The sequence below is a fragment of the Diceros bicornis genome, chromosome 15, assembly GCF_020826845.1.
Source record: "Diceros bicornis minor isolate mBicDic1 chromosome 15, mDicBic1.mat.cur, whole genome shotgun sequence".
Classification (NCBI taxonomy): domain Eukaryota; kingdom Metazoa; phylum Chordata; class Mammalia; order Perissodactyla; family Rhinocerotidae; genus Diceros; species Diceros bicornis.
The window spans coordinates 27431156-27569436 of NC_080754.1; the positions used below are offsets into that span (position 1 = coordinate 27431156).

The following is a 138281-nucleotide window of genomic DNA, read 5'->3' on the forward strand; positions in this document are numbered from 1 at the left end:
GTGATATGTGGTGGTAACCACATGAAGCTGTTCAGAGCCCAGGCAGAGCTGGTTGCTGTAGCAGTGGCTGGAATAAGAGGCAAGTAAAGCCAAGGGAATTCAAAGGGGTGATGAGGTGTCCCTATGATTCTCTCTCCTCAAATCTTGTACAGCCACCCTCCCCACTCACTCTTAACTGTGAATGGGAAAACTGGAACCATCAGGCAAGATCTCCACTGACCTGTAGCCACTAAATCCACAAATCTACACACAACTCCACTCATCCTGTTCCCTCTTTCCGTCTCACGACAGAGGAGCCATCTCTCCGCCTATGCAAGACCTAGCCCTTCTTTTGCCTGGGCATGTATATGAAAACATTCCTTCTCCACTCGACCCTCTCTACTGACACTGAAATATGCCCAGGTGTTCTCCCCTTCCAGTGATAGGTACACTCTAATCTCTCCCCACCTCCTTTCAAAACCAAACTTTTCTACATTGTTGTCTATACAACCACCTCCTTTTCTTCCCTCCCACTCACTCCAGAAGCCACACTAATTCTGCTCACACTGAACCCATCTACTTTTACTGGCGTCACCTAAGACCTCAAAGTTGCTAATTCCTATAGATGTGTATCAGTCTTTATCTAACTGACTTTTCAATAGAATTAGCATGTGCTCACTCCCTCTTTCTTAGAACAGTCTCACTCTTGGCTTCCATGGTACCATACCTGCTGATTTTCCTCCTATCTCTCTGGCCCTTCCTTCCCTCCTCTGCAGCATATTCTTCTCTACTAACCATTTTCTGTGTCCTCAGGCTTGCTCAGACCCATCTCTCTTTTCCTTTATAGGACAGGAAATCTTACCATACCCTCAGCTTTAATCACCAGAAGTAAACATGATTTACAAATTTCAGGTGTTATATAAGTATATTTAATCCTTATATTTATTTTATATAATTTATATTTAATAAGGCAGCACGTTTTGCTTGAAAGAACATGGGCCTTAGACTCCAATCTGGATCCAAATCCTGGCCTTTTCCACTTATTGTCAGAATCCCCTTGGGAAATGTCAACTGCGCTGGTCTCCTCAGGTTCTTCCTCTACAAAATGGTGTCTTATTGGGTGTCTAGAACTGCACATAATCCTTTCCTTTTTTCTTTGTAAATTGGATCCTAGCCTATTTCCTTTCTGAACAGAATAGAGTAGTGAGTCTGAGTTCAGTCTCTAGAGTCAAATAGTCTTGTGCTCAAATCCTGACTCTGCCTCATTCTTCTGACCTTGGGAAAATTACTTAATCTCTTTGAGTTTCAGTTTCCTTCATCTGTAAAATAGGCACAATAATAGTGTCTACCTCACAGAATCGTTGAAAGGATTAAAGGAGACATTAAGCACATAGTACAGTGCCTAGCCCATAGTTAGTTTTCAATAAATGTTAACTCTTGGAAATATTATCATCTCCTACCTTTAGGCAGTCATATTTCAGTTTTGATTAGTTAGAACTCTATAGTTGTCCCCAACCAAGACATAATTTAGAGGTGATGATGAAATTGAATAGCTTGGGGCTCTTGAAACACATTTTACCAAGGTTAATATCAGAATAAGTTAGAATCCTGAGTGTGATTCAGAACAGTATCTTAATCCAAAACCCAGACATTTGATGCTTGTAATTGGGACATTTTTTTACATATAATAAGTTATATGCATAAGATTATTTTTTTAGAGTGAGGGTGGAGGAATTTAATAGCTTCTGAATTTAACATCCTTACATTTATACCAAAAAGTATATGATTTTTTTTTTTTTTTTTTTTTAGAAACTGTTTATTTTCCATCAACCTTATTTCCATTTTAAGTGTTTGTGGAAGAACAGCTTAAGGCCACTCAGTGGTTGTTCCTACCCATTCAGTAGCCTGAGCAGTGGGAGCTGCAAACCTGTCTTCAGTGGCAGGCTGAGCGCTCCATTCTTCAGAAGGGAACTGCTGAACAGGCCCAGAGGGCACCTGCACGCCTTCACACCAGTCTGCTACCTCGGGTTGAGTAGCAGTGAACTCAGGAGAGGAGCAGTCCATTCACCCTGAAATTCCTCCTTGGTCACAGCCTTTTCAGCAGCAGCCTGCTCTTCCTTTTCAATCTCTTCAGGATCTCTGTGGAAGTAGAGATCAGGCATGACCTCCCATGGGTGTTCACGGGAGGTGGTATCCCACATGTGCAGAACTTCCTGGGCAAGTATCCACCACCTCAGACCCACGGAATGAGCTCCCTTGTTTTTGCATGGAATGGCAATGTCCACATAGCACAGAGGAGAGTCTGTGTTACATAGAGCAATGGTAGGCAGGTTAACATAAGATGCCACTGGGAGAGGCTGGTGGTCAGCCCCGGAATCAGTAACCTCCAGAAGTCTCAGCTCCTGGAAGGCTGTCTGGATCTGGTTAGTGAAGGTTCCGGGAGTGAAGCAGCCAACAATAGGAGTGGCTCCAGTGGCAGCAGCAAACTTCAGCACAGCTCGCTGGCCAGTATTCCTGGAGGATATGACACTAACATCAGCCAGGTTTTCAATGGCAACAATAGCACGAGCTGCCAGCAGAAGCTTCTCCCAGGTTCTCTTCAGATTTATGATGTAGATACCATCACTTTTCCTTTTGTAGATGTACTGTTCCATTTGGAAGTTAAGGTTGGTGCCATCTAAGTGGGTTCCTGCTGCAAGGAATTTGAGGACATCCTCCTCCTTCATTTGCACCTCATCGAGGGCTCTGGACATTGTGAAAGTTTCCCTTTTAAGATACACTGAGAACCCAGAACAATGCCGTATGGGTCCCTCTCTGATTAGCGTGGAAAGAAAAAAAGCATGTGATATTAATAGTGCAGTCTTTGACTAATGTCCAAGTGATAAAAGACTAATACATACATGCAAAAATCACAGTGTCTTTCTTCCTTGATACTGCTCCTGCATCCCTCCTCACCTAGAGCCCCATTACCACAGCAAGCCCATCTAGACATTTATGAGAACCTAGGGATGTGCAGTCGGGAGAGATGTATTGAAAAGCAGAGACAATTCTGGAGAAAGTGACTTGAGAGAGAGAGTGGATGCTAGGATTATCCTAGGCTAGGTAATTTTTCAGCAGCATTTCCAGAAATATTCTGAATTTTAACTTTTCTTCAAATGCTTGAAAATCTGTCATTGAAATTAATAAAAAAATTTTTTTGGACACAATAGGTAGTCACACAATAGTACATGTGAATAGATGTCCTTTCCTCCTAACTACTGGTTGAAAATCGCTAAAATGAGGGATGGGAGAGAGAGAATGGAAGAAATAGACAACAGTCTCCAAATTTAAAGCAAGACTGTCATTTACTAAGATCTGCAGACAGGAAGAAGACATAGAGAAGCAAACATACAGCTGAGGTTCAACTCTCTTAGTACCTTAAGATTATAAACTTTTAAAAATATACCTTTATTCAGAACATATATGTGGAACTAGCATAATAACTTCAGCAAGCCATGAAGGTATTTTTTTTCCTCCATTAACTACTTTTCTCTGTGGTTCAGGGACAGGAGAGCATGTAGGCAGGGGGCTCTTGTGACATGGGAACTATGCAAAGGATCATTGAGTGACCCATGGGCATCAATGCCACAGGTCACAGATTTCATGGACTGATTTTTAAAAAATCAATTTTATTGAGGTATAATTTACGTAAAATAAAAATATATCCACTTTAAGTGTACTGTTGAATGAGTTTTCAAAATATGGAACATTTCCATAGTTTTTAATATCTGGTATGCTTCCTGGTCTAGCTAACAGTGCCAGGCAGGGGCCTGGCAAGAAATAGATGGCCCAGTTAAACTGGATAACTTGAGAAGAAGGACTGTTTGCAAAGGCGTGAGCATGGTGTAGGGGAAGCACAAGATGGTCCCTTGTAGCAATGCCAGAGAGCTGTTACCACTGCCGGATCAAAGGAGTGGAGAGGAGGAAGCTGTTACCAGAACCTGGGAAGAGAGGCTGTGAGGCGAGAGAGACTGTGTGGAGAGCACTACCTCACAGGAGCTATGGCTTTCAGTTGAGGGGCACAACCTGCCTGCCAGACTGGGGTGATCCTGCTGGGGAGTCAGGGAGATAAATACTCCAGTCATACTCTCCTCTCTCTCTGATTTCCTGCTAGGGCTCCCCTGGGTATAATTCAACTAGAAGTCAGAAGGTAAGAGAGCCCCCTTTGTTAGTTTTTACAGGTTATCCTCTTGGGGCATTCCTAGGACAAGGGTGAAAATGAGGGGCAGTCAGAAGACATGTGTTATACTGATTAGTGAGTTTAAGGAAAAAGTAGCACTATCTCTTGTGAGAAGGTTGTGAGCGAAGAGGAAAGGCCATTTCAAGCTTAGCAGTTTCTCAGCCCATGCCATATGACCTATATTAGCTAACTGTTGATGTATAACAGTATAACCAGAGTATCTTGAAACAACACACCTATATTATCTCACAGTCAGGAGTCTGGGTACTGCTTAGCTACATTTTCTGCTAGGGTCTCACAAGGCTGCAACCAAGATGTTGGCCAGGGCTGAGTTCTCATTTGGAGACTCCACTGCGGGAAGGATCCACTTCCCTGCTTACGTCGTTGTTGGCAGCATTCAGTTCCTTGCAGCTGTGGTACAGAGAACTTTAGGTTTTTGCTGGCTGTTAGTTGGAGGCCGCCCTCTGCTCCTGGAGCCCACTCACAGTTCCTTGCCATGTGAGGTTCCCCATCATGGCTTCAAACACTTTTTACCAGAACTACCAACCTGGGAAGCCAAAAAGGTACAGTGGGGAAGAATGTGAAGTACCAAGGGGTTCTAGAAGTAGCAGATCTCAGGAAAACATCAGCAAAGTTTCATCTTCAGAAGGTGAGGACCCCATTGTGAGTGGAACTCCTGTGAGCAAATCTGAGAACAAATAAGGCCAGGCATAAACGCTGGAGGGGGATGGAAGGGGGAGGTAGAGAAGAAAGGTGAGAAAATTACATAGGCCCAGTGGTGGCAGATTTAAGAGAGGAAACTCCTTTAGAAAGCAGAGGGAGTATCCCTTGGTAGCAGCCACTGGTGATGAAGAGAAGGAAGAGGCTGGAGGTAAGAGACTGCCAGAAACAGAGTGAGATTCTAGGGTTTATATGGAAAAATAATAAGAATAGCTGGAATATTGTGAGAAAAAAAGAGCAATGAGAGATGACTTGCTGTATCATAAAACTTCAATAATTAAAACAATATGTTATCAATGGATGAATGGATAACATGCCAATGGAACAGAATAGGAAATCTAGATAGAGACCGTAACATGTATGGGAAAACTGCCGATCTCATATAGGGAAGTGTGATGGTATTGGTTGTGCTGGAAATGGGTTTACTGGAAGTGAGACCACCTATAATTAGCTGACTTTCAAAGCATGAGGCTGTCACTGATTGGTTGGTTTTTCAGAGGTGTGTTCAATGAACCAAGTTGTCATTGATTGATTGGACAGGTTTATAACCTGTTCTGGTGGTTTACATGTTACCATGACTATAGAACAATCAGTCTTTTCCTCAGAGTCTGGGAACTTATTCCCAAGGGGAAATTTTTGTAATTAATTATAAAGAAATGGTCAATTTTTCTAATACATAAAGAGCCCCTAGAAATCAAGAAGAAAGTCCAACAACCCAATAGAAAAATAAGCAAAGAATGCAAACAGAAAAATAAATACCTATGATCCTAGAACATTGATTAAAAAAACAACTTCAACCTCATTCAAAATAAATGTTTTCTATAGTAACTACTCTCAAGACTCTGGAGGAAAACAAACCACATTCCATAAAATTACAGTAAAATGTCAAAATAACTTTTTGGCATTTAAAGATAACAAGGCAAAAGTCACCTAATTTAGAGTAAATGTTTCAGAAAAATACATGATACATAAATGTTTTTTAAGCCAAAGAAAGAAGACGTGGTTGGCTCAGCTCTCATCTTTTCAGTTGCTTTTGCTGTTATGCAACATTAAAACTGCCGCTTCTCCCTCCATTAAAAACCTAAGTCTTCGTTTTAATTAGGCCTCATCTATTTTTCAGTTTGTGACCTGTTTTCATCAGTGCCAAAGGAAATTTTTTCTTCTAAAAATAAACCAGTCAAATTCATGTAATTTTCAGCTTGATACAAATAAAAGCTTTAAATATAAGTTTTCTAAGCATTTGCCAATAGAAGGAATCAAGTAAATCTTTTTTGGTTTACAAAGTGCTTTTCCAAACAACCATTCTTCAGATCCTGAGATTTTTGAACACTGTTTTCAATTCAATAAACTTAGAATACAGTTGTAGAAATTACAGCACCTCAAGCTCTTTGGGAGTGGAAAGATTCTCACACGTTAAAACCACAGTGATTTAGTATCATCTCAGTGCCTCTTGCTAGAATTATTACACAATTCCTCTGTTATCTGACTTTTTGCAACCTAGGTTTATCTGGAGAGTTACTTCATTATGATCTATTTCAATTACTCAAACGCCCTCCTTTAAATCTTGTGTTCTAACTCTTATTTCTAGCATGTATCCCCTTATGAGCTCTGGGGATTCAGTGATGGGGTCTGAGGCCTTAATTTTAGATGGAATATCAGACGGATTCTTGGCATCCCTGTAGGTGAGGAACTGGAAAGCTTGGGACTCGGGACAATGGTGGCTTTAGGTGAGTCTGTGTATGGGGTGGCACACACAAACCTTACTCTGCTGTATCATCAGTTCTGGTCTAGGTGGGGACACTCGGGTATAATCAGGGCAATGGAAAGTGAGTGAGTGGGAGGGCTTCCTATAGGTACTTGGTAAGGTTCTCCAGTTTTCTTCCATAGCCCCTTAATGAGGTTTTACCTCTCCTGGGCATTTGTTTAAGCATCATTTTCCCACACATATTACTCCATCTTGTCAAGATAGAAGCTTTCCGTGTTTTTGCTTTAGAAATTTCAAGACATCTTTGTTCCAGCATCCATTAAAGGAAAACATCTCTGGTGTGCTTTTTTCCCCTCGTCTCTCCACTCTTGCCTGTCTTCTCAAGCCTGCCATTCTAAACTCTGTTGTGACATAAAACTCCCACTAAGTTCTATTAATAAGAGGTACTAGGATGGAAGGGAAAAAGGGACTTGTTTTTTTGCTGTTCCTGTCAGTGTTGCCCCAGCAGTGGCAGTTGACTCCAGCTTCCAAATTCCTTCAACTCTTCTAGAACTAGTCTCACCGGGCCCTTTCAGAGTACCAGCAGCAGCTGGGAGGCGTTTCTTTCTCAAAGGTCTGAACATCAAGTGTGCAGGGTCTGCTCTCCCCCACATCCTGAGCTCCTACACTGCAGCAACCAAAACCCTTCCCTTTTGTTTCCCAGCTTGGAGGGTAATAGCCATTTCCTGAAGTTATCGTCTTTGGGTTATGTCAGTGTTCCCTTTTGCTCCAACACCTGTCTAAACAATTCGCTATACTGCATACCCTCTGTTGAAATACCTACTGTGCTTTTTGTTTTCTTACCTGGACACCGATCAATACACCCAGTATAATCTGCATTTCTCTGATATAAACTGAGCAGGAAGTGGGGTTCTCATACTGATCCTGGGACTCAGGAAAGCCTATGGTCAGTTAGTCTAACTTGTAGTAAAAAACAGACACTCAAAATTTTATGGATTTTTTTTTTTTTTTTTTTTTTGCTGAGGAAGATTCATCCTGAGCTAACATCTGCTGCCAATCTTTTTTTTTGGTGAGGAAGATTGGCCCTGAGCTAACATCCATGCCAATCTTCCTCTATTTTGTATGTGGGATGCCTCCACAGCACAGCTTGATGAGTGGTGTGTAGGTGCACACCCAGGATCCAAACCTGTGACCCCATGGAAGCAGAGCACATGAACTTTACCACTATGCCACCGGGTGACCCCCAATCTTCCTCTTCTTATATGTGAGCCGCCACCACAGCATGGCCACTGACAGACGAGGGGTGTAGGTCCACACCCTGGAAGCGATCCCGGGCCGCTGAAGCAGAGCATGCCAAACTTAACAATTAGGCCATGGGGGCTGGCTCTTGATGGGTCTTAAGAGATGGAACGATACAAAAGATGGACAGTTTCAGTTTATGATCCCCAAGTGAGAGAAAGCCTTCTGAATTGAACTAGTTTCAGGGATAGAGTCTAATTGGGACAGCGTGAGACCACAAAAGCCAAGTTGGAAAGAAATGTAAGTAAAATGTAAAGTAAGAGAAGGGTCCACTCAGTTGAACTCAGGGTCCATATTGCACCAAGGCCTGCCAAAACAAGGCAAAATAATCTGGAAAAAAAAAAATCAGACTTGAAATTTATAGTGCTTTTTTATTAAAAAATTACACAGGAATAAGAAATGTGTAAACATATAGTAGTGGTTCAACTCCCAGTCTTTTTAATATTTAAAAGCTTTTAGTGTTTTCCACACCTTTATGCACACCAAATGTGTAGAACTGGTATAGGAATTTGAGGAAGCCATGAAACATTTCTGAGAACTGGTTTCCTCTAAGGCCAAGGACTTTTGTGACACAGGGGAACTTAAGGGCCAGGGTTTCTTGTGACACAGGGAGCTGTGGCTACATCTGGCAGGGGAGAGGTGAGTGGAATCTTCACTGGTAGACAGAAGATAACTGCAATTTATCGAATGCCTCATGTGGGGACTTATGGGAGCACGAAGTCACTGGATGAAGTGAGACTTCCAGAAGTGGGACCAGTGGAGTAGTGGGGGTGAATAGCCATGGGAAGGAACTGTCACCTATTAAGGTTCTTTTTTGAGTCAGGGCCTGTGCCAGGTGCTCTCTATATATTACTGACCTTTAACTCTTGGTAGCAGCTGTTGGTTACACTACGATGCCCATTTACAAACTAAGAAAGTGACGCAATGAAAGTTAAGTAGCTCACCTAACGTCATACAGGTAGAGACCAAGTTAAGAAGGGGATTCTTTTCTTTCTTCTCTCCTGCAGTACATGGCCTTGTTTTGATGGTCCAAAACTCATGCACAAATTACCAGTCCCATAGTTCAATTTCTCATGGATTAAATATGTGTGAACTAAAGAATCTTAACAGCCATTTAAAACCATTCTTAGCTCACAGGCCCTACAAAAACAGGCGGCATGCAGATTTGGCCTCTGGGATGTAGTCTGCAGACCCCTTGCTAGGGCTTTCAGTAGAGGCTCTGGTGTTTCCAACAGGCTTCCTTTTCCTGGTAGATCTTGAACTCTCTTCTTGTGTCTCATCAGCAGTGTGAGCCTGATGGCAACTCCTCTGCTTTTCAGGTTTTCAGCCTTATAGTCTCTGCTGTGAGCAGTTTCAAAACTGCAATTATCTCGATGGGAAAACCAGCCTTGTGTTTGATGACCCTCAAGCCTCCAATATTGCCACTCCAGTTTCATGAGAGGGCCAAGAGGCTACCAGTTTCTCTGTCCACCAGCAGCAGCCCTGATTCTCGTCCTGCATTCAAAATAGGCACCTGCTACCAGCGAAAGGTGCCTGCAAACATCAGCTCACCTCTTACATCTTCTCTCTAGAATCTTAGCCCCTAATTTTGTCCTCATTGTTTCAGTAGCTTTCGGATGTTCTGAAGTAGACAATTTTACCTTTTTATCTGGCTTTTCTCATTGTTCTCAGCAGGATTGTAGGTCTACTGCAACGCTACCTGAAAAGTCTTAAGGTTTTTTTTTTTTCAAATAATACAAAAATAATACATTAAAGGTAAATAAATTCATATTCATTCACAATGCTATTTCTAAAAAGTAACAATTCTGTTTTTTTCCCACACTGCAAAAAACCTTCCTGAATCTTGACTCTTAAAATTTAAAGGCAAAAAGGGACCATCTAGAGTTGTGCAGGCTGAGATGCATAAGCTTCATCTTGCAATATTTTAAGAATACTTAAATTTTGACTAGATATGTTCAATATGATTGAAAATTGAAGAAGTACAAAAGAACATTTAGTGAAAAATCATTCTTCCACTCCTATCTCCCAGCCACCCAGCTTCTCTTCCCGCTGGCAATATTTATCACATCTCCTTCAAGATATTTTATGCAAATACACACATGTATTTCTCTTTTTTGGACAAATAGTTGCACACTATATCTGCCATCCTACATTCTGTATTTCTTTTTAATTTTTTATTTATTGCAGTAACATTGGTTTATAACATGGTATAAATTTCAGGTGTACATCATTATACTTCTGTTTCTGCATAGATTACATCATGTTCACCACCAAAATACTAATTACAACCCATCACCACACACATGTACCGAATTATCCCTTTCACCCTCCTCCCTCCCCCCTTCCCCTCTGGTAACCACCAATCCAATCTCTGTCCCTATGTGTTTGTTTATTGTTGTTATTATCTACTACTTAATGAAGGAAATCATACGGTATTTGACCTTCTCCCTCTGACTTATTTCACTTTGCATTATACCCTCAATGTCCATCCATGTTGTCACAAATGGCTGGATTTCGTCGTTTCTTATGGCTGAGTAGTATTCCATTGTGTATATATACCACATCTTCTTTATCCATTCGTCCCTTGATGGGCACTTAGGTTGCTTCCAAGTCTTGGCTATTGTGAATAACACTGCAATGAACACAGGGGTGCACGTACTTTTACAAATTGGCGTTTTCCAGTTCTTTGGGTAAATACCCAACAGTGGAATAGCTGGATCATATGGTAGTTCTATCCTTGCTTTTTGAGGAATCTCCATACTGTTTTCCATAGTGGCTGCACCAGTTTGCACTCCCACCAGCAGTGTATGAGAGTTCCCTTCTCTCCACATCCTCTCCAACACATGTTGTTTCCTGTCTTGTTAATTATAGCCATTCTGACGGGCGTGAGGTGATATCTCATTGTAGTTTTGATTTGCATTTCCCTGATAGTTAGTGATTTTGAACATCTTTTCATGTGTCTGTTGGCCATCTGTATATCTTCTTTGGAGAAATGTCTGTTCAGGTCTTTTGCCCATTTTTTAATTGGGTTGGTAGTTTTTTTGTTGTTGAGATGCATGAGTTCTTTATATATTTTGGAGATTAAGCCCTTATCAGATATATGGTTTGCAAATATCTTCTCCCAATTGTTAGGTTGTCTTTTCGTTTTGTTGATGGTTTCCTTTGCTGTGCAGAAGCTTTTTAGTTTGATGTAGTCCCATTTGTTTATTTTTTCTATTGTTTCTCTTGCCCAGTCAGACACGGTGTTTGAAAAGATGTTGCTAAGACTGATGTTGAAGAGCGTACTGCCTTTGTTTTCTTCTAGAAGTTTCACAGTTTCAGGTCTTACATTCAAGTCTTTAATCCATTTGGAGTTAATTTTTGTGTATGGTGTAAGGTAAGGGTCTACTTTCATTTTTTTGCACGTGGCTATCCAGTTTTCCCAACACCATTTGTTGAAGAGACTTTCTTTTCCCCATTGTATGTTCTTGGCTCCTTTGTCAAAGATTAGCTGTCCATAAATGTGTGGGTTTATTTCTGGGCTTTCGATTCTATTCCATTGATCTGTGTGTCTCTTTTTGTGCCAGTACCATGCTGTTTTGGTTACTATAGCTTTGTAGTATATTTTGAAATCAGGGAGTGTGATACCTCCAGCTTTGTTCTTTTTTCTCAGGATTCCTTTAGCTATTTGGGGTCTTTTGTTGTTCCATATAAATTTTAGGATTCTTTGTTCTATTTCTGTGAAAAATGTTGTTGGAACTTTGATAGGGATTGCATTGAATCTATAGATGGCTTTAGGAAGTACGGACGTCTTAACTATGTTAATTCTTCCAATCCAAGAGCACGATATATCTTTCCATTTCTTTGTGTCTTCTTCAATTTCTTTCAGAAATGTTTTATAGTTTTCGGTGTACAGATCTTTCACCTCTTTGGTTAAGTTTATTCCTAGATATTTTATTCTTTTTGTTGCAATTGTAAATGGGATGGTATTCTTAATTTCTCTTTCTGCTACTTCGTTGTTAGTGTACAGAAATGCAACTGATTTTTGTATGTTGATTTTGTATCCTGCAACTTTACCATATTCGTTTATTACTTCTAAAAGTTTTCTGGTGGATTCTTTAGGGTTTTCTATATATAAAATCATGTCATCTGCAAATAGTGACAGTTTCACTTCTTCCTTTCCAATTTGGATCCCTTTTATTTCTTTCTCTTGCCTGATTGCTCTGGCTAGGACTTCCAGTACTATGTTAAATAGGAGTGGTGACAGTGGGCATCCTTGTCTGGTTTCTGTTTAGAGGGATAGCTTTCAGTTTTTCACCATTGAGGATGATATTAGCTGTGGGTTTCTCATATATGGTCTTTATTATGTTGAGGTACTTTCCTTCTATACCCATTTTATTCAGAGTTTTTATCATAAATGGATGCTGTATCTTGTCAAATGCTTTCTCTGCATCTATTGAGAGGATCATGTGATTTTTATTCATTTTATTAATGTGGTGTATCATGTTGATTGATTTGCGAATGTTAAACCATCCCTGCATACCTGGAATAAATCCCACTTGATCATGGTGTATAATCTTTTTAACGTATCGTTGTATGCGATTTGCTAGTATTCTGTTGAGGATTTTTGCATCAATGTTCATCAGTGATATTGGCCTGTAATTTTCTTTTTTTGTGTTGTCCTTGTCTGGTTTTGGTATCAGGGTAATGTCAGCTTCGTAGAATGAGTTAGGGAGCTTCCCCCCCTCCTCAGTTTTTTGGAAGAGTTTGAGAAGGACAGGTATTAAGTCGACTTTTCTTTGAATGTTTGGTAGAATTCACCAGGGAAGCCGCCTGGTCCTGGACTTTTATTTTTTGGGAGGTTTGTGATTACTGTTTCGATCTCCTTACTGGTGGTCTATTCAAATTCTCTACTTCTTCTTGATCCAGTTTTGGAAGGTTGTATGATTCTAAGAATTTATCCATTTCTTCCAGATTGTCAAATTGGTTGGCATATAGCTTTTCATAGTATTCTCTTATAATCTTGTATTTCTGAGGTAATTTCTCCTCTTTCATTTCTGATTTTACTTGTGCCTTCTCTCTTTTTTTCTTGGTGAGTCTAGCTAAAGGTTTGTCAATTCTGTCAACCTTTTCAAAGAACCAGCTCTTGTTTTTATTAATTTTTTCTATTATTTTTTTGGTCTCTATTTCATTTATTTCTGCTCTGATTTTTATTATTTCCCTTCTTCTACTGATTTTGGGCTTTGTTTGTTCATCTTTTACCAGTTCCTTTAGGTTCACTGTTAGATTGTTTATTTGAGATTTTTCTTGTTTGTTGAGATAGGCCTGTATCGCTATAAACTTCCCTCTTAGAACCGCTTTTGCTGTATCCCATAAATTCTGGCATGTCGTATTTTCATTTTTCTCCAGGTATTTTTTGATTTCATCGTTAACCCAGTTGTTGTTCAGTAGCCTTTGTTTAATCTCCACGTATTTGTGGCTTTTCTGACTTTCTTCCTATAGTTGATTTCTAGTTTCATACCGTTGTGGTCAGAAAAGATGCTTGGTATTATTTCAATCTTCTTAAATTTATGGAGACTTGTTTTGTGGCCTAATATGTGATTAATCCTGGAGAATGTTCCATGTGCATTTGAAAAAACGTGTATTCTTCGGTTTTTGGATGGAATACTCTGTATATATCTACTAGGTCCATCTGTTCTAGTGTGTTGTTTAAGGCCAATGTTTCCTTATTGATCTTCTGTTTGGATGATCTATCCGTTGGTGTAAGTGGCGTGTTCAAGTCCCCTACTATTATTGTGTTACTGTCTATTTCTGTTTTTATGTCTGTTAATAATTGCTTTATATATTTAGGCGCACCTACATTGGGTGCGTAGATATTTACAAGTGTTATATCCTCTTGTTGGATTGTTCCCTTGATCGTTGTGTAATGCCCTTGTCTCTTTTTAGTTTTTATTTTAAAGTCTATTTTGTCTGATATGCATACTGCTACCCCAGCTTTCTTTTCATTGCCATTTGCGTGGAGTATCTTTTTCCATCCCTTCACTTTCAGTTTGTGAGTGTCTTTAGGTCTGAAGTGTGTCTCTTGTATGCAGCATATATATGGGTCTTGTTTTTTCATCCAGTCAGCCACCCTATGCCTTTTAATTGGAGCATTTAGTCCATTGACTTTTAAAGTAGCTATTGATAAGTACATACTTACTGCCATTTTTTAACTTTTTATTTTTTTTCTGTGTTTTAGTGGTCCTTCTCTGTTCCTTTCTTCTATACAGAATTGATGGTCACTTTAGTTTGACCTCTGTCTGAAAGCTGTACTCTTTAACTCCCCTCCTCCCTCCTTTTGTTTTTGATACCGTATCTAACCTCTTTTTTGTGCATTTGTATCCATTACGTTCTTATCATGGAAATAGATAATTTTTCCTATTTGTGGTCTTCTCTTTTCCCCTTAAATCAGTCCCTTTAACATTTCTTGTAGCACTGGTTTCTTGGTGACAAACTCCTTTAATTTTTTCTTGTCTGGGAAATTTTTGATCTCTCCTTCCATTTTGAATGATAACCTTGCTGGGTAGAGTATTCTTGGCTGTAAGTTTTTTCCTTTTAGCACTTTAATATATCGTGCCATTCTCTTCTAGCCTGTAAGGTTTCTGCTGAGAAGTCAGCTGATAGCCTTATGGGGTTTCCTTTGTATGTAACTTGACAGTCTCTTGCGGCTTTTAGGATTCTCTCTTTAATTCTGGACATTTTGATTATGATGTGTCTTGGTGTGGGCCTCTTTGGGTTTCTCTTGTTTGGGGCTCTCTGTGATTCCTGTGCCTGGATGTCTGTTTCCTTCCTTAGGTTAGGGAAGTTTTCATCTATTATTTCTTGAAATAGATTCTCTGCCCCCTTGTCTCACTCTACTCCTTCCAGGACACCTATAACATGGATGTTAGTGTGCTTGATGTTGTTCCAGAGGTCCCTTAGACTGTCCTCACTCTTTTTAATTCTTTTCTCTTTTATCTGTTCACCTTGGGTAATTTCTTCTAGTCTTTCGTCCAGCTCACAGATCCGTTCTTCTGTATCCTCTACTCTGCTTTTGAGTCCCTCTAATGAATTTTTCATTTCCAGTATTGTATTCTTCATTTCTGATTGGTTCTTTTTTTATATCTTCCATTTCTTTGTTGACATTCTCACTCAGTTCATCTATTCTTCTCCCCAGATCAGTGAGCATCCTTAACACTCTCAGTTTGAAGTCTCTGTCGGGTAGGTTGCTCATTTCTGTTTCACTTAGTTCCTTTTCTGGGGTTTTGACAAGCTGGCGGCTTGTGAAGGCCGCATTTTTCCTCTCCAGAAGAGAGTTTCTGCCTCTTCCACCTCAGTTAGGATTGTCCGTTGTTGCAGGAGTTCCTCTTATCCAGTTTTCAGTTCTGTCTCAGGGGTAATTTTTCCACGAGTAGTTGTAAATTGGCTGTGTCCACGGGAGGAGGTGAGTTCCGAGTCTGCTTACGCCGCCATCTTGACTTCCCCCCCTGTATTTTTTTTATTTAACTCTATATCTTATAGTTCTTTTCATATCAGTAAAGTCGGTTTTTTTTAACTACTGTATAGTATTCCATTGGACCATCATTTATTGTCTATTGATGTGACATTAAGGTTGTTTCTAAGCCTATTACAAACAATGCCATACAAAAATGTTTTGTACATGTCATTCTACATACATTGAAGACAGCTTTCAGAAATTCATAGAAGTAGAATTGCCAAGTTTACCTCCATCGGGATTTTCCATTTTCTATTCATAGTAAGCAACATATCAGACTGTCTATAGCCCCACATTCTTGCCAAGATGAAAAATAACACTCATACATACACACAAAAAATCACCTGTCTTTACTAATCTGAAAAGTGGAAAAATGTCTGAGCACTAGTATAAGTGTTATTATGCATCTTTTCACATATTTAAGAGCCATTTATATTTCCTTTCCTGGGAACTATGTTTCTTGGGAACACTTTTCTAATTTTCCTTTTGGGTTGTTAGTCTTTCTCTTAGTTGGCAGATACTTTATATAAAGGAAATTAGCTCCTTGTGATGAACTGCATCTATTTCTTTCCCAGTTTGCCACGTCTCCCAATTTTCCTTTATGGTAGTTTTTATTATGCAGAACTTTTTATTTTTATGTATTTTTTAACTGTGGTAAAATATACATAATAGTCTATTTTTAATGAGTATTTTAATTTTCAGATTCTCAACCTGTGCAGGTTTAGTACTCCCTGAGAAATTAAACACTCTCATATCCCTTCCACAAAAATGAAAGGAAAAAGTAGCAATACATTCTAATTACTGACATAAAACATTTAATAGTTTCTAACAAAAAGGGATACATGGTAGGACTATCAGACAGACTAATAGAGAAATTAAAATTTATCTTGAAGCCAACTTTAGTCAGGAAGATTTCTTCACAGACAAATAAGTGGTTAAATATATAAATCCTAAATGCATCACACTCCCCACCCCCTTTTTGGTCATGAACTATTCCAGAAAGATTTCACTGCATAACTTTTATTTTATTTTTGGGGGTAAAATTGTAATTTTTTTAATTGGGAAACAAATATACAACTTGGAATGGATTTGAGGAAAATTGTGCCATGAGCAGATTTTCTTTAAGTGGCTAAACAAAGTTTAAAAAGCAAGTAACAGTAAAAGAAAATGTTTCTGGTATAGGACCACCAGTACAAAAAAGTAGTGTACGAGTACCTAATAATACACCTGTTTAGCAATACTGCAACTTTTAAGTACATACTGTTGACTGTCCACGGTCCACACAGAGTTACAACTCCACACTTCAACAACATGCTGACAGTTTCTAAATAAAACTACTTAAAAAAAAAGGCATAAGGGGCTGGCCCGGTGGTGTAGTGGTTAAGTTCAGGCACTCCACTTCAGCAGCCCAGGGTTTGCAGTTTCGGATCCCAGGCTCGGACTGACACACCATTTGTCAAGCCATGCTGTGGCGTCCCATATAAAGCAGAGGAAGATGAGCACGGATGTTAGCCCAGGGCCAATCCTCTCAGAAAAAAGAGGAAGATTGGCAGCAGATGTTAGCTCAGGGCTAGCCTTCCTCATCCAAAAAAAAAAAAAAAAGGCATAACCCAGGTATACCCTCATTTGACCACCTCAATCTAAGTTTAGATGTGCAGAAGGGCTTAGATATATCCAGAATAAGCCACATGCAACATGTTACTTGATCAATTTTCTAAAATAAGGTTTCAGGACAATGACAGTAAGATAAGCAAAGAAAACATGGAGGAATGAAGTCCTAATTACTATACATACATATTTTTTTCACAGTAAGGAGAAACCTTTTACAGATAAGTTACAAAGAAAAGGCAAATAAACAATTTGGTACAAGAAATTTAACACATTCTGTACAATGTCTTCACTTTGCCGTCATCATTTGTACAAACTCTTCACAGTTTACTTGACCATCACCGTCAATATCTGCTTCCCTGATCATTTCATCAACCTCTTCATCTGTTAACTTCTCTCCAAGGTTTGTCATCACATGGTGAAGCTCTGCAGCATGAATACAGCCATTGCCATCCTTATCAAATACACGGAATGCTTCTCTCATTTCTTCTTCACTGTCTGTGTCTTTCATTTTTCTAGCCATCATTGTCAGCAATGCAGGGAAGTCAACTGTGCTGTTACCATCAGCATCTACTTCATTCATCATGTCCTGTAACTCTGCTTGTGTGGGATTCTGCCCAAGAGACCTCATTATAGTTCCCAATTTCTTTGTTGTTATAGTTCCATCACCATCCTTGTCAAACAGTGAAAAAGCTTCTCTGAATTCTGCAATCTGCTCTTCAGTCAGTTCATCAGCCATGCTGCAAGCACTCTCTGAGGCGCAACAACCATGCAACCACACAACCACTCAGCTCCCTCGCTCTACTGGGACTAATAATTAATTACATAACTTTTAATTTGAGGAGTTACAATGTCTTTCCTAAAATGCAAAGTGAAACTGCTCTTAGAAAAACATTGGTTTGATGAGAAGACAGATTATAGTCTATTTTAGACAAATTTGGTTAGTTCCTGACTACATTTCAGCACAATCACTACTCAGAGGGCCATCACTTTTTTTTTTGGAGAAAGAGAAAACTACATTTTTAAATTAGCATCAGAATTCTACCCATAATTACCTGATCAATATTGAAGTAGATGCCATCAAGTATGCACAGATAAACAGAATTTCATTTACAAAATTTGGAGGAAAAAAATCTTAATAATATATAAAAATATTGACAAATTTAAGCTAGAATTAGTTTTAGGGCATTTTATTATATTTTTACCTTAAATGGATAGGTACCTGGACATCAGCAGAAATGCCGTTAAAATTGTTGTTCATTTGCTCAAAATTGTTCATATTAATGAAACAAAAGATTAATAGTCTCTACGTTAAATTTCACAAAATGAAATCATTGCCTTCTGATTTAACTTTCAACAGTAAGACAGGGTGAAACCCAAGTAAAATACTTTCTATTTCTGTCCATAAATACAAATAAAAGTCAGTATCAATACAAACGATAATAAAAGGAAATAAATACATGGTTATGTCTCAGGTTCCACAACATAGGATACTGTGATATCACTCTCCTATAGTCAATTCCCATTTTTTTTCTGGAATAGAGATTAATAGAAATGTGAATTTCCAAAATTTCAGGTAATGTAGTAACTAATCTTGATTTTGACACCCACCCACTAGGTGTGAAAAGCTGTCCAGCCCAAATGCTTTCTGTGTCATTAGCAAAGAAAGGATGAAGGAGAATGCTCTGCCAAACTACAGCTGCGACTCCATTCTGGACCCAGTTTCTGATGACCCACTCAGTTCCAATGCTTCCAAATTGCCAATTCATCCCACTCAACCTCATCCCAACTCTCAACTCCTTTTGCATCGACAGTCTAGTTTCCCTTCTGTCAACTAATTCCTCATTTTCCAGAAAACTCTGATATTTCTGATTTCACATTGATCTTAACCATTTTAAATGAAAGAAAATGCTATAATGCTTAAATTAAAGTGGAGATGGAAACTTTAATGTTACGGAAGATGCATTTCAAGTGCTCTGCAAACATATGGGAAAGTAGCAAAAAAACTTCGATTTTAAACCCTGCCTGGATTCCTTAACTACTTGATATAGTATAATCTTGCTTTGATTACTAGTCAGGACAAAAAGGTGAACAAAGGCCATAAAGCATGCACTTTTTGGCAAGATTCAGAATGGCACTTGAGGATCTCTTGGGTTGGCAAAGGCATTTTTATATCCATAAGGATTACCAAACTTAGTATATCACAGTTATTAAAAAAAAAAAAAAAGGCTAGGACTCTTGCTTACCACTGAGTTTGGCAGAAACACATCTGTATATTCCTCCCTTGTAATCACACAATCCTTTAATTAAGAACAATGAATGTGCCCACAGACCATAATTAATGAAAAAATGTTAAAGATTCTATGATTGAAGAGAGAGCTTCACAATCCAGTTTACTAGATTATAACACACTCCCTTTACTCATGCATTACTTTGTGTATCTCTGAAACATCTGAAAAATACTTTTCTGTGACTTACTAGGCTGTAAGGAATGAGCGGTTTTAGATACATTACAATTATCTCTAGTAGAATTTGGCATCTTTCTTCCATTAACATTAACTGAACGTTTCAACTGGATCTCAAAAGAAGGTTGCCAATTTTCATTTTTTGAGCCTCTTCGAGGTTTTAAATACTCTCTATCAGTTTGCCTTTTGAACTTCCCATCTTTGGAATTCTTCCTCTGTCCACTGGGCAATTTTTCTGGAGGTGAGGACGCAGCACGTAACTGATACTCATCTGGGGATCCTTTTTGCCGGTTTGGCTTCATCTGTTCTTTATCCTCCTCCTTCTGAAGCTGTAACGCAAATAACCTGTCCTCTTCTTCTTGTTTATGTCTCTCAAAAAGTAGATGTTCCAAATCTATCAGTTTTTGGGTAAAGTTGGTTTCTGTTTCCTCTTGATCTAAGCAACCTTTGGGGAACATTTTCCTTCTTTTGGCAGAAAAGCATGGATCATTGACTGCTTCAAATGAGGATTCCTGGTTTTTTCTTTTGGAAATACCTTTATTGATCAGGTGAGACTCTTCATTTTCTGTCTCAACTGTGTTATTTCCAGTTATCTGTGTCTGATCTGATAAAGTGCACCCACTCTCTGTTTTGCCACAAGGCTTATCTGCAGCTTCTCTAGAGCAGGGAACTCTGGCTTTAGGTCCCTCATGATTTATGACACACAACTCTTTATCATGATTGCTTGGTCTTGTTTTGACTTTTCCTTCAAGACACCATTCCATACCATTAGCACATAACTGAGGCATAGGTGACTCTACGAAAGACTTTGTACCTTGTTCTTGAATTTCAAGACATATTTGCGGAGAAAGTGTTGGCATATCTTCATCAATTTCTGTGTCTTCCCATGTAGGGCTCTTTACATCACTACTGTCAGTTTCCTGTAGAAAACAGAAAACGACTGAGTCAAGCAGGGGAAAATATCAAGTCATAATATATAAGTCTAATTAATTACACTGATACTATAGCAGAGTTGTCACTATACAGTAGTTATTATTAATACTAATAAGGTATATTAATCTTAATAGTATTTTTATTCTGAGTGCCAATTTAGATTAAGGCATTCCTTCATTTTCACTCCCATGAGAACCTACAGATTAAACCCCACAAACTAGATTCTATATATGGCCAAGAGCTGCCACCATAACCTGACCTCTCTTTCACCTTACAAGCTTCCTCCAGCCCAGGGGTTTTTAACCCCTTTGTGTCACGGACTCTCCTTCTTTTGGCACTTTGGTGAAGCTCAGAGACCTCTTCTGAGAATATTTTTAAATAAAAAATATATATACATAGGATTACAAAGTGAACGATTTATATTGCAGCACAATTATTAAGATGTTAAGATTTATGATGTAATAATGTGTATCTATTAATATATTAAATAAGATCTAGTGGCAAGTCTAATAACGTAATATTGAAGTAGGGATGAGTATAAATGATATTTCAAGAGATCTGCAACAAATATAATGTGATAAAATCTGTGCTTTCTATTGATGTCGAAGTCACAGGTTCTGTTAAAAGCATAATAGCTTTGCTGTCTAATTCATAATTAAAGGAAACACAAAAGTGAGAGGTTAGGCGAAAGTAAAGATAAATTTTTTCTTCTATCTAAGTTCATATATACTCCCTGGATTCTAACCATAGACCTTAGGTTAAGAACCCTTGCTTTAGCCAGTATAATAATTCTTCTCACTTAGAGGTCAAGACCTAGGATTAGTTTTGACCATGGGAAAACCTGAAGAAGAAAGGCTTCAATGAGAATTTGTCTCAGAACAAACATTACTCCTTGTTGTTGGAGACCTTAAATCTGTTCTTTTACCTACTTTGCATTTATCATTCCTGATAGCATTTCTTATGAATCAGTATGGTTTGGATTGGGCAAATTCTAGGTTGCTTACCTAGTTTTGCTGTGAATATGAACAGCAGGGTAGGAAAAATATCCCAGCCCTACACTGCTTCTTCCATCAATCCTCTCAGTTCCAGTATGAGCCAGACCATCTGGACTTGATTCCTCCCTCTGTTACCTCTAAAGGGACTTTGGGCAAGTCTCTTGTCTCTGTGTGCCTCAGTTTTCTCAACTGTAAAATGGGCACCAGAAGGATACCTACCTTATAGAGTTGGTGACTGTCATCAAGATCAAAGGAAATACATACATTATCTGGCACCTAGTAAATGTCTATTAAATGTCAGGTGCTAAAAAACCACCTAGCCGAATTCAAAAAATTTTAGGAACTCAGGAGTAAAACGTTAACAAAACTTCTATGTAGGAAATCCACCTTGGTGTCAACTCACCTTTCCTAGTTCTATTTTCCTGGAAACCTGATAAAGGTGCAATGTCACCTATGTTACTAGGCTACATAGCTTCTGGGAAAAATGATCCTTATTGGTGAACTGCATCTGTACCAGGAGAACTGAGTGATCTATAAACACTTAGCAGGAAGCCAAAGCTTGGGGCTTCTGTGACTTATAACTCTTTTGACTAGGTGAGTTCCTTACAAGGACCCCAGGGAAGCTGCACTCATGAGTTGTTACAATGCATAATTGACTCTTACAGGGCATGAGGCTTCTAAGCCAGGGTGGTTACTACACTCATCTGCGTGGTCTCATTTCCAGGCCGTCAATTAGGAGTTCTGCAGTGAGGATGCCTGCTGAGCAGACATGCCTGGTGCTGCCCGGCTAGCGTGCTTTGTTCCGCATCCTATAACCTTTCAAGTGAAGCTGGTACCGGGGGTAGCCTATTTAGTTTTGTGAGTTTGATTATCTAAGTCAGGGATCCACAAACTATGGCCCATGGACCAAATTCAGCCTGCAGCTTGTTATTGTAAATAGTTCTACCGGAAAAAGACAAGCTCATCTGTTTACATATTGTCTGTGGAAGCTTTCACACGACAACAGCATACTTGAATAGCTGTAACTGAGACCACATGGCCTGCAAAGCCTAAAATATTTACTATCTGGCCCTTTAGAGAAACAGTTTGCCGACTCCTAGTCTAGTTGAGCCTAAGATGACTAAGAAAGGGTGTTCCATTTACTATATTGACTTAAAAAAAAAGTTAGGAAACTATAAGTATAAACAATCTATGTATAGCATTAGTAAACTTGCCAAACTAAGAACATCTTTAGCATCCACATACCTTAGACATGGAGTTTTTCCTGCCTTCTTGTATAACTTCGGACTGTGATGCTGACCCAAATTGAGATTTAGGTGACAAATATCTTAAAAAAGAAATAGTTTACCAAAGTTTCAATGCTTTGAAAGACAAGTGGTATGTACTCAATATAATAAAGCCAGATTAGCTATTTATGCCAAAGGTTGTCTGGTTTGCTGCTCGGCTGATTTATCAAAAAGAGTGTATTCCATCTCCTTGTCTCAGGTATTTTGGTCTAATACCAAACCAAAACTTAAAAGGCTGAGTATTGATATTGTAGTGAAAATAGCAGAAAAGGAAGTATAAGTCAAATCTAAACATTTCTTAATTCTCAAAAAAAATCTAAAAGATAGCATCAAAACAATGGAAGACTTTATCGTCTTCCCAAAAGTAATGGAAATGGTTTCTCCTTAAACCAGGAGAAAGGATATGTTAGTTTCTTTTTAATGACAGAAATTCTACATTTTTATCTCTACTATTGGGAAAGGGTCCATGATTAGATTCTTTACCATTTGGGAAAAGAGATTTTATCATATACACATTTTATATCAACTGTCTGCTTAGCGACAAACAGATATATCAATATATCAGCATAAGAGCATATCCCTAAATTTCTAAGCACCTTTAAAAGGCTGTTTGCTGCTGAAAATATGAAGTTTGTAATATAATGGAAAATGCTGTAAAAGAAATGAGAATAAAAGGACAGGTTACAAGATGGTAGGAATATTTTAAAAATTGTAAAAAATCGAAATATACACACACCTATGCTTAAAAATGGCAGAAATCTCCCAAAATGTTGGCTGTCTTCAAATGGTGGTAACTAGGTGATTTTCAAAGAACACTTTGCTTTTATTTTTAAAATTGAAGGAAAAAATCTCTGATTGCAAATAATATGAAAAACCATAAGTTCCATTGTGTCCAAAGCGCCAATGAATAGCACATAGAACGATAAAATAAAATCTAGACAAAGATCTCATATAAAAAACAAATGAGGGAGGAAGGCGAAAGCGATGGTTAGGTACATGTGTGTGGTGATGGACTGTAATTAGTATTTGGGTGGTGAACATGATGTAATCTATGCAGAAACAGAAGTATAATGATGTACACCTGAAATTTATACAATGCGATAAACCAATGTTACCACAATAATAAAAAAAAAAGAACAAATGAATATCGCTTATAGATAAACTAGAGTATCTAAACCGCATATTTAGTTGCATCAACCTAAATACTTACTCTGCAAACTTCTAAGAACAAGAACCACCTTTTCAGTTGATAAGAGAAAAAAAGATTCCAGGCTTAGTCTCATTTTAACTTTGTTTTCCAGAGCTGAAGAATCCCTTCTGACAATGTTGGATCTTAGTTACCAAGTACATTATTAACAAGATAGAATTATTATAGCATAATAGTTGTTTTAAAATCCATAAGCAGAGAACAAAACAAAATGTGATCAGATACCTATCAACATAATCAGTGAAGATTCATGAACTCTCCTGGATATTCTTTATTTATAATAACCAAGTAATGTATGAAGAATACATGCTCATTCTAAAAAAATTAACAGAAATGTATGAAATATATGTCATCACCCCTTTCCATTCCTATTTGCTTCCTCATATGTAACCAATTTCTTTCTTCTTCTTTTTTTTTTCATGAGGAAGATCAGCCCTGAGCTAACATCCGTGCTAATCCTCCTCTTTTTGCTGAGGAAGACCGGCTCTGAGCTAACATCCATTGCCAATCCTGCTCCTTTTTTTTTGTTTTTTGTTTTTTCCCCAAAGCCCCAGTAGATAGTTGTATGTCATAGCTGCACATCCTTCTAGTTCCTGTATGTGGGACGCGGCCTCAGCATGGCTGGAGAAGCAGGGCATCGGTGCGCAGCCGGGATCCGAACCTGGGCCACCAGTAGCGGAGCGCGCGCACTTAACTGCTAAGCCACGGGGCCGGCCCACCAATTTCTTTTTAAAAATATGAATTTTATATAGTACACACACTATCTCTTAAAGCAATCGTATTCTTCTGTGATTTCCTTTTTTCACTTATGTCTTAAAGATCTCTCTAAGAGAGTATATGTAGGTCTACCCCCTGAAAACAGTTTACAAGAGAAATAGTTACAAAATACTTGTAAGAATCACAATACATAACGGTTACAGGGCAGGGGATACTGACTGGGAAAGGGCACGAGTGAACCTTTTGGAAATATTCTGTTATCTTAATCTGGAGCGTGGTTTATACATATGTAAAAATTCACCAAAAAATACACTTAAGATTACTGCACTTTAATGTATGTATGTTATACTTAAAAAAAAAGTTTTAAAAATTTACATTACCATGAAAACCCTTACACTTATCACCTGATTTAAAGGGGGAAAAAATCATTGATTTTAAAATCCCTTATGAGGCCCCTTCTTTGTCCCCCACCTCAGAGACAAACAGTATCCTTAGTTTCTTATTTCTTGTTTTTAACAAGTTTTACAACACATTTGTATTCCTAAACACTGTATTGCTTAGTGCTGGATGATTCCAAACTTTATGTGTATGGAATCACATCACATGTATTCTTCCACAACTTGTTTTCTCCACCCAACATTCTCCTGAATCATGCATGTTTTTCTTAGTTAGAATTCATTTTCACTGCTGGATGGTACTCCATTCTACTGTTAGCCATATGGGTGCTTCTGGCTCTTTGCTGTTATGAATAGTACTGCTGGGAACATTCCTGTACATGTCTTCTAGGGTTTTTTTAATGTCTATACTCCAGAGTCATAGAGCATCAACCTTTTACACTCCTCCGAAGTGTGTTAAGTGCTTCTTATCCTCTACGACACTTAATATTCCACAGTTTAATTTTTCCAATAGGGGGAGTATGAAATATTACCTCACTGTAAGTTTAATTTGCATTTCCCTGATTACTAATAAGGTTCTTTTCATATGTATTAGCTTTCAGGTTTTAATTTCTGTGAAGTCAAAGTTTTCTGCCTATTTTTCTACTAACCTTCCCCTCACTCATAGGTGGGTATTCTTTAATAGTAATCTTTTTTCAGGTAAATAAGTTAAAATTTCTTGAAGATAGCAGCTTATCTTTTTATTCTCTAAAGGTGTTTTGACAGAGACATCCTTAATTTTATTATAGTTTAATTATGTTTTGCTCATTAAAACTTCCCTCCCTAGGGGGCCGGCCCGGTGGCGCAAGTGGTTAAGTGCAGGCGCTCCGCTGCGGCGGCCCGGAGTTCGCCGGTTCGGATCCCGGGTGTGCAACGACGCACCACTTGTAAAGCCATGCTGTGGCGACATCCCATATAAAGTAGAGGAAGATGGGCACAGATGTTAGCCTAGGGCCAGTCTTCCTCAGCAAAAAAGAGGAGGATTGGCAGATGTTAGCACAGGGCTGATCTCCTCACACACACAAAAAAAACTTCCCTCCCTAAAGATATCCCTTTCATTGTCTTCTTAAAGTTTTATGGTTTTGCCGTTTTCATACAGGTCTTTAATTCACCTTAGTATATATATATAGTATGAGTAGAGGTCCAAGCTCATTTTTTCCCCATATAATCAATTGTCCCAGCAGCATTTATTGACAAGTTCATCCTTTTCCCACTGATCAGCAGTGACAACTACTGTACTAGTTACCCAAAGTACCCCAAAACTTAGTGGCTTAAAACAACGAACAGTATCTCACACGGTTTCTGAGGGTCAGGAATCCAAGGGCAGCTTAACTGGATGATTCTGGCTCAGGATCTCTCATGAGAGTCAGTTAAAATGTTGGTCAGTCATCTTAAGGCTTGACTGGGGCTAGAGGATCACCTTCTAAGAAGGCTCACTCACACAAGCTATTCTGGAGGTCTCAGTTCTTACTGGCTGTTGGCAGAAGGCCTCAGTTCCTTACCATGTGGGCCTCTTCATGGGGCTGCTCACAACATGGCAGCTAACTCGCCCAGAGCAAGTAATCCAAAAGAGAAAAGTCACAGTGCCTTTTAGGACATAGTCCGTGAAGTGTACAATGTCCCTTCTGGTAATTCTATTTGTATAATTAAGTCTAGCCCACATTCAAAGGACGGGAATTGGGCTTCCTCTTTTTAAAGGAGAAATATCAAAGAACTTGTGGACATATTTCAAAAACACAAAAGCTCTCGTAAAGGTTCCATACACTGTGTTGTGTTTCTAAACTACCTATTACGTTGCCTCAATCATTTTGCCTACCCATCTCTGTGCAATTATCACATGTGTTTACTTACTATAAATTTGAAGCATCCATCCCTCCACCACAACTTTTATTTTTTTTCAGGAGTATCTGAAGGCCCTTTCTCTTCCATTTAAAATTTAAAATCAGTATGTCAAGTTAAAAAAAAGGTTGGGGTTTTTATTTCAATTGCATTGAATCTATAGATCAGTTTGGGGGATCTGATATTTAGCAATATTATGATATTAGACATCTTTCAATCCATGTATACTTGCATATTTCTTAATAGTAAATATAACACAACAGTAAAATTTTATAATGTTCTCCATAAGATCTTATAGACTTTTCAATAAATTTATTTCTAAGTACTTTTTATTTTCTGATGCTATTATAAACAGAATCTTTACTAAAGTCACATTTGCAATGGACTTTTTGTACAGACTATATATCTACCAAACTTGCTAAACTCTTATTAATTCTAAAAATGTATCTCTGAACTCTTGGATTTTCTATATAATTATTCCACTTCTAATAACAATAGCTTCTTTTTCCTTCCTTTCCAAGGTCATATCTTTTATTTCCTTTTATTGTCTTACCTTGCAGACTGAAATCTCCAGCATAACACTGAATAGAAGTGGTAATTAGTAGGCCACCCAAAGGGGAATGATTCCAATTTTCTACCATAAAGTATGATATCTGATATAAATTTTTTAGTAGATATCCTTTAACAGGTTAAGTTTCTTTCTATTCCCACTTTATTAAGAATTATCATTCCCATGCTTTTCACATTTAAACAGTTAATACATTAACTTGCATGGATTCATTTTCTAAGCCAGCAATATATTTCAGGAATTGTCATTTTAGATATATTTTCAGCCTTTCCTCTTTTTCTGATATGGCATTTAAAGCCTTCTAAATATCACTTCAGCCATATCTCAGAAATCCTGATGTGTAATATTTTCAGTTTTATATTTCTATCAAGATTTATTCTTTAACCAATGAGTGAGTTAGTAGTTTTTCTTAATTTTCAAACACTTTAGTAATCTTTTTGTTAATCATTTTTAATTTGAGGTGAAATTCATATAACATAAAATGAATCATTTTAAAGTGTACAATTCAGTGACATTTAGTACATTCACAAAGTTGTGCAACCATCACCTCTATTTAGTTCCAAAACATTTTCATCATTCCCAAAGGAGACCCTGTATATATTAAGCAGTTACTCTCTATTCCCACCTTTCCCCAGACACTGGCAACTACTAATCTGCTTTCTGTCACTACAGATTTACCTATTCTAGCTATTTCACATAAATGAAATCATATACTATGTAACCCTTTGTGTCTGGCTTCTTTCATTTAGCATGTTTCTGAGGTTCATCCACATTACAGCATGTATCAGTTTGTCACCCCTTTTTAGGGCTGATGAATATTTCATTATATGGATATAGCACATTTTGTTTATCCATTCATCCCTCAATGGACATTCAGGTTGTTTCCACCTTTTGGCTATTTGAAGCGCTGACACAAACATTTGTGTACAAGTATTTGTTTGAATACCTGTTTTTCAATTCTTTTGGGTACCTAGGAGTGGAAGTGCTGGGTCATATGGTAATTCTGTTTAACTTTCTGAGGAACTGCCAAACTGTTTTCCATTGAGGCTGCAGCATTTTACATTCCCACCAGCAATGTAGAAGATTTCAATTTCTCCACATCCTTGCCAACACTTGTTTTCCTTTTTTTAGGAAAATAATAATATAACAATATCCTAGGGGGTATGAATGGTATCTCATTGTGGTTTTGATTTGCATTTCCCTAATGACTAATGATGTTGAGCATCTTTTCGTGTACTTACTGGCCATTTTTACATCTTTGGAGAAATGTCTATTCAAGTCCTTTGCCCATTTTTAAATTGGGTTATCTTTTGTTGTTAAGTTATATAAGAATTCTTTATTCTAGAGACTAGACTTCATCTGTTTTTAACTTTGCTTTAACTTTAATCCACTAGTTTCTCAATTCCTACTTTTAAGTTCATCAGTTTATTCTTGTATTTCTAGTAATTTTTATCTTTATATATTTCAAAGTGTATTTAGATACATGAAGACTCATGACAGATATATCCTTTAAGCAGAATATTATATCGATATGAAATATCTGCTTTTCTCCTTTTAATGATTTTTCTCGATTTCTGCTTTGTATAATATCAGCATTAATAGTATTGATATTGACACATCTGTTTTTTTCTTTTTTTGTGTGTGAGGAGGACTAGCCCTGAGCTAACATCCGATGACAATCCTCCCCTTTTTTTCTTGAGGAAGATTGGCCCTGGGCTAACATCCGTGCCCATCTTCCCCTACTATATATGGGACGCCGCCACAGCATGGCTTAACAAACAGGGCATCGGCGCGCACCCAGGATCTGAACCTGTGAACACCGGGCCACTGAAGCGGAGTGCGCACACTTAACTGCTGCACCACCGGGCTGGCCCGTTTTTTTCTTTTAATAGCAGCCACCTCATTTAACTGTCTTCCCTCTCAAATGTCCGTCTCCATGCCCCAAATCCCCACCACCCCAAACCCAAAATTTCTATGAGTTTTGCAAGGAGGCAAATTACCTGTACATATTTACTCAGTTGAACCAAAAGCCCTTACATGTTTTTGAAGTCTGGATTGTGGTTCTTAAACTTTTCCATCTGTTAATTACTATGGGAAAGCCTATATCCTCATAAAGTCATCTTTATGACTCTACCACTCCACCGTTGACTACCTGACTCATGCTGTTTGCACAGCAGAAAAGAAATGTAAAGCATAAAGTGGGAAAGAGGGTGGGGGAATGAGCTAAATGCCAAATTGTAAACTCCTTCAATGAGAATGACCTTATACAGGACCAGCTTTCCTCACCTGAATCTAAACCAAGAGAAAAAGAAATCCAACTGGTTAATTTTGAGAAAATGGGAACAACATGGAAATCCTGTGGAATCAGGATAAAAACAGGCTTCCCATCTCACTTCGTGCTAGCCAGGAATCTATGCTATGTGAGTAGCTTTCTTATTTTCACTTTATATCAATCTCAGACCAACTGGAGGATTTTCAGGCAGAGTTCATGGACCAAATTTTGATAATCAGTGGACTATATGCAAAAAAAAAAACACTGGCTTACAGTAGATGGTCAATATATAATTGATAAATAGTCATATTCACTTACTTCTGAATATCTCCATTGTTTGTCTGTTTGTTCTTACTTTTCTTTTGTGACTTGATTGTGACTGGATCAGATTTTCTGGAATTCAAGGGAGACGCCAAGACACTTTTTTCACAGAAATTGTTCTTGAACAACAGAAAAAGCATAATAGACATTATTAAAAAGAATTTTATAATAAAATAAGCTATTAATTTGACTAATTCAGAATCCACAACAAAATTTTTCAGCAATTATGCTCACATTTAAATTCTACACATCCTTTGAATAATACTGACCATGCAAAAACTACTATAAACAAGATTAAGTCCATCCAAGTTGGTCTAAATAAATTGCATTTTTACTCTACATTATAAAGCACAAAGGGCATCATGCTACTAGTCTCATTAGCTGATAATGTCTGTTAATTTTTCCAGTGAATAGTTATTCATATAATTATTACTACCTTAATCTATAGGGGGAAGTTCAAAGAGCTGTGGACATACCTGGGATAAAAGTTAGTTTTATGTAAAAATAATTTGGGAATCTAAGGGCATACCAATAAATATCATGAATATTTACTTGCTTTACCAGCCTCATACGTTTCTTACTACACTAGTGGAAAAATTAATACAATTCGTAGTGGTAGACATTTGGCCTTGGACCACCAAACTTGCACAATGATGAATAAATGACAAGCAATAGGATATATTGGAGTATATGAGGAAGCCATTTGGTTTAAAACTAATTCAGTCTGATCTTGTTTTTCCAAAGAGGCCTGACATGGCCTGTTGAGCATGCATTGTACATCTGCTTTAAACATTTACAATGTCTCAAAGACAAGAATGATGCTTGTAAAGACAGGGATGTGGCTTCCCCCCCATATCAGCATTTCATTAAGGATAACCATTTCTTCCTGGAAACTAAGAATTAATTACCCTCCTGCTGTGTTCACTTTGTGACCGATGACCTGCTGTACCAGCAAAGCAATCCCATGACTGTCGTAAAAGGGCCATTCCTATCACATGTAACGTATGCTTTTTGTTCAAAGATAGTTTATAACCACTCTGTACACCCTACTTTTTTGGAGTGCTTCCTTCCTTGGGGAAGGAAGCCCCCAGGGCTATAGTCTCAGACCTGGTTCATAATAAACTCACCCCAGTTCTGATTTATAGATTGATTATGGATTATTTACATTGACAAGTAAACCAAAAATTCTTCTAAAATATCAACAGACCTACTCTTATAATCCCTGTGAAAACAAGAAAGATTAGAACAATAGACTTGAAAGACACGTAAAAATTATCCTAGATTCTCCTCTTTGACATATTTTCTTTCCTATCCCATTTGTTATTTTATTGGCCAATGTCTTTTATTTAATTTCCTGATTGTATACCTTTCCAAAGCTATTCTACTTAAATTTAAAAAGAAAGTATATATAAAAAGGGGCATACAATCTAAAATTTGGCGATATTAATATGAATGGTAGGCCGCTCACAAAAATGAAAAAAAAAAAAAACTCAATCTAGATATACTTCATTTTGGTAAGTATACTTTACGATATTTGTTGTTTGAAAGCAGAATAATTATTTTTAGAGGCTCTCAAACCTGAATGCACGTCAGACTTCTCTAGATGCCTCTGGTAATGGGATGCCCTAAATCTCATCCCCAGAGATTCTGATTCAGTAGTTTTAGAACAGGTATGGGAGTTTGTATCTAAAAAGAATCCCAGATCATGAGTATGGATCCCGGGCAAGGACCTACACACTACTCATCAAGCCATGCTGTGGTGGTGTCCCACATACAAAATAGAAGAAGATGGGCACAGATGTTAGCTCAGGGCTAATCTTCCTCAGCAAAAAGAGGAAGATTGGCAATGGATGTTAGCTCATGGCCAATCTCCCTCACCAAAAAAAATAAATAATAATAAACAAATAAATAAAAATAAAAAGAACCCCAGAGCCAGCCCTGATGGCCTAGTGGTTAAAGTTCGGTGCTTTTACTGCTTCAGTGGTCCGGGTTTGTTTCCCGGTTGCATAACCACACCACCCGTCTTGTCAGCTGCCATGCTGAGGCGGCGGCTCACATAGAAGAACTAGAAGGACTTACAACTAGGATGTACAACCATGCACTGGGGTTTGGGGAGGAAAAAAAAAAACAACCCCAAGTGATTCTGCCAGGTTCTTTCAAATCACTGGGTCTCACTGTATTCTTTGGTCTTAAAGTACACGTTTTATCATCCTTTCTTTCATTCATTTTCCCCTAAGCAGTAATTTAACTACAGCAAGATAATAAAATCCACGTTTAATATATTACTTAAGAATTTAATGTGCTTCCCTTTCAAACAGTGATTTGCATCCATATAATGGAATATTATGCCACTCTTAAAAAGAATTAGATAGATTATATGTAGTAATACGAAAAATCTCTAATATATATCAAGTGAAAAAAGGAAAAAAATAGTACGATTGATACATCCTTCTTAGTGAATAAGAAAAAAAGTTAAGAAATATCAATAGTGCTAATCTTTGAGGAATGGGAGAGGAGAGGTGGTAGGGGGAAAGGAAGCCTTTATTTTTCATAGACTAGCTTTTCTATGTAATCTGAATTTACTAACAACGTATAAAAAAAGTTTTTTTTTTAAAGTATACTTGGATTAGAAGAAATATGTAACAATATGCAAAAAAGCTTTGTTTTAAGTAGGGCAAATATGTCAGAAATCGCTTCTAGTTATGGTGAACCCTTCTTCAGATCTTTGAAAACCACACAGTCAAAGCAATAGAAATGTTAATGCTTTGACGTATTCTCCTAAAACTTACAATATTAATGCTTAGCATTCTTGCCAGTTCTTCATCACCTCTCAGTTGTTCTTCCATCTCTCTCTGCCTTTTTTCTGCCTGTCTTTTTTCCTCTTCTTCCTCCTCTGCCAATAATCTCTGTATGTATTCCACACTGGCTTTGTTTTCTTCTTCCTCAGTGGCTCGTCGCTCAGCTTCCACCTTAGAAATGATTAATAAAGAACAATCCTTCTCTGAACTTTTTAGTATACTTGCAGTATTTCTTAATAAGAATAGTAAAAGTGAAAAAAGAACAAATTGGCAGGAATTAAAATATCTCAAATGAAGTACAAATCAGGAGAGGCAAACACCTGCAGAATAATCCAAGGAGTCTCTTTCAGGAAGCCTTCCCCAGTCAGCCCTATGAAACCTTGATCAAACCCTCATCCCTCCTTGCCTCAGTCCTTATCACATTTTCTACCACACTGTTGCAACATCTGTGAAAATGTTTCTAGGTAATCTTTTCCTCAGTTAACAGAATGCCATGTGCTGACTAATTTAGGCCTAGGTTTCTGAACTAAACCCTAGCAAAGTGGATGGTATGATAAAAACTGACTTAGACTATCAAGGCCTATCTCTGTGGTTGGGATGAATCCCCAAACACAGTGGGCAGGAGTGTAGCGGTTGCTGAAGAAACAATCACAATGGTCATTATATGATTTATAGATGAGGAAACAGACAGAGGAAAGCAAATAACTTTCTTAGATCAGTAAGTGACAGAGTGGAGACTCAAACTAGGACATAAGGCTAAGCTTATGGTCACTTAAACGATACTTCCTGAAATAGTACAAGAACTGCTTTAGAAATCCAAAGGATTTGACTCAAGAATAACTCCTTGATCCAATTTGTGTGAAAGGGACATGAGGGAAAGTTTATCAAAGAACTTCTGAGTTAAGTTTTCTTGCTCTTAAAGGAGAGTCATAGGAAGAGACTGCTACTTCTGCTGCTGCATTTGTTGTACATGCATCTGAGGTTCAGATTTGTGCAGCCATCTTGCTATTAGCCTGAGGATAAAGCCAGCTGACAGAAGTTAGCAAAGATCTGGAGCTGGAGCTCTGGATGAAATCACCCCTGAAGCCCCTTCTACCTCTGGACTTCCAATTAATCACAACTTTCTTATTGTTTAAGGTAGTTTAAGTTGGGTTTTCTTTTATTTGTAGTCAAAAGCACCCTGTTAGAACATGTTCTCACTACATTGTTGTAAGGATTAAATTATTCCTTTAAAACCCTTACTTAAGGACACTGCTTAGACAATATGCTGACAATTAAACTATCATTATTATTTATTAGTTCTAGACCCACATGGCCCAATATAGTAGCCATTAGCTACATGTGGCTATTGAGCACTTGAAATGTGACTAGTCTAAATTGATATGTATTTTAAGCACAAAATATACAAAAGATTTTGAAGGCTAAGTCAGCAAAAATAATGTAAAATCTCTCATAATTTTTATATTTAACTTTATATAATTAAGATCTAATTATATAATGATATATAATTATATAGTCAGCATATAATTGTTATGTAATTAATACTTTCTATATTGATTACATAAAATATTTTAGATATATTGGTTTAAATAAAATATAATATTAAAATTAATTTCATCTGCTTTTTTGAACATCTTTTTTAAAAACGTGGCTACCAGAAAAATTTAAACTATATACAGGCTCACAGTGTCTTTCTATTGGACAATACTGCCCTACACTAAGCAGGAAGGTAGCACTCTCCTAGTACTAGTGAAGTCCAAAGGCTTCACTGTAAGCACTATTCCCTCTTTTCCTATTTAGGTACTTCATAATTAGCCCTTTATGCTCTCCTCATCTAAACTCATTGTTTGTGTCCCCCAAATTCACATACCGAAACCCTAATGCCCAGTGTGATGGTATTTGGAGGTTAGGCTTTGGGAAGATAATTGGATCATGAGGGTGGAGTCCTCATGAAAGGGATTATGTAGTACCCTTATAAGAGACACGAGAGAGATGACCTCTCTCTCTCTGCCATGTGAGGATACAGCAAGAAGGCAGCTGTCTATAAGCTAGGAAGCAGGCCCTCACCCAACACCAGATCAGCCAGCACCTTGATCTTGGACTTCCCAGCCTCCAGAACTGTGAGAAATAAACTGTTGTTTAAGCAACCCAGTTTATGGTATTTTTGTTACAGCAGCCAAAACGGAATAAGACACCCATAATCTACCACCCTTTTTCCATCCTCTAAGCTCAAAGCTTCAGGGAAAGGAAAAAAATCTCGTATTTGTATGCTTAGGGATTACTATCACATAAGAGCACCAATTATGGATAAATAAAGCTAGTTTGCAACCACTCTGAACATATGTAAAAAACGGAGCCTTTATAAAGTACATTGAAATTATTTATATTTCAATATATACTATTTATATAAGCATATAAAACTACACGTAAAACCTGAAACGGAAAATACAGCAGAGAATTTTTCCAAAAAAGAATAACTATTTAGTTCCTACCTTGCTTATCTCCTCTTCATATTCTCTTCTTAATTCCCCGGGTTTACTTAACAACCGAACTGGCTGATAGTCATCAACTGTTTCAGATCAATAAAGAAAATAATATTATTGGCAACACAGAATTTTATGGCTAGCTTTGGTCTTCCATTAAAACTATATTAATATAGTTTTTTTATATTAATATAAAAATACAAAATTAAAGTAAAATGTACAATTATTAACAGGTACAGCCATATTTTCTTTATGAAATCACATTTTAAAAGAAAAGCCAGAGGTTTTCTGGTTCAAAATGACACATGAATACATACACTTAACTCTTTCTCTAGAATCCATTAAAATAACAATAAAGGAATTTTTTAAAAAACTAATCCTACAACAGCAAAGAGATTAGGGGAAGGGTCAATCAGTAAACAAGAAACTTTAACACATTTCTAGAAAATGGGAAGCCAACGTAAGAGAGGTGACTGATGTAACAGAATGAAGGAAAACGTAACCCTTAGAAGGGAAGGCTACAGCTGAGGTGGGTGTGGTCTGCCCCACACACCTGAAGAGCAGCTTAGCTCAGAAACACAAGGCACAATACAGTTCAGAGTGAGTAAGTGTGGGACAGGGAATTCAAAGTTTATAAACTGTTAAATCAGAATACTTGGCTGGTAGGTGTTTCTTCCTGCATATGAGTGTAAGTGCACACGTGCACACTCAAAGGCTATTTTTTAAAGAAACTGAATTACCTGGATAGGATCAGTGCAGCTAATATAAGAGGTGGTGAACCAGAGCAAAGCCCTCTGAAATCTGGCAGTGAAGAGTGGCAAAGCATAATGGCCAGGTTTCCATCTGCTTAACCTTAAACAATGTTGGCCAGTCACCAATTCCTATACACATACACACAGCTTTTTTCTAGGGCCTCATTTTTAAATAGGAAAGCAAAACCAAGGATCATCAGAATTTGAAATAAACCTACAGGATTAAAGAGAAACACTAAGCCATACAAAAAGAGGGGAAATCACCCTGGCGTGTATCCAGAAAAAGGGAACACAACTGACTGTTTAAAGGGGCAGCTGTTATTCCTGGTGACTAATGCCATCTGGAAACTTAGCTTCACCATCACCATATATATAGTTTTTTCAAGACAATCTAGAAATGTGTATTTTAATGCAAAATGTCCCAATTTGAAATGTTGGCACTGAATGAGTCACAGAAAACATGGCTGCAGGCTTTATATGGCCTGCATTCGAGCAGTTTGCAAATTCTGCAATAGAGGAACTAAAAACAGTGATTTACAACTCCATAACAAGTAGGGATGAAGTATGCTAAAAACTTATTTATTTTAGCCATTGAGGAAGAGCCATTTATTTTAGCCATTTGAGACAATACAGTGGAAAATATAGGAGAGAGAAGTATAAGGCTCCTGAAAAAATAGGAGGGGCTAGAAACTAAGCCCAGGTAGACGGAAGGGACGGCACTTCTAATAAAGGAGAATAGGGTATGTGTGGGGAGGTATCGCAATATCAGATGTGATAGTTTAGGGGGTGGCAAACTATTTCTGTCAAGAGCAAGATAATAAATATTTTATCATCTGCAAGTTAGGCGGTCTCTGTCGCAGTTACTCAACTCTGCCATTGTAACACAAAAGCAGTCACAGACATAGAGGAATGAGTGTAGTGCCTGTGTTTCAATAAAACTTTATTTACAAAAAAAAGATGTGGGCCAAATTTGCCCTGTGGACCACAGGTTGCCAGCCCCTGGCTTAGAATATCCCTGACTATTAAAGTTCTTAAGTGAAATTCTGTGTGTGTGTGTGTGTGTGTGTGTGTGTGTGTGTCTGGGGGTAGGGGAGGGGTGAAATAAAACGATTGTAGACAATTGGAAAGGGAAGATTTTAAATTTCTTTTTATTATTAAAAAAGTTAACTTAATAAAGAAAGAATAAAAATAGCCAAGACATTAAGAAAATAAAAAGACAACCCACAGAATAGGAAAAAATACTTGCAAATCATATAGCTGATAAGGGATTAATATCAAGACTACATAAAGAACTTTAACAACTCAACTGCAAAAAAACAAACCATCCAATTAAGAAAATGGGCAAAGGTCTTAGACATTTCTCCAAAAGGATACACAAATGGCCAAAAAGCACATGAAAAGATGCTCAATATCACTAGTCATTTAGGGATATGCAAATCAAAACCACAGAGAGATACCACTTCATATTCATTAGGTTGGCTATTATAAAACAAACAAAATAACAAATGTTGGCAAAGATGTGGAGAAACTGGAATCCTTGTACACTGTTAGTGGGAGTGTAAAATGGTGCAGTTGCTATGGAAAACAGTATGGCGGTTGCTTCAAAAATTAAACATGGAATTACCATATGATCCAGCATTTCTACTGTTAGGTACATACCCAAAATATTAAAGCAGAGACTCTAAAAGATACTTGTACACCAATGTTCTTAAGAGTTGAAAGCAGAGACTCAAACAGATATTTGTACACTCATGTTCACAGCAGCATTATTCACAATAGCCGAAAGGTGGAAGTAACCTAAGTGTTCATCAACAGATGAATGGATAAACAAAATGTGGTAAATACATACTACAATGGAATATTATTCAGTCATAAAAAGGACTGAAATTCTGACACATGCTACAACATGGATGAACTCTGAAGACATTATGCTAAGTGAAATAAGCCAGACACAAAAAGACAAATGCTTACTTTGATTCCACTTCTATGAGAGAGGTAGTTAAACTTGACAGAAAGTAGAATGGTGGTTGTCAGAGGTTAGAGGGAGGGGAAATTGAAGAGTTACTGTTTAATGGGTACAGAGTTTCAATCGTGGAGGATGAGAAAGTTCTCACATGGATGGTGATGATGGTTGCACACCAATGTGACTGTACTGAATGCCACTAAATTGTACACTTAAAAATGGTTAAACTGGTAAATTTTATGTTATGTATATTTTACTACAATAAAAAAAACGTGAAAAAAAGTAAATCACTTTACACATTAGATAAAATTTAAAAATAGCTAAGATAATTTAGAAAAAGAATAATGACAGACTATACTAGATATCAAAACAATTAAGCAGAATTAAATAGATAGGATAGATAGGGTAGATTTCCTCAATAAATGAAGACATTCCAAACAATAAAAACTTCTATATGATGACGAATATCACAAAGTTAAAAACAAACAACAAATTGGGAGAAGTTACTTGCAAATACATATATCAATAGAGAATTAATGTTCAGAATATAACAAGAACTTCTACAGATCAATTAAGAAAAACACTACAATAAAGGGCAAAGGAAAGGAACATGCAATTTACAGAAGATGCTTAACTACTTTACAGTAAGCAGAGAACAGTAATTTTTTTTTTAAACATGGAACTTCTGAGATTTTTAAAGTTTACTTATTTGTACAAAATGTAAATTTAAACTAAGATCAGTAACTTTTTCAACCACAGACACAACAAATTAAAACTGTCTTAATATGCCTCCAACATCTAGGTGCAGCAATTATTTGCTATTTCCTAAATAATTTCTAAGTGTATGAGAAATTTTTAAAAATCGGTTTTATAGACTAAAAGTGACTAAGATAGTCAATTTCTGCCAAAACAACTCTCAACACTGCTCAGTTTTGGTTAACTCTAAAACTTCTGTTGTAACCCACTGAGAGTCAATGTTTCCACTGTACTTAATATTGCTTTCTTACGGTGAGTGGTCTTCCTGGGCAGTCAGGATTCATTAAAAGAAATTTAGGGGCCAGCCCTGTGGCTTAGCGGTTAAGTGCTCGCGCTCCGCTGCTGGCAGCCTGGGTTCCGATCCTGGGCTCACACCGACGCACTGCTTCTCCGGCCATGCTGAGGCCGCGTCCCACATACAGCAACTAGAAGGATGTGCAGCTATGACATGCAACTATCTACTGCGGCTTTGGGGGGAAATAAAATAAATAAATAAAATATAAAAAAAAAAAAAAAAAAGAAATTTATCCTCATACTTTTTATTTTATTCTGAAGGAAAAACTCAAGTTAATTAAGGAACTGAATGTTCAATACTCGACCAAAAATAAAAATAAACAATTCTTCCATCCCTCAACTTGACTCTGCTTGCATGATCATGGAAATAAACAGTTTTCTTTTCCCAATTAAATTTGCTCACCCCTTATTTTTTATTTTGAAAATTTTCAAACCTACAGAAAAGTTGCAAAAATATTATGATGAACCCCCATTTAACCTTAATTTAGATTCACCAAGTGTTAAATTGCCACAGTTATGTCTCTTTAATGTGTGTGTACATTTAAATGTATATATATTTTTCTGAACCATTTGAAAGTAAACTGCATAGATTATAATCTTTCACCAAATACTTAAGTATATACCTCCCTAAGGGAAACGTTCTTATCCTTATAACAACACAATAATCAAATTCAAGAAAATTAACTTTGATATGATACTATTAGTTATATAATAAAAAATATAGCCCATATGCAAATGTCCCCAATTATCCCAATAATGTCTTTTATAACAACACTTTTCCTAATCCAGGATCACATACTGCATTTAGTTGTCATTCTCTTTTAATCTCTCTTCTCTAGAACAGTTTCTCAGCCTTTGCCTTCACAACAGTGACATTTTTGAAGCATGGACCATGTTTTGTAGAGTATCTCTCAATTTGGGTTTTTGTTTTCCCACAATCAGCTTCAGACTATGCCTTATACATATCATACCAGGAAGCATATGACATCAATTTGTTCCAATGATGATGTTAACTTTGATCACTTGATTACAGTGATGTTAGCCAGATTTCTCAACTGTATCCTTTCCCCTTTGTAATTAATAAGTAATCCATAAGGTGATACTTTGAGACTGTATGAATCTTCTGTTCCCCCACAAAATTTCAGGCAGAGGTTTTAACATCTATTAGTGATTCTTGCTTGCATCAATTATTACAGTGACAAGTGCAAAATGATAAGGAAATTTAGACATTCTAGGGTTGATTCTTCCCTCCTGTAGGATTCTTTTTTGAGAAGTTCAAAGATAAAACTCAAAGACTACCTCTCTCCATCACATTAATTCCCTTTCATTTTTAAAAGCCATCTCACATATGCTTTCTCACAACCCTCTTCTAAAAATAATGATACAAAAGTGAATGAGTAGGTAAGAGGTTAACGCATAAACACCAATTATATTTTTATGAACTACCAGTGAATAACTGAATAAAATTTTTTAAAAATTCAAAAGCCACAAAATAATTAGGAATACCACAGACTGAGTGGCATAAAATAACAGAAATTTATTCTTTCTCAGTTCTGGAGGCTAGAAGTCCAAAATCAAGGTGTCAGCAGGGCCAATCTCCCTCTTAAACCTGTAGGAGAATCCTTCCTTGCCTGTTCCTAGCTTCTGGTGGTTTGCCACCAATCTCTGGTGTTCCTTGGCTTACAGATGTATCACTCCAACCCCTCTGCTTTACATGGTGTTCTCACTGTGTGTCTTCACATCATCTTCCTTCTTTGTGTAGCTGTCTCTGTGTCCACAAATTATTGTGTATGTTTGTTCTAACCTGTCTGAGTTGGTGAAGGACTGACACAAGGCACTCATCTGTTTCACCTACCTCAGAACCCAGCCCAGAAAAGAAGCGGATGTTACTCAAAAATATTGCAAGCCAAATAAACAACCCACAGAAGGCTGGAGAAAAGATAGGTAAAACATACATCCCTCTAAATCAGGAACAAAACAAGGATGTCTACTCTCACCACTTTTATTCAACATAGCATTGGAAGTCCTAGCCAGAGCAATGAGGCAAGAAAAAGAAACAAAGGCATCCAAATCAGAAAGGAAGAAGTAAAACTGTCACTATTTGCAGATGACATATTATATATAGAAAACCCTAAAGACTCCACCAAAAAAACTGTTAGAACTAATAAACGAATTCAGTAAAGTTGTGGGATACAAAATCAACATACAAAAATCAGTTGCATTTCTACACACTAATAACAAACTATCAGAAAGAGAAATTAAGAAAACAATCTTATTTACAATTACAACAAAAGAATAAAATACCTAGGAATAAATTTAACCAAGGAAGTGAAAGACCTGTCCATTAAAAACTTCAAGATATTGATGAAACAAACTGAAGACGACACAAATAAATGGAAAGATATTCTGTGCTCATAGACCGAAGAATTAACATTGTTAAAATGTCCATACTACCCAAAGCAATCTACAGATTCAATGCAATCTCTATCAAAATTCTAAAACATACAACAGACTGCCTAAGGCCCAGGAGCAAAAGCTGGGGAGTTTCTTTGGAAATTTAGGACGTTCAAAAGCATGTGCATGTATGAGTATACACAGAAATTTAGAAGGCTACAAATGCACTTGGAGCAAGAGACATGCTCAGAAAATACCCGAGAAGACCCTAGGCTTTCACCTTGGGCTGATCCCTAGACTCAGCGCAAGCCTGGCTAAGTGTTAAGGACAGCCTCCGCACTGAGCCACTCCGCACTGAGCCACTCCGCCAAGACAGAGAGGTGCTTTTTTGTTTTGTTTCCTTTTGTTGTTTGTTTTTCAGCTCTGGGCACTCAAGGAAATCTGTCAAAACACTAGCTGAACACAAACTAAGGCACACAGACTTCAATAACCATACACAACACAGAATACAGTCTTTACAAAAATAGTTTGGGCAAGTTAGTAAACAAATGGACCATTACAACCTTCAACAATCAAAAAAATGGTACACCCCAGGGAAAGGGAAGAATTTGATTTCCAGAGTTACCACATTATAATATTCAAATGCCCAGTTTTCTCCAAAAAAAAAAATCACAAGACATACAAAGACACAAGAAAGTATGGACAATTCAAAGGAACAAAATAAATGAATAGAAACCATTCCTGTGGAAATCCAGACATCAGACTTATCAGACAAAAACTTTAAAATAACTGTCTTATCAACAAATGGAAATGGGAAAACTGGATATTCACATGCAAAAAAATGAAGTTACCTTATACCATATACAAAAATTAACTCAAAATTGATTAAAGACCTAAAACTATAAAGATCCTAGAAGAAAACAAGGAAAAAGCTTCACAACATTGGATTTAGCAATGAGTTCTCGGATATGACACAAATGCCCAGGCAATGAAAGTAAAAACAGACAAATGCAACTACATGAAACTTAAAAACTTCTGTGCATCAAAGGACACAATCAATAGAGTGAAATGGCAACCTATGGAATGGGAGAAAATATTTGCAAATCACATCTGATAAGGGGGTAATATCCAGAATATATAAAGAACACGAACAAGTCAACAACAACAAAAAAAACCCAATTCAAAACTGAGAGCCAGGGGCCAGCCTGGTGGCACAGCGGTTAAGTTTGTGTGCTTTGCTTCGCTGGCCCAAGGTTCACAGGTTCGGATCCTGGGCGCAGACCCACACACCGCTTATCAACTCATCTTGTGGAGGCATCCCATATAAAGTAGAGGAAGACAAGCAAGGATGTTAGCCCAGGGCCAATCTTCCTCAGCAAAAAAAAAAAAAGAGGAGGATTGGCAACAGATGTTAGCTCAGGGCTAATCTTACTCAAAAAAGAAAAAAAAAAATGAGCACCAGCCCTGATGGCCAAGTGGTTCAAGTTTGGTGCACTCTGCTTGGGTGGCCTGGGCTTGGTTCCTGGGCATGGAACCACACCACTCATCTGCCAGTAGCCATGCTGTGGTGGCTCACACAAAGGAACTAGAAGGACTTACAACTAGAATACACCACTATGTACTGGCGCTTTGGGGAGGGGAAAAAACAAGAGAGGGAATATTGGCAACAGATGTTAAGCTCATGGCGAATTTTTTCCCAGCAAAAAAAAAAAAAAAAAGAGCAAAGGACCTGAATAGACATTTCTCCAAAGACATATACAAATGGCCAATAAGCACATGAAAAGATGCTCAACATCATCAGATATTAGGGAAATGCAAATCAAAACCACAATGAGACAGCATCTCATACCCATTAGGATGGCTCTATCAAAAAACAAACAAGGGGCCGGCCCGGTGGCGCAAGCGGTTAAGTGCGCGCGCTCCGCTGCGGCGGCCCGGGGTTTGCTGGTTCGGATCCCGGGCGCGCACCGACGCACTGCTTGGTAAGCCATGCTGTGGCGGCGTCCCATGTACAGTGGAGGAAGATAGGCACAGATGTTAGCCCAGGGCCGTCTTCCTCAGCAAAAAAAGAGGAGGATTGGCGGATGTTAGCTCAGGGCTGATCTCCTCACAAAAAAAAAAAAAAAACAAACAAAAAGTAACAAGTGCTGACAAGGATATGGAAAAATTGGAACTCTTGTGCACTGCTGGTTGAGAATGTAAAATGGTGCAGCTGCTATGGAAAAAGAGTATGGAAGTTCCTCAAAAAATTAAATACAGAATTACCATATGTCTTAACATGAGTACCGCCATGTTTGGCCACTCCATTGACCTATGGCCACCAGCACACAAAGAAATATAAAGCTGCTTTCTGTGTGGTGGGAACTGGCCTTTCTCCCACGGAGAGGGTTGCAAGTTGTAACATTTCAAGGCTTTTGGAGTGTCATAGCACTGGGATGGACTGGCCATCTGTGCTGGGCTAGGACGATAACCAGAGAGAACAATGCACGTACACAATTACTGGGCTGGGACATTAGCCAGGGGGCTCAGTGCACATACGCCACTGATAACCATTTGTGCATGGAAACACTAAATGCTTGCTCTGCAAACTCTGTAATTGCTTACTCTGAAAATTATTGATGGTATAAAAACTGCTGGAAACTGAGACCTGATGAGAGTTCCACCTGTGGAAGGGACGCCTTGTCCAGGACATGTGATCCTTGCCCAGCCGTGTCGATTGACAGGACTCTCCCAGCAGTGGGGTGTGGATATTGTGAGTAATTGATTTGATGTGAAGTAATTGATTTGATGTGAAGTAATTGATCTGAGGTGTTCTCTTTTCAGTCAACCTAGTGTTTCTCTTTCCGGTTGATTTGTGTCACTTCTCTTCAGTTGATGTGGATGTTTTCCCTTTCCAGTCGAGCTGATGTTTTTTCCCTCTTAATATTTGACCTATTCGGATCTGTTTGCAGACTATCACCTTTACTACCCTCTATATAATAAAATATACCTTCAGTTCATTTGTTTGGAGTGGAGAGTGTCTTTTACATCTCCGATCAAATCCCCAAACCTCTCGTAACACCATATGATCCAGCAATTCCTTTCTACCCCAAATACCCCAAAGAACCGAAAGCAGGGATTCAGATACTTGTACACCAATGTTCACAGCAGCATTATTCACAGTAGTGAAAAGGTAGAAGTAACCCAAGTGTCCACCAACAGATGAATGGATAAACAAACCGTGGTAAATACATACAATGGAATATTATTCAGCCATAAAAAGAAATGAAATTCTGACACATGCTACATGGACGAAACTTGAAGACATTATGCCAAGTGAAATCAGTCAGACACAAAAGGACAAATACCTACAATGATTCCACTTATATGAGGTACCTAAAGTAGTCCAATTTGTAGAGTCAGGAAGTAGAATGGTGGTTCCCAAGAGCAGGAGGGAGAGGGAACTGGGGAGTTATTATTTAATGGGTATGGAGTGTCAGTTTGGGAAAATGAAAAGTTCTGGAGATGGATGGAGGTGATGGTTGCACATCAATGTGAATATACTTAATGCCACTGCACTGTACTTAAAAATGGTTAAAATGGTAAATTTTGTCATGTGTATTTTGCCACACACACAACAAAAAACGACACTAAGATACCACTTCACACCTATTAGGACAGCTATAAAAAAACCAAAAACCGGAAAATAGCAAGTGTTGGTGACAATGTGGAGAAATTGGAACCATTATACATTGCTGGTGGGAATGTAAAATGGTGCAGCCCCGTGGAAAAGTTCGGCAGTTCCTCAAAAGCTAAGCAGAACCACGATATGATTCAGCAATTCCACACCTAGCTATATACACAAAAGAACTGAGAATGTACTGACAACTACTTGTACGTGAATGTTCATATCAGCACTATTCAAACAGCCAAAAGGTGAAAACAACCCAAACGTCCATCAATGGATGAAGGTGTAACAAAATATATCCATAAAATAGAATATTATTCAGCTCTTGAAAGGAATGAAGTACTGATACATGCTACAACGTGCGTGAAACTTAGAAATATTATGCTAAGTGAAAGAAACCAGACACAAAAGATCACATGTTGTATGAATAAACTTATATGAAATATCTAGAACAAGCAAATTCATAGAGACAGAAAGTAGATTAGAAATTCCAGGGGTCGGGGGAGGAGAAGAATGGGGAGTCAATGATTAATTGTTAAAGAATTTGTCTGGGGTAATGAAAAAGTTTTGGAAACAGATAATGGTGATGGTTGCACAACATCGTGAACGTAATTAATGCCCCAAATTGTAAAAACTGCAAATTTCATATGTTATATATATTTTACCACAATTTTGAAAAAAATGTAAAATATCAAAACTACCGCATTGTACACTTTTAATGGATCAATTGTATGTGAATATCTCAATAAAGGAGTTTTAATAAAAGATAACTACTGTTAAAAATATGATTATCCTGTAACTCTCCTGGTCTGAAATCAGAACTTTATAGACAGGTTACAAACAGAAGCTGACCACTGATCTGTGCAATGAGGCACCTACCATCAAAGAAGGAAATCATTTTTAAGCCCCATATAGATACTGAATCTTCAGATCCAGGGATGTTTACATTCCTGCATTAAAATCAGTGTACTTATGGAAAATAAAGTTATGCTTGAAGTTAAAAAAAATATGTAAAAATAAAAATGGCAAATTTTGTTATATATTTTTCCACACTAAAAATAATTTCAAAAAAAAAAAAAAAGGCAAGTATACCAGAGCACAGGCAACACATTCAAAGCATAGATAAGGAACACTGCACGGTTTATTGATCACACAAGTGATCAAGCTGCTGGAGCCAAGTGTTCAGTTTGGGGCATACTAAATAGCTATTGAGTCCACACTGGAGAGCTCTGAATAAAAATGACTGAACTAGATAGAACTGGCAATAGAAAGCTGTTTTAGGCTGATTGCATGCTTAAGAGAAGAATTAAATGAACGGAGCTATATAAGCAAGTTAGAGAAAGGAAATGAAAATACAAGAAATATTAACACAGGAATCCAGTAGTTTCCTTACTTTTGCTGTTGCTGTACTAGGATTACTGCTCATCTTTGAATACTTATATAACTTTTCACATGATTAAAGGCTCTACAGGGGCCATTCTTATCTTTTTCTCCTTCCACTTTTAACCCAACAAACATCAACTGAACACAGGCTGCGCAATATGACAATGAACAAATCTCGCCATTGACCTTAACCAACATTTTGGGGCCCATAAAACCCAACCCCCCGTGAAGAATCTAGACAAACACTAGTCGTGCTTTCTTTACCATTTTTTAAAATAGAGAAGTGGGTATTCACTTTTTAATGGATTTTTTTTTAGCCAATAATCAGGCTGGTTTACTCACCTATTTCCTCTGATTCTTGCCCAGAGGCTCTCCGCTTACATTCCTTTGGATAGTGCTTTTGAATTATCTCCCACAGCTCCATATTGACAAGAGACTTTCTTCGGGTATGGTACCGGGTCCACGAAGAGACCCGGCGGCGACAGAAGGGACAGCATAAACTTGCCTTTTCGACAGTCGATTGGAAGCATGGATTACAGAGCGTGTGGTTACAAGGGAGTGTTACGGGCTCAATCAGGATTTCCACACAAATCGGGCACTGGCATTCCGACAAGGAAGGGATGGCGTCTTTGGGTACAGCCATATTAAGATGCTAATAAGGCAGATTCAACATGAACGCCCGAAAAGACAAAGAAGCGTAGTTCCGGACCAACTACGCAGAAAGCAAATTAACAGTTCTGTGTTTCAATATTATGCCCAGCAGCGCGTCAGAATTCACAGATTGGGCGCAAACTCGTCTTGAGGCAAAAGGAGCTCTGCGGCCCAGGTAAACAGTACTCCCTGGAAGGCGGTGTATTTGTCCACATTTAAGGCAAAGTCGGGTAAGAAAATAAATGAACGTTTCTGTCTGGAGACGCTGGCCGCTCCGAGGTATTTACATAACGGTTGCGGCAGAGCGGACGGTGGGTTCCGGCTCTCCGCGGGTAACGCGCCAAGTTCTCCTCCTCCCTCTTACCAGGTGAGGATGCTCCCTTAGCTCCCGGCAGCCAAGCCCCAGGCCGCCGCTCCGGCAACAACGCTGCCTCCGCCCGGACGCCGGGCTCCGCTGGAGCAGCACTTCCTTTTCCCCGTTGCAGTAGGCAAAGCCCGGGAGCCCCCGCGTTCCACTTTTCCGGCGCCCTGCGCCCCTCCCCACCTCGATCAGCCGAAAAGCGTAATCGCTGCGGTGGTGCCGTAGCAACCCGACGACGTCTAGTGACGTCACAACTGCCCGCCAAAACAGCCCCTCCTACCCAGGGAACCGCTCAAGGTTTAACGTTTGGTGGGTGGGACTTCCGGTCCGGAAGAGGGCCCTGCCGGCGCGTCGCAGCTCCTAGTGCTTCAGTTTGGGCGGAGTACAATCCTCCCCTGCGCCGTCGGCTCCCAGAGGCTGTGGAAACCGCGGAGTGTTGCGAGATTGTGTCTGGAGAGAAACGTGAAACCTCAAAACAAATTGAAAAACCGTACAGTGGTTTTTTGAAATGCGTCCCTCAGTACTGCTCAAACTACCTTTCTGTTTTTGTTAATTTATAACTAAGCCTCTTAGGTCGCTTTCCAGAGTTCTTGGAAAAGCAGCTCCAAGGTTGGTCTCCGAGAAAGGGTGTGGTCAGAGACTCTGCGAACTTCCTGCCCTTTAACAGGCACTTACGCTTGCTTGTAGAGCCCAGCCCCTTTCTAAGTCTCCGGCCCAGAGATAGATTGTATTGGGTTGCCTTTCTTCCTAAGGAGTTGGGAAACAAAGTGCAGGGCTGCTTCCATCCTGGGGCTCAGCAGTTATGTGCCTCATTTGTAATGTACTACTTTACTATTATATTTCAATCTAGAACAATCAAAATTACAAAGGAAGTCAAAAAGAAAATAGTTTAACAATGTGGGGGAAGAGGGAGAATCCCCCTCTGCCCTTTCCCTTAAGGTTTCTTATGGCTGGCCAAATAATTAACAAGACAGGTTAGCAGGAGAAAATAATACCAAGTTTAATAACATGTATACATGGGAGAAAGCAGGGACACTGCCTTTCTCCACACAATAGCAGAAATTCTTAAATACCATGTTCAGCCAATGACAAAGGAGGATGTTGGGGGTGGGGGGGAGTCAATTACAGGAGATTACCACTAAAGCACAGTAAACAAGAGTAAGGTTATTATGCAGATTTAAGGCCTCACCTTCCACATTGATAAGCCTCTAGAAATGAGGCCATCCCCCCTCTTCCCAATACAGAGAGGGAGATACCTTTACAAATGGAGATTTCCCTTATAAATGTAAATGTTTTTCTGGCAACTCCTTGGAGGGCCATCCAGAGAATGTGGCCAGAGAGACATAAGATGGGCTTGTTGATGCCTTTTCTATTGTAACATCTATTTTACATTATATTACAGCCATCAGATAGAAGCTCTGTTCCAGGAAGGAGTTACTATGTCAAATTCTTTAGGCAGTTAGTGGGGGAGGTCAAATGTCCGTCAGAGAAAACAAAGTAAAGAGATAGATTTCAGGGTGGCCAAATCTTGATCTCCCACAACATTTTATGCGTAAGTTTTTCCACTTTGATATTAAGTTCTTGTACTGACAACTGATCCTCCTGAGTTTAGTTCTATGAAAAAAGTACATTCTGGCTAGGAAAATGAGGAAGATTAGAGACTGTGATCCTTAGTACCTAAGAACAAGCCCTCAGAGAGACAGAAAGTAGAATGGTGATTGTTACAGGCTGGGAGAGTTATTTTTTAATGGGTATAGAGTTTCAGTTTTACAAGTTCTGGTGATGAATGGTGGTGATGTTTGCATTCATAATGTACACTTAAAAATGATTAAGATGGCACCTTGTATGTTATGTGTATTTTATCACAATAGTAATTTTAAAAAAAGAACTTGGCCTGAGTTTTTTGAGGAAATCAACTGTGGAGAAAAGAAAATCACTGTGCATGAAGATAGTCTTTAAGGTCTTTTGGGTTTGCTGAGGTCATTCGGGTTGGGGAGATGAGTGGTTTCCAGATGGAACCAAGACAAGGAGGTGTGGGTCCTTGGTAGAGAGCTTTGTTTTCTTTAATGTGAGTTGGGAAATCTTTGGTTGTCATCCAGTTGTCCATAGGATCAATCCCTTAACCTGGAATTCCAGGCTCTCTAATATGATCCCAACCTGCTTTTTTCGTGCAGTCTCCCATTTTTTTATATATTCAACTGTGATCTGTTTGCTGTCATTTTGTGCTTTCAGGTCCATTGCTGTCTCAATTCATCCTAAATGAGTTGCTTTGTGGCTTTGCCTAGTCGACAGTCAATTCAACGCACTTCTCCCAGAAGCACTTCTCCATCACACAGTGATACCCCTCCTCTGAACTCACCCAATCATATATTGCCTAGTGATAGTGGCTTTTATTGTAGTCTTATTATTTAATTCTTGCATTTTGATTTCTATTTTCAGGTACTCATGTCGTGTGTAATGGATACATTTTATGCACTTCCTCAGATTTCCTTGGCCTTGTTTATTTTCTAGATCCACAATCCCTTGGTCGGCCTGGGGCTGACCAGTTGCTTCCTGGAGTCTCTGGCTCCTTCTGCTACTTCTGGGTTTCTGTGAAACACTGCACTGAACAATGCAGGCCCTGACTTCCCAGGGGCTGGTGGGAGGGCTTAGGTGATGCATCCTGGAAGTATGAGTGGTCACTCCTCACAGAGCAAACTTTGGCCAATTGGAAACAGTGGACTGAGTAAGCACGGTAGAGAAATTTTTTCCTTCTTCCTTCCGAGGCATGGTTTCTCCAAACAGTGTGTCTGGAGAAGTACCAGACTGAGTGGATGTTTCTGCCAAGCAACCTGTTGTGTCTCTCATGGCTCATTTCCAAGGAGAGGCCAGCAAGGTAACACATCACCTTGTATTACCTCTCATCCTTCTCTACCTAACATCCATCCAGAGTGTTACCTCATTCTGGCTGTCTTGAATTTGTACCTCCCAAATAAAGCATCAACACTTAACCTTTACTTGGAGGACAGGGTCCACATTTTTAAATGTTTCTGTTTTTCACAGCACCTGGCACATGGAATTTGGTGTTCCGTAAATATTATAAATATATGGTCAATGTGTATGAGTTCTCTTTCTAGTATAAATAACTGTGGTACTGTACGAGAGAGAAAAAGTACATCAACATACAATATATATTAGGTGTTCCTTTTTTTGTCTTTTAATGGGTAGTACATTCACGTGGTTCAAATTCAAAATGTACAAGATGCATTAATGGTGAAAAGAGTTCCTCCTACCTTTGACCCCTAGCCTCTTAGTATTCTTCTCTAAGACGAGCAATGTTATCACTTTCTTATGCATCTCTCCAGAAGTCTATGAAGTTTAGGGATATATTAGCTTAAATATGTGTATGTATATATATACATATTTGTTTTTGCCCTTTTTTTCCGCTTACTATGTATTGGAAATAAATATTTTAAAACAACACATCTTGGTGATAACTCCATATCATACAATAACACAAAGAGCTTCTTCATTCTCTTGTATGGCAACACAGAAAATATCCATTGTATCAATTTATCATAATTTCTTTAATACTCCCCGCACTTTTGTTACAAAAATAAGCCTGTGACAAAATTGTACATACATATTTTTTTTTCCCATTTGCAAGATAAATTACCAGAAGTGGAATTGCTAGGTCATAGGGTAACAGGTTAGTTTTTGACTGATGGTATCAACTCTTTTAGGAATGACTTTTGCTCTTCAGGGGCCCTCACTGCTTTCCCCTTCTCAATGACCTGAACAGCCCTCAGCAAACCCTCCTGCAGAGCCTGGTTCTTTACCATGTTAGTGATCAAGACAGTGACATCCCTGATGTACATCTGCCTCACTTTAGCCGTGAAGTGTTCCGCCTTGTTACCATGTGCAATAAAGAAGGTGCAAAGTGCTGTGATATCTCCTTCTTGCAGCCCATACTCCTCCAGGACAGACTCCCACACAATTCTAACGCGCTTGTTCTTGACTTTTCGTCTAAGGACGGAGGCCAAGGTGGGAAGACCTCTCACCAGGTCTGGCAGCTTCTCAAGCACACGAGTGTGCAAACAGATGAGTACTTCAATGACGTAGCTGTATAAAATATTCAATTCCATTGACGTGAACCTACAAAAAACGGAGAGAGCTTCTCAAGCAGTTGAACTCTTCATGTATAAATATAAAATAAATTCTATTAGGATAACTCAAAGAAATATAAACCCATTAGGAGAACCAGCTGTGTATTTTAGAAAAAGGACCTGCTAACCTGGATACCTTAATTCTCCAGCCACCAATACTATAAGTTTCTCAATGGCAGAGGAGTTATATTATTCATCTCTGTGTTAGTAAGACTTTGGCAAGCAAGAGACTCTGTGATGAGATGAGTAGCACAGTGTCTGGCATATAAATAGGTGCTCAAATTAATCTTTTTTGAATGAGTGAACCTCAGAAAATGTAATTTCTTCACAATCCCTTGTTGGAACCATATTAAGAAATTCAATTTTAGAATGACCACTGTAAGCTCTCACAAAGCCACAAAACTCCACTGATTTCTCATTGGATACTCACTTGACTGCCAGAACTGCTGTCCACAGCTCATCTTGGGCTGCCTGGCTTGCCAATGTCTTGCTATGATGTTCAAATTTCTGTGTCAGATTATCTTTTGTGAAGTCCAGTTCTTTGAACTGTGCTTCTAAAGCTTGGAGTTTGTGTTCTGCTCTATAGGATAAAAGAATCAAGGGTTAGTTTAGATCAGGGGACAAAACTAAGGCTTTCACCTTAAGATAAGACTCTAATACATTGTTTACAACTCCTACCAAATTTGAGTAGCTATTCAAATTTAAATTATGAACAGATGTTCCCATTTGCTATTCTCTCTATCTGTCATCCTAAATCTGGCATTCCTTATATTGCCAAACTTTTGAATTGTCTAATTACTTGAATTATCTGCCATGTCCTATGTTTGTATTGTACTTTATACTTTAAAAAGTATTTTCTACCAGCATTACCTTGATTCTCACAACAATCATAAGAAGTGAAGCAGTCATTTTTACTATTTCACTGATAAAGAAATTGAGTCTCAAAAAGATTGAGACCTAATGTCATATAGCTAGCTAGTGCTGGGACCAGCATTTGATAAGTTGGCTTTCTCTACCCTATTCTGGCTGTCCAAATTCTGTCCTTCCTTCAAGGATAAGCTCAAATTCCACGGTCTGCTTGAATCCTCCAGCCTAACTACCTAGAGATCTCCTCCTCACCTACTTCATTCTCACGGGGATTGCCTCTACCACCTGTCGCTCCCCAGCTCCTGCTTTGTTTTTAGAGTTAGCTTTTCATGACGAAATTGTAAGCTCTTGGAGGGAGGGGATTAGAGACTATTTCTTAGACATCTTTATAGCTGTGCCCCAATACCTAGCAGAGGCCTTACACAGAAGTAATAAAATGTGTCCTGTATGATTGACATCTGTGATGTGAATGAGATGCCGAGCTGTGTAACCCAACATGGGGATTTGAGTAGCTCTGCACAGCCCTAATCATCAGAGGGCGCTGTGGCACTGGAATTATGCCTAACTGAAGCACAAAGAACTGGAACAACAAAACAACTCACTTGCCTGAAGCCACCCACGTTGTCTTTCATTAAGGAAGTGATACACAAACACACATACCACTTCCCTCAGGTTCTACGTCCCCAGCGACCTGAATACTGTTGTGGTTGCCCAGGTTCTATCCTTGACCATCTTCTCTTCTTGGTCCTCACTTTCTCCCAAGGCTAATTCGGCTTCAGGTACCACCTCTTTCCTAAGCTCTAGGCCTGTATCTTCAACTATGTTTTGTATATCTCCACCTGGATGAGATGTCAAACTCAACTGTCCTCAACTGAACCTACTATCACCCCCACCCCATCTTCAGACATTACTGCAGTAAAATTTTCTCACTGCTTTGGATTCTGTTGACATATAGATAAGGCTCAATATGAATTATGTCTTTCAGAGGAGCGAAATGACCCAATATGCTGGCAGTCTCTGTCTACACATCAAAACCATGTCATCTGGCTTACTGTTTGTTAACTTTTAGACCTTTAAGACTATAAGGCTTATAGATCATCTCTAGCTTGTCAATCAGTATAAAAGTTTACAGTTGCAGCAGTTCTTTAGAATCCTCTAACCAAAAGGTATTCCCAGACCATTCCAAATAAATCCTAAACAACATGGGGAATTCTACTACAATTCCACAGCTCAGTTCATGACATCACCATCTATTCTATTGCTTGAACTAGAAATCTCAGAATAATTCTCAGGTATTTTTTTCTTCCTCCCCATTAATGTCTCTAATCTATCCCCTCCTCTCTCTCTCCACTAAACCTATTAATCACTATCTTTCTTCTTGACCTAGGAGAAGGTAGGTCCAGTACAGTGGCCTAACTGGATCCCTGCTTTAAATTTCTGCCACTTCCAATCCATCCTCCAGAAATACGCTTCTAAAACACAACTCTGGGGTCATGGTGTAGTGGTTAAGTGTGCCTGCTCTGTTGCTGGCGGCCCGGGTTTGGATCCTGGGTGTGCACCGACGCTCGGCTTGTCAGGCCATGCTGTGGCGGCGTCCCACATAAAGTGGAGGAAGATCGGCATGGATGTTAGCTCAGGGCCAGTCTTCCTCAGGAAAAAGAGGAGGATTGGCATGGATGTTAGCTCAGGGCTGATCTTCCTCACAAAGAAATAAATAAATAAAACACAATTCTGATCATGTAGCTCAATTGATTATTTACCTTTTATGCCACCTGACTTGCCCAGTGATATCATTGGAGCCAAGTTGGATCTCCTCAGAAGGAAACATAAAGCTCTTTACCATCTGCACCCATCTTCTGCCATTCCTCTCACATCCTAGTCACCAATCACGTGAGACATCTAGCTGCCGACTGAATACAACATGCAATTCTGAGCTTGTAGGGCTTACATGTAGTTTCCTCAGCCTAGAATTCCTTCCCATATTTTTCCTTCTCATAAACTCCTACTCACACTTTAAGATCCAGCTTAAACGTCCCTGCATGAAGAGTTCCTTTTCCTAGTATCAAAGGCAAAATTAATTGATCCTTTCTTCATGTTCTCATAGACCTTTAGGAACGTCACAATTATAAGGTCAATCACATTAAATTGTAAGTATTTTTGAAAACTTATCTTATCCCTACAGGCTGTGAGCTCCTTGAGGGCAGAAACCACATTTTACTTATTTTTGTATACCTACCATATAGTCCATGCTTTAAATGAATGGAATTATAGCACCTGGGACTAGATTTTTCTTTATTGTTAATTTACATATTTTTTTAACCTGGAAGACTTAAACCACTTTAACAGAGACAGAATTCTAATTAGAATATCTGTAGTTCTTTGCCTATATTTATTCTTCATTCTTCTCTTACCCATCTTCCCAGAAAAGCAGACCTATTCTTGCTCCCTCCCTGTAGCCCTTCACAACCTTTTCACTGACTCCTTCAAGGATATCAGGGTTGTGGTTTCATTGTTCATCTTCTTAAGGCAAAATGAAAGGAAACAAAACAAGCAAAACAAAAACCCAATAGAGGTTTGAGTCCAGGTTTTCTGCTGTCTTCCACTCAGCAACAGGCAGCAGCAGTGTGAGTATTTGATCTAAGTTTTGCCTGAAAGGTCACTCAGTACAAGAAGCTTTTAATAGCTTGTACATCCAAATATAGTTTCAAAGAACTGATCGTGTGAACACAGGTGTCCTGGAATGCACTATAATATTTGCCTTTGAAAAATGAGCCGCAGTACGTCAATATAGCATAACAACCAGATGTAATTGTGGCTCTATGTATATTCTGGTATATGTATATATTGGAAATAAAAACAGACATAAAACAGGATTCCTGAATTCAAGAGATTTAAACTCTACTTGGGGAGATAGGACATATAGTTAAAAAGAAAATTTATATAAAACATTGTTTGCGGGGCTGGCCCCGTGGCGTATCGGTTAAGTGTGCACGCTCCACTGCTGGCAGACCAGGTTCGGATCCCAGGCGCGCACCGATGCACCGCTTGTCAGGGCATGCTGTGGCGGCGTCCCACATAAAGTGGAGGAAGATCGGCACAGATGTTAGCTCAGGAACAGTCTTCCTCAGCAAAAAGAGGAGGACTGGCAGATGTTAGCTCAGGGCCGATCTTCCTCACACACAAAAAAACAAAAAACAAAAAACATTGTCTGCTACATAGGTACTAGCAGACCATAAAAATCATAGAAGTTGACAGAGTAGCTCACTGAAGCCTTAGATAATTGAGAAACACTCACACTGAAGGTAGGATTTGGGCTTGGCCTTAAAGGAAATGTAGGTCTTTGATTATCAGAGAAAAGAGAGAAGGGTTTACAAACTGGAGAAACTGTGTGAGCAAAATTGCAGAGATGGCAAAGTACATGATGTGGTCAGGGAACAATAAGTGAGTATGTCTTAAGCAAAAGATTCATATGAGAAAAAGAAAAACAACATTTAAACTGATAAGAGCCAGGTCGTGGATTTATTGATTCATTGAATAATTTATTCACTTATTCAGTATTTACTGAAAACCATAAATGTCAATTGAATGGCTAAAACCTATGAATGAATGATCAGCACTATTCCAGGTATTGAGAATACAATGATGAGTAAGGCAAAATCCTTGCCCTAAGGAGCATACTCGTAGGGAGACAGAACACACGGATTACAAAAGAGTGGATGGTTCTAGATAGCCTAGTGAGGAATTTGAACATATGTGAGCTGTTAGTTCTGTAAAGTTAATCTAGCAGTGGTGTTTAGGATGGATCCAAGTGGGAATCAAACCAGAGGCAGAGAAGCCCCTCAGGAGACTGCTATCACCATCAGATGTGAGGTGATGAGGGCCTGGGTTACAATGTTGGTCCTAGGAGCGGAAAAGCAAAGGAACAGATTTGAGAGGCATTATAACTCCCCCAAGGACTCCTGGGGGTTGGAGTCAGTAAGTCTCACATGCACCTTCAGAAAAGTTTGGATGCCCTGAGGGAATCAATTCATTCCTTGCCTCAGTGGGGAAAACATTGCTAGGGTCTTCGTGTCCTGCCAGTGGCCATCCTCCCTACCCCACCACTTGGCTACTTTTATTTCTTTAACAGAATCCAAATTTTGTTCGAGTATTGGGCAGCTTTGTGCTTCAGGGGAGGCTGGGCCCCTTCTTAGTCACAGATGGGTGAATCTTAATTAGATTAAGACAATTATAGTAATTTCATTATTGTTGCCATTATCATTCGTTTAGCAACAGGCAGGTGGTAGAATTTTGGCCTATAAAATGTGAGAGGAGGTCTACCATGGGGCTTCTGAGAAAAGTTTTTTTTTTAATTGTGATAAACTATACATAAAATTTACCATTTTGGTGGAGGTTGGGTGAAATGGGTGATGGTAGTACATATCCATTTTGTACCAAAAGATATAAACTTCCAGTTATAAAATAAATAAGTTCTGGGGATGTAATGAACATCATGGAGATTACAGTTTATAATATTGTATTGTCTATTTGAAAGTTGCTAAGAGAGTAGATCTTAAAAATTCTCATCACAAGAAAAAAATTATAACTATGTGTGGTGATGGATGTTAACTGGACTTATTGGGGTGATCATTTCTCAATATATACTTACATAGAATCATTATGTTGTACACCTGAAACTAATATAATGTTATATGTCACTTACATCTCAATTTTAAAAATTTACCACTTTTGACCACTTTTAAGTGTACTGTTCTGTGACATTAAGTACACTTACACTGTTCTCCAACTATCACCACCATCCCTCTCCAGAACTTTTTAATCTTCCCCAACTGAAACTCAGTAACCACTAAATACCAACTGCACATTCTCTCCTCTCCTCAGGCCCTGAAACCACCATTCTGCTTTTTGTCTCTGTAAATTTGACTACTCTAGGTCCTTATATAAGAGAAATCATACAATATTTGTCCTTTCATGACTGGGAGAAAAGTTTTTCTTATGATAAAAAGAGACACATAGGAGAGAGTAGTCTTTCTTCATCTGTCGATATTGTTGAATGTTCATGTGATGCCTGGAACTGCAGCAGCCATCCTATTATGACCATGAGGGGACCCAGCCTCAGGGCAAGCCAGGACAGCATAGCAGAAAGACGAAGAGAACCTGTCACAATGGAAAACAGTATGGAAGTTCCTCAAAAAATTAAAAAATAGAAGTACCATATGATCCAGCAATCCCACTCTGTGTGTATATATATCCAAAGGAAATGAAAACAGGATATTGAAGAGGTATCTGCACTCCCATGTTCATTGCAGCATTAATCACAGTAGCCAAGTGTCTTGACATGAGTACAGCCATGTTTGGCCGTTCCATTAACCTACAGCCACCAGCACACAAGGAAATATAAAACTGCTTTCTGTGTAGTGGGAACTGGCCTTTCTCCCACGGAGATAGTTGCAATTTGTGAGAATTTCAAGGTCCTTTGGGCATCACGGCCTGGGGCAGACTGGCCATCTGTGCCGGGCTGGGATGATAGCCAGGAGGCTCAGTGCATGTATGCCACTGATAACCATTTGTGCATGGGAACACTGAATGCTTGCTCTGTAAACTCTGTAACTGCTTATATAAACTGCTGGAAACCGAGGCCTGGTGAGAGTCTCACCTGTGGAGGGGACTGCCTGCCCAGGACCTCTGATGATCGGATGCTGCCCAGCCGTGTCAATTGAAGGGACTCTCCCTGGCAGTGGGGCATGGATGTTGTCAGTAACCGATCTGAGGTGTTCTCTTTTCGGTCAGCCTGGTGTTTCTCTTTCCGGTTGAGTTGTGTCATTTCCCTTCAGTCAATGTGGATGTTTTCCCTTTCCAGTCGATCTGATGTTTTTCTCTCTTATTATATGACCTATTCAAATCTGCTGCTATCTCAGCCAATGTAGATGTTTTCCCTTTCAGTCCAGCTGGTGTTTTTCCCTCTTATTACTTGACCTATTTGGATCTGTTTGCAGACTATCACCTTTACTATCTTCTATATAATAAAATATACCTTCAGTCCATTTGTTTGGAGTGGAAAGTTTCTTTTATATCTCCAATCGAATCCCCGAACCTCTCATAACACCAAGATATGGAAACAATTTAAGTGTCTAAGACAGAAGGAAATCCTGCTGTTTGTGACAATATGGATGGATCTTGAAGGTATTATGCTAAGTGAAATAAGCCAGACAAAGAAAGACAAATACTGCATGGTATCACTTATATGTAGAATCTAAATAAAAAGTCAAACTCATAGAAATAGAGAATAGAAAAGTGGTTGCCAGGGGCTGGGGAGTGAGGGAAATAGGGAGAGGTTGATAAAATGGTAAAGAAAAAAAAATTTTTTTAAGGAAAAGAACCTATTACTGAATTAACCTCCCCTAGAACTGTTCCATCACTAGCATGCTTATTGTGAGGAATAACAATTTTGCCTTATTGATTAAGCCTTTTATAGTTGGCATTTCTGTCCTTAAGGAGTTAACAGTTCAGTGAAGGAGACTTTATCTTTCAGAGTCTTCTTTGCTGAGGTTTCTTCTGAAGCTCTTCATTTTTCTGGAGCTAACATTATTTTCTTATGGGTAGATGTGTGGCCAGAACCTTGACAAGGAAATAAAACAAAGGAAGGAAAGAATGGTGGGGACTCTGATGTAACCTAGTATCTCTGTCTTCAGCCCACTCAGAGTAAGCCATTGTAGGACCAGCCCCCAGCTCCTGGAAAAACATTTAGAACAGGGCAAAAAGCAAACAGTTCTGCTCCAGGATCCGAGCTTGCCAATTCCACCCACCAGTGCTGTTTCCTCCAGGATGCTGCCTGCCTATCCAGATCTAGTACTTGTTCCCTTCTCCCTGCTTTTATTGACTGCCTCTTATCTGTGTAGACCTAAACAGTACCTGCTGATCTTTCCATCCTTGATTGCCTCTCGGTATTTGGCCTTTTGTCTGCCCAATCTTTTGTAATTTCCTGATCTCTTCTGCAAGGCTCATCTTTCCTACTCTCCTTGTCCCCTGTCGTATTGCTTTCCAAACTTTTTAAACTGATGAACTTTATCTTTTAGAGAAGTTTTAGACTCCCAGCCAAATGAGCAGAAAATACAGAGTCCCTATTTACCCCCGCCCTCACACGCACACAACTTCCCCCACTATTGACATCCTGCACCACAATGGTACATTTGTTACAATTGCTGAACCAACATCCACACATCATTATTGCCCAAAGTCCATAGTTTACATTAGGGTTCACTCTTGGTGGTGTCCATTCTATGAGTTTTGACAAATGTATAGGAACATGTATCCACCACTGTAGTATCATATAGAATAGTTTCACTGTCTTAAAAATCCTCTATGTTCTGCCTATTCATCTCTCCCTTTCCCCAAACCCCTGGCAACTACTGATCTTTTTACTGTCTCCATAGTTTTGCCTTTTCCAGAATGTCATATAGTTGGAATCACATAGTATGTAGGCTTTCAGAGCAGCTTCTTTCCCTTAGTAATATATATTTAAGTTTCCTCCATGCCTTTTCATGGCTTGATAGCTCATATCTTTTTTGCAATGAATAATATTGCATTGCCTGGATGTATTACACTCTTTATCCATTCACCTGCTGAAGGAATCTTGGGTGCTTCCAAGATTTGGCAATTATGAATGAAACTACTATAAACATCTGTGTGTAGGTTTTTGTGTGGACATAAGTTTTCAATTTATTTGGGTAAATACCAAGGAGCTCGATTGTTTAATTGCATGGTAAGAGTATGTTTAGTTTTGTAAGAAACTGCCAAACTGTCTTCCAAAGTGACTGTACCATTTTGCATTCCCACCAGCAATGAATGCGAGATCTTATTGCTCCTTGTCAGCATTTGGTGTGGTCCATGTTTTGGATTTTGGCCATTCTAGAAGGTGTGTAGTGGTATCTCATTGTTGGTTTTTTTTTTTTTTTAATTTTTTATTTATTGCAGTAACATTGGTTTATAACATTGTATAAATTTCAGGTGTACATCATTATACTTCTATTTCTGCATAGATTACATCATGTTCACCACCCAAATACTAATTACAACCCACCACCACACACATGTGCCGAATTATCCCTTTCGCCCTCCCCTTGTTGGTTTAATTTGCAATTTCCTAATGACAAATGATGTTGAACATCTTTTCATATGCTTACTTGCCATCTGTATATCTTCTTTGGTGAAGTGTGTGTTTAGGTGTTTGGCCCATTTGTTAGTTGGGTTATTTGTTTTCTTATTGTTGAGTTTTAAGAATTCTTTGGATATTTTGGATAACAGTCCTATATCAGTTGTGTCTTTTTCAAATATTTTCTCCCACAAACCTTTTTATAACAAAGCTGCAGTCTAGATTCTTGCCTGCCTTCTGTTGCAGGGTACAGATCTTTAAAGGAACGTGGTGCTTAAAAGCTAAACAGTAGTGCCTAAACTTTGCTCTGCGTAAACAGGCATCTAAAAACAAGCATCTAAAGCACCAGGAGGTTTTTGTCGTTTATTGTAGAGCTGAATCGAGTACTAACAATTGAATACTTTGAGTACTATACTTTGAGTGCTGAACTCAAAGTACAGATACTAATAGACTAATGTTTTTTCCAGAGGCTTCTGACCTAAGGAAAAGATCCAGAAGCTTTTGAAATTAAGAGATTAAGTTACCATTAGTAAGCTTACTAATGGCCACCATGCCCTAAGAGTTCTTGGAACAGTAGCATGTGTGGATGGAAATAGGATTTGTTAAAATGATACTTTGTCAAGGGGGCTGCCAACCTGGTTTTGCCCACTTTGCACTTTCTTCGTTGTGCAATCTTCAGGAAGATGCATTCAGTCCAGAGACTTAGCTATGCCAATATGTCAGAGAAAGGGGTTCTTTCACTTGCAGATTTATAAAGACTACGAAAGGATTCATTGAGAATGTTCTAGAAAGAGAATTCCATACATTTTATGCTTGGGACCCTTCGGGACCTCACCCTATGCATCTCTTCATCTGGCTATTCATTTGTTTTCTTTAATATGTCCTTTGTAATAAATTGGTAATAGTAAGTAAACTGTTTTTCTGGGTTCTGTGAGCCATTCTAGCAAATTCTCAAACTTGAGGAGGGTGTCATGGTACCCTCTAATTTGTAGCCAGTTAGTCAGAAGTACTAAGGGGATAACATGGGACGTTTGATTGGCATCTGAAGTGGGGGCAGTCTTGTGGGAGTGAACCTTTAAACTGTGGGGTCTGTGCTAACTCTGGGCAGTTAATTTTAGAATTGAGTTAAATTGTAGGACACCCAGCCAGTGTCTACCAAGAATTGGAGAATTGCTTGGTGTGGAAAAACCCACACATATGGTGTCAGCAGTATTGAATGTAGAGAGGAAACTGTTCTTCCTTTTAATGACTTATCACAAAGTGGACACACTCAGGTAACTTAAATCAAGCATTAGAATATTGTCAACTTGCCAGAATTGGCACGGCCCTTGTGGCTCCTCCCAACTATTGCTCTCTCTCTCTTCCCAAAAGATAACCACTATGTCTCATTATACATTAGTTTTGCTATTTTTGAACTTTTTGTAAATGGAATCACACAGTATGGATTTTTAACAGCTTTATTGTGATATAATTCATATATCACACAATTGACTCATTTTAAATGTACAATTCAAGAGTTTTTAGCATATTCACAGAGTCATATAACCATCACCACAATCACTCTCCATTCCTCCCTAATCCCTCCTCCCTCTACCCCCAGCACTAGCAACCATTAATCTACTGTTTGTCTCTCTAGATTTGCCTATTCTGGACATTTTGTATAAACGGAATCATACAATACATGGTCTCTTGAGACTGGCTTGTTTTACTAAGCATAATGTTTTCAAGGTTCATCCATATTTAGCATGTATCTGTATTTCATTCGTTTTTATTGCCAAATAATATTCCATTATGTGGTGCTATGGACTGAACTGTGTCCCTCCAAAATTCATATGTGGAAGCCTTAACCCCCAATGTGACTGTATTTGAAAATAGGGACTTTAAAGAGGTAATTAAGGTTATATGAGGTCATAAGGGTGGAGCTCTAATCCAATATGACTAGTGTCCTTATAAGAAGAAGAAGAGACACTAGGGAGGTGCATGCACAAGAGAAAAGGACATGTGAGGACAGAGAGAGAACATAGCCATCTGCAAGCCAAGGAGAGAGGCCTCAGGAGAAATCAAACCTGCCAACATCTTGGTATTGGACTTTCAGCCTCCAGAAATGTGACAAATAAACTTCTGTTGTTTAAGCAATCCAGTCTGTGGTATTCTGTTATGGCAAGCCCTAGTAGACTAATACAAGAACCAATTGGAAATTCTAGAGCTGAAAAATGCAACATCTGAAAACAGAAATTCACTGGATAAATTGGGAGCTGGAGATGAAAAAATCAATTAATCTGAAGACAGGTAAATAGAAACTCTAAACTGAAGCACAGAGAAGTAAAGCTGAAAAATAATTAACAGAGCCTCAGTAATCTGTGAGACAATATCAAGAGTTCTGACATATGTGTATGGGAGTTCCAGTAAGAGAGGGAGGCAGATGGGGCTGGCCCGGTGGCATAGTGTTTAAGTGCACGCGCTCCACTTCAGCGGCCCGGGGTTTGTGGGCTCGGATCCTGGGTGTGCACGATACACCGCTTGTCAAGCCATGCTGTGGCGGCATCCCATGTAAAGTGGAGGAATATGGGCATGGATGTTAGCCCACGGCCAGTCTTCCTCAGCAAAAGGAGGAGGATTGGTGACAGATGTTAGCTCGGGGCTAATCTTCCTCACCAAAAAAACAGAGAGGGAGGCAGAAAAAATATTTGATGACAGAAATGTTTCCAAATTTGATGACACATATAAGTACAAGAAGTTCAAAGAAGCCCAAGCAGAATATACCTAAAGAAAACCATACTAATCGTGACTATAGTTGATAACACTGTATTGTATAATTAAAATTTGCTTAGAAAGTAGAACTTAAATGTTCTCACCAAACAAAAAATAGATAAATATGTGAGGTGATGGATGTGATAATGAACTAGATGGGAGGAATCCTTACATAATGTATATGAATATCAAATCATCACATTGTGCACTTTAAATATCTTACAATTTTAATTGTCAATAACACGGGGAAAAAAATAAAACCATACCAAAAAACATCAAAATCAAATTGTGGAAAAACAATGATGAAGAGAACATCTTAAAAGCACCAAAGGAAAAAAGATGCATTAAATTTAGAGGAACAAAGATAAACATTACTGCTGATTTATCATCAGAAACAATACAAGCCAGGAGAAATTGAATTGTCATCTTGAAAATGATGGAACAAAACAAAAACAAGGGGGAAAAAACTATCAACCCACAATTCTCTATCCAGCAAAAATATCCTTCAAAATTAAAAGTGAAATAAAAAGACACTTACAAACAAAAGAGATCAAAAAGGAGTAGGGTGGGCTGTTAATCCATTATGACTAGTATTGCCTTAGTCCCTTTGGGCTGCTGTAACAAAATACCACAGACTGGGTAGCTTATAAACAATATAAATTTATTTCTCACAGTTCTGGAGGCTGGGAAGTCCAAGATCAAGGCACCAGCATGGTTGCCTTCTGGTGAGGGCTCTCTCCCTGTTTCATAGCTGGTGCCTTTTTGCTGTGTCCTCACATGGTAGAAGGGGCTAGAGATCTCTCTGGAGCCTCTTTTATGAGGCACTAATCCCATTCATTAGGCCTCCACTCTCATGACCTAAGCATATTCCAAAGGTCCCTCCTCCTAACACCTTTGGGGTTAGGTTTCAATATATTGAAATTTGGGGGGACACATTCAGACCATAGCAAGTGCCTTTATAAGAAGAGGAGAGACACAAGACACAGACACAAGGGCAGACTGCTATGTGATGACAAAGGCAGATGGTAGTCCTCTAGCTGCAAGCCAAGGAATGCCAAGGATTGCTAGAAAAGCACAAGAATCTAGGAAGAGGCAAGGAAGAATTCTCCACTGTAGGTTTCAGGCCCTGAAGACACCTTGTTTTCAGACTTTTAGCCTCTAGAATATTCTTAAGATATATTCTTTCGTGTCTTAAGCCACCAAGTTTATGGTACTTTGCTATGGCAGCCCGAAGAAGTGATATACCATGTGATCCTAGAGAAATGAAAATGTATATCCACAAAAATATTTATACCTGAATATTTATAGCAGCTCTATTCATAATAGCCTGAACTAGAAACAATCCAAGTCTCCATAAATAGGTGAATGGATTGACAGATTGTAGTATATTCATACAATGGAATATTACTCAGTACCCACTAATCTACATCCTGTCTCTATGGATTTGCCTATTCTTGCCATTGTCTAGTAATTTTGACTGGATGTTTTTCATTATGAATGTTACATTGTTGATTACATGGATTTTGTTGTTCCTTTAAAAATGTTTAGTTTTGTTCTAGTAGGCTGTTAGTTGACTGCAAATCACAGTGATCCTTTCAAGTCTTTTTAAGCTTTGTGGTGATGAGTCTAGAGTAGCCTTTTCTGTAGGTCTAACTTACCCCTACTAAATGCATCAGGTCAATAAGTTCTCCCACCACCATGTCTCCCAACACCAAGGTCTCTCTGATGTTTGCTCAGCCTACAGTTCCCCAGGAGCTTTGCTTTGCTGGCCTCATGGAGTCTCATCCCACTCTTGCACAGCTTTGTATTTGGCCAAAGACACAAGGGAACTCGTACGCAGATTTCTGAGTCTCGTTCTCTGTATAATTCCCATCCCTCTGGTATTTGTTCCATAAATTTTAGCTGCCTTAGTCTCTACAAGCTCTGACTTTTTCCTCTTCAGCTCAGCAAGTCTGTCTTGCTTTACTTGGGATACCGCTTCCCATGCTGATATTTGGTAAATGCCAACAAGCAGAAAGCTGGGGAAATTGTAGGGCTCACTTCACTTTTTCCCCTTCTCTCAGTAATCACTGTCCTGTGGTTCCTGTGATCCAATAACTGAAATCAATTATTTCATATATGTCGTACAGTTATCTAATGGCCTATGACAGGAGGTTAGTCTGGTACCAGTTAGTCTGTCTTGTCTAGATATGTGTATTATTTTTTTGATTGGTTCCTTTTTGCTCACTATTGTTTATAAGACTCATCCTTGTTGTTGAGTGAAGTAGTTAGCTTGCTTTTTATTTCTGTATGGTATTAAATAGTAGGAATATATCACAATTTACTTATACAATCTGTTGTTATGGGACATTTGAGTAGTTTCCATTTGGGGGCTATTATAAATAATGCTCCTCTGAATATTCTTGTACATGTCTTCCTGTTGGGTATATCTCTAGAAACGGAATTGCTGGGTCACAGGCTGTGCTTACAGTCAGTTTTACACATATTGCCTATTACTTTTGCAAAATGGTTGTACCAATTTTCATTCTCGTGCAGTATATTATAGAGTCCCAATTGTTCCACACTTCATCAGCACTTGGTATTGTCAGTTTTTTAAATGTTAGCCATTATGGTGGGTGTACTCTCTGGCTTCCAATGAAGTAGATTACCTTTTCATACATTTATTGCTCTTTTGGATATCTACTGGCCTATTCATACCTTTTGCCCATTTTTCTATTGGATGGTCTGAATTTTTCTTTTTTTGATTGATCAATTAATCGAGTTATTTACTCATTCTGGATTTGAATCCTTTGTCAGTTATACATATTACACCTTATCTTATTCCACTCTGTGGCTTGCCTTTTTACCCACTTAATAGTGTGTTTTGATGAAAAGATGTTCTTAATTTTAATGTAGTCCAATTTATCAGTGTTTTCATTTTGATGTCTTATACGTGGAATCTTTCCTACTTCAAGGTCATGAAAATGTTCTTTTTTTTTTCTTTTTAGAAGGTTTATTACTTTATCTATCACATTTAGATCTACAACACACCTAGAAATAATTTTTGGATGAGTGTGAAGAAGGGATCAATATTATTTTTTCTCCATATGGATACACAATTGACCCAATCCTGTTTATTACAAAGACTGCCATTTTCTCACTGCTCTGCAGTGCACTTTTGTTGTTAATCAAGTTTCCATATTTGTAAGCATCTATTTCTGTCCTCTACCCTGTCTCATTGGTCTATTTATCTATTCTTGTGCCCATACCACACTCTTAGATATTATAGCTTTATAATGAGCCTTAATATCACATAGTGTGAGTCCTCCACTTCTGTTCTTCAACATTATTTGGGCTATTCTAGACCATTTGCATTTTCATATAAAGTTTATGACAAGCTTACTAATTTTTATAATAGTACTAACTTGGATGTTGATTAGAATTACATTGACATCTTTATAATATTTGGTCCTCTAATTCAGAATATGATACAACCCTCTTTCAGATTTTTTTTTTAGATTTTCTTTAAGTTTTCTCAATCATATTTTGCAGTTTTCTCTGTAGGGTTTTTGCATGTCTTTCATTAGATTTATTACTAAGTATTTGATGTTCCTTGATGCTATTATAAATAGTATTTAAAATATCTTTCCTTTTTGTTGCTGTTATATAGAATACGATGAATTTTTGTATATTTACGTTTTTATTCAGCAATCTTACTAAATCTATTTTTTTATTGTGAAATTTTTGTTGTACATTATTGTTTATCAGTCACCATATAAGTGCATCCCTCCACCCCTTGTGCCCACCCCCCACCCCCGTAGCCCCTGGTAACAACCAAACAGTTCTATCTGTCCGTGTGTTGGTTTATCTTCCACATGAGTGAAATCATGCACCGTTTGTCTTTCTCTTTCTGGCTTATTTCACTTAACATAATACCCTCCAGGTCCATCCATGTTGTTGCAAATGGGACGATTTTGTCTTTTTTTATGGCTGAGTAGTATTCCATGGTATATATATACCACATTTTCTTTATCCAATTATCAGTCGAGGGACACTTGGGTTGCTTCCATGTCTTGGCTATAGTAAATAACACTGCGATGAACATAGGGGTGCATAAGCCTCTTTGGATTGTTGATTTCAGGATCGTCAGGTAGATACCCAGTGGTGGGATAGCTGGATCATAAGGTATTTCTATTTTTAGTTTTTCGAGGACTCTCCATACTGTTTTCCATAGAGGCTGCGCCAGTTTGCATTCCCACCAGCAGTGGATTAGGGTTCCCATTTCTCCACAGCCTCTCCATCATTTGTTGCTTTTTGTCTTGGTGATTATAGCCATTCTAATGGGTGTAAGATGATATCTTAGTGTGGTTTTGATTTGTATTTCCATAATGATTAGTGATGTCGAGCATCTTTTCATGTGCCTGTTGGCCATCTGTACATCTTCTCTGGAGAAGTGTCTGTTCATTTCCTCTGCCCATTTTTTGATTAGGTTGTTTGTTTTTTTGTTATTCAGTTGTGTGAGTTCTTTATATATTATGGAGATTAATCCCTTGTCGGATATCTGGTTTGCAAATATTTTTTCCCAGCTGATGGATTCCCTATTCATTTTGATCTTGGTTTCATTTGCCTTGTAGAAGCTCTTTAATCTGATGAACTCCCACTTGTTTATTTTTTCTTTTGTTTCCCTTGCCTGAGTAGACATGGAATTCAAAAAGATCCCTTTATGGCTGATTACAAGTAGCGTACTACCTATATTTTCCTCCACGAGTTTTATAGTTTCAGGTCTCACCTTCAGGTCTTTGATCCATTTTGAGTTAATTTTTGTGTATGGTGAAAGAAGATGGTCTACTTTCATTCTTTTGCAAGTGGCTGTGCAGTTTTCCCAGCACCATTTATTGAAGAGACTTTCCTTTCTCCACTGTATGTCCTTAGCTCCTTTGTCAAAGATAGGTGCCCAAAGATATGAGGTTTTATTTCAGGACTTTCAATTCTGTTCCATTGATCTGTGTGTCAGTTTTTGTACCAGTACCATGCTGTTTTAATTACTATCGCTTTGTAGTATGTTTTGAAGTCAGGGATTGTGATGCCTCCAGCCTTGTTCTTCTTTTTCAGGATTGCTTTAGCTATACGAGGTCTTCTGTTGCCCCATATGAATGCTAGTATTCTTTGTTCTATTTCTGTGAAGAATGTCCTTGGGATTCTGATTGGGATTGCATTGAATCTGTAGATTGCTTTAGGTAGTATGGACATTTTAACAATGTTTATTCTTCCAATCCACGTGCATGGAATATTTTTCCATTTCTTTATGTCATCATTGATTTCACTCAGTAATGTCTTATAGTTTTCATTGTATACATCTTTCACGTCCTTGGTTAAATTTACTCCTAGATATTTTATTCTTTTTGTTGCAATTGTAAATGGGATTGTCTTCTTGAGTTCTCTTTCTGTTAGTTCACTGTTGGTATGTAGAAATTCAATTGATTTCTGTAAGTTGATTTTGTACCCTGCCACTTGGCTGTAGTTGTTAATTATTTCTAATAGTTTTCCAATGGATTCTTTAGGGTTTTCTATATATAAAATCATGGCATCTGCAAACAGCGAGAGTTTCACTTCTTCATTGCCTATTTGGATTCCTTTTATTCCTTTGTCTTGCCTAATTGCTCTGGCCAGAACCTCCAGTACTGTGTTGAATAAGAGTGGCGAGAGTGGGCACCCTTGTCTTGTCCCTGTTTTTGGAGGGATGGCTTTCAGTTTTTCCCCACTGAGTATGATGTTGGCTGTGGGTTTGTCATACATGGCCTTTATTATGTTAAGGTACTTTCCTTCTATACCCATTTTATTGAAAGGTTTTTATCATAAAGGGATGTTGGATCTTGTCAAAAGTCTTCTCTGCATCTATTGAGATGATCATATGGTTTTTATTCCTCGTTTTGTTAATGTGGTGTATCACATTGATTGATTTGTGGATGTTGAACCATCTCTGTGTCCCTGGTATAAATCCCACTTGATCATGGCGTATGATCTTTGTAATGTATTGCTGTATTCGGTTTGCCAATATTTTGTAGAGGATTTTTGCATCTATGTTCATCAGGGATATTGGTCTGTAGTATTGTCTTTGCCTAGCTTTGGAATCAGGGTGATGTTGGCCTCATAGAATGTGTTGGGAAGTGTTCCATCTTCCTCTATTTTTTGGAATAGTTTGAGAAGGATAGGTATTAAGTCTTCTTTGAATGTTTGGTAAAATTCTCCAGAGAAGCCATCTGGTCCTGGACTTTTATTTTTTGGGAGGTTTTTGATTACTGTTTCAATCTCTTTACTTGTGATTGGTCTATTCAAGTTCTCTACTTCTTCTTGATTCAGTTTTGGGAGGTTGTATGAGTCTAGGAATTAATCCATCTCTTCTACATTGTCCAATGTGTTGGCATATAGTTTTTCATAGTATTCTCTTATAATCTTTTGTATTTCAGTGGTATCTGTTGTAATTTCTCCTTTTTCATTTCTAATTTTATTTATTTGAGCCTTTTCTCGTTTTTTCTTGGTGAGTCTGGCTAAGGGTTTGTCAATTTTGTTTATCTTCTCAAAGAACCAGCTCTTTGTTTCACTGATCCTTTCTACTGGTTTTTCAATTTCAATTTCATTTATTTCTGCTCTGATTTTTATTATTTCCCTCCTTCTGCTGAATTTAGCGTTTGTTTGTTCTCCTTTTTCTAATTCTGTTAGGCGTAGTTTGAGGTTGCTTATTTGGGCTTTTTCTTATTTGTTAAGGTGGGCCTGTATTGCTATGAGTTTCCCCTTCAGGACGGCTTTTGCTGCATCCCATATGAGTCGGTATGGTGTATTTTCATTTTCATTTGTCTCCAGATATGCTTTGATTTCTCCTTTAATTTCATCAATGATCCATTGGTTGTTTAGTAGCATGTTGTTGAGTCTCCACAGCTTTATCACTTTCCTGGTTTTTTCCTTGTAGTTGCTTTCTAACTTCATGGAATTATGGTCTGAAAAGATGCTTGTTATGATTTCAATCTTCTTAAATTTATATAAGCATGCTTTGTTTCCCAACATATGGTCTATTCTTGAGAATGTTCCATGCGTGCTTGAGAAGAATGTGTAATGTGCTGTGTTTGGACGGAGTGCTCTGCATATATCTGTTAAGTCCATCTCATCTAGTTTGTCGTTTAGGTCTATTATTTCCTTATTTATTTTCTGTCTGGATTATCTGTCCATTGATGAGAGTGGGGTGTTAAGATCCCCTACTACTATTGTGTTGTTGTTAATATCTCCTTTTAGGTTTGTTAATAGTTGCTTTATGTACCTTGGTGCTCCTGTATTGGGTCCATACATATTTAAAAGTGATATGTCTTCTTGGTGGAGTGTCCCTTTTATCATTATATATTGCCCCTCTTTGTCTCTCATTACCTGTTTTATCTTGAAGTCAACTTTGTCTGATATAAGTATGGCAACACCTGCTTTCTTTTGTTTGCCATTAGCTTGGAGTATTGTCTTCCATCCTTTCACTCTGAGCCTGTGTTTGTCTTTAGAGCTGAGATGTGTTTCCTGGAGGCAGCATATTGTTGGGTCTTGTTTTTTAATCCATCCCACCACTCTGTGTCTTTTGATTGGAGAGTTCAGTCCATTTACATTTAGGGTAATTATTGATATATGGGGGCTTGTTGTTGTTATTTTATCACTCTTTTTCCAGTTATTTTGCATTTCTTTTTTTCTCGTCCCATATGTTTTGGAATACCAATTAAGTTTGGTAGTTCTGTATGGGGGTTCTCTTAGTTTTCTCTTTCTTTATCATGTGTGATTCTGTTCTGATTATTTGGTTAGTGGTTACCATGAGGTTTGTATAAAAAAATCTCATGGATGTCATAGTCCAGTTTTTGATGGCCTCTTATTCCCTTAGACTGAGTCGATTCGATCCCTTTCCTCTTCCCCTTCTAAGTTATTGTTGTCACATCTTATTCCTTCTTGTGTTGTGAGTTCGTGTTTAACATGATGAGGTTATATTTATGCATGGTGCTTACCTTCCCTTGATCTTTGGTTTTATATTTAAGTGTTTGCTAATCTATGTTGATAGAGGACTGCAATTTTTCTGGTTTTGTCGAACTATTTTCCTCCTTGTTCAAAACTTTGAATCTCTTTCTCTTTTTTTCTTCAGGGATGAGGGCCTTCTTGAGCACTTCTTGTAGTGGGGGTCTTGTGGCAATGAACTCCCTTAGCTTTTGTTTACCTGGGATAGTTATTATTTCTGCATCATATCTGAAGGATATTTTTGCTGTAGTATTCTTGGCTGAAAGTTTTTGAATAGAGTATTCTTGGCTGAAAGTTTTTATCCTTCAAAATTTTGAATATATCGTTCCACTCTCTCCTAGCCTATAACGTTTCTGTTGAGAAATCGGCTGAGAGCCTGTTAAGAAATCCTTTGTATGTGTTTTTTTTTTAAAATTAATTAATTTACTTTTTGTGAGGAAGATCAGCCCTGAGCTAACATCCATGCTAATCCTCCTCTTTTTGCTGAGGAAGACCGGCTCTGAGCTAACATCCATTGCCTAATCCTCCTCCTTTTTTTCCCCCAAAGCCCCTCAGTAGATAGTTGTACGTCATAGTTGCACATCCTTCTAGTTGCTGTATGTGGGACATGGCCTCAGCATGGCCAGGGAAGCGGTGCGTCAGTGCGCGCCCGGGATCTGAACCTGGGCCGCCAGTAGTGAAGCGCGCGCACTTAACCACCAAGCCACGGGGCCGGCCCCTGTTATGTGTTTTTTTTTGTCTAGCTGCCCTTAATATTTTTTCTTTGTTGTTGACTTTTGCCAGCTTTACTACTATATGCCTTGGAGAGGGTCTTTTCGTGTTGATATATTTAGGAGATCTATTGATTTCATTCACTGGTATTTCCAGCTCCTTCTCCAGGTTTGGGAAATTCTCAGACATTATTTCTTTGAACAAGTTCTCTGCTCCTTTTTCCCTCTCTTCTCCCTCTGGAATACCTATAATCCTTCTGTTGGATGTCCTAATTGAGTCAGATATTTCTCAGAGAGTTTCTTCATTTCTTTTTAGTCTTAGTTCTCTTTCCTCCTCCAGCTGGAGCATTGCTGTCCTCAATATTGCTAATTCTTTCCTCCATATTTTCAGCTCTGATGCTTAACGCTTCCAGATTTGTCTTTAACTCATCTATTGTGTTTTTCATGTCTAAGATTTCTGATTGGCTTTTTTTTTTTTTATAGTTTCAATCTCTTTTGTGAAGAAACTCCTGATTTCATTGAATTGTCTGTCTGTGTTTTCTTGTATTTCATTAAGCTTTTTTATGATGGCTATTTTGAATTCTCTGTCATTAAAGTTATACATTTCTGTGCTTTCCGGGTTGACTTCTGGGTGCTTGTCATTTTCCTTTCGGTCTGGAGATTGAATATATTTTTGCATGGTGCCTGTTGGTGTTGGCTTACTTTTCCTCATAGTGAAAATATATGGTCGCAGTTTCCTCTTGCTGCCGCTGGGTGGGGGCAAGGGCTGTGTATTCTGGCCCGCCTCAATCCGCAGGCACTCTTGTCAGCCCCTGGCTGATCTGAGTTGTGGCTGAGTGGAGGCTGCTGGGGGGTAAGCGTGGGAACAGCTGGAGCTGGAGCGTGGGAACAGCTGAGACTGGAGCACAGCTAGGCCAAAGCAGCTGGGGCTCGGGTGCAGGTGGGTTGAAGCAGCTGCAGCTGAAGTGCCACTGCGCTAAAGAAGCAGGGGCTGGAGTGCCGCTGGGCTGAGGAAGCTGGAACTGTAGTGTGCTGGGCCAAAGAAGCTGGAACTGTAGAGTGCTGGGCCAAAGAAGCTGGAACTGTAGTGTGCTGGGCCAAAGAAGGAAGAGGTGGAGTGCTGCTGGGCCAAAGAAGCTGGAACTGGTGTGCACTGGGCCAAAGAAGCTGGAACTGGAGTGCGCTGGGCCAAAGAAACTGGAATTGGAGTGCGCTGAGCCGAAGAAGGAGGAGCTGGAGTGCGCTGGGCCAAAGAAGGAAGAGGTGGAGCACCTCTGGGCCAAAGAAGCTGGAACTGGAGTGCGCTGGCCCGAAGGAGGATCTGGGGCGCCACTGGGCCAAAGAAGCTGGAACTGGACTGCAGTGTGCTGAAGTTGCTGGCACCAAGTCAGCTGGAGCCTGAGTGCAGACCAAGTTGCAGCTGCTGGAGCTGGGGGTGGGGGGGGGCGTCAAGCCAAAGGAGCTGGGGCCGTGGCACAGGAAAGCCAGGGAAGCTGGAACCGTGGCTTGGTCCAGCCAGAGCTCTGGGGCTGTGGTGTGGTGGGGCCTGAGCTGCCATTGCCTCTGGTGCAGGGACAGAGGCTCGCCTCACTGATGGTTGGGCCCAGGCACCTCGGGGCCGCTGCCTCTGGGGACGGGGCTGAGCTGAAGTGCAGCTGTGCTGAAGCACCAGTTGGGCAGCCCAGGTGGAGGAGGGGCACTTACTTTCGCCTCCCCGATCTCAGAGGTTTCTCACCTCACTCTCGCTCCCTGCTATCCTGAGGGGCTAGCTTGTTGAAACTACCCTCACAACAGTTCTGCTCCCTCTGTAGGGGTATCCCCTCGGGCTGTGAGGGGTCTTGGAGAGCACTGCTTTTCACGTGGTGAGCCGCCCCTCCCTGTCCCCCAGCCCCGAGAGCCGCGTGGTCCCAGTCTCTGGGTCACAGTCCTTGGAAAGGAAAGGAGCTCCTCTTACTTCCTTCTACTTCCTCTGGGGGATTCCAGCACCTCCGTCCTGGGGTGCATGGCTGCCTGGGTGCCTCAGACATCCCCTGTGTTGTGTGAATAGCTTCTGTTGGAATATGAATGTCCTGTTTGTTGTGTCTTAGAGGGGGAGAGTTCAATGGGGGAAGCTCACTCCGCTACGACGCTGATGTCACTCCCTAAATATATTTTTAATTTTAGTAATTCATTTGTAGAGTCTTTTGATTTTCTGCATGTACAATCATGTTGTCTGTGAATGACAGTTTTACTTCTTATTTTCCAATTCTTATGCCTTTTATTTCTTTTTCTTGCCTTACTATACTATCTAGGACCTCTAGTAGAATGTCAAATAGAAATGAGGGAGATCTCCTTCTCTTCTCTTGTTCCCAATATCAGGGGGAAAAGTGTCAATATTTTACCATGTTTCTAAATAATCCATGTCTGAAAGAAGAAACTACAATGAAAATTTAAAATGTTGTATTGGAACAATAATGAAAGTGTGGCACTTAAAACTAGAAAGATGCAGCTAAAGCCATACTTAGAAGAAATTTTATAGCCTTAAAGGCATACACACACACACACATAAAGGGCTGAAAAATCAGTGAGCTAAGTGTCCACCTCAAGGTGTTACAAAAAGCAAATTAAACCTAAAGATAATAGAATGAAGGAAATAATAAATATTAGAGCAGGAATTAATGAAACAGAAAACAAATAATAGCAAGAATTATCAAAGGCAAATATTGGTGTTTTGAAAGGCTATTAATACTGAAAAACTCCTGACAAGACTAATAAAAGAGAGAAGCCAGATAAGCAATAACAGGATTGAAGAAGAGGACATCACTATACATGTAAACAGATATTAAAAAGGTAAGAGGATATTATAAACAAATTCATGACAACAAATTTGAAAATCTATATGAACATCCAGGTTGTTGCATGTATCAATAGTTTGTTCCTTTTTATTCTGAGTAGTATTCCACAGTGTGGATATATCACAGTTTGTTTAACAACTTAACTATTTAAGGACTCTGGGCTGATTCCAGTTTGGGGCTATCAAAATAAAGTTGCTATAAACATTTGTGTACAGGTTTTTATGTAAATATATGTTTACATTTTTCTAGGATAAGTTCCCAGGAGTGCAATTGCTGGATCATACGGTAGTGGCATGTTTAGTTTTGTAAGAAACTGCCAAACTGTTTTTCCAGAATGGCTGTACCATTTTAAATTCCCACCAGCAATGGATGAGAGATGCAGTTTCTCCACATCCTTACCAGCATTTGGTGTTGTCACTACTTTTTATTTTAGCCATTTTGACAAGTGTGCAAATCAATTTAAAAGATATTTCATTCAGATTTTTTAGTATTTTTGAAGGATGAGTTAATCTGCAACACATTAAATCTCTATAACCAGAACTGAATCAGGTTTTTGAGGGATAGGACCCAGGCATCTAGGTATTTTTAAAATCTTCATTGGTGAATCTCATTTGCAGCCAACGTTATGAAGACACCTCAGTCTCAGAAGACACAAGCTTTGAAGGAAAAGCCATCTTTTTAAGAAATAGCCATATCCACTGATGGGAATGTCACAGACAATGAAAATATGTGGTAGGATAGTAGAACTGAATGACGTTTCAGAAATATAAACAAGGATTCTATGACCCTGGAAAATAACATGTTTTAAAAAACAATTTTTTACACTTTTGAAAATTCAAAATAGATTAATTTTAAAAAGAACTACTTAGATGAAAAATAATTTTAAATTTGAATATCTAAATAATAAATGAGGGCCGGCCCCGTGGCTTAGCGGTTAAGCGCGTGCGCTCCGATGCTGGCGGCCCCGGTTCTGATCCCAGGCGTGCACCAACGCACCGCTTCTCCGGTCATGCTGAGGCCGCGTCCCACATACAGCAGCTAGAAGGATGTGCAGCTATGACATACAACTATCTACTGGGGCTTTGGGGATAAATAAATAAAATTATAAAAAAATAAAATAAAATAAATAAATAAATAAATAAATAATAAATGGTTACCTAGAGCCATGAAGAATTCCTTATGAAAAAGGAAGGAAGGAAGGAAGGAAGGAGGGAGGGAGGGAGGGAGGGAGGGAAGGAAGGAAGGAAGGAAGGAGGGAGGGAGGGAGGAGAGAGAGAGAAAGAGAGAGAGAGAGAGAGAGAGAGAGGTTCAGGCAGTGACTAATCAAGTTAATTGATTAATTTGAAGCTATCAAAATTTCTGACAACCCAAGGAACTTGTGGATTGTGTCTCTAGGGGGAGCTGAACCTCTACAGAGCAATGCAGGAAGGGAAAATATTGAAAATTCTAAGAACTAAAAAAGCAATGCCTCACAAAGAGCAGTAATATCAATTAGAAACTAGAGTATATTATTCAAAAAGGAGCAAGTCTAAGAGTAAGAGGTTTAAGAGAAACAAAAAGCAAGAGAAGTGTCTGCCTAGTGCCCCCCTGGCTTACCCTAGTAACAGACTCCAAACCATCCCTCCAGTGGGATTCTGTCATGTGCAACCAGAGTCCTGACTAATAACAACAGCTCTGTGCCACTTTGGAGGTCTGGTGGTAATGACATCAGAATGGCTAGTCAGGGCCAGTCAGGGCAGATAAAGTAGGTCCAAGCAGTCAAACCTGCTCACCCTCTTGTGCTCCCTACTGGGATTTATGGCATCAGGATCCACCCTGTCACCGAAACCAGAAACCTGGACTTTATTATCCTTGACTCCAATACCTCCTACTGATAATGTGACTAGTTTTCCTACCTAGCTACCTTTGAATTTATACTGAAAAATCCTCTGTGCCCCTCCAGAATACCCTCTTCCACAGAAAACTGTGGGTTCCAACCTTGCTATTTCCCTACATTCCCCAACAACATCACTGATCTAGTCCTAGTCTCACCAGGAGATCCTAAAGGTCACTCAAGAGGATTTTCAGGACACTATCTATAAGCCCATGCATTCAAGTTTGAGTACTGTATACTTTTAAAAGAAAAAATTATTAGACTTCTAAGATCTATTACTAATTATATAATTATTATACTAAAATTATTTTAGGGCCGGACCCGTGGCATAGTGCTTAAGTGCATGTGCTCTGCTGCTGGCAGCCCGGGTTCGGATCCCGGGCGCACACCAATGCACTGCTTGTCAGGCCATGCTGTGGCAGGGTCCCATATAAAGTGGAGGAAGATGGGCACGGATGTTAACCCAGGGCCAATCTTCCTCAGCAAAAAAAAAAGGCAGGGGGAGGATTGGCATGGATGTTAGCTCAGGGCTGATCTTCCTCACCAAAAAAAAAAATTATTTTAGTATAATGTTGCTTTTAATATATCCAAACCCAATATTAGGTATAAACTTCTAATAACTCTTATGCAACTATAAAATCAAAGCAAATCTACATAATAAATACAACCCAAATTATAACTAATAAACTTAAATTGTCAACGTTAATTTATTATGATGGCTGATGCTGTTTTGCTGAAACTAAATCACCTCTCACATCATGGATTTGGCACTAACTGCATTAGAGGAGGCTCTTTTGCATTTGGCAAGTTGATACTACTACCCCGGGCAGAGTGATGACTCAATTATAAAACTTTTCTCTAATTGAATTATATCCATCACGTGGTTTATGCATTCTCAGTTTGTAAATTTTAGATTTAAAAAACCCTGAATATTTACAGCTGCCATTTATTTTAAAACATTTTTAGATTTTATGAGTTTTTTTCAAACCGAAGATACTCCACACTATGACACAGAAAATAAGTCTCCCTGTTAATTCCACTACTGCTGTTGATAAGAATTGATGAAGAGACACTGGGGATGGGGTTTATTGACACTTTTGTTGAGTGACTCTGTTGCCTCTGGGGGACCTGTGTCTGCTGAACAACCAATCAAAGTGTTTCTGTTGAACACGTGTCCAGTCTACACTCTTGTTTGTATTATTTCTAACATCATAACTTTTAAACTAGAAAAAGAAAGGGTGGAAAAACTATTAACTTAAGCTGTGAAACCTAAGAAAAAAATTGCTTATTTTAAATGAAAAATTAGTGGTGAGAAATCAAAGCAAGACCAACATTAATGGTGTGAAAGCTCCAAACTTTCTATGTACAAGGGCATTGGGTGGTAATAGGTTTGGCAAGTGTTAAGACACTTGTCTTGAAACTGCACTTTTATAGCAAGTAACCTTTTTTAAAAATCAGTTTTGAGATACAATTTACATAAAGTTCAATAACTTAAAAAGTACAATTTGATGAGCTTTGACGGATGTTTACAATCACGTGACCACCACCACAATCATGATAAAGATCACAGAACATCCCCTATCACTCCCAAAAGTTCCCTTGTACTTTCTTGCAGTCAAGCAAGTATACCCCACCTCTGACCCCTGGTAACCTCTGATCTGCTTTCTGCTTTGCCTTTTCTAGAATGTCATAAAAATAAAATCACACAGCATTTTGTGTCTGGCTTCTTTCATATATCATAATGCTTTTGAGATTCGTCCATGTTGTTGCATGTATCAATATTTTGTGTCTTCCATTGTATGGACATACTACAATTTGTTCAAATAGTCACCAGTTGATGGACATTTGGTTTGTTTCCTATTTGGCTATTATGAATAAATTAGCTATAAACATTTGGGTAGAGATCTTTGTGTGCACACAAGTTTTTATTTCTCTTGGGTAAATATCTAGGAGTGGAATTGCTGGGTCATATAGTAAGTATATATTTGACTTTATAAAAACGGCCAAACTGTTTTCCAAAGTGGCTCCTCCATTTTTCATTCCTACCAACAATGTATGCGAGTTCCAGTTGCTCTGCATCCTCACCAATGTTGTCAGACTTTTTAATTTTAGCCATTCTAATGGATGTGTATAGATACAACATTGTGGCATTAATTTGTGTTTACCTAGTGACTACTGGATGTCAGGCACCTTTTCATGTACTTATTGGCCATTTGTATATCCACTTTGGTGAAGTGTCTATTCAAATCCTTTGCTCATTCTTTAATTGGATTGTCTTATTAAGTTGTAAGAGTTCGTTATATATTTTGTATGTAAGTCCTTTAGCAGATATATATTCTACAAATATTTTCTCCCAGTTTATGGCTTGCCTCTTCATTTTCCTTTTTTTTTTTAATTCGAATTTTTATTTATTTATTTTTATTTATTTATTTTTTGTGAGGAAGATCGGCCCTGAGCTAACATCTGCCAATCCTCCTCTTTTTGCTGAGCGAGACCAGCCCTGGGCTAACATCTGTGCCCATCTTCCTCCACTTTATATCAGATGCTGCCACAGCATGGCTTGACAAACGGTGCACCTGGGCCTGCCTGGGATCAGAACCGGAGAATTCCGGGCTGCCACAGTGGAGAGCGTGCACTTAACCGCTTGCCCCACCAGGCCAGCCCAAAGTTTATTTTTTATTTTATTTCTACTTATTTATTTATTTTTTGTGAGGAAGATCAGCCCTGAGCTAACACCCATTCTAATCCTCCTCTTTTTGCTGAGGAAGACTGGCTCTGAGCTAACACCTATTGCCAATCCTCCTTCTTTTTTTCCCCAAAGCCCCAGTAGATAGTTGTATGTCATAGTTGCACATCCTTCTAGTTGCTGTATGTGGGACGCCACCTCAGCATGGCCGGAGAAGCGGTGCATCAGTGCGCGCCCGGGATCTGAACCCGGGCCCCCAGCAGCGGAGCGCGGGCAGTTACCCGCTAAGCCATGGGGCCGGCCCCTTCTTCATTTTCTTAATAGTTGTTTTTGAACAGCAAAAATGTTCCATTTTGATGAGGTCTAACTTGTCAATTTCTTTTCTTTTATGGTTCATGCTTTTTGTGTCCTAAGAAATCTTTGTCTGACTCAAGGTCACAAAGATCTTATTCTATGTTTCCTACATTTTATAGCTTTAGCTCTTATTTTTAGTTCTATGATCCACTATTTACGGTATGAGGTAAGGGCTGAGGTTCCTTTTTTGGGCGTATAATATCCAATTGTTCCACTAACATTTGTTGGAAAGACCATTATTTCCCCCATTGAATTACCTTGGCACCTTTGCTGAAAATTTGTTTGCTATAAATGTGCAAGCCAATAAGCACATTAAAGGATGCTCAAGATCATTAGTCACTAGGGAAATGCAAATCAAAACTACAATGAGATACCACTTCACACCCACTTGGATGGCTATAATAAAAAAAAGATAGAAAATAACAAACATTGGTGAGATGTGGAGAAATAAGGATTCTCATATTTTGCTGCTGGGAATATAAAAGGGTGCAGTCACTTTGGAAAACAATCTGGCAGTTCTTCAAAATATTAAACACATAGTTACGACTATGTGTTCAGTGGTAGCAATTCCACTCCTAGGTATATACTTGTTCATAGCGGCATTACTCATAATAGCCCCAAAATGAAAACTATCCAAACATCCATCAGCTGATGAGCAGATAAACAAAATGTGATATATACATACAATGGAACATTATTTGGCCACAAAAAGGAATGAAGTACTGATACATGCTACAACATGGATGAATCTTGAAAACATTATGCAAAGTGAAAGAAGCCAGTCACAAAGACCACATATGATTTAATTTATATGAAATGTCCAGAATTGGCAAACCTACAGAGACTAATGATTAATGGTTGCCTAGAGGGGTGTGGGGTGGTAGTGTAAGAGAAAATAACTACTAATGGGTATGGGGTTTCTTTTGGGGGGGGAGAGAAATTTTCTAAAATTAGAAATTGTGGTTATGGTGGTACAACTCTGTTAATTTATTAAAAAACAATTAAAAAATTGAATTGGACACTTTAAGTGGATGGATTGTATAGTATGTGAATTATACATTAATAAGGCTGTTTTAAAAATCCAAAAAATTTTAATTATTGATTTAAAATTTTTTACCCTAAAGCTATATTCTTGTTTCTACCAGTACCATAAAACAATTGTTATTTCCAGTGTTTAAAAGAGCAGCTGTCTCCTTTCTGATATTGTTAAAATAAAACTTTTTCTAAAGTCACAAAGTCATAAAACACACATAAGCACTCTAAGATTAAAAAAAAAAGTTTAGTAAATTTCACTGATGTGTCAGTTACATAAGCAATAGCAAGTTAAAGTAAAAAGAAAGTATAATAGAGAATTTGCAGACCACTGGGAATACATACTCAGACCTCCGTTCTATTCTCTGGTTCTCCTCCTGATACGTGGGTACCACCTGACCCGTGAGAATATGGAGGGCTGCTGCTCCCCAAAACCCTTCATGGTACAGGAGGACTTCAACCCCGTGATCTTCCAAATTCTCCTTGCATATTATCCTGTATTTTTATGTCAGAAACAAACATTTTCCATAGGTTAAATTCCTTCTTCCAAACAAGAGCTATATAAAAGAATCAAGACACCGTCAAAAAGGGAGGAAATGCCATCACCTGTGCCTTTATCATTCACAGCATCAGCATATGTGCTTGCTCATACTGTTCCAGCTGTGTCTTTAGGTCCTGAATCTGAGAGGTAACTTAGGATGCTTGTCAACATCTGGGCCAGCCCCAGCACTTGGGCTGAGAGAAGACTACAGGCTAAAAGAAAGGTCCTGGGCTAGTGGGGGTGCCACCTATTAATTTCTGTTTCAGATAGAGGGACAGAACTGCAGAGAAGCCCCATCAAATGGCAAGATGAAGCCCCCAGGATCTTGGGCCACAGCTCTGTTTACTTTGTCCTTCAGGCAAATATGTTCTCAGTTCAATACCAATTTATTCAACTTTCCTTCTTTCATGAGTACACCACACTAACCTACAGAAAAAAAGCTCTCCTCATCAGTCCATAGTTACATAACTCCCTGTATTATATTCTACTATATCTTAATAATTTTTCCTTTTTTATTGACATATATTTGACATACAACAGTGTACAACATATTAATTTGATACATTTATATTGCAATATGATTGCCATTGTAGCGTTAGCTAACACCTCTATCATATCACATAATTAGCATTTCTTCCAGTGGTGGGAACAATTTACAATCTAATCTCTTAGCAAGTTTAATGTTTATAATACAGTTTGTTGTCTATAATCACTGTACTGTGTATTAAGTTTCCAGGACTTATTTATCTACTGGTTGCAAGTATGTACCCTTAAACAACTCCTCTCCCATTCCCCCAACCCGGGGCACCTGGTAACAACCATTTTACTCTCTGCATTTATGATTTTGGTCTTTTTAGATTCCACATGTAAGAGATATCATACAGTATTTGTCTTTCTCTGTCTTACTTATCTCACTTAGCATAACATCCTCAAGGTCCATCCATGTTGTTACAAATGGCAGAATTTCCTTTTTCCTCATGGCTGAATAGTATTCCATTGTATACATATACCACATCTTCTTTATCCATTTATCCATTGATGAACACTTAGGTTGTTTCCATATTTTGGCTATTGTGAATAATGCTGTAATAAACAGGGGAGTGCATATGTCTCTTCGATAACTTGTTTTCATTTCTTTTGGATATAATACTCAGAAGTGGGATTGCTGGATCATATGGTAGTTCTATTTTTAATTTTTTGAAGAAATTCCATACTGTCTTCTCTAGTGGCTGAACCAGTTTACAATCTCAACAACAGTGCACAAGTGTTCCCTTTTCCCCACATCCTTGCCAATACTTGTTATCTCTTCTTGATGGTAGTCATTCTTACAGGTGTGAGGTGATACCTCATCATGGTTTTGATTTGCATTTCCCTGATGATTAGTGTTGCTCAGCACTTTTTCACGTACCTCTTGGTACATAACTTTCATTGTTAGCGTATTTGGATGTCTTCTTTGGAAAAATGTCTATTTAGTTCCTTTGTGCATTTTAAAATCAGATTTGTTTTTTTGTTATTGAGTTGTAACAGTTCTTTATAAATGTTGGATATTAACCCCTTATTCAATACATGGTTTGCAAAAATTTTTTCCCATTCTTTAGGTTGCCTTTTCATTTTGTTGTTTCTTTTGCTGTGCAGAAGCTTTTAAGTTTAATGTTGTCCCACTTGTTGGTTTTTTCTTTTGTTGTTTGTGATTTTCGTGTCATATCCAAAAAATCATTGCCAAGTCCAATGTCGAGGGGTTTCTTCCCCATGTTTTCTTCTAGGAGTCTTACAGTTTTAGGTCTTATGTTTAAGTCTTTGATCTATTTAGAGTTAATTTTTGTGAGTGGGGTAAGAATCCAATTTCATTTTTTTGCATGTGGTTATCCAGTTTTTCCAACACCATTTATTGAAGAGACTATCCTTTCCCCACTGGATGTTCCTGACTTCCTTACCAAATATTAGTTGACTGCATATATGGGGGTTTAATTACGGGCTCTCTATTCTGTTCCATTGGTCTACGTGTCTATTTTTATGCCAGTACCATACTGTTACTATAGCTTTGTAGCATAGTTTGAAATCAGGAAGTGTGATACCCCTGGCTTTGTTCTTTCTCAGGAATGCTTTGGCTCTTCTGTGGTCCAGTACAAATTTTAGGATTGTTTTTTCCATTTCTGAGAAAAATGTCACTGGAATTTTGATACGGATTGTGTTTAACCTATAGGTGGCTTTAGGTAGCACTGACATTTTAACAATATTAACTCTTCCAATTCACAAACATGAGATGTCCTTCCATTTGTTTGTGTCTTCTTTGATTTCTTTCAGCAACATCCTATAGTTTGTACAGATCTGTGTACAGGTCTTTGACTTGCTTGGTTAAGTTTATTCCTAAGTATTTTATTGTTTTTGATGCTATTTTGAATGGAGTAGTTTTCTTTTTCAGACGTCTCATTGTTGGTGTATCAAAAAGCAACTGATTTCTGTGTATTGATTTTATATCCTGCAACTTTACTGAATCCGTTGATTACATTGACAGTTTGTCTTTTATATCTTAATAATTTTTCATATTAACATATTGCATTTATCCAGCCACACATTGGCTTGTAACACAATGAACAATCTTGTTCATCCCAGATATAATACTTAATGAATCCAATAATTGAACTCCCGAGAGTGTAACATATAGTTATTTATGAGTAAATTCAGGTTTGAAAAGTACATGCAGATTTTGTCAAGTCTGTGGACTCAGAAGGCATACAATTCTTATAAACACTTTCTTTCACTGTATTTCATTCATGATAAATCACACATTTGATGGTGTACTTTGTAGCAATTCTAAAATTAAACAGAGTAGCTAAACTTTCAAAAATGCACTCAATTTTTAGGTCACTAGCTACCTGTGACCTGTTGTGTCAATATTTGTAAGTCAATAGGACTTTTTTTACTTGATCACTGCATGCTCTGGATGCTTCTTCATTCATTGGCTAGAAGGATTACAGGAAAATCATGCCCAAGTGAACTCTGGGTCACTCTCCCCAAGCACTCTTTATGGCTATAGAGAAGAGAACTTGATGGAGGTTCTATTAAACCTCAGCCCAGCCCTTCCCTCCACCGAGTACCAGGGTATGGCAGGGGCTCTCCAGGTGTTGGGGAGGTGTTCTGAATTTCTCCCACATCCTCCTCAGGGCCTAGATTAAGTCCTGCTTCTCTGGCTGGAGTATGGCCCAGGTGGTGGTAGTGGTGATAGGAGGGTACCTTGTTCACTCCAGCTGAGGATTCAGGTCCTCACCCTCCTACGATGTCCCTCTGGCCTGGCAACGTTAAGTCTCTAAAATTAACCTTAGCCCAGTGGAAGGAGCAATCTTCCCTGCTTGGGACACCCTACAGGAAGAGGGTTGGCTACAGACGAGACCCACCTCTGCTCAGATCCCAACTGAGCCAGAAGATGCCTGTTGTCCCCAGCCTCTCACCTCCGTAAGACCTGCCCATGGCTGAGGGGACCATCTTCTGCAGTTCTGGCTACCACCCTCTCCCATCACCAGACTTTAGTGTAGTAAGGATGGTATTAGCCACAATGGGCTGGTGTAGAGCAAGAATGTGAATTGTTGCTAAGTTTCTTAGATATGATATCAGTTTCACAGTTATACTGGAAAGTCTCCTTTTCGGGAGATACATGCTGATGTATTTTAAAATCAAGTGTCATGGTTATCTCACTTTCAAATAGTTCAGACACCAAATACACATACACACACACAGAGCACATGTGCAGTGTATTCCTCTGTTTTTCTCTAATTCTCTGCTTGCCAATAGGAAAACTGAGGTCAAGAGAGAGCTGTTCATAGGTTAAGGCACCAGGATTATACATAATTCTGCCTGAGAGTGACTGATTAATTTTGAAGGGATTTCTGCTCCGGGCAGAGAGAAGCAACTGGGCAGTACTGCATCAGCCCCAGGATTGTCTATCTTGGACCACAAACCAATTGTAATTTGGAGACGGAACATCAAATGTGAAATGAGCATGTATGGGTGTCTGTAAATTGAACATTGGTTGGGAGAGCTATGTGTCGCCCTGATAGCTGGTGTTAAAAATAACCTGATGTTAAAAATAACCTGAAGCATGAGCAAAGAGTTCAGTGTGGTTGTCAGGTAACCCTGCTACCAGTTTCCTTCAGGTTGACCTTTATTATTATTATTTTCTATCCACATCTCTTAACATTTTCCCCTTCTGGACCTTCCCTTGGTTCACTTAATACTTAATGAGTACTGTTTGTGTGAGTTGGGGGAATCCAGGACAGGCCAGATCATAAGCTCTGAAACTAAACAGGGCAGAAACCTTGCTCTCAAGCATCTTATACTCTAATAAAAATAGAAAGGCAAGTACACAATTACCATGATTATGTTCATTTAACATAATCCTTTATGATTTGTAACTTAATTACATCTGCAAAGACCATTTTATCAAATAAGGTAACATTTGCAGGTTCCAGGGATTAGGACCTGGTATCTTTGGGAGACATCTTCAGCCTACTACAGATGGGGGACACAGAAGCCCACTTCTAAGAGTTGTTATTTGTTATCTGAATGGCTGGCTGGCTACTAGAGTAAGCTATATTCAAAATGATACCCTGGTTCTCAGGCAGCCCACGCTATGGTGCTTTCTTGTGCTTACTTTATGTTTCCTTAAACTCTCATTAACTAAAGTAACATGGGCATGTCTCTGCTGCTTGCAAATTGAGAGCCAAACTAGCAAAACAGCTGACTTAAGAACAGTTCCTTTTGCATATAATTTTCACACTGTAAATTTACCAAAATTTCAATGGTTGTAGATCTTCTCATACTATTGGTTCAGTCCATACTTACCCTCTCCACCTATGGGGGTTGGCCCCTTTGGTAATGCTCATGCTAAGTGATAACACCCCCCCCCAACCCCGGTCACAACTGATTGGATCAGAGATAGGCAATTAACTAAGTTGGACCAATCAGATTCTCTTCAGGGACCCGGAACTTAGACACTGCTCACTTGGTTTCTGGAACTGACATGGGTTGCTCATGTAGCCCTGAAAAGCCATCTTTTGTCAAGTGAAAGCCATTATGTAGCCAGAAGCAGAGATAAGTGACCACAGGGACTCAGAGAGATGGAAAGTACAGCTGCCTTGGTTCTTAATGGCTTCCCTGGTTAGAGACTCAAATGAAGCCGAGCTACATTTCTGCTTGAGGTTAATAGAGAATTTTGCCCCCTCCACCAATTGGGATAGTAAATTTCCCTTTTTGCTTAAGCAGTCTGAGTGGCTATCTGTTATGGGCTACCAAAAGAAATCTGATTAAGAATGATGTTTCACTCCTGCTTTAAATACTTCTTACCTTGCTTCCACAAAATTATTCATGCTCAATAGCTAAAATGATGCTGTACTTGGGTAACTTTTCAAAAGATCCCTCTAAAACTCCAGAGATTGCCCATGATCATTAGTCCTTCCTGACATTTTATAAACATTATAATCACTGGCTAAGCACAATATTATGATAATATTGTTTTCATTTCATAAAACGGTGGCACAGAAGGCATCTTACAGGATGTCTAATTCAACCCCTCCACTTTCAAGTAAGAAAACTAAGGCCCAAAATGGCCAAGAGCCTTGCTCAGTGCTGGGATCAGAACCTTGTTTCTATCAATACTCACACCAGGGTCATTTGCCAATAAATTTTTTTTAGGGCCAAGATGGTATTTTCTTTTCCTTAAACTCCACGTGAGATCACTAAACAGTATTTACTGATTGCCCACTTCATTGGTTAGGACTCTTTTAGCTGCAATTAAAAGTCCAGCTCAAATAGCATAAGCAAAAAAAAAAAAAAAAAAAAGCCTCCAAGAATACACTTGTTTCAGGCTAAAAAATTACTGTGAGGGTGCTATCTCTTCACCTCTAGGAAAGACTTTCCACAAGGCGGGGCACCTATAGACTCACATCCTATCAGCTTAGCTACCCCAGCAGTACACGCCTGACTATCCCTGGACTTCTCAGTTATGTGAGCCAATGAATTCCTTTCTATTCCCTTAAGCAAATTTGAATTTGGTTTCTGTCACTTGCAACAAGCATTCTAAAATTGAGTTTATCAGAAGAGTTTGACACAAACAAGGATAATGATAACCTATCAGATTCTCCCTTCAAAACTGTGAATATAAGAGTAGGCAGTATAAGCAGAAGCAGCAAGAACATGCAGAGAAGACAGCAATCCAGGTGATGAGGAAAAGGAACTTACTCTTGACACACTATCTTGGCCTGTATTCTTTACCTCTTCTTTCTCTTCTCCACCCTGTACCTTCTGCTTAGTCAGAGTTTCTGCTTACTCATGACTTCACCTTATTTTTGGTCTCACCAGTACCATGGTGTGGATTGCTACATAATATCCTAAACTGATTTGACCCAGAACCCTTTTTTTAGAAACAGCAAAAGGTAATTGTCAGCAAAACCTTCTGGGCTTTACACAGAACAAGCAAGAACAGGTTTCCTCTTCCAACTTGATAAGGCTCCTCATGACATCCTAGGATCCAAAATAACTCATGTTATAACTAATGTGGTGACATTTGGATCAGGATGTGGGTTTCCCTAAGGCAGGAGGCTTGACAAGACAACCAAGATTCTTTGCAGGCAAGTTATTGTGCCTGCAATTTTCCTGGATCCTCAAGTTACTTAACACCTCTGAGTCTCAATTCCTGGGGCAATAAAATGGAGGAAATCACCCACTTCATTGACTTGGAATAAGAAATGAAATACATGTAAAATGGCTGGTACCTGGTCAGTACTCAGTGAGTATTAGTTCTCTCTCCCCAAATTTTAATATCATTTACTATATGAAGTAGTACTCAATTATCTTCATTTGCTCAAATGCCTTAAAATTTATACAATGGAATAGTATTATTCTACATATGACAATTTAAACAAAGAATCAGGATTTTTTTTTAACCTAAAAAAAGTTTTGCTGCAGTTTTTCAAATGTTTTTATTGGATTTAAAATTCATTTAAGGGATATACAGATACGCAACTAGTTTGATCAGCTACCAATATATTTTGGTATCCCTTTATTTTTGTACTCAAGAGCCAGTTCACTTTTTCTCCATGTTCAATACTCAGCTTTGGTAAAATTTTGCCATGCTCTTCATCTGTTACTGAAGCATTAGTGTTTCCACCCTGCTTCGTATAAGTTGCTCTTTTAGTTTTCTTCCTGTGGGTATGTTTTGTAGGACTCTTCTGTTTTTTCTCAACTTCACTGCTTACATCCCACAACATTATCTTTCCGTCATTCCCTCCAGTAAGCAGCAAATAGGATTCTGGCAGAAAGCAGACCTGTGATACTCCCAAAGCATGGCCCTTAAATCCCAGTTCCTGTTCACACTTGACTCCCATCACCCTAAAGATTCGAACCTTACCATCTTCTGCACCACAACTAAAAATATTACCACATGATGCCACAGACACAGAGTGGGCTAGAGCAGGGTTTAAAAGCTGACCAGATGATTGTGGGCTTTCCATTTCTTCTGTCTCATCCTCCTGTAAATTTGTAATCCAGAGTGGCCGGGCTTTCTGAAGGTTCCACAGCATTACCTTTAAATAAGAGGAAGTTACACAGTCAAACAGAATTCTAGCCATTTTGCTCAACTATCATGCTTATTCCACTTCTAATAAAATCATCAAAGTAGTCTGAGAATGAAAGCAAGAATGAATGAAATTTTCAGCAATATTAAAAAAAAAAGTTCAGACGGCACTGCAACATGCCAGTGGAATGCTACCCTGGTACCCAAACTAGAATGCCAGTGTAGTAAGGTAGACTTTAGAAAACAAGATCCTGAATAACTTTCGATTAACAAACCAATTAAAGGGTAATCCAAATTGTTAAGCAGTTGCCAGTTTAAGTCATTCTACCCTCATCTCTGCAAGTAAAATTGAAGATTATGAAATTTATTAATTTTAGTCTTGCTGGTTACAAGCAAAAATGCCTTTCAACTAAATAAACTAAATCTGGACTATCACTGAAATAATTTATATCTGGAATGCTTTTCCTTTCCTTTCACGTTACCCTAATTATCTACCCTAGGGGCTTAGTTCAAGTCCCTGTCCCTTTAAGAAAGCTTTCCTAACTATTCCAGCCCACTTCTCTCTCTCCCATATTTAATTGCTATTCTTTTAATTGACATATACTACTAGCTTGTCAGTTTCTTGTGATTTAATTCAGCTTTGCTAATGCCTAGCATAATGCCTGGAAAAGAAGAGAAATTCCAAACATGTCTGTTGATTAATTTGACATCCTGGTGTATCTGGCTTTTTGTTGTCGTTCCCTGTCATGATCTTGGACTTACTAAATTGATTTAAATGAAATGCTAATTAAAATCTATTTAAAACAAAACAACAAGCTTCATGAATTGATTTTACTCTATAATCTAGTGATTCATTTTTTTCCTGTAGCAACCAATTTGAAAAGGAAAATATTCTTCATACTTTCAGAGAATAGCTAGCTATATTTTATCATCTCATATTATGCCTGAATTATGACTCATAATTTAAAATGAACACTAGGATAAGCATGACCTTGTTTAGATAGTCAAAAATACAGATATGAACTGACAAGATTATTACTGCGATGATATTAAGGATTTGGTTTTCTTTCAGAGTAAGTTCCCTCAACTCAGCCTACTTTCAAAAGAAGTGACATTGAACACTTATATTTTGCTTCTACTAGGGAAAGCACTGAAAATCCTTTTGGATTGGATTTTTAACATTATACTAAGTGGCCAGCAATTGTTATTTGAGTGAAGCCAAAATACTAACAAACTGAAATAAATTAAAGAAATATCAGAAATTATAACAAAAATGAATGGTACTAAAACTTGATGTGGAAATAGTCTCTATAAAAAAACCTGAACACAAGGAAAATGGACATTCCAGAATCTGCTAGCTTAACTGTTTTGGCAGGTATCCCCAAGTTCTTTCTTGCACAGCCCCCATAATGCCTGAATTATATTTTCTGTCCTCCTAAGACACCCAAACATGAAGTACCCCCAAAGTGTTTTCAGCAGCTAAAACATTTTTGTATTTACTTAAATCATCTAAATGTGTTAATAGCCATCCTAGATTCCACGAATTCAAGAATCATTTCCAAGTATTGAAGATTCCCAAATTGTTCCTGCCTGGACATTCTCTTTATACTTCTTTACTCTTCCTAACTGACAAAGATTCCAAGGTATTTCATAATTTCTCAACTACCTGTTCAAGTGGTAACACCCTAAGCAGGAGAGCTAGAGATATTGAGGGAAAAGAATATAACAGTTTGGGGTTTATGGACCTATAAAACATCAAAGGGAGAGAAAGTGGACAATTGACAAATGTTCAGAAGTGAAAGCAATCATATCAAGAAGACCCGCTCAAAAATATCTCCCCCTACCAAAACATTTCTTTCCACATAAAAGATTCATTTTCAAGAAAAAAAAACCCTCCTCCCCAAACATCTATGGACAGCTAATTTTCCACAAGTGAACCAAGAACATACAATGGAGAAAGGAAAGTCTCTTCAATAAATGGTGCTGGGAAAACTGGACAGCCACATGCAAAAGAATGAAAGCAGACCATTATCTTACACCATACACAAAAATTAACTCAAAATGGATTAAAGACTTGAACATAAGACCTGAAACCATGAAACTTCTAGAAGCAAACATAGGCAGTACGCTCTTCGACATCAGTCTTAGCAACATATTTTCAAGTACCATGTCTGACTGGGCAAGGGAAACAACAGACAAAATAAACAAGTGAGGCTACATCAAACTAAAAGGCTTCTGCACAGCAAAGGAAACCATCAACAAAACCAAAAGACAAACTAACAACGGGGAGAAGATATCTGCAAACCATATATCTGATAAGGGGTTAATATCCAAAATATATAAAGAACTCATACATCTCAATAAAAAAAACCTAACAACCCAATTAAAAAATGGGCAAAAGATCTGAACAGACATTTCTCCAAAGATATACAGATGGCCAACAGGCACATGAAAAGATGTTCAACATTATTAACTATCAGGGAAATGTAAATCAACACTGCAACGAGGTATCACCTCACTCCTGTCAGAACGGCTATAATTAACAAGACAGGAAACAAGTGTTGGAGAGAATGTGGAGAGAAGGGAACTCTCATACACTGCTGGTGGGAGTGCAAACTGGTACAGCCACTATGGAAAACAGTACGGAGATTCCTCAAAAAATTAAGAATAGAACTACCATACGATCCAGCTATTCCACTGCTGGGTATTTATCCAAAGAATATGAAAACACGAATGTGTAAAGATACACGCACCCCTATGTTCACTGCAGCATTATGCACAAGAGCCAAGACTTGGAAGCAACCTAGGTGCCCATCAAGGGACGAATGGATAAAGATGTGGTATATATACACAATGGAATACTACTCAGCCATAAGAAACAATGAAATTCAGCCATTTGTGACAACATGGATGGACCTTGAGGGTATTATGCTAAGCGAAACAAGTCAGCAGGAGAAAAGTCAAATAACTGTATGATCTTACTTATAAGTAGAAGATAAAAACAACAAACAATCACATCAAGACAGAGATTAGACTGGTGGTTACCAGAGGGGAAGGGAGGAAGGAGGGGGGCGAAAGGGATGATTAGGCACATGCGTGTGGTGATGGATTGTAATTAGTCTGTGGGCGATGAACATGATGTAATCTATACAGGAATCAAAATACAATGATGTACACCTGAAATTTATGTTATAAACCAATATTACTGCAATAAAAAAAATTTTATGCCTTAAAAAAAGGAAAAGAAAAGAAAAAAAAAAAGCCTCTTCCACGTGGCATCCTGATTCTTAAGTGTTGGTATTAGTGATCTTTCAAATGCAAAATGGAACAAACCTTTGAACCATTTATTTTCAGATGCAAAAATGAGGGGGAAAAGAAATCAATGTGTAGGCTACAGAAATATATGATAGTTTCAATTTCCAAAGGTCTTTACGAGAAAAAATTGTATTTGAGTGGTGAGTACACAGGTATTTATTTAATATTATTCTTTATACCTTTATTATGTTGTTATATGTTATTCATTATGTTATTCCTTATACATTACACTTACATATTATAAATATTTTGTACCTATTTAATAAAAACTAAGCAGTCTCAAGTGTCTTAATAAATTACACTTTGTTCTTAAGGTCCCTGCCTCTTTGAGTATGCTTTGCCTAATTATTTAAACCTAGCTAAATCAAAGGATATAATTTTTATAATTTCTATAATAACAAAGGTGTGTTGATGTGTGTGGTAATAATTCAGTTCCTGCCTTAAGATAAAATATTTGCTCAGAGAGAAATAACTCTCAAAATTAACCTGATAAGAACTCCCTTCCATGGGGCCAGCCCCGTGGCGCAGCGGTTAAGCGTGTGCGCTCCACTGCTGGCGGCCTGGGTTTGGATCCCGGGCGCGCAGAGGCACCGCTTGTCAGGCCGTGCTGTGGCGGCATCCCATATAAAGTGGAGGAAGATAGGCACAGATGTTAGCCCAGGGCCAGTCTTTCTCAGCAGAAAAAAGAGGAGGATTGGTATGGATGTCAGCTCAGGGCTAATCTTCCTCACACACACACACAAAAAAGAACTCCCTTCCATGATTATGCCTATATTCTTGGACTCCCCCACAGGCTGGCTACTCTTAAAGTTTAGAATAACACTGGATAACCAGGTTTTAAGAAGTAAACTGTGGAAGAAATTATAGTTTCAACTTAGTTAATGAAGTAACTTCTTAAAACCATGGTTGTGTTGGGGCCGGCTGGGTGGTGCAAGCTGTTAAGTGCACGAGCTCCGCTGCAGCGGCCCGGGGTTCGCAGGTTCAGATCCCCGGCACGCACCAACAGACCGCTTGTCGAGCCATGCTGTGGCAGCGTCCCATATAAAGCAGAGGAAGATGGGCATGGATATTAGCCCAGGGCCAGTCTTCCTCAGCAAAAAAAGGATTGGCAGATGTTAGCTCAGGGCCGATCTTCCTTACAAAAAACAAACAAACAAAACCATGGTTGTGTTGTCTTAGCCACTGTCGGTATTTTACAACCCAGGGCAAAAGTTAATCAACAGTGAACTTTTAGCAATTCTTGGCAGTGAAATCAAATAAGCAATTACCTAAACCTCCCTTTCACAAAATATTTCCTATACTATTCTCTAGCAGCTGCATGCCACTAAAATTTATTGCCTAGAACTGGGGGAAAAATGGTAAATTCTGGATGCCCACTTCTTATCTAATCTGAAGAATATAGGTCATTTTTGCACACCTAATTGTTTATTGCCATCCCTAGTAGTTAGTTAATGAACCAATGATTGAAAACTGGTAAAAGGATGAAAGAACGAGTCAGAGACACTACAATCTGCCTACTTAAAACAGATATCCACCTGGTTGTGCAGGTCTTTCTGTATAACCAAGAAGGCAGATTATCACTACTAGGGTAGAAAATGTAGGAGGTTTATAAAGGGCCTGGTCAAGACCCAGGAGTAGAAAAGGAGTTTAGAGATCGTAGGGTCACTGTGCCCCATAAGTGTAGAATAATTCTCAATAGAGGCACTATAGACATTTTTGGTAGGACAATTCTTTATTGTTTAGGGACTCTCCCAGCACTGCAGGACATCCACTGATTCTCCCTACTAAATACCAGTACTTGGGGAGGAGGCATGGCAGTCATAGTGACAACAAGAAAAATGAGCCTCATCTATTTCTAAATTATGAAGGGGTGTGGAGAGTGCAGGAGGGAGTGGTAATAATCACTGGCCAAGATGGTGGAAAGACAAGACTTTTGATGCTATTATAGAATCACGGAGTTTTAGAAGATACTGTATATAGTTGAGAATGTAGATCAAATGCCTAGAACAGTGCTCGGCACAGAGGCCATCAATAAACAATGGTTCTTTTTCTAGAAGTCTTCTGTTCCCAAACCAAGCTTTTCTACCACACTGATGATATTCTGGTTGAATACCTCTGGTGTAACAGAGAAAAACTATAGGCTTTGGAGCCAGAGAGACTGAGGTTTGAATCCCAATTCAGGCAGCTGTGCAGACACTTAATTTGAATCTCAGCTTCCTTGTTTGTAAAAAAGAAATAACTATCTATCAGGATGTGATTAGAATAAAAACTAATATATATATAAAGCACTGGCAAGTACTGGCAAGTACTAAGTGCTTACCAAAGAGAAACCATGATTATTCTCACTCCAGTGATACAAGATTTACTCTCAAGAGGAAGCACATTTGCTGTGGGAAAGTTCAAGCTATTTCTAAGCTTTATTAAACCAAAATCAGCTTCCCTATGATTTCTATTTAGACCAGCATATGCCACTTTTTCCCCTCATGAAAACCAAGAATTAAACACCTCCAGTTCCCCACATAACGGGGTTTCTAAATATATCTACTCTCCTGATGGCTCTCTCTAAATTTGGGCTAATTTGTGACGTTCCCTTCAAAACTCAGCATTGAATACAATCCTCTGATCCTGCTCACCAATACACAATATTTCAATTAATGCATTCCAAAATTTTGAATTAAAAACAACAAATCCAGTATCTCGAACTTTTTTTTGTTTTTTTAAAACAGTTTGTAGAGCGTGGGTGATAAATGCCTTTAGCACGCCCCTTTGTTTAAACAGATGTTCAGAATCAGATATTTGAATTCTCAGGTTTTAGGAATGTATTAAAGCACAGAGAAAGGAAGACTAAAGGATTAATGATTACTTTGTAAACAAAATCTACTAGGCTTTGTCAAGTTAGCACTAAACATGCAGGAGAAGTAAAGCTTATGGTTCATAAATAGACAAGACATGTTAATAGAGAATAGAAAAGGCAAAGATATATTTAGCCCAATCAATAACCTGATTCTGTTAGCAAATCCCATTTAGAAATTAACCAAGTCCTCTCTGCAAAGCATCACCTGCATATCCAGTCCACATGACACCAGGCTCTGAGGCCTCTGAGGCCGAAAAGCTACAGAGGAACAGATATTGGAATGTCTCTTCAGTGATCTGCTAACTTTCTTATTTTCCAAATCTAGGATTTTGATTGCCCCGGAGTCATCAGCAGAAGCCAGCAGGTTTTCAGTTTCATTCAGTGAAAGACAATTGATTTCTTCTTCATTCACGTGAAAATGGTCCAGGGAATCTTTGAGGGACCTGACATCAAGTATGCTAATGGTTTCTCCATGTGAGGCATAGAGCTTGGTGGGGCAGGAGGGAGAGAATAAGACACTGGTAACATCGTTAGCCCCTTGGAAGCGTGTGTGTCCTAATGGAGTTCCATCTTTACCCCAAGCCATGAGATCTCCACCCTCTGCCCCAGAAGCCACTAGCCCTTCTTGACTTGCGTTGAGGCAGAGAATAGGAGAAGAATGTCCACCAGTCCATTTGACTGCCATATTGGCCCAGAAGACTCTGCGAAAAGGGAGAAAAAACTATAATCTCATGTTTTATATAAGAACTTGGCAAATGCAATAAGCAGTATTTCATTTAAGTATTTTTCAAAGACATCTAAAAAAATTCAATCAACAAAAAAGACATTTGAAGATCAAGTCCACAAAAGCCTAGCTGAACACAGGGTTGAGGTGCACCTGGCTGGCACATGCCTAAGCCTTCCCTTACAATCAGGGACCCAGGTAAGCCTGGTTCTCCAGCCTGTGATGTGAGGCCCACGTAAGAATAAACACTAAATATATTTATTTTAAATTAGGAAAAATTCTTTTCAAGAGACAGCTGCACAATCATCAGGTTATATCTTTTACTTGAATAATGTTTTAGAGAGTGAGCTCTGGACTAATATCTGGGTTTGAATATCTACTTCCTGTTAGCTGGGTGACTTTGGGCAAGTTACTGAACCTCTCCGTCATTCACTTTCCTTCTCTATAAAATGGGGTAATAATAATAATAATAATAACATCCATTTCTTAGGATCACAGAGGATTAAATGAGATTATATATGCAAAGCATATATAACAGTGTGTGGTACATAATGAGTGCTCAACAAATATTACCATTATCTCTTCTATTTTTATTAGTCTGGTCAAAGTGGCATCATATATACTACACGAATGGTCCTCAAAGTATGGTTTCCAGAATAGCAGCATCAGTATCACCTAGGAACCTGTTAGAAATATAAATTGCCAGACCCCACCCTAGACCCACTGAATCAGAAACTCTGGGGGTGGGGCCCAGCAATGTGTTTTCAAAAGCCCTCTAGCTGATTCTGATGCGTGCTAGAAGTTGAGAACCTGTACTACACCAACCATCATCTGGGGAATTGGAACCCTTGGGTCTTACCACCAGAGACTAATTCAGTAGGTTATATAATTTTTATTCCCAAAACAACCCTTCTGACTGGTATTATTCCATTTTACAGATAATAAAACTGAGTCTCAGAAATATTAGGTAATTTGCCCAAAGTCACCTGGCCCTTAAGATTTGTATATGGGATCCAATATAAAGAGACCCCAAACTTTTAAATAATGAAGACTCTTTTCTAACAATTTCACTTGTCAACAGTTTTACTTGTTAATATTCTTTGAAAGCACAGAAAATGATGAAAAACTACTAATAATTCATTATTGCTTTTTAACTTACAATTCTTTAATCACATTATCACCTATTATCACTTATACAACAGTAGTACCTATGTACAAGATTCAGATTTCTGATATGCTAGGCATAGCAGATCTATAAACTGGAATTGCCATATAATACTACCCTGCCTTAACTGCCTATTGAGCAAAGCAAACAAGGAAATCACGGTAATTTATGAAACTCTAAATGGTTAGACAAAAGAAATCTATCTCAATAAAATTTAATTTTTCATTTCACAAGCTAAGGGAGAATTTATCTAGTGAAAAACTGCCATAATTGCTTTACTACTTTCAGATACAATACCTGAATTTAGTCCAATGATAGAGATAAATTTCCTAATATTGTTTTGCAAAATCATTTAAAATTATCTAGCATTCTACCTAAAGTTTCTATTTCCAACACAAAGCTTATTTCCTCCCACTTTTCGCCACACACACACAAAAGTCACTAACTAGACTGCAAAAAATCACTAATCTGTTAGTAATCAAAGTAACAGAAACATAGTCACAAAATCAGATACAGCAATTTTCAGAAAGATGACAAAATGGGAAAACGACAAAAAGATACACTTTTTATTTCAGCAGACACACTCAATCAGTATATAGAGGAAACTAATTAACTTCAGCAATAAGCTTTAATGGGGAGGCTTGGAGAGGAAATGACTCAGAGGAAGGTTAAGAGAGGGAACCCTGGTGGTTTGATTTTTGCTGACAAGTACTGAAATATTAGTTAAATAATTTGCTACCATAACAAAGACTCTTGCCAAATGTTTCAGATAAACCAAGAAAAAAGGACACAATTTAAAATGAAAGGTATTAATATTATTTAGGCCTAGGAACTGCCATCTTTAGTGACTACTGACATCACATGATAAAGACAATATCCTACCTTAAAATATGAAATTTAAATTAAACCATTGAAAAGGCCATTTAAGTTACAAATAATTCTGTTACAAACCTTTAGAATTTTGATCCCTTATTTCCTAAGTTAGAGTTTTAATTTTTCTATGATGAATCAACTTTAAAGTCCGGAAGTCTGCCCTCTACAGCTTTAGGATTTTGGGTGCATATACATTTTGGATCCCTGCTGGGATTTTAGGTTTTCTCCAAGACACGCATGAGGCAGGGTTTCTAGTACTTCTATTTCTCCATCACAGGTCTACCCAAAGGGGATCTAAGTAAATGCTGACTGGCAGACAAAAGTTTTAGCAGGTTTTTTTCTGATATAATTCTTTTCTGAAAAAATTAACTCAATTCTAAAGATACCTTTGGTTAAGCTCCACCCCAAAATGTGAGGTCAGGCAATAAATGGATTTTGTACTTAAAGGGACTATTATAAACAACAACACAGTTCCTGTAAATTTTTCCATAATGGAACCAGTAGTAACTCTGGTTCTATTAATCTCACAAGATCAAGGTCAGCTCTACTTTCACCTCTGTGCACCAGAGCAAAAAACAAACTACACTTCCAATCTCTACATCACATGGATATTTACTGATCACCTAGCTAGTCAGAAAAATAAAAACAGAGACCTATTATGGGGAATATTAAGAAAAAGAGTTGGGAAAGCCCCAGAAATCCATACACTTTGAGGCTTTTAACTTTAGTCAGTCAACATTTATCATGCAGTGTTTATTAGTGATTCAACCAGAGCCCTCCAATCACTTGTTTCCTTAGACTGCAAAATTAAAATTATTTGAAACACATCCAAAGACTACCATCACAAAGTGTTCAACAATCAGACAGACTGCTGTGGTAGAAGGTAGTGGGAAAAATGTAGATTTATTATCTAGGTTAAATCAAAACAGTCTTTCAGAAATGAGTTGTCAAGCCACTGTTTCTTGTTTTTCTCCTACTGGGACTGGAAAGCCTATCAGAAATAGGTAAGTGCCACTATCCCCATACTCAGGTATCAAGTCAACAACGCTTCTCTTCTCATATGTAGATGCCTAAAGGATCAAGCACAACAATTAATCATATCCTATTGTGAATAACTACAATTAGATAGCAGATTCCTTCCAACACCTAATGACCTTTATTCTAAATACTCTGCTCCAGTCACATCTCCACATACTCACTTGTCTTTTTTAAGTGTCTGTGCTTTTAAAGCCTAGTTCTTTGCCCCCTTCACAGAGGGACCAACTCTACTTATCCTTAAAGATTTAAAAGAAACTTAAGTGTTTTTCCAGATAAAACTTGGTCTTCCTTCTTTGGACGTCCTATGGCTGAAAGCTGAAAAATGAATATTGAATTAAATTCCCTAGTCTGAGTTTACACGATCATTCAAATAATATAATGAGAGAGAGTCACTATCAATATATTAAGTACAGGTCAACTTCTCCTCCCATGTTAGGATTTTCTAAAGTTGGTCTTGACGTGGAGAAACTGGATAGCAACCAAAATGACTGAAGGGCTGTGGCACTGGCACTAGCAAGAATGAAAAGAATCTGGGTTACTAAGTGTGGAGAAAAACACATCTGGGAAGGGGAAGTAACAATCAAACACCATGTATCTGAGAGTAGAGAAGGTAGCTGCTATTTTTTGTTTTTAGCGGAGAACAAGAAATGGATTATACACAGCAGGGGAGCTTCTGGGAAGATTTCTCACTACAATAAAGGCGAGACAGTGGAACTGACTACTAAGGGAATCTGCGAACCCTATTATAATAACTACCTACCTCAGAGTTGTTTTGAGAATTATATAAAAACCCGCATAAAGGTTTTATGTAGTAGTAGAATGCCTGGCTCAGATGATAGTTATTTTCTCTTACTAGGCATTCTTTAAAGGCTGTCAAAAAAACTTTTGGGCCACCCAGGAAAAAGCAGTACGATCAAATAATGCGGAAATTCTTTCCCTTCCAAGCAGCCATCTATAATTACGGTCTCCACGTCATTCTCCCGACTGGAATGTCTAATTAAACAAAAACACACTACCTTAATCGGCCTACTGATGTAGGAAAGACTGGGAGAGGCCATATTTTGTCCAGAAGAATGTAGCACTCAGTAAGCACTTTAACGGCACTTTATGGTTATCCTAACGTTTGCGGGGTGGGGGGCAGGGAGGGAGGGAGGGAGGTTCAAATGTGGCGACCTTATTTTCCGAATATACGCTGGGGCACACGTTCCGCTAAGTCCCGGTACTTACCGAGAACGAGAGGGCCTGACCAGGAAAAAGATGACCTTAGCTGCCAAAGGTAAAGAAAGATCCAACTCAAGCCGAAGGCGGCGGAGCTAGGAACTGGCTAGCAAGGAGAGGGAAGTTCTATGCATTAGGTTGGAGTCTGAAGCAGGGACCTAGCTAACACAGGGAAACCTCACAAGAAAAGAGGCCCAGGAAAACCCATGAGGGACCACGCGACCAAAAAGAGGAAAAGGCACAGCACGGCAGCCACGAACGCACCGGCACCAGCCCCATACCTGCGCTTCCCGCTTGCCTCCTCGGCGCCTCGCGATGACTTCACTCTCGGGCGCCCAATCCCTTCCAGCGTCGGGCGCGAGGCGCCTCAGCCAAACAGTCACATCCGGGGCCGAGAGGAACCGCGAGCGAGCTGGGCGTGCGCCCTTGCTTCGTGCCCTCAACCCGCATGGCGGAGCCGCGGGCGCGCCGCGAGGAGGCCGTGCGAGTCGGGCGGTTCCGGCGCCCGCGCTGAGCCGCGGGGGAGGGGCGGGGGACGCCCGTGCGGCGGGTGCGTCTGCCCTCAGTGAGGCGGGGCGCGCGGCGGACGCCCCCGGGCAGGGGCGGGAGTGGTGGAGGCGCCGGGCGGTTGGCTGTGAAAGGGGCGGTGAGCGAGCTCCTCTGGTCTCCAGGCGAGCCTTGGCCTCCCTAGCAGAGACGGGGGGAAGCGGCGGCGGCGGCGGCCCTCGGGCCGGCTGGTGAGGCGATGGCGGCGCCGGCCCCGGGGGCTGGGGCAGCCTCGGGCGGCGCTAGCTGTAGCGGCGGCGGCGGCGCGGGCGCCGGCTCGGGCTCCGGGTCCGCGGGGGCCGGGGGTCGGCTGCCCAGCCGGGTGCTGGAGTTGGTGTTCTCCTACCTGGAGCTGTCCGAGCTGCGGAGCTGCGCCCTGGTGTGCAAGCACTGGTACCGCTGCCTGCACGGCGATGAGAACAGCGAGGTGTGGCGGAGCCTGTGCGCCCGCAGCCTGGCAGAAGAGGCTCTGCGCACGGACATCCTCTGCAACCTGCCCAGCTACAAGGCCAAGGTGAGGGAGCCCCGGGCCACGCCGCTGCCCCCAGCCCCGCTCCTCCGCCCAGCTCTCAGTCCTTCTCATCTAAGCTTCTGGGTCAGACGCCTCGCCTCCCTATCCCGCCTTTCCACCGCTCCAGTCAATACCTTATCTCACCTTCCCTCTCCATAAAGATCCTTTTAGGATTGAAGTTCTGCTCCTTAACCCATCCTGCTTCCGTGATACACTTTTTAAAGGACCGGACGGTTTCCTATCCCTGGTTTCCATCACTCATTCTACTTTCCATAGCCTTTCCCCTTAAAGACAGACCATCCCCATTGTTGTACCAGTACTCTCATCCTATTTTTTTCTCCCTGCCCTCCAAATAGGCTTTATTAGATCATCTCGGCTGCCTTCACATTGGCTTTGTTTCTAAGACTTTTGCTTTCAACCCACCTTTTCCAAGTTCTGATTTATAACCATTTTTTTCTTTATTTTCGCACAAGTTCTCTTTAATTCACTCCACTATGTTTCAGGCTTATAAGTGAGTGTGGTCCTAGGCATCCTGCTAACTTTCAAGATATAGGCTTTAATAGAACATCCTCCCATCGGCGCCACTTAACCGTCATAATACTGCCTTTTCCCGCTGTTATTGGCTACTGCCTTGCCAACTTTTTCATAGTCCCACCTTGATGGTGTGTCTCTTCTGTTCTATTTGTCATCTAACCTGCTGATTCCGGTTTTGCTGCCTTTTTTCCTCATGGATTCTTGTGCATATTCCTGCCTTTCTCATATACAAATAGAAATGTCAAATGACAGGTTATGGTAGGGCTGAGAGGATTCTTTAGGCAATATAAACAGAAGGCCTCAAGCTTGAGTTCAATTGGATGGATCACAGCTATTTAGTATAGCCGTCACCAAGAGCATATGTGAGAGAGGATGAAGTCTGACCTAGAATGTAGTAAACATAAAAAATATATTAATAACCAAAACAGGAAAACATCCCTTTTTAATGCCAGACTGCCAATGGGGGTCAGAGGCAGAAGTAAATTATTTTTTCCACGTGAAATAGATGTAAAATTTATTCTTCTGTAATAACGCAGGTTTTATTTTAATAAGATAAGGAATGTTGCTGTTAAGTATGTCAACTGTCAAGTTGTTTTTCTATCAAGTGAAATAATGTGTTAATTTACTAGGACAATATTTGTACGTGGTAGATGCTCAAAGGATACTAGTTGTAATTTATATAGCAGAGTGCAGAAGATTGCAGTTTTGTCCTGCTTTGCCTGATAAACATGTAGGCTTCATAAGTTTTATTTAGTTTTTATTTTTCCATAAAGTTTATTGTTTTTACTTATTTTCAATTAAGACATTTTTGTAATTGGTCTGTAGTAGATATGTTCACGATTCAATATTCATATAATAATATGTAATAGATAATGTGTTCATGTGAGTCAACATTCAAAAGAAGCAAAATAGTATAAAGCAAAATGTCTTCATTTTGCCCTTGTCCTCCAGCCACCCCGTTTCCCTTCTTGGAGGCAGCCTGTGTTACCTATTTCTTTTGTATTCTTTCAGAGATATTTTAAGATTCTTAAGTTTACTTTGTGTGTCATGCTACTACGTGCACTATAGGTATTGTAGACTTGTACTAATCACACATTCGTTCAGATGATGCAGGACTTTTCTTGAATATCTTGAGGATAAAAAGATTAATTCAAAAGAAGTCAGAGAGCTTAGTAAGGAAGTTCTCAGTCTAGTAGAGGAGAAAAAAAATGTATAGAAAGAACTAACACATAGTAGAAATTGCTCCTAATTGTTAGAGGTATAAAAATATATATATACTAGAAGTTGAGTGAAAGGTTTGAGGTTGAGATTGTATTCAAGCTGAATTTTAAAGATGAGGAGGATTTGAACATTTTACTAAGAGGAAATATCCTGCACAAAAGCAGGACAAGAGGAAAGGAAAGGCTTTGTACAGCATATATTTTTATTTAGAAAAATATGAGTGCCAAGCACTATGCTCAGTTTTGCAGAAGTAAGGTTGAATAAAAACAGACACAAACTCTTATAGATGTCTTGCCTTATGGAGCTTACAATCTAGTGGGGGGAAATGGATATTAATCAAGTAATCACACAGTTGTAAAATTGCAACTGTGGTAAGTACTATGAAGGAGTGATACATGGTGCTCTGAATGTCAGTAATGGAGGATTTGACCTAGGAGGGTCAGGGAAGGCTCTCTCTGAGGAAATAATGCATGAACTGAGACCTGAAGGATAAAGATAAATAGGCCAAAGAGAGAGAGAAGAGCCTTCCAGGAGGGAACCTGATGAGTATGAGGGACAGAAAATACATCATTGTGGCTGGACCATGGAGAGCAAAGGTGAGGCAGGTTTGAGATAAGATAGAAGAGGTGGACTGTGGCTAAACTCAGGGGAAGCCATTTTGAATTGTAAGGAAGAGGGAGTTAGGAGAGTCAGGTTTGGTAATATGATTATTTTGCATTTTTAAGAGGTTATTTCTAACTTCAGTATGGAGAACAGATTGGAGGAGGACCTTAGAAATATGGGTAGGTGAATTAGGAGGTAGGTAGTGGAGGAGATGAGAAGAAATTTAGGAGAGATTTAGAAAGTAAAATCTACAGGAGCCGGCAGTAGATTTGAAATAGGGGTGAGGAAAAGGGAGGAGCTAAGGATGACTCCTAGGTATCTGGCTTACATAATATAGAAATCACCTGGACCAGATTTAGGAGGCATAACAATGAGTTCAATTTTGGTAGAGTAGAATTTACAGTGTTTTTGAGACATCCAAGAGATTTCAGATAGGCGGCTGTTACAGTTTGGAGCTTAGGGGAGAGTAAAGAGATATAAAATAGTTTAGTTAGACTGAATTGAAGTTGTGGGATATATGATTTTAAAGGTAAGCTGAAAGTAGATGTATCATGGAGGTCCTTGAAATGCAACCTTCAGTCTGTAGTTTGGGCTTTGTTCTACAGTTGGAAGCCACAGAAGTTTGAACAGAGGAGTGACAGAGGAGCTGTGCTTTAGAAAGACTAGGCCGTAAGATGACTTGGAGAGGGCAGAGGTTAGTGCCTGTACTAGAGGTACTTAAGGCCTGAGTAAGTGTATAGAAGGGAGAGGGGGATGGCTAGGAGAGCAATTCTTTGTGCAGAGAACAAATCCACATAGGTGGACAGCTGACTAGGTGAGTGAGATGAGGAAGAAGGAAGAATGAGGTGGGATTTCCAGGGAGCCTGGGTAACTGCAAGAAGAATGGGAACAGGCTTGGGATAGCACAAAACCGGAAAGTATTTGGAGTTGTCAATCATTTAGGATTTGTCATCTTTTTTATAAGTTCATATTTTACATGTCACCAAGTAACATCAATTTTTCTAGTCATACTTAGCATCTAACTATAATTCTCTAAATTTCAGACTTAGGTCCTAAACTAGATATTAAGTCTGTTTGCTATAACATAAAATCCAAGTTGTGCATGAAACTGTGAGACAGGAACTATAGATTATTTTTATTTGTTAATTTGTGTATTTATTTTTCCATTTCATTGGAATTTTTCAGTATCCATCTCTGAGAGATAAGAACACAACATAATCACAATATCATTATCACATCTAAAATGTAAAGAAATTAACAATAATTCCTTCTTGTTTTTTTTTTGTGTGTGTGTGTGAGGAAGATCAGCCTTGAGCTGACATCCATGCTAATCCTCCTCTTTTTGCTGAGGAAGACCGGCTCTGAGCTAACATCCATCGCCAATCCTCCTCCTTTTTCTTCCCCGAAGCCCCAGTAGATAGTTGTATGTCATAGTTGCACATCCTTCTAGTTGCTGTACGTGGGACGTGGCCTCAGCATGGCTGGAGAAGCGGTGCGTCGGTGCGCGCCCAGGATCCGAACCTGGGCCGCCAGTAGCGGAGCACGCGCACTTAACTGCTAACCCACGGGGCCGGCCCAACAATAATTCCTTAATATAAAAAAGGCAGTGTTCAAATTTCCAAGTATCTCATAAATGTCAAATGTTCTATTTTTAATTTTCAGTTTATTTAATCAAGATCTATATAAGATTCCTATGGCAAACAGTTTATGTGTCTCTTAAGGCTATTTTACTCTACAATTTGACCCTCTGTCTCCCTCACCTCCCACCCCTGCAACTTATTTGTTGAAGAAACCAGGTTGTTTACCCTGTAGTGTTTCTTTCAGTCTGGATTTTGCAGATTTCATTCCCATGGTGTTGCTTAACATGCTCTTCTGTCCTCTTTATTTCCTATGGAGGTTTGATCAATTTAGGTTAGATTAGATTTTTGAGGGGCAAGATATTTTTTACTAGAATCGAGTGGTTGAGGTGTATACAGAATCAAGTGTTGTATGGTGCAGACTATCGTGAGTAGGAATTCAGGAGAGAGAAATCAGGGGGATTGCGTAGTCCTGGTAAAAGTAGCCTAGTGGAGGTCGTAAGACTGGAGCAGGTCCTAGAGGATATGTGGAAGGAGAAGGCAGTTATGATATTGCAGACAAGAAGAACAACATGAAGTTAGAGAGGGAAATAGGAGGAACCGGATCTGGAGGGCTTTGCAGGCCAGGCAGGGGGCAGAGGTAGGATGGTCACCAAAAAAGAATACGGTAAAGGATCAGTCCAGGGTAATAGGAAGATGTCATAGAAGTTTGAGGAAGAGGTTGTAACAGTGTCAATATGACAAAGAGAATAAGAATAGAGAAAAAGCAATTGGTATGTACAAGAATTGGGGAATAGGCTTAGGTAAGTATTAATTAAATATTTTATAATGAGTTAACTGTCTTGATAGTAATCTCTTGAGTTATTTAGGCCATACTTAATATTTGGGGGACATTTTACTCCCCCACTTAATCCTATTCTTCTGATCTTTTAGGTGCTTACAAGAGTATTACAAATAGGAACAGGTAGGAAAAAATGTAGGACTATTTCAGCTTTACAGCCTCCTTATGAAAACATGAAATACCTGAAACAAGCAGGCGTTTTTTTTTTTAATCTCTGCTGTGGAGTGCGACAGTGAAACAGTGAAGTACCGGCTAATAGTAAATGAACACTGGGTGAGGGGACTGGGTGCCTGACTTCTGTTTGGGGCTCTTGCTCTAACTAGCTGGTGACTTTTAGGTCTGTGTCCTCATCCCTCAGTTGTGCTAGGTGACCTTTATGGTCCTTCCTAATGCTGAAATTCTATGAATCTAGAGTTCATTTCTCTGGTTAACTAAAACAGTAGATCCCAGCCTTCAGCTGCTTTTGGGTAGTTTGAATAAAGTAAAGAAGGGATTTTTAAAAAACGTACAAACCAAAAGCTTTGAATTATTAAAACGTGAGGAATTATTTTTTGTGCAGAGTAGCAGTTTTCATACTGTCTTTATTTTGGAAGCTTAAAAAACTGGTAACTACTGAATGTCAGCTAATCTGTCCTATCACTAGTAGCTGCTCTCAATGACTATCTCTTTATAAATTCTAGTGGTTGCATTTAGATGCTATCTAGGGGATTATTTGATTTGGTAAAATGAGAGTGGTGCTGTTTTAGTGTATGAGTAATACCTAGCAAGGAGGCTGAGGATCTAAGATAGTTTGTGGTTATTAAAATTTTTCAGAAACTTTAGAGCAGCTATGACTAAGTTTTCTATTTTACTTAAAATAATCTGTTTGGTGACAGCATTGCCAACATGAAAACTGTGCATCTCTTAACTTTTTGATAAAAGAACATCAAATATAAACAAGAGTATTGAAAATAGTTTAATGAACCTCCCTATACCTATCACCAGGCTTTGCCAATGATTAATTCATGGGCAGTCTAGTTTCGTGTTTCCCCCACCCACTGTCCCACTCCAACCCTGGATATTTCAGAGCAGTTCCCAGATATCATTATGTCATCCATAAACATTTCAGTATTATCTTATAAGGATTCTGTGTATATCTTCTGATATTTTAAGAAGTCTATTTGGAGAAATTATACTACGGTTTAGAATTTTGGTCAATAATGAAACAGTTGGCAGTTATTTTAAATGTTATATGATTTATTATATGTTAATATCCCATTTTGAAACTTTAGCCATTTTTTGGAAATACTTATTGTATTATTTAAAAATATATAACTTTATTAATAGTTTAAAAACATGTAGCCTAAAGTTTGAGTACTTTTTTTGTTTAAGAAAAATGAAATTTAGGGCCGGCCCCATGGCTTAGTGGTTAAGTGCGCATGCTCCACTGCTGGCAGCCCGGGTTCGGATCCCGGGCGCGCACCGACACACCGCTTCTCCGGCCATGCTGAGGCTGCGTCCCACATACAGCAACTAGAAGGATGTGCGACTATGACATACAACTATCTGCTGGGGCTTTGGGGAAAAAAAAAAGGAGGAGGATTGGCGATGGATGTTAGCTCAGAGCCGGTCTTCCTCAGCAAAAAGAGGAGGATTGGCATGGATGTTAGCTCAGGGCTGATCTTCCTCACAAAAAAAAAAGAAAAGAAAAATCAAATTTCTATTTCTTTGGTCTGTTTTTTATCTTTTCAGATACGTGCTTTCCAGCATGCCTTCAGCACTAATGACTGCTCCAGGAATGTCTACATTAAGAAGAATGGTTTTACTTTACATCGAAACCCCATTGCTCAGAGCACTGATGGTGCAAGGACCAAGATTGGTTTCAGTGAGGGCCGCCATGCGTGGGAAGTGTGGTGGGAGGGCCCTCTGGGCACTGTGGCAGTGATTGGAATTGCCACAAAACGGGCTCCCATGCAGTGCCAAGGTTATGTGGCATTGCTAGGCAGTGATGACCAGAGCTGGGGCTGGAATCTGGTGGACAATAATCTACTACATAATGGAGAAGTCAATGGCAGTTTTCCACAATGCAACAATGCACCAAAATATCAGGTGAGAAACTGGATATTTTCTCAGATGTGGGCCTTTGTCAAATCATGACTTAATTTGTTTTAAATTTACAAAATTTGTTAGAGCTTTTTATGTCTTTTTGGTAATTTTTAAATAAAGACTGTAACTGGCCTTTTTTGTTACTCTAATAATAATCTTTTAGTATCTCAGTATTTGTTTTCTAATACATATTTGACTTTGAGCAGTCCATCTTTGCTCTAAATCAGAGGTTGGCAAACTTTTTCTGTACAGGGCCGGATAGTAAATATTTTAGGCTTTGTGGTCCATATGATCTCTGTCATAACTATTCAATTCTTATTATAACACAAAAGCAGCTGTAGATAATATGTAAATAAATGAGCATAGCTGTGTTCCAATAAAAGCTGTTTATGGCTGCAGGCCAAATTTGGCCCAGGGGCCTTAGTTTGCCAACTCATCTTCTAGATTTTCATCTTTCCTATATCATGGCATATCCAAATCTACTTTTTCTAGACATCTCACCGCCACAAATGCGCCTGTGTGCAGGTATACACATACTCACCCTCTGCTACTTATTAATCTGTTTGTGGATTCAAAGCCTCTGGAGGTGTCAGTGATTTCTATAAACACAGACAAGTTCAGGCAAACTACTGCACTTTTTTATTCTTTCATCTTAGGCTTATGCCATACTCATTTGATTCTAGGGTCAAAATTATAATTCCTATTTGTAAAAGCTATATGATTACCATAGATTTAGCAGAGTCTAAAACAATCTGAAAAGACTGTTAAAATACTCTGATGAGAAATTGGAAATTTTAAGGAATTAGAGATTGCGTATTTCGGTGGAACGTGTGGCCTGAAAGCTCTAGCCTCAATAATGACCTCAAGTCAGGCATACTAAAGTAGAAGAACTAAAAATATACCTCATTTCTTGAGGTATAAAAGCCTGGAAGGATTTTCTTTCATAGAATCCTTTCTTCACTGTCCTTTCAGGCTCTGCACTTACCCTAAGGAGAAGGGTGTTTGGACTTAATAATCATTGAAGATAAAGTCCTGTGACCAGCCTTGTGATGATTTTTAGTGAAAGTCCTTTAGTCTTTGTTTTTCAGAAAACATACTCTGTATGATTTCAATCCTTTTAAATTTATTGCGACTTATTTTATTCCCAGCATATGATTTATCTTGATGAATGTTCCATGTGTGCTTGGAAAGAATGTATATTCTGTTGTTGGATGGAATATTCTATAAATGACAGTTAGGTCAATTTGGTTGATAGTGTTCAAGTCTTCTATATCCTTACTGATTTTTCTTTCTACCTATTCTATCACTTACTGAGATGAGTATTGAAATCTCAAACTAGACTTGCTCATTTATCTATTTCTTCTTTCAGTTCTGTCAGTTTTTGCTTCATGTGTTTTGGAGCTCTGTTATTAGGTGCATATACATTTATAATTGTTTTATCTCCCCACCAGATTAACTCTTTTACCATTATGAAGTGACCTTCTTTGACTATGGTAATATTCCTTTTCTTCAAGTCTATTTTGTTTGATATTAATGTAGCCACTCCAACTTTCTTATGCTTACTATTGCAAGGTCTCTCTTTTTCCCCATCCTTTTTACTTTTAATCTGTCTTTGTATTTAAAGTGCATCTCTTAGACAGTGTATAATTGGGTCTTTCATTTTATCTAACCCAATCTCATAATCTCTGCCTTTTGATTGAATGTTTAATCCATTTAAATTTAATCTAATTGTTGGACTCCTTGATATTGTCCTTGTCTCTGTGCCTCTGGAGAAATGTTCTTTTTTTTTTTTTTAATCTTTTTTCTTTCTGTTTTTTTGGATTGGATAATTTCTGTTGCTCTATCTTCAAGTTCATAGATTCTTTCTTGCCATTTCAACTCTGCTATTAAGTCAGGCTAGTGAATTTTGGTTATTGTGCTCTTCAGCTCTAGAATTTTTATTTGGTTCTTTTTTTATAGTTTCCATTTCTCTATTGAGATTCTCTATCTGTCCATTCATTAATACTAGATTTTTCTTTAATTCTTTACACATATTTATAACTGCTTTGAAGTCTTTGTCTGCCAAATCCAACCTCTAGGCCTACTTGGAGTCAGTTTCTATTGACGGCTTTTTTTCCCCTGAGGATGAGTTGTACTTTTCCTGTTTCTTTTTTCTTTTTTTTTTTTTTTTTTTGTGAGGAAGATCAGCCCTGAGCTAACATCCATGCCAATCCTCCTCTGTTTGCTGAGGAAGACTGGCCCTGAGCTAACATCCATTGCCAATCCTCCTCCTTTTTTTCCCCCAAAGCCCCAGCAGATAGTTGTGTGTCATAGTTGCACATCTTTCTAGTTGCTGTATGTGGGACGCGGCCTCAGCATGGCCCGAGAAGCAGTGCGTTGGTGCGCGCCCGGGATCCGAACCCGGGCCGCCAGTAGCGGAGCTCGGGCACTTAACCGCTAAGCCACTGGGCCGGCCCCGTTTCCTTTCATATCCAGTAATTTTTAAATTGAAAACTGGACATTGTAGGTAATATGTAGTAGTAACTCTGGATTGTTTTTTTCCTCTAGAAATTGCTTTGTTTTTCTGAAAACTATAAAGTTTTCTTGTTCTAGTAGGCAGTTAACTTGCCTGGACTCAAACTGTAAACTCTGTCTCCCACATGGTGTGCAGCAGCTCATGTCTTTTTCAGGTTTTTTTGGCTTCTAACTGCTGCTTTTTCAGCCTGATTCCCTGGGGGTTTCCCCTGTGTCTGTGTAATATAATGGTCACACAAGGATTTGGGCAGTTTATCCTCAGATTTTGGCGCTCATCCTCTTTGTGTTTCCGTTGCTTCTGGAGTTCCTTCTTTAGGTTTCTAGTTGCTCTGCTATCTCCAGGTTTTGCCCTCTGACACCTAAAGCTGGTAAGACGTCTGCTTTCTGCTCCCTGTGCTGTGAGCATGCTATATGCTCAGTCAAAGGTGAAGCACACTTGGAAGTTTCACCATTAGCCATTCTGTCTTCTTAGTGTCATCTTTGGTAACATAGGGATAATTTCTAGGATTGATATGAGGATTCAATGAGATAATACAAATAAAGCACAAAACAAATACCCAACAAAATATTATCTTTTCATTTCTATTTTTTTGTTGTTACTGTTTGTTTTGTTGGTGGCAATGTGATGATGATGATTAGGTCCGTAAAATGGGGTATGAGTTAATCTGTGAGTTGGGCAAAGGGAGGAAAAAAGCAGATATTGGTAGTTTGTGATAGGAAACTGTGTGATAGGAAATACAATAAAGGGAAGTAACAGCAACAGCAAGAGTTATCATAATTGGTAAGTAGTAAATTATGATTTTTAATTGCAAACGTTAGGACTTTCTGCTTCCAAGTATATAGATGCAACAACTTTTCATAGATGCAAATTATAAAGATAAAACATCCTTATTTCTTTGCTTACTTTTCCAAATGGAAAGATAACTGGATACATTATGCTTCCAGTTTAGATTAACAATCAGTGCTGCTGTTTTTATAATAAACAAATGTATCAGAGCAGTGGCCTACAGAGTGACTATTTAATAAACCTATTGTGCATCTTTAGTATCTATAGTCAGATTTGGCTATTCATGATTCTGCAAGTTCCACATTGTACATAGAACTGTTTTGTAAACTTTAAAGGCTGTTTTATTATAGTAATTTTTTGTTGTGGTAAAATATGCACAACAATATTTATTATTTTAACGATTCATAAGTGTACAATTCAGTGGCATTAAATACATTCACAATGTTGTGTAACCATCACTACTGTACCCCCAAATTTTTCTTCATCCCCAACATAAACTCCATACTCATTAAATAGTAACTCCCCATCTCCCTTCTCCCAGCCTCTGGTAACCTCTGTTCTACTTTCTGACTCTATGAATTTGAATATTCAAGGTGCCTAAGTGGAATCATACAATATTTATCTTTTTGTGTCCGGCTCATTTCACTTAGCATAATGTTTTCAAGGTACATCCATGTTGTAGCATATATCAAAATTGCATTTCTTTTATGGGTGAATAATATCCATTGTAGGTATATACTATAGTAATTTTAAAAGGTTATTTGGATAGCCATTTTCTGGTAAAATATACCAAATTATGGATTTTAGTGGTAACCTTCTTAAAAAAAGCGTGTAAACAGAATAAGTAAAATCTGGGGATTGTTCGGGGGAAACATTTAAATTTTCAGTATTCAATGTAGATCCCATGCAAGTCTTAAATTAAAAAAAACTATCAAAACAACCGTTTGTGATGAAATTGATGTGTGTTCTTTCTTCTAGATGTTTCTCCCTGACCAAAATACTCTTCTTCTGAAAAGTTCTCTTCTGGTTTTTCTAGATAACTTTTAGGATGTATATTCTTAATAATATTTTCAACTTGTTGATTTGTATCATGTTTCTTCTAGCTATGCCCTTGGTGGGTTTTCTTCTAACCATTTTTTGATGTTTCTTTGCAGATAGGAGAAAGAATTCGAGTGATCTTGGACATGGAAGATAAGACTTTAGCTTTTGAACGTGGATATGAGTTCCTGGGGGTTGCCTTTAGAGGACTTCCAAAGGCCTGCTTATATCCAGCAGTTTCTGCTGTATATGGCAACACAGAAGTGACTTTGGTTTACCTTGGAAAACCTTTGGATGGATGACAGTGGCTTTCTTGGGGTGAAAGACAGAGTGAAGGAGATACCTACTTGTGGAAAGTAGAATCATGAAGCGACAGTGTCATACATGCATGCCCAAGAAACATCCTGAAAAACACATGAAATTGTTAACTGGAGAAACAGCTTTACAGCCGAGATTATCTTAGTGTTTCCTCTTTCTACTGGGCCAGAAAAATCCTCAGGGTTGCAGTTGGTTGAGTGGGCAGTTGACATATGCATGTTGCAACAGATTTTGTCTCTAAGTTAGCAATGTGTTATTTCCAACTTTTAAGGTGAGATTTTAGAGATGCTATCAAAGGGATAAGATAAGGAAATAGCAAGATTGTTAAGTAGTGTGTTTGTGAAGAAAGACTGATCCTGTTTTACAACTGCCTGTTTTTTCTCCAGACCCTTTTTTCCAGCCAGCTTGACTATTAGAAAAGTATGAAACTGGTTGGATTTTATTTAATATTTTTAATATATTGAGAAGCATGGTCTGCCTGGACTGCACTTCTCTAACAGTGAGATGTAAAATTGTGCAGCTATTTTAAAAGTTGTATATACAATGTGTGTGTAAAAAAAACTGTATAAAAAAACCACAGGACAAAGGAGTTGCTTTGTTCTAGTTCACTTTCTTAAAAACCACTACATGGTACAAAATTAGAATAACATTTAGGGACAATTGGATACAAAGAAGAGGATTTTAAGAGGAGATGTGTTGTATTGGCTGATTTTGTGTTATATTTGGTTTACAGTTTCCATAGCTATTACAGTCTTTTTTTTTTTTTAATGATCAAAATTATTGTAAAGATCTCTCAATCTCCTGGCTAACGATGAGGGAAGGCAAATCTATTTCTAATCATACATAGCATAAATCAGTAATAATAATAATGATAACGTGCATCTTACAGTATCTGGTTGTATTTTTTGGCCTTCTGAGAAAGTGTCTCATAACAACACAGAACATTGCCATTTGCTCTTATAGGACTCAAATATGAAAGCTGTTAGTTACAGACCTTAGGAAAAGAATTGATTAATGGTCCCTTTATTTTGTAACTTTATAATGCTGCAGATATTATAATTTTTTTTAAATTTCATATTGTTTACATCATGCAACAATCTAAGCCTCAAACTCTTCATTGGGGTTATCAAGGAAATGTTTACTCATGCACCTGGAAACAGTGCCAACCTGAACCCAGGTTAAGAATATGTTCTTAATCTCATTATAGATAATTGCCCCCATGGGACTTGAAATGAAACACCTTGTGCTGAAAACTTCAGGTTGGCAATATTTTGAAGGTTTCATTGTAGAAGAGCTTAACATTAATTCCTATTCTGAATTTTTGACTTAATAAATATGATTTCACTAATACTCTTTCAAATTAATAATCTAACATACATGAGCTGAGATTTTCTTTTGTTAGAAGAGAAACAAACATCATCTTTCTGTATGAACGTATAAATTGTATGGTTTCAGATACATCTTTGTGATAAGAATTGACTAAGGCAAGTGGAATCTTTGTGCTTTTTAGGTTATTGCTGTACGTATGTTTTGTTTTAAATCTAATAAAATTAGGGACAGCAAGCAGCTGGCTAGGGTTCTTGGGTTGCTCCTTGAGAGTTAAGATTATCAGTACTCCTATGAAGCAGGGGATTTCAGTCATGAGCAAAGATTTGTTTTTGCCATCTGACAGGTTTACAAATATTTATTGTGTATTTGGGATGTTGCTTAAAGGTGAAATCTGTCAAAGACCCTTTTTGATATCCATGTCAAGAAGAAATCTGGAAACCACGTTGAGTAGCACAGAGTGAAATTATATGTGAGATGTATTAGAGAGTATAGCTGCTACAGAAATGGACTTTTCTTGGTATAGAACAACTCAATTTCGCCAAGTTTAAAATTTAATTAAAGAAGAGAACTAGTTCAGGATGAAGATTGAGCTAGTTAGAAAACTATAAGGTCCTTTAAGCACTTGTTTCTTTTTCAGATTGTGATATAGCCAATTGCAAGAGCTTTGGTGAGAGTTTTGTTTATAACTTCTGTTTTGTCTTATTGGTAAACATTCATTTGTAACAAAGTTTTGAAGGTGCTGAATGGAACACAGAAACACATGGTTATTGCATATTGAACCTAGAATTAAATAATTGCCTAAATATTTAAAAGCCATTCTTATCTCAGAAATTTAAATTTCCTAATATCGCATTTGCAAATTTTATAAAATGGAGGTTCATATTTACCATGAGCATCAGGGGAATGAAGAGCCTTCGTTTATATAACCTGATAAGTTAATTTGTTACTGGAGACCAGTAGTAGCTGTACAGAATATTAAAACGAACAGCTCCAACGTTCAAGGAAAAGGAATTTCTTTTTCATTGGTGCTGAGAGAGCATTTAGGTAGAAGACAGTTGCACGTGAAGACTGAGTATAAATCATCTACACCAGTGGTTCTGAACCTTAGCTGCACTTTGGAGTCCTGTGCGTTTTGAAAAATATTGATGCTTGGGTCCCATACCCTAAGATTCTGATTTTGGTCTGAGATATGACGTGACCATAAGGATTTTTTTTTTTAACTGCCTAGGTGATTTCAATATGCAGCCAAGGTTGAGTTCTAAATTCACCTTAAGTTTTCTCATCTGCAAAATGAAAAAAAAATCCTTGCTCCCTCCCTTCACTACCTCACAGGGATATTGAGGGTATAGGAGAAAATAATGGGAAAGTGCTTGTGTGATGGATTATAAGTGCTATTGAAAGGCAAAGTAGTATTTGTTGTATTTCAGCTGAAACTATGATCAGGAAAAAATGTGTAATTGAGTTTGCTTTGTTAACTTGGGAAACCGGGAGCATTTTCTTTGGTTCTTAACTTTAGTGAAGCATGCAGATGTGTAAGCAAACATTACTATTACTCTTATTCATACTATGGTCTTCTGTCATACTTGAGATAGTCAGTTTTAAATTATCTGGTTTTGCATAGGAAAGAAGAAATATTAAGGGTTAACGTCTGTAATGGTCAATGGCTCATAACTCATTAAAACTTTTCATACAAAGAATTCTGTGGTTAATATATATCATTTCATAGTTACCATTATTTGTTCATTGTCTGACTTTTGAATGTTAAGCCATTTATTTCATCTCCTTTCTTCTTATTCATGTAAGTTTAGGTATAGATTTTATAAAGTACCAAAAGCAAATAGGTTTTGCCCAGTTGAATACTTAAAGTTATGGCTCAATTATTAGACATCCTCTGCCTCTTAGATATGATGTGTCCTGGGAAAGAGTTTCGAAAATAACAGAGCCGCAAACCGTATAGTAGGTATTATAATTAACTTTTAAGTGCCCAAACTGCTGTTTATATAGACTGTAATATTAATTTTTGATCATTTAAAAAAATGAACAGTTTAAAGAGATAGAAGCTTAAAGACCTTCTTTTAAAGATTAGTATTGAGACAATTACTTCCCAGAAATCAAGACCACCACAATCAGGACCACTTTGAAGCCTTCCTGGAAGGAACAGTCCATTCCCAACCCAAATACTACCCTCTATAAAGCATTCCTCAATTCCTGTGGCTGAATGTAATCTATTTCTCCTTGAAATTTGCCTATTTTTATATTTTATCTATACTTAACTCATGCTATATTACTTTATATGTTGTATAAATTTATTTATATTTATTGATTATTTGTTGGTGTTTTATCACTCCTAAACACCTTAGGACAGGATCTCTGATAGATTCATCTTTATGCCCACATCATCTAAGCCCATTAGGTAGGTGCTCACATATTTGCTGATGGAACGGAGAAAGAACTATGTAGGAAGACAAAAGCTCCTCTGAAGTTACAGACCACAATAACAAAAGATAGATGTGAAAGAAGTTCTTTCTGTGTCCTGTCCAAGTGAAGCACAAAGGAAAGGGATGCAAATCTGAGGCTAATAAGGAAGAAATAATGACTGTGAATGCATTTTAGCCATTCCCCTTTATGCTTAACTATTCATAAACTCTGATTTTTAGTTCTTGGTGTAGATTTCATATTTGTTTAGAATTAAAATTAGAATTCTATATTTTAATTTTTTGAAATTCTGTTGTTTTGCTTTAGTTTCTTAATAAAAAGTTAAAACAAATATTAACCTGTGATTACTTACATTTAAAACAAGAAACTTGTTTATACATTAGAAAGAAAAACTGGGATACCTTAGTAGCCAAATGTGATAGAAATTACGTTTAAATGTTATGGCTTTTAATAATGGAATCCACATTTCCCAAGTTTAGAATGGAACGTGGACAGGAAGTAGTAATTCACTAGGATCCTGTCCCCTGTCACTTCCATCCCCAGCTAACAGTTGTTTGATAATGAGGTTGTTTGCCAAGAGTTATGAGAGGCAGGCATGGCTGAACAAATGGCTCCTGTGATCCAAAAACTTAGAATAATCAGTTGATTATGTTGCTAAAAGTTGCTTGATTTATTAATATGTTAAAATTTATACAAAGGATTTAAATTTTCTAAAAGAAAATTAAGTAGGTGTAACATTTCTGTATTTATCTTTTTGTTTAGTGGAATGAGATACCAGGGACAGCTTTACCAGTCTGTTGTCCTAATTTCTTTTTTGGATCCTCCCCCAAACCGTTTGCTTTTTATTTAATGTATTCATTAAAATATAGTTGAGAGCAACACGTTCTCTCCTCTTCAGAATATAGTGTGTTGAAAGAAGTAATTTCTCAGGATTTAAGATTTGTCATTAATCAGCTTGTGTATATAGGATTTCATGATGAGTGACTTGAGAAGTAAAAATCACTTGGGGAGTTTTTCTTAAGTCATCCTGTTGACAATCCTTAATTTCTCTTTCTTTTTAAACAAGAAAACATATAAGAAAATGATAGGAAAGTCACGTCCTGTCTACCTAGCCTATGATACGTTACTTAGTAAGTCACGTGGTATTTCTGCTCCATCCTTTCCTCTATAGATAAAATGAGGGATGAAACTGAGTAATGGGAAAGGTTTTGAGGTCCTATCTCCCTTGAGAAAGGGTCGCTGAAATACTTTGTTAAAATGTTAATATCCAAAGTTAGATTAATTAGAGGCATATTGTAATGGGAATAGGCTAGATATCTTTGTTTATTTTAATGTAGCTATCTTGTTCACATTTTCCAACCAACGTTTAAAAGGTCTTTTATTCATCTGTGCCTCTTTGTTGGTCACCTTTACTTTTGAAGGAAAGGATGCTTAAGGTTGGAATGAGAGTAGTAAATGACTTCACTCCCTGCTTTCAACAGGCCAAAGAGTGATACAGTTCATGACTAAGTTGCCCAGAGCAGTAAGGGGCTTGGACGGAACACTACTTGCTGAAAGGCACATTGGTAGCAGAGACTGGCTATGTTGGGTTTTTGGAGCAGCCAAATGTATCCATTCTTTCAAGCACAGCTTGCAGGAATAATGAACTTCCACGTGGAACCAATGGTGACTCCCTAGGTCACTCTAGGTTTTATGTGACCGTAGCTGAAACACGGCTTCTGAAATTATGAAGATCTCCCTGCCCACCCAGGTGCTAGTCACCCACCTAGTAGTTTAGAAAGAATAAAAGAAGCAGAAAATAAATTCATAATTCATTAAATATTTTTATGTACCTATATGTACCAGACTCTTGCCAGGTCCTAGGGATTTAGAGATGAGAAAACAAAACAAAACAAAGACATGGTCTGTTCTAAAGTTGTTCACAAGCTAGTGAGAAAGCAAATGTGGAAATAGACCACCATGAAACAGTGGAATAATTGCTTTAATGGAGTTATGTATGAGGTCCAGTGTGGCAGAGGAGAGAGGGAGTATTTAATTTAATCTGGAGTGATATTTGAGCTAAGACTCAGCTCTTAGCTAGGTCAGTGAGGATGCATCCACTATTGTAGGCAGATGGAATAGTGTGTATGATGATACAGTCATAAGCAGATCCAGTATGTATGGAAACGGTGCATGCTGTAAGAGTGGTGGGAGAGGATATGAAACAGGGGGATTGGGACCAGATGGTAATTGTGATGCTAAGGAGTTTGGGCTTCATCCTATTTTTCCTGAGGAAACCATTCAAAGGTTTTCAAGTGGGGGCATGGCATGATGCATGGTGTTTTTCAATGATTAGCTGCAAAAGGCAGTAATAGAAAGATGGGAGACCAGTCAGGAGGTCTAGGCAGGAAAGGATGAGGACCTAAACTAAAGTGACTGTAAGGATGTAGAGGAAGGATGTATTTAAGAGATATTGCGAAAGCTAAAGGACACTATTTGTGTGTAGAGGATGAAGCACTTTTTTTGATGTGGACATTTGGGAGAATAATAGTAGTCTTTATTAAGATACGGAATTGAACAGGAGGAATAGATCGCAGGAGGAGGCAATAAGTTCAGTTTTGAACATGTTGAATCTGAGGTAAAAATACTCAAAAGGCAGTTGGAACTAATAAGTCTGGAGTTAAGGAGAGAGGAAGCCAACAGGCCACTGAACAGCGAGTGAGAGCTGCCGATGTGTTGCTTTCCTCGTTGGCTCCACCAGCAACACTGGACTCCACAATCCAGTGGGCAGAGTGAGGGGAGGGGAGGCCTGGAGTACGTTGAAAGGACAGCCAACTTCCTCTCTAAGTGGGCTCCACCAAGTAAAGGCTGGTGGGTTTTTCAGATTTTGTTGTAGCTCTCGTGCCCTACGTCTCTGAGGAACAATCTAGCACTTCAAATTTTTCAAGTGCCTCATTTTAAATTTTTCGAGGAGCTCAGTAATTTTCTGTCATTTTGGTTTTAAGGAAAGAACACTGGCGTTCAGTTCAGTAGTCACAGGTTCTAAGTCCTGGCAGTGCTGCCAGCCCTGACACAATTCCTGAGCAGATTCCGTCTCCTCTAGGGCTGTTTCCTCATCTGCTCAAGTCAGGAGGTTAACCCAGCTCCATGGTTCTCTTTTGAGATGCCCACTAGAATCACCTGGGAAGCTTTTTATTTTTTAAACAGCTTTATTGATATACAATAAGCTGCATATATTTAAAGTGTACAATTTGATAAGTTTTGACATATGTATCTATCCATCACCATCAAGATAATATATACCTGAGAAGCTTTTGAAAGATAAGATGCCCAGGCAAATTAAATCAGGTGGAATAGGGGGATGGACTCAGGCATCGGTATCCGTATTTTTCTTTAAGTTCCCAGTTAATTCTCCCCTGAATTAGGAGATCACTATTCAGGACTAGCTTTTTTAAACAGCTTGAGAGTTGAGGCAAAAATCTCTGTTTTATGACCAAGAAAGTAGATATAGAAAAAAAAAACTCGAGCCCCAGACTGAGAGCAAATCAATGGCAGAGCCAAAGCTAGTACCTAAGGCATCTATTACCTCTTCTGTTGGTCCTTCTGTCGCCCTAGGGAGCTACATTTATGCAGTCGTTTAAAAGAGAGCAGTGTCCTAATCAGGATTCTTTCAGGGACGGTGGATTTGGTGTCCTTCCTGAATCAGGGTGGCAATGAAATTTGAGTGCTAAACCAAAGCTAAGAAGCTGCACCTGTGGCTTGTCACATCTGAGAATCAAAATTTTTACCTCTGTGAAAAAAAAAAGGAGATATAATTATTGAAAATTGCTGCAGGAAAGAAATAATAAAACCTGGTGTTATGGGTTGAATTGTGTGCCTCTGAAATTCATATGTTGGAGTGCTAATCCTCAGTACCTCAGAATGTGACCTTATTTGGGAATGTAATTAGTTGAGGTTACACTGGAGTAGTGGGTGCCTCTAATCCAGTGTCATTGGTGTCCTTATAAAAAGGGGATATTTGGACACAAACATGCACACAGGGAGAGAGAACACCACATGGAGATGAAGGCAGAGATGGGGACGATGCAGCAGAAGCCAAGGAAAGCCAAAGATGCCAGCAAACCACCAGATGCTAGGAAAGAGGCATGGAACAGATACCTCCCTCACAGCTCTCAGAAGGAACCAACTCTGCCCACACTTTGGTCTCGGACTTCTGGCCTCCAGAACAGCAAGAGGAGAAATTAAGCCACCCGGTGTATGGTATTTTGCTACGGCAGACCTAGGAAACTAACACACCTAGTAAGTTTTCTCTCTACCAATTCTCCCATTTCTCTCTGGAGGCAACTTCGATGCTGTGTTTGGATGTTCACTGGAACAAGGGGTAAGGCCAGGGACTATTTCAGGGATGTCATACATTTGTTGGAAGGTCTTCTGTCAGGTTGATTGGTAACCCAGTGTTTGTAAAGTACATAGTATAGTGGTTAAGGGCATGGATCCTGGAGTCAAGACTACCGGATTCAAACCCCAGTTCTACCACCTCTCTGCAGCTCTGTAACTTTGGAGAAGACATTTGATTTCTCTGTGCCTCAGTTCCCTTATCTGTGAAATGGAAGGAAGAGTGCTACTTCCTATAAAGGATGTTGTGAAGTTGAAATGAAAGGCACGTTGACTGCTTAGAACAGTGCCAGGAACATAGTAAGCACCCCAGACATTTCTCATTATTATTACCGAATTATTCTAGAATGGGTAAATGTTATCAGGAAGCAACCACGAGAGAAAAGCAATTTTTTTATGTGGGGGGTGTGTGTGTGTGTCTGTGTGTGTGTATCTGTGTGTGTTTCTGTGAAAAACAAAACTTTTAGCTCATTTGGTCCTCAGATTAGGAATGGGAAACATTTAAAAAAATATTCCAAGCAACAGAAACTTGAGGTAGTTTAAGCAGAAGGAGTTGATTATAGAGATACAGAGGTGTCTCACAGAGGTCAATGGCAAGAATGCAGCTGGACTTCATGAGGCACTTGGACAAGGCAGTGGAAAGTCATCAGGAGCCTGAGATTATCACCTCCTCCTTGTCTCTGAGATGTCTCTTCATTCTTTCCTTAAACTTTCTCTTCTGCAGAGTCCACAGTGTGGAAAATGGCTCCCTATACCTCTCCTCCTTCTAGGAGATCAACCCAGGATGAGACTGGATTCTTATTAGTCTCAATACCAAATTCTGAAGATAAGGACTCCACTTCCCACCGCTAGTCCAATCAGCTGTGGTTCTGTCATGGGGTGGGGAGTGGGTCAGCATGGCACCTAGGAAGCCACTGGGGTCCCAGCTCTGTACCAGATGGCTGGGGGAGGGAGGGTGGAGGAGTAGGTGGGAGGAAGTCTCAAAGAAGAGAGGCTGGGGGCTGGCCTGGTGGCGCAAGCGGTTAAGTGTGCACACTCTGCTGCGGCGGCCCGGGGTTCGCCGGTTCGGATCCCGGGCGCGCACCGACGCACCGCTTGTCAAGCCATGCTGTGGCAGTGTCCCATATAAAGTAGAGGAAGATGGGCACGGATGTTAGCCCACGGCCAGTCTTCCTCAGCAAAAAGAGGAGGATTGGCAGATGTTAGCTCAGGGCTGATCTTCCTCACCAAAAAAAAAAAAAAAAAAGAAGAGAGGCTGGATACTGCACAAAGACACAAACAAACGTGCTTTTATTTCAAAATTTGGCCATATAAAGGGTAGCACTTCTAGGGAGTTGAAAAGAAAAAAAGACAAAGGAGCTGAAAGGGGTAAGGAGAAAAGGATACAGAGGGGAGAGCAAGGCAACGCCATGGAGGGATGGAGGCTCACAGCACGACAGCACCCCGAGGGAGAGGACCGGGGTCTCGATGCCAGACTCAGCTCTGAGAGGCAACAGACACTGCCTGGGCAGCAGGGGCTGGTTTGCTAAATCGAGGGCAAGAATAAAAAGCTCAGGTCATTTGGATCTAGCGAAAAGAAACTATGCTTCTCGCCTCACGCTTCTGTCCCCCGCTTTAAGAGAGAGACTAAAGGATGATGAGGTTTGAAATTCAGAGGAAAGCCAGCTCAGTGATCTGCTTTTTGTTTGGCTAATCTTGAATCATTAGCTCCCAGCTACTCATTTTGAGCATTAAAAAAGAGAGTAATTGCATTGTTAACAAGCTACTCCCTCTCTTGTGGGCATCATGCTTACATATTTCACTGGATTCCTTTCCTGGAGACCCCAGAGTGTAATTTTGGTTGCTTTCAGAGTACTGAAGTGAATTGAGGGTCACAGCCTGGAGGGGAGTTTGGTGATGAGGTGAGGTGAGGGAAAAGACAGTGTCTTTTTCCTAAGGTGCTTTACACACTTAGAGACACTTTACCTCTAAAGCTACAGGTTTTGAGGCAGAAAAGGAGCTCTAGCAGGAAGGCAAGACTCTGCCCAGAGTGGGCTCAAGAGGACATACTGCACCTTCTAGACTCCTCCCAGCCCAAGCCTGTTTATGCCCCTGATTTCATGACCTATTGTGGCCTGCCACCCTAGCACCCAAGTCCTTGACTTAGTGAACCCCAGTGTTGCATGAGATATACTTATGCTAAAGAACTATTCATTGTTTATCTGAAATTCAAATTTCATTGGGTGTCCTATATTTTTATTTGCCAAATGTGGCAACCCTAAAACCCAGCCAGAGGCCTCTTGGCTAGTCCTGACTGTCAGCAGCCTTACCCTTCTTGACGCTTGGCTTTTCCGTGTAGCATCCTGAGAGCAGCCTGGCTCTGGGCTCCTGGTCCTCACCCACACACTCCTTATCTGCGGCTGTACGTGCCCCAGCAGGAGAGCTGGGTCTACTGCTGCTGTGGAGGAAAGCTTTCATCATATTTTCTTCTTTCCTTCCTCTGAGAGCACCTGGCACCAAGCTGGCAGGCTGGCACCATAGGCTGAGCCTGAAGGTAGAAACTGGCAGAACTGCATCTCAAAGGAAACAGCCCAAGAAGGGAAAATGTTGAAACAGCAAAAATCTGTGGCCTAAACTCAAAGCACAGACTGTTGTAAATATCCTTCACTTTGCAGGCTGGAAGGAGTGGACGTTTTTAGTTATTTGATCCTTTCCCCAGTTAGGGCTCCTGGTTGCTCTTTCTCCTCTCACCTGTTTAGATACCTCCTAAGGATCCACCATGAGCACCACACTATCAGGCAGACACAGACAAGTGAAACTTGCCCTCAAGGATCTCATGGCCCTGTGAGGAAGCCAAGACCTGTCTAAATAGCTGTAACATATGGTAGAAAACGGTAATGCCCGAGGGCAGCGCAGAGAGAATGCTATGGGACTTCAGAGGAAGAAAAGGGCATTTTGGGGTGAGAGAGGGGTTCAGTCCAAGCAACTTCATGGAGGAGGTGTCATTTGAGCAGACCCTCAAAGGATAAATAGTATTTAAACATCTCTCAATTTGCTAAGTAACAAATTGTTGAATGCTAATTCATTAATAACAATTTACCAACTTGTCAAATGACCACCTCACTAAAGCCTTGTTTCTTTTACTATTTGTAGAATTTATAGCAATTTGGTTTTTACCAAGGCTTCCAAATATTCGGTTTATTATTATTTTTAAAAATCTCAGGTGATGTTCATATCCTAAATGTCAAAAATACTATAAGGTTGATTTCTCTCTTCCACCCAATTTTAAATCCATTTTGCTGCCTCCTTGGGCTTCTGTGAGTCCGCTGACTTGATTCCCACAGGTACCCCCTTCTGCAGACACATGCTTGAAGCTTTCTCTGTCTTGTGTCTCTTCCTTTGTAATTTTGACATCTTTGAAATAAGAAGAGCGAAGAGGATAACAACAAACACCTACGTGCCCACTAGCCAGCTTTAACAAGTCTTCACATTTTGCTCTATTTGCTTCAGATAGTTTTTTCCCAGAAGCGAAGTAGTACAGATGGAGTTGAAGCCCCCGTATCCCCTTGCCTGGGGTTTGATTCTTTTCCTTTCTCTTCCTCTCCAGAATCTGGTACTTTTCATTCCTGTGTTTTTAAAATTTTTCTGCATGTGCATGATTCCATAAAGAAGGTTTAGCATTGTTTTGCATATTTACAAACTATATACATATACCATAATACTGCTTATGTCCTTCTGTAACATTATGCCTTGTGACTTATCCATACTTAAACATAGAGCTGTTAACTCATTTTAAATTACTGTACAGTATTCCATTTTCAAATATATTACAGTCTATCTATTCTTCTGTTGATGACCGTTTAGGTTATTTCCATTTTTTTATCATTATGAACAAAGCATTCTGTACATATGCTATGGTCTTTCTAGGATATATTACTGGGAATGGCATTCTTGATTTATAGGTCATGCTCATCTTCACGTTTGTTAGGTATTGCCTAATTGATTATCAAAATATTTGGACTGGGACCGGCCCTGTGGCATAGTGGTTAAGTTTTAGCGTTCTCCACTTCGGTGGCCTGGGTTCACAGATTCAGATCCTGGGCCTGGACCTACACCGCTCGCCAGCAACCATGCTGTGCCAGCAACCCACATACAAAATAGAGGAAGATTGGCACAGATGTTAGCTCAGGGCGAATATCTTCCTCAAGCAAAAAGAGGAAGATTGGCAACGGATGTTAGCTCAGGGCCAATCTTCCTCAGCAAAAAAAATATATATATTTAGACCAATTTACTCTCACCAGCAATATTTCTGTTTATCAAGCAAGGGCAAGGGCAAACCCCACAGAAAACACATGGTACAGGCATATTTCAACCTGCAGGTATAAGGGGTACACGTAGTACCCCAGATTCTGACCATTTCCTGGGGAAGTGTGCTTAGGCCAGGCACAGCTGGATGCACCATGAATTCTCTACAGGAGAGGGACTCCAGATTTATGTTGCCTCACACATTTATAGAGGAGTATGGAGGAATCAGGACCATCTGACCAAGCTGGCTTTGTGATTAAGGTTTCAGCCTTCCTGCCATGAGAAATGTGTGAGAAATAGCCCAATAATTCAGAGACTTTATAGAACAGAGGCTTTGTAGCCCTCGCTGAAGAGCCAACTCATTGCTAGGCTACTTGAGAGAGACTCACCACTGTCATCTTGTTGACAAACTGGTTTAGCTCTCTACATCACACCTCTGGCCCTGGAGGCTTATTAAATGGAGGCCTTCCGCCCCAGGACATGTATTAGTTGACAACAATGTGACAAGTTTGCATCATGGGCTGTGAAAGGTATAAAAGGGGCTTCTTGTCCATTTCTGCAAAACAAGGGGAAAAATAGTGTTTAAAAACTTTTTAATATAGGCCTTTAATCTATTAGAATTTATTTTGGTTACTGAGAAAGTAGAAATTTCATTGTTTAAAAACATATGATTAACATGTTATCCCAGTCTTACTTATTGAATAGTTTATGCTTTCCTCCATTGATGTGCAGTGCCTCCTCTGTCACTGATCAAGTTTCCATATATACATGGGTCAGTTTCTCAACTCCCTGTTCTATTCCTTTGGTGTATTTATCTGCATATAAGCTAACACCGTACACTCTTAGTTATTCTTCCTTTATGATCAGTCTCCAGTTTTGAAAGGACAAGTCCCTCAACCTTGTGATTTTTAAAAATGCTTTTGGTTATTCTTGGCCCTTTGCTCTTGCGTATGACTTCAGGCCTAGGTTGTCAAGTTACTGGAAAATTCTGTTGTGATTTGTACAAAAATAGAAAATATAAATCAATATACACATTGAATTAATAGATTTGGGAAGAACTGATATCTTTATGATAAAGAGCATTCCCATGCACGATCATGGCATATCTCACCATCTTTTATATCTTTCAATATTATCTTTGAGGGTACAATAATTAGATAGGGTTCCCCACTTGGGTTTGGAAGAAAGTGAGAAATAAAGGAGGCCAAAATATCACCTGTACTGCTGATAGTAACCAGGTTAGAGGATGTGGCTCTAGGTCAGATAGCCATGTGCTTGGTAGATCAAGCTAACAAATATTAGTAAGCGTTCAAAAGATTTGTACGGATAACCTAATAGATATAACTATATATAGGACACTGTCAGCAGTTTGCTTCCCAAGAAGAAAACAGAACTGAGCTTAGCATTATTCTTCCTAAATTGACCGATTATTTAACATCACTCTGTCCTCCAAGGAGCAGAAGGAGTAAAGGGGCAGAGAGACTGATCATCACACCAGGAGAGCTCCTTTCAAATGGGTGGAATCTTACAGATAGGAAAGAAGTATCCTTTCCTTACAGACACCTACGCTGTTTGGTTTTCTTAATTGAGAATAGAATTTGTTTCCCATTACATTTTTTCCTTGGTTATTATGGGTATGTAGGAATTCTATTGATTTATCTATGTGAACTCATTTTCCGCAAACTTGAAACAACCTTGTGAGATAGGTACTGTTATTACTCCTCTTTTACATGAAGAAACTGAGGCAATGGAGGGTTTACGTAACTTGCTCAAGGTCACAGACCTAGAAAGTGGTAGAGTCTGGCTCTGGTCTAGGCAGTCCGATTCCAGAGTCATCACTCTAAATCCTCATGCAAACTTCTTTCACACTAATGCTTGGTTTCCATCATATGGATGACTCATCATTTATTTACTATTTATAAATTATTTATTTATTTATTTAGTTTCTATCGATGGCCATTTAGTTTATTCCCAATCTTTCTTTATTACAGATACACTACAATGAATAACCTTGTACATATGTAATTTTATTTATTTATTTTTATTTATTTATTTTTTAATAATTTTATTTATTTGTTTTTTTCCCCCAAAGCCCCTGTAGATAGTTGTATGTCATAGCTGCACATCCTTCTAGTTGCTGTGTGTGGGACACGGCCTCAGCATGGCCGGAGAAGCGGTGCATCGGTGCGCGCCTGGGATCTGAACCCGGGCCGCCAGCAGCGGAGCGCGGGCACTTAACCGCTAAGCCACGGGGCCGGCCCTACATATGTCATTTTAAACACATGTAGGATGAATTTCTAGCAAAACCATATGTCCTAGGTTCATCTTGCACTTTTCTTGCCCCAGACCTGGAATCTATTGTTTTAACAAGGAGCCTGGTTTCTTTTAGTAGGGAATGGTATTTAGAAACCAATATCTAGGCATATATCTTTTAGTGAGATTCTCTTAATCTCTGAATGTCTAGAAAATGTCTTCATTTTGCCCTCACTCTTGAATAAGTTTGACTAGTGAAACAAATTCTAAGTTAGCAGTTCCTTTTCCTTAGAACTTTGAAAGTATTACTCCATTATTTTCTGGCATGAATGGCTGCTGCTAAGAAGTTTGCTATCAGTCTAATTATCACTTCTCTGTAGTTAATCTTTTTTCTCTGAAATCTGTTAAGATATTATCTTTATCCTTATTATTCCATGATTTCACTTCAGTGTGCTCAGATACGTATTTATTTTTATTTGTCTTGCTTGGGACTCAGCATGCACATTTCATATGATGGCTCACATTTTTCTTTAATTCTAGAAAATTTTCAACAAATTTTTTATAGCTTTATTGAGATATCATTTGCATACCATAAAATTCACCATTGTAAAGTATACAATTTGGTGGTTTTTAGTATATTCACAAAGTTGTGCAAGCATCACCACTATCTAATTCTAGGACATTTTTGTTACAGCAAAAGAAACCCCATACCTGTTAGCAGTCACTCCCCATTTCCCTCTTCCCCCATTCCCTGGCAACCACTAACCTACTTTCTATCTCAACAGATTTGCCTATTCTGGACATTTCATATAAATGGAGTCATATAATATGTGACCTTTTATGTCTGACTTCTTTCACAGCATAATATTTTTGAGGATCATTCATGTTATAGCATATGTCAATACTTCGTTCCTTTTTTATGGCTGTATAATATTCCATGGTATGTACATGCCACATTTGTTTACCCATTTTTCAGCTGATGGATATTTGGGTTTCTACTTTTTGGCCATTGTGAATAATGCTGCTATGAACATTTGTGTGCATGCTTTTATACGAACATATGCGTGAACATATGCTTTTAATTCTCTTAGGTGGAATTCTCTAGGAGTAGAATTGCTGGATCATATGGTAACTCTATGTTTAAATTTTTGAGGAATGGCCAAACTGCAGTGGCTGCAGCATTTTACATTCCCACCAGCAGCATATGAGTGTTCTAATTTCTCCATATTCTCACCAAGACTTGTCCTTTTTTATTGTTGTTGTTAATTCTAGCCATCCTAGTGTGTGTAGAGTGGTATCTTGTGGTTTTTAATGATGTTGAACATCTTTTTATGTACTTATTGGCATTTATTTGTGTTCTTTGGAGAAATGTCTATTCATATCCTTTGTCCATTTTTAAATTGGAAAATTTGTCTTTTTATTGTTGAATTGTAGGAGTTCTTTAGATACTCTAGAACAATGGTGTCCTCTTGAAGTGCAAAAATTTTTAATGTGATGAAATCCAATTTATCTATTTCTTCTTTTGTCAGTTGGACTTTTGATGTCATATCTAAGGAATCATTGCCTAATTCAAGGTCATAAAGATCTGCTCCTTTGTTTTCTTCTAAGGATTTGACAGTTCTAGCTCTTACCTTTAGGTCTATGGTCATTTGGAGTTAATTTTTGTTTACGGTGTGAGATAGGGGTCCAACTTCATTCTTTTGCATGCAGTAATACACATGAACTACTAATTTTTTTTCCCCCAAAGCCCCAGTAGATAGTTGTATGTCATAGTTGCACAGCCTTCTAGTTGCTGTATGTGGGACGCGGCCTCAGCATGACTAGAGAAGCGGGCTGCCAGCAGCGGAGTGTGCGTACTTAACCGCTAAGCCACGGGGCCGGCCCCTGAACTATTAATTTTAAAAAGAATTTCTTCTTCACCACTCTCTCCATTCTTTTCTTGTGAGACTTTTAAAAGAGATTAGAAACTCAATCTGTTCTTCATGTCACTTGGCTGGTGTTACATGGTTTTTTACTTTAAAAAATTTCTTCATGGTGTTTACTCCTCTGTCATGTCTTAATTCATAAATTTTCTCTTTGCACTTCTATCTGCTGAATTTTTTAAATCATTGAATAACTATTATACTTCCAAGATTTCTAATTTTTTTCTGATTAATAAATAAGCCATTTAATTAATTAATTTTTTAAAAATATGCAATATAGGCACGTTGTACAAAATTCAAAAGATATAAAATATAATGAAGAGGTTAGGGTTTTTTTATACCTACCTGTTCTTGTTTCATTGTTGTCAGTTTTTGTTTCATGATTTTGTATCTGTATAATGCATGTTATTCATAGAGCTAGAAGAGTAGGAGGGATAGGGTAGAAGCACTGACACTGAAAGGGCAGTGGGAAGGAAAAAAAGGAGAGTTTGGGGACAATGAAGTGTTTAGTTTGATAGGAGTGCAGCCTGTGCAAGGAAGTCTAGTGGGAGGCAAGACTGAAAAGGTAGGTTGGAGTCAGTCTGTGGACTTTGCAACAAAAGGTGAGAAAAGGATAGTTGAAGATTCTGTACATTATTCTCTCAGTCATGTAGTCTTTGTAGATTTTTCCCCCACACAACAAACACTGTGACTTAAGAAGGTTAATATGTTTTAGATAGGCCAAAGGGAGAGGCCGGGCAGCCTGGGCCTCATTAAAAGCCTTCTGTCTCAGGGAAGTACTCTCCCCTTGCTCTGTCTTGACCTCTTTTAACAGGCCTATGTGCTGATTATAAGCCAGATGTTTCAGAAATTTCCCACAAGTATTGATTTTAGTGTCTAACTATATTTAAATACTCTGTTTTATTTCTTACTCCTTAGAGTCCTCTCCTTTCCTGCCCCTGATGTGGAAAGGGGCCCCCTCCCAAGGCATCCCTCTCCCCTGGGTCCAGCAGTGTTCTCCCAGCAGGGGGCAGCAGCGGCACACTTCTGTGCTATGAGGAGGGGAGGGTGCTGTGGGGTGTCCTGTGGGGAAGAGCTTGCAAGAAGAAACCCATAGAGTGGAAAAAGTGAACTAGTTCCTCAGTCCCACTTCAGAGCCAAACCCACACCCTGTGGTGAGCTGAGCCACAAGCACAGTGTTTTCTGTAAAGCTGACAGTTTTTTCTTCTAGAGGGAGGAGGATGTTCTCAATACTTTTGAGGACCTGGCTTTTTGTTCTTTGCTTTTTCTTAATTCTTTATCCTCTGCTTTTGCCCATGAAAGTTCTAGTTCCTCCAGCTTTCCTCTCCCCATTCTTTCATTTCCTCCATTTTCGCACTGTCAGGATTATGGGCCAATCTAAATAATCACCTCATTGACATCCAGTCACTCTGGGAGTAAGAGATGCAGCATGACGGAGGGGCAAAGCTGGCTGGCTCCCCTAGCTCCTCGCCTCCTCCAGAGGCATCACCTTTATTCTCAAGACTCTAATCACCTCTAATCAAAGGCCTCTAGCAATCTCTTACACAACTTCATGTTCCCACTCACTCGCTGGATCCTCTGCCCAGACAGGATGAAAACATGGGCACCCACCTGCAGTCTGGCCTGTAACTTGGTGTACACTTGCCTGCCACGTGGGGAAGGACTCCGTGGGGGCAGAACATGTGGGACTGGGGATCAAAGCACAGTGGTGAGGGATAGTTTTGCAGGAATCCCAGAAGAATGTGACCCTAGTACCTCCTCTCTGCTTTTCCCCAAATCCACTGTTACAGTGCCCTTATGTGGTAACTCCTCCCTGGCATAGTACAGTAAAAGCAGTGTGGTGTAGTGGAAAGGACAGGGGAGTTTATCACTTGGGCCTGGTGGGACTAGGACACAGGCCATGTGCTTGTTTTTATCGCTGTGTGGTTTTGAGCAAGTCACTCACCTTCGAGCCTCCATTTTCTCATCTGCGATGGATATTAATAATGCCCTCCATACCTACCTCACAGAATTGAGATACTCAAGTAAGATAATGATAGGAAAAGATTTTTATAAACAACAGAATGCTTTCAAAACATCATTTATTATGATGATTTCTTTTTCAAGAGCACTTTGGCTCCTATTTCATGGGCACAGAATTAGGTTTTGGGACAAATTGGATTCTTGAGGGTTCCAGGGCTACTGAGAGGCAAGACAGGACAGAAAAGAGTAGAACTATTTCTAGGGACTTGGCTCCTAGACCTCTGTGAGAGGAGGGGGTTTCTTTCTTTCCCTGGGGCCAAGAGAGACTAATAGGGAGATCTACCTCTAGAATTCTAGGTCTGGACAAGACCAACCAAAGGATCATGGTCTTAGGCCATTTTCCTGCCCCTTGCCTAAGGTTGCATCTAAACTACCCCAGATAAATGAGAAAATATGGCATATGGTCTGTTTGTTAAGTGTTTCCAGGGAGATTCCATATCCTCTTCTGGTAACTCAGAGCGAAGTATGTTTTACAATGAGTTCTTCTTTATATTTAATTTTTTGCCTTTTGGCCACAGTTGAAGGTTTTGAATGCTTTGAGGGCAGGGAAAGCATCTATCTATTCATATCCCATCTAAACGCAGCACAAAGTGGCCCTGGGGTCCAGTTTGTTGACCTGAACTGTATTGTTCTGTCCTCACCGGAGCTAGGAAATATGCTAGTTATTGTTCTTTGTTGGCTTTAATAAGTTCAAAACAAACTTTGCAATAATTTGGTTTGCAGCTTCCCTCCTAATTCTCCCTCCTTTGGGGACTGATCAGGATGGAGTAGGAGCTGTCGAGACTAAGCTCCTTGTTTCTGCCCAAGGACAGGCCCCCCGATGGCTTGGCTAGGGCTCCCCTCCCTTTCCTTATCAAATGAAATCGGCCACTGGAGGAAATCGGCTTCTCCAGATTGCCAGAGACAGGAAGCAGCATTGAGAAGCAGGGTCCAGGGAGGGAAACCAGAGAATTAGCTCAAGGCCCAGCCCATTCGGTGCCTGGCCCCCTGCCTCCTTCCCTACAGCTCTGTCTTGTTCTCACCACCTCCAGTCCCACCTACCCTTTTCCTGGGTCCTGGCATGTGAGGCTGAAAGGGACTATAAAAGACATCAAGGCCGGCGCTCCCAAGTCTTCCAGCCCGTGCTTGATACTTCCAGAGATGGGAATTTTGCTGCTTCCCCAAGAAATCAGCTCCATTTATCCAGTTGAAATCTGCCTCTTCCAGCCATCCCCACTGGCCCACCTAGGCCTCTCTCTTCCCTGGCACAGCCTTTCAGATGCCTTAGTCTCCAGGCTGACCCCCCAGGGGAGGTCCTGACAAGGGCATGAGTTTCTCAGAAACTTACAAGCCCGAAGGGAATCAGGAGGGGAATCTAAGCAGGAAGGAAATGCTGGAACAATGCCATTAGGAGGTCCTTTCCTTGCCAAGGAGACATGTGTGATTTACCCCATGTTGACCACAGCCTTGACATACTGCCTTTCCCCCCTCCTGTGTGCCCGGTGTCTTCTGGGAAGAGGTTATTCCCCATTCAGCTCACTTTATTAATTTTTGCTAAAATATTTAAAAGTATATTTAAAGATATCATGACATTCTGCTCCTAAATTCTTCAGTATATATCTTTGAAACATGAGAATATTTTCCTGCAGAGCTGAAATCAAAATATAATACTCAAAAAAATTAATTATAATTTCCTGATATCATTGAATACTTAATCCAGATTAAAAATCTCCCCAATTGTCCCCAAAATGTCTTTGACTGCTATTTTGTGCAAACTAGGATCCGATCCAGGACCATACATTGCATCTGGTTTTTATCGACCTAACATTCTTTTAATTATGATAAGATTTAAGATTTATGATAAGAATTAAGATAAGTGGAAATCTTCTAGATTTATCTGACTTCTTCTTTGTTGTAGTGTTCTTCTAGCTGGTTCTTCTATGCCCTTCGTTTCCTATAAATGGTAAGTTAGATTTTAGAGTTTGATTCAATTCAAGTTAAACATTTTTAGCAAGGATATATCCCTGGCGATGTTGAGACTTCGTGTTCTCACATCAGGAGACATGTCTGGTTGTCCTACTACTAGTGGTGCTAAGATTAACCCCTGGATTAGGAGTTGACAACTTGACTCCTTCATTGTATTTTTTTCCTCTTGTGGCCAGAAAGAAATCTGTGTGGTTGCTGTATTATAGCATCCTACAAATGTCAAATGATGTGCATTTTAAAGTCACAGTTGATCAGAAAAGAAAAGGAAGGGCTGAAATGGATGGAGGGTCCATCTCTGCTACTGTGTTCTGTTCTCATGTAAATTGTTTAACACTCAGGGCCTCAGTTTTCCTGTCTGTAAAATAAAGAGTTTGAACTAAAAGATCTCTAAAGTTCCTTCCAACTTTAAACTTCTTTTTTTTACATTTTAAATTTTGGTAAAATACACATAGCACAAAATTTACCATCTTAACCATTTTTAAGTGTACAGTTCAGTCGTGTTATGTATATTCGCGTTGTTGTGCAACCGTCACCACCATCCATTACCAGAAGTTTTTCATCTCGCAAATCTGAAAATCTGTACCCTGTAAACAACTTTGCTTTTCCCCCTCCCCTCAGCCCCTGGTAACCACCATTCTACTTTCTGTTTCTGTGAGTTTTACTACTTTAAATACCTCATATGAGTGCAATTGTACAGTATTTGCTTTTTTGTGACCGGCTTATTTTACTTAGCATAACGTCCTCCAGGTTCCTCCATATCGTAGCAAGTATCAGAATATCCTTCCTTTTTAAGGCTGAATAATATTCCATTGTATGTATAGACCACATTTTGCTTATCCATTCATCTGTTGATGGACTTGGTTGCTTCCACCTTTTGGTTATTGTGAATAATGCTGCTATGAACACGAGTGTACAAATATCTCTTAGAGATTCTGCTTTCAATTCTTTTTGCTATTTATCTAAAGTGGTATTGCTGAATCATACAGTAATTCTATTTTTAATTTTTTGAGGAACTAACTGTTTTCCACAGCAGCTGCACCATTTTATGCTCCCACCTGCAAAGCACAAGAGTTTCAATTTCTTCACACCCTTGCCAACACTTGTTGTGTTCTGTTTTTTGGGTAGATCCATCCCAATGGGTGTTAGATGCTATCTCATTGTGGTTTTGATTTGCATTTCCCTGATAATTAGTGATGTAGAGCATTTTTTCATATGCTTGTTGGTCATTTGTATATCTCCTTTGGAGGAATGTCTATTCAAGTCCTTTGCCTATTTTTAAATTGAGTTATTTGTTTTTGTTGTTGTTGAGTTGTAGGAGTTCTTTATATATTCTGGATAGTAACCTCTTTTCAGGTATATGATTTGCAAATATTTTCTCCCATTCTGTAGTTTGCCTCTTCATTCTGTTGATTGTGTCCTTTGATGCATATAAACTTCTTTACGTCTATAAAACTTGAACTGCAATTCTTCCTCTCGTCTTTGGCCCATAGCTGCACCCTGAGGACCTTAATTTCTCTCCCCTAAATAAGTGGTTTTCCTATCTTACTGCTTCTTTGATGATTCATATCTCAGAATAGAATTCTACGTTTTTACAGCCAGAATAGACCTTAGAGATCTCATCCAACCTTACTTTACTAATGGACAAACTGAGGCCCATTGTTAGCAACAGAGCTGGATCTAAAAATGTGGATCTTCTCCTTCTCTATCCAGTACTCTTTCTATTTCATCAGCATTGTGATTCAGCTCTACAAGTCTACTGGTTATTTTAATGAACTCCTCAGGAAACACAACAAATTACAGGAAAAGAAGACCAGGCTGTTAAGACAGAATTTTATTCTATTGAAGCTCTGCTATGGAGAAATATGCATGTGTTTGTTATATGTAATCTATTTACATATACAAAAAGCTTTTTACGTTCTAAAAGCAATCACACAAATTTTGGGGTCTTGAATGCTGTTTTCCGGTAGGTTGGGAGCCGGCTTTGAGACCAGGAATAAAGGGTGGTGATCAGTGGGCTTCTCTGGATGCAGTGTAACTCGCAGCATTTCCAAGGGATCAGCACTAAACTTGTAGAGAGGATGACCATTGTTTTTTATCTGCCCCGCCTCCATCCCTCTTCTTCCACCAAAAGCACTCTGATTTTGCTTTAGGGCACCACTCCTCCTCCGCATTTAGTTCATGTAGTTTGGATGGAACTTCAGGGGTGGCATATGACCCAGTCCACAAACACCAGCACTTTCCATCTGCCAACCACAGTGACTGATAAAGGGAGAGACACCCGACCCCAGGTTGCACCAAGGAGACTCAATCCTGGGACTTTTGCTGGGCTGTTTTGAAAGAGGCCCTCTTTCTCTTGAGGTTGCTAAACTAGTAGGATATTGGTGTGGAGCTGCCACTAGCCATCCTGAATGCCACCTGGGAAGAGTCCTCCCATTGGTGGAGCCACACAGTGGAGGGCAGACAGGGCTGAGAGCTGGAGATAGAGATTTTTGAAAGCATTGTTTGAGCACTTGGATCCAGGCTTGCCTTAAATCAGACTTTTTGGGTATATGAGCCAATAAATTCCCCTTTTTGCTTAAGCCTGTTTGAGTTGGGTTTCTATTAGTAATAATTAAAAGAATCCTGATTACTCCAGATTGTATTTAAAATACTTGTGTAAATTATCTGGAGGAGGGTATAAAAATAATGGGCAAGTAGTGAGACTGATATTAAATTCTTTTACATAGTAAAAGGTCAAACCAATGGGAATAATTCTGTAGGGAAATTGTGTGAAACTATGTTAGTGGTAAGAAAATTGTTAAGTTTAGGTTTCAGTGTAAGCAAATGGCTAGTAATACATTTAGGAAACAATAACTTAAATTCTGTTTATAGTATGACAAGTTGCAAGACAAAGAATGAGAGGCATTAAAGGCTCTTTAAGAACATATTGTGCCAAGAGGCTACAATATTGCCATGATATATTGGAAAAGTATAATAGAAAAATAAAATACCCAGTTAAGTCAACATGATTCATTCCCCCCTTGTGTGGAACCACAGTGTGCAGAATTTATTCCATTTGACCTTCCAGATCTACTATCCATCCTTGTCCACCTGGTTTCTGCTCAGGGCAGCTGACCTGTATTGACTACATCAATGGTCCTGGGTCTTTTAGCTTCTAGGTGGAATCCCTAACAGGGAACCCTGATAAGAGATTAGAGGCAGGAAGGAGAGAGCAGTCGGGGTATTTATTCCTCTGGCTCCCTCAGATCAGGGTGTCCTCAGGTGGCTTTCCTAGGTTGAAGGTCCTTTCCATGTCACTTCTGACCCTTGCCTTCTGGGTTCTAATGATTGTGGCCTCCCCTCAGACCTAGGGACATTAACAGCCCTTTGTGGCAGGTCCTGGGTTCCTGTACTACCATAACATCTTTGTATTCGTCCCTTTATTAAACCTATTTTGCCGTTCCAAGTTTTTGCTTCTGATATCCTGTCTGACACACATAACATGTCCACACTTGGAAAATGACATTTTGTTGTGATTGCTGAGCCTCAAGAAAAATATAAGCAAAATAGGAAAAGGCTAAAGGAAGGGAACAGGAACGATCAAGGGGCTAAGAGTGAGAGTTGAACAGTCATGTGGGGACAAATAAAAATCTGAAGCCTGAGCATAAAATCCTTAAATGAATAACTTATAGATTAGATTATAGAATAGGATAGTAGTATTGGGAGCACATTTTGAACCTGGAAATATACCTTGAACAAATAAAATGAAGTATTACTTCACGCAGAGGATTGTACACTTGTGGAATGCATTACCCTAAGAAGTGGTACAATTTGAAAGTAAAAATCAATCCCAAAAGTGGTTTAAATACAGAAATTAAGGAATTTTAAGTAACTAAGGGAAACTTGAATTTTCAGGATAATATCAAGATGTGAGAGAGGGAAATGGGCTGGTTGAAATAGAGCTGACCAGGAAATTCTTATATTTAATAATAAAATAAAATTTGAATATAAATAAAATTTAGAGTAGCTTTTCATTTTCCATGTTAGTTGACCCTTACAAAAACAAATACCTTCCATAGTACTATTATCTCTTTTTTAACAATTCCAAACTACTATCTACTATTCCCTCAAGACTTTTTGACCTGAGGTCCACGGACCCAAGGGGTCTGTGGATAGAATACTATTTCAATATAGTTTATTTCCTTTGTAATCCTATGCATTTTATTTTCTACATTTAAAAACATGATTTTGAGGAGTCCACAGGCTTTTCCAGACTACTTGAGGGGTATGTGGCATAAGGAAAGCTAAGATTCCCTTGTGGACCCAGCCAACCATCTGGGTTTCCCAGGGTGTAGCAGAGGAGGGCATTGCCTTGCTTCACCAGTCTTGCAAGGACACTTCCCTTGGAGAGGCAGGGAACGCTCTCTGTTTTGATCTCGATGCAGAGGGCACAGAGGATGGAGTTGGGGTAGAAACCAGTAAGGAACCTGCAGGTAAGGGGCCTGTTTAGGCAGGATGAAGCTGGGATGATAGAAGCCATCTTCCAGGCAGAGTAGCAACAGCCACATCCCTTCCCTGGTTGCTGCTGACATAGACTGTCTCCTTGGCTGCATTCCCTGATCTCCTCCTGTAGCGCTGGACACACCTTTGGACCATTAGACCAACTCGGGCCTCTTCAGCCTTGCCCTGATCTTTGGGGGCTACACAACACTGAGCCAGCCCACTCTACCAGTCATTGCTTTCTAGTCAGCATGTCACCCTTCACTATGCAGACTGATTACCCCAAGACATTGGATCTCTTGGCTGATGCTCCTAGTCACATGACGCAGGGGCCAAAGCCGCTGCCAAGCTGAGGACCACACCGTATAG

At 39.0% G+C, this 138281-nt stretch overlaps 5 protein-coding genes and 1 pseudogene across 7 annotated transcripts; 1 reads left to right on the forward strand and 5 right to left on the reverse strand.

Annotated features, from left to right (window-relative positions):
• Nucleotides 1–1776: 1776 nt before the first annotated feature.
• On the reverse strand, nucleotides 1777–3145 carry LOC131414821 (small ribosomal subunit protein uS2-like; annotated as a pseudogene).
• Nucleotides 3146–16088: 12943 nt separating this feature from the next.
• LOC131414823 (calmodulin-1-like) lies at nucleotides 16089–18295 on the reverse strand. The gene has a single exon (XM_058556023.1). The coding sequence runs from the start codon at nucleotides 17759–17761 to the stop codon at nucleotides 17312–17314; it is 450 nt and encodes a 149-aa protein (XP_058412006.1). The 5' UTR covers nucleotides 17762–18295; the 3' UTR covers nucleotides 16089–17311.
• A 103-nt stretch (nucleotides 18296–18398) lies between these two features.
• RNF168 (ring finger protein 168) lies at nucleotides 18399–47779 on the reverse strand. Its single transcript, XM_058556022.1, has 6 exons — nucleotides 46892–47779; nucleotides 35350–35426; nucleotides 32849–33028; nucleotides 30057–30178; nucleotides 22661–22742; nucleotides 18399–20407 (listed from the first exon to the last, which is right to left on the reverse strand). Exons 1-6 carry the CDS (start codon nucleotides 47190–47192, stop codon nucleotides 19451–19453), a joined length of 1719 nt encoding a protein of 572 aa, XP_058412005.1. The 5' UTR covers nucleotides 47193–47779; the 3' UTR covers nucleotides 18399–19450.
• Nucleotides 47780–51201: 3422 nt separating this feature from the next.
• Nucleotides 51202–86882, reverse strand: SMCO1 (single-pass membrane protein with coiled-coil domains 1). The gene is given in 6 exon segments (XM_058556528.1): nucleotides 51202–51695; nucleotides 52137–52286; nucleotides 55041–55151; nucleotides 55153–55221; nucleotides 81324–81473; nucleotides 86860–86882. Coding segments are annotated over 6 exon segments (948 nt in total). The 3' UTR covers nucleotides 51202–51250.
• Nucleotides 86883–88143: 1261 nt separating this feature from the next.
• On the reverse strand, nucleotides 88144–100715 carry WDR53 (WD repeat domain 53). 3 transcript variants are annotated; one of them, XM_058556026.1, is made up of 3 exons: nucleotides 100555–100709; nucleotides 95461–95956; nucleotides 88144–89096 (listed from the first exon to the last, which is right to left on the reverse strand). In XM_058556026.1, exons 2-3 carry the CDS (start codon nucleotides 95938–95940, stop codon nucleotides 88503–88505), a joined length of 1074 nt encoding a protein of 357 aa, XP_058412009.1. In that variant the 5' UTR covers nucleotides 95941–95956; nucleotides 100555–100709; the 3' UTR covers nucleotides 88144–88502. The 3 variants fall into 3 exon arrangements, with proteins under 3 accessions (XP_058412009.1, XP_058412008.1, XP_058412010.1); XM_058556025.1 differs by lacking the exon at nucleotides 100555–100709 and adding an exon at nucleotides 100283–100538; XM_058556027.1 differs by lacking the exon at nucleotides 95461–95956 and having other exon boundaries at nucleotides 100555–100715.
• A 178-nt stretch (nucleotides 100716–100893) lies between these two features.
• FBXO45 (F-box protein 45) lies at nucleotides 100894–114597 on the forward strand. The gene is made up of 3 exons (XM_058556028.1): nucleotides 100894–101333; nucleotides 107838–108194; nucleotides 112647–114597. Exons 1-3 carry the CDS (start codon nucleotides 101019–101021, stop codon nucleotides 112830–112832), a joined length of 858 nt encoding a protein of 285 aa, XP_058412011.1. The 5' UTR covers nucleotides 100894–101018; the 3' UTR covers nucleotides 112833–114597.
• Nucleotides 114598–138281: the final 23684 nt, after the last annotated feature.

What these genes read in the sequence shown, in the direction of transcription:
- LOC131414823 (XM_058556023.1), bottom strand. Translation starts at nt 17,761, where the DNA reads ATGGCTGATGAACTGACTGAAGAGCAGATTGCAGAATTCAGAGAAGCT.
- RNF168 (XM_058556022.1), bottom strand. Translation starts at nt 47,192, where the DNA reads ATGGCTGTACCCAAAGACGCCATCCCTTCCTTGTCGGAATGCCAGTGC. An exon ending in GAATGCTAAGCATTAATATT is followed by an intron (nt 30,179 to 32,848) that starts GTAAGTTTTAGG and finishes CTGTTGTTCAAG; the next exon opens with AACAATTTCTGTGAAAAAAG. An exon ending in GGAAAAACTCCATGTCTAAG is followed by an intron (nt 20,408 to 22,660) that starts GTATGTGGATGC and finishes TGTTTTCTACAG; the next exon opens with GAAACTGACAGTAGTGATGT.
- WDR53 (XM_058556026.1), bottom strand. Translation starts at nt 95,940, where the DNA reads ATGGCAGTCAAATGGACTGGTGGACATTCTTCTCCTATTCTCTGCCTC. An exon ending in CATGTGGACTGGATATGCAG is followed by an intron (nt 89,097 to 95,460) that starts GTGATGCTTTGC and finishes TCTTATTTAAAG; the next exon opens with GTAATGCTGTGGAACCTTCA.
- FBXO45 (XM_058556028.1), top strand. Translation starts at nt 101,019, where the DNA reads ATGGCGGCGCCGGCCCCGGGGGCTGGGGCAGCCTCGGGCGGCGCTAGC. An exon ending in TGCCCAGCTACAAGGCCAAG is followed by an intron (nt 101,334 to 107,837) that starts GTGAGGGAGCCC and finishes TTATCTTTTCAG; the next exon opens with ATACGTGCTTTCCAGCATGC. An exon ending in ACAATGCACCAAAATATCAG is followed by an intron (nt 108,195 to 112,646) that starts GTGAGAAACTGG and finishes GTTTCTTTGCAG; the next exon opens with ATAGGAGAAAGAATTCGAGT.